This window comes from Lactuca serriola, chromosome 2 (genome assembly GCF_051521515.1).
Source record: "Lactuca serriola cultivar US96UC23 chromosome 2, Lser_US96UC23_V15, whole genome shotgun sequence".
Classification (NCBI taxonomy): domain Eukaryota; kingdom Viridiplantae; phylum Streptophyta; class Magnoliopsida; order Asterales; family Asteraceae; genus Lactuca; species Lactuca serriola.
In genome coordinates this window covers 195,318,063-195,462,241 of record NC_136409.1, presented here as the reverse complement: position 1 = coordinate 195,462,241, position 144,179 = coordinate 195,318,063, and the positions used below count along the sequence as shown (strand labels likewise).

The following is a 144,179-nucleotide window of genomic DNA, read 5'->3' as shown; positions in this document are numbered from 1 at the left end:
TTTTCCCTATTAAACCATTGTACTTCTAAAATACAAATAAGAAAAGAAAAGAAAAAAAAATTAGAATTAGAAATAAAAGTTAGATGTTATAATAAGTAAAAAAATGAAGTATATTTCTATTCTTGCATTTACATCAATCAGAAGGTAAATGCAAGATATAGCAACGTACTTCCATTTGTTTGTCTCATATAACATCATACCTTAATTTCAAATTGTTAACTTTAAAAAAAATCCCATGTAACAAATAGACTATTGTCTACTGAAGCTACAAAGATAGAAAACGAAAAAAAAAATCACCAAAAATCATGGAAAAAGGCCACCTACATTGTTTCTTTATCTTGGCCATGACCACCATTCCAATATGAAGAAGCTGAGCCTGTTTTATCAGAATTTTCCTTGGATGATGTAAACTGCCATTTTTTACGCTGCATTCTGGGAGTATAAATGTGAATCAGATATATCCAACTCAGCTTTAACAATAATTTGTGTATTCAAATGCTAAAATCACAATTACACCCTTTCAGTTTTGACTATTCTTTACTATTTGGCACAACCATAAGTTTTAATTTCCAAGGAAACTTCATAATATTTTGTGTGCTCAAGTGTTAAATTTTTTAGGAATGATATTAAACAAATAATGAAAAGAAAAAACAAAAAACCATCATACTACAATGTTAATAATGGTGTTTAAAAAGGATATTACATTCGTCTATACAAATCAGGGAAGATTGGGTGTAACGTTCCAAAAATACTGATTAAAATTTTCATTTTAATTAAGTCAAAACCATTCATACATTATCCCAGAAGACGATCAAAGTAAAAGTATTCTCAAATTATCATAGTAAAATCATAAACAATCATTACAAAATAAATCTTCAGGGGATGCAGTGCGATCAAGCAAGACTCTTCTTTTTAAAACTGGAAGTACCTGAAAATGTTTAAACCACAAAACCGTAAGCATAAAATTTAGTGAGTTCTCCCTAAAATACCACATACAACATATATATTGCACTACGTAGCTGTGTCGGGTCCGTATCAACCCCGAGTTCATAATGACTCTATATAACATCATGTAGTTGTGTTGGGTCCGTAAGAACCCCCATTTCCAAATCAACCCTGAGTTTATAATGACTCCATATAACACCATGTAGCTGTCTCGGGTCTGTAAGAACCCCCATTTCCAAATCAACCCCGAGTCTATAATGACTCTCTACATCACCAACCACTTTGTCAGAAGGATCCTCGTCGATGGAGGATCCTTGGTCAACATCATACTCCTAGACACATTGAAAAGAATGAACATCCTAGAGCCTGAGATAGCTGCAAGACCCTCAGTGTTGATCGGATTCAGCGGTGAAACCAAGCACACCATCGGCGAAATGAAGCTACCAATCTATATAGAGGGGGTAAATTTTGTACAACGTTTTTGTGTCATTGATACATTATCCTCTTATAATGTCATTCTAAGTAGACCATGGATCCACAAAATGAAGGTCGTTCCATCGACATATCATTAATACGTAAAGATGCCCACCCCATGGGGGACAGTGAAGATTATAAGAGACCAATAAGAATCTAAGGAATGCTACAAGAATTCGATGAAATCCTCAAAAATACCATGACAAACATAGCAACTAAGGCAGGGGGCACGATACATGCTAGAAGCAAGAAAGCATGATATAAAAGAAGTGCCCCTGAACCTTGTGGATCGTGAAGCCAAAGTCCTCATAGGATCCTCAATGCCTGACAAGTTGAACATGATCTCATAAAGTTCCTCAAGGCTAGAAGCAAGACGTTTACATGGAAGCATGAGAACATGCCAGGTATTGACATAAGCATAATAACCCATAAACTTAACATTGACCCATCTTTCAGGCCGATTCACCAAAAGAGAAGGAAATTTGCACCAGAAAGAAACCAAGTTATACAAGAGGAAGTAGAAAAACTTCTCAAAATGGCATGATCAAGGAGGTGAAATTCCTAAGATGGCTAGCTAATGTGGTAGTGGTAAAAAAGAAGAACGGTAAATGGAGAGTATGTGTTGATTACACGGATCTTAAAAAGGCTTGTCCCAAGGATCCTTTCCCTCTACCACACATCGACTCCATCATAGATGAAACGACAAGTCATGAATTACAAACATTCATGGACACATCAACAACATTCTAACAGATCCAGATGGAACCGTCTGACCAAGAAGACACAACATTTACAACTCTAACAGGTATCTATTGTTACACTGCCATGCCATTTGGTCTTAAAAATGCAGGTGCGACGTACCAAAGACTGATCAACAAGATGTTCAAAGAGAAATGGGGGGGGGGACAAGATGGAAGTCTACATCGATGACATGGTGGTCAACTCCAAAAAAGTTGAGGATCACCTCAAGGATCTCGAAGAAGCCTTCGACATCCTGGACCAATATAACATGAAGTTGAATCCCTCCAAGTGCCACTTTGGGATGAGATCGGGTAAGTTCATGGGATACATGGTGACCAAAAGAGGAATCGAGGCAAGCCCAGAGAAAATCAAGGTCATCCTTGATCTAAGATCACCATCTGTGATAAAAGATATTCAGAGACTAATAAGAAGAGTGGCATCCCTGAACAGGTTTATCTCAAGATCCTTAGAAAGATGCAAGCCTTTCTACGGCATATTGAAGAAAAACAAAAGATTCGAGTCGACCTAGGAACACGAGGATGCTTTCTAAAAGCTTAAAAGATAACTACTCCTTCTTTACCTCTCGGTATCCTCAAATGCGGTAAGCACATTATTAGCTAAGGATCTCAATGGGGACCAAGATCCCATATATTATGTAAGTAAAAGTCTCATGGATCCTGAGACCAGGTATTCCCACCTTGAAAAACTTATACTTGCATTAGTAACAACTTCTACTAAATTAAGACATTATTTCGAAACACACCCTATAACTATGAGAACTAACTACCCAATTAAGAATGTTATGAGAAAAATGTCAGGAAGAATGGAAAAGTGGTCTGTGAAGTTAAGCACACACTACATAAATTACGAACCAAGATCCGCCATAAAGTCCCAAGTATTCGCAGATTTTGTAGCTGACTTTAGTGATGACCTAAATGTCGAAGTCGAAGTAGAAGCCAAAAAACTTCTAGAATAAGAGAACATGGGAAGATGGACGTTTTTCACAGATGGAGCATCAAACTAAAGAGGAACTGGCTTGGGGATCATACTAGAATCGCCACAAGGGGGCATCCTACCCCAAGCAATCAACTGTGAGTTCAATGCAACCAACAACAAAGCAGAATACAAGGCACTAATCATGGGGCTACAACTAGCGAAAGATCTTCAAATCAAGGATCTTTAGGTATTTATCGATTCTTTATTATTAACTAACCATTTTAATGGATCGTATGCAGTAAAAGGATAGAAGCTAGTGTTATATATCCAGATCCTCAATAACTTGGCCTCGGAATTCGAAACATTTAGCCTAAACTAGGTTCCTATAGAAGACAATGCTGAAGCAGACGCTTTGGCCAATCTAGGATTTTACCTAAGGATCCCGCCAGAAACCAGGATCTCTATAACCCACATATTGATCCTGGAAATTGAGGATCCTGCTAAGAAACTGAAGGATCCCGACAATCACATGGAAACTACTAACATCGCCACAATCAAAGATCCCGATTCGACAATTTAGCATCAGGATCCCAACATCAAGGATCCCTCTCTAGCTTCAGGATCCTGGATCCAACCCATTATGGAATACCTCCATAATGGCACGATCCTTAAGGAAGAGAAAAACAAAAGGGCATTCAGAACAAGGATTTCAAGGTTTGTTATAATCCAAGGTAAGTTATACAAAAAATCTTTAGCAGGTCCATACCTTAGGTTCCTAGAAGATCATGAAGCTGCAGAGGTCCTAAAGGATATACACGAAGGAGACTGCGGTAACCACACTGGGGGCATATCCTTATGCGCCAAAGTGTTGAGGACGGGATACTACTGGCCAACCATGAAGAAAGATTCCTTCCTTCATGCCTAGAAATGTGATGCTTGTCAAAGACATATCAACATCCTACATCAACCAGCAGAACCTCTACATCCCATCATCTCCCCTTGGCCATTTATGAAATGGGGGATGGATATAGTGGGTAAACTGCTAGTAGCCCCTAGAGGAAAGGTCTTCATGCTAGTGATGACTAACTACTTCTCAAAATGGATAGAAGTTGAAGCCTACGTCCAAGTAAGAGACAAAGAGGTAGTTTCCTTCATCAAACGTAACATATTGACCAGGTTCGGGATCCCTACAGAAATTATATGCGACAATGGATCCCAATTCATAAGCAAAAGGACAAGGGACTTTTACATAAGTTGGGGAATCAAGATGGTGATGTCTACTCCTGCCCACCCTCAAGCCAACGGCCAAGCATAATCCAACAATAAAATTATAGTCAACAACTTGAAGAAAAAGGTTGGATGAGAAAAAAAGAAGATGGGCAGAAGAACTTCCTTTTGTACTATGGGTAGACAGGACCACTTCCAGGTAGCTATAGGCCAAAACCCGTACTCATTAGTGTTTCGAACGAAAGCAATGATTCCCACTGAAGTGGTGATCCCAATAGAAAGATACCTACTTCAAAACCAAGAGGACAACAATAGGATCTTGGCCCAGGATCTTGACACTATAGATGAACTTAGGGATTTTGCCAAAATTCATATTGCTGCTCATCAACAGAGGATCACCAAGGCGTACAATAAAAATATAAAAGTCAGAAGATTACAGATATGAGACTTGGTACTAAGAAAAACATTCCAAAATACCAAGGATCCTAGTGTAGGTAAACTGGCACCTAAATGGGAAGGGCAGCAGGAAAGGGGCATATTGGTTGGCCACCCTAGATGGAAATAGTCTGCCAAAATCCTAGAATGTTATACATCTTAACGCCTAATTCATGTAAGTAATATTATTTGTTTCGCAACACACTCAAGGTACACATGTTATTTACCTTTTATCCTTCATTTTTCATTATTTATTCCCTTCAAATATCATTACTAACTTAAGCATCGAAGGGGCATTAGCTAGGCTAACATCCAACCCTAGCTAACATTTGTTGCACACATGGACTGAAGGATCTTGACACTTTGGGATCCTCACCTCTAAGGATCCTGACGCTTACGGATCCTGACGCTTAAGGATCCTGAACTCTAAGGATCCTAACACTTAAGGGTCCAAACACTTAAGGATCCCGATACTTAAGGATCCTAACACTTAAGGATCCTAACCTCTAAGGATCTTAGCATATGAATGTTTAAGGATCATGATATTCAAAGGACCACTATCACATAACAGTCCCATGACTGCAAACATCCTCCAATTCACAATATGAATCTCCCAAGAATAGAGACTTATCATCTCTCCTACGAATAAGCGTACTTAATCCCCTATAAGTTTTAAAGAGTTAATTACCTATTTCACACGAGTTAAGGTTTATACACCTCGCTTGGACGCACGTTATCTGACTATGGGATGTGAATAAGGGGATCATTTTACGCTTTAGTGACCTGGAAACCCTCTAATTTTTGAACATAAGTTAATATCCTAAATTTTAAATCTAAGGTTAATAACATTTACATGTTATCTTAAGTTGGGATCTTCCCTAGAAAACTCCTAATGTTTATAACATTAACATGTTATCGCATGTTAGGATCTTCCCCCCACCCCCCACCCAAAAAAAAAAACGTAAGGCTTATAACATTTTTATGTTATCATACAGTTTGGGATTTTCCCCAGTAATTCATTAAGGTTTGTAACATTAATGTGTTACTTTGAATTGGGATTTTCCCCAGAAACTTGCTATAAATTCATAACATTAGCATGTTACCCGAAGATGGGACACTCCCCACAAAGTAAACTAGATTTATAGCATCATCATACAAATACTTTCCTTAAGTTGAAGATAGTTTTAATAAGGGATCTTTCCTGAAGTTTGCTAAGATGAAGTCAAATAAGGATCCTTCCCAACCGACTTCTAAAGCAAAGATCCTTTCGCATGATAGCATCAGTATGATACGAAGTTAGGGAAGTCATAACTTCAAATTTTTCCTAAGATCACCAGGTTTCATTTATCCTTATTTTTGAAAAACTTTAAAACTTTTTCTAACTAAAGTCTGAGGATCCCAAACTTTTCAAGATCCTAGATGAATATTATTCGATTATCAAACCACCAATCTTTAAGTTGACTTTAAAAGGTTACTTATTGAAGATGGTTTGTTACTTACAGAAAGACTTTTACCTTGAGACTTTTTACAGGAACCAAGTTTTTCAAGATCTTATTTATTTAAGGATCCTAGTACCATAACAGTCATGCAAGATAACCAAGAAAAAAATATGAAAAAGAAATACAACCATTGCATTAAAAAGGGTTGCACACCAACCCAACAAAAAGTTAATTGTTTTACATTGCAGGAGAAACAAAAAACTACTTACACTAATTTCTTGCATGCCTAGACCTTAACATGGTCATCATTGGCCGCATCCTTCTCCTTCTCCTCCTCTACAAGATTCGACCCAGGATCCTTAGTAGCGGTGACAGGCTTGCCAGTTATTTTGGCTAGTACCTCGCGCCATCCAACTACATTCCAAGATCCTGAGTTCTCAAGATCCTCCGCCAGCTTAATCTTGGCCTCCCAAATAGCCACCACAACACTTGAGTTTACATCAACGATAACCCCATCGATCTCTAGGATGTGCTCCTCCTCCTTCTCAACTTTTTGTTTGCTTAACAACTCCACCCTCCGAAGAAGATTCTTGTTGGTTGTCTTCCAAAACTTCTCTTGCTCCTTTAGAGCATGTTCAGCTCTTTCAGCACGGATCCTAAGACCAGTGGCGAACTGAGAAACATGAGCGAAGACCTAAAAGAAGCACAACATCAGTGAAGGTAAAGGAAAGAACAAGTAAAAAGCTAAGTATATAAGTAAATTAACTTATAGACTGAGAAAAGGAAGTCAATTTCCCAAGAGAATCTTCAATGTTGAGGTTCTCAAGGCACATATCTGTAGCCTCAGAGGTCTTTATCGTTCGAGTTCCCAAAGTCTTCACAGTCAGATTAAGTGGAGTCTTTTTTGAAGGAAGGAAAGTAGAAGCCTTTTCCTGCTTGGCCGTAATTAAGTCGATGGTCATTTCATCTTCAATGTCCCCCAAAGCGAAACGAGCACCGGATCGAGTGGTCTTGGAACCTATATAAATGTGAAGATCCCTCTAAGATCGAAGATCATAAAACCAACTGGAAGAAGAGATGAGGAATTATAGTTGGATTAGGTGTCTAAGCCCATAATTATAATTGGTATGTACTTAACCCGAGAGTAGCATGGTCCATTTGGGTTTCCTTCACAGAGTAATTTGATAGGATGGACTTTTGAGAAGAGGTTATTTATGATTTATTAATATACTACAAGTATAATATATTAATATGAAATCATATTATTTAATTAGTATTGATCAAGAATTAATTTGGAATTAATTTAGTGATCAAAAAAGATTAATTAAATTAATGGGGACTAAATGTGTAAATTAGTTATATATATGGTTTGGGCTTATGGACTAAGTTTATGTAAGGATCCATAAAGAGTTATTCCACATGGATCATGGATCATGGATAATAAGCCCAAGTGTATGGATTAGGGTTTACACCCTTGGATTCCTACACTATATATATCACACCCCTTTGACATAAAATTAGTGGAACATGTATACTTGGAGAAGCATAGCCGAATTTTAGTGCTCCATATTCTCTCTCAAAAGTACTTCATTTGTTCATGGTGTTTGTGAAGCATTTGAAGCATCACATTTGAGGTGCTAAGTTCTTAAAGGCCAAAACTACAAGCTACAACAAAGAGGTAATTCTATAACCCACTTTTATGTTGTTTATGTCAATTGTATGCTAGTTGTAGGCTTTATGCTTTGGAAACAATATTGCATGTATAATTAGAGAAAACATAGATCCAAATCATTTAGGGTTGTATGTGCACCATAGGATGTTGTAGTATACAAAACCCATCAGTTGTATCAGAGTCTAGATTTGTTTTCTGTTATATTTGATGCATGACTTATTTTTTCAAAGTTGAAAAACTGTTCTGACAGCACCTACTCGACAAGTAGATGTTTGGACTCGACGAGTAGGCTGTTTTTTGTCTTGAACTCGACGAGTCCATTGTTAGGCTTGACGAGTTGGATGATCAGACAACAGTTTTTAGGGATTTTTGGCCTTTTTTGGATTAAGATCATTACCACAAAATATTTTAGGTTATAAAATTTGATTTTGTTGGTATGGTAATGATTATCCTCGTCCAATTAAAAGATAATTGTCAACATTTCAAGATTTGTATTAGTTTAAATGATAGGCTAATTTCTTGTAAATTGTTGATATGAATTGTCTTGACTTATGAGTTTAACTAGATCATACATAAATTATATGATAATTTTTTATTTGTTAAAATATTGATATAAATGTTCTTTAAAGTCCTCCATAACTTGTCCACAAGTTATGGAACATGAAAAGTTTTTCCATAAAAACCACATTAAACTCATAAGTTATGGAAATCAAAGGTTTTTCAAGAGTTACAAAACTTGACCTCAAGTTTTGGTATTTGAAAAGTCTCAAATTAAGAAACTCTTGTAATTAAAAAGATGTAACTCTTGGGTTCATAAATTAAAAAATTAATTAAATAGGTTTTAATTTTGAATTTTTATATTTAGAACCTTGAAGTATTTGAGTAGTTCAAATTGTACCTTATGGACTTTATTAAATTAATTAAAGCATTTAATTAAAGAGAATTAATAATTCCATAATAACATGGTTTAAATTTAATTAAATTAAGAGTATAATTTATTAATAGATTAAACCATCTAGTATTTTTAAAGTTTAAAATACACCCTTATATTATATAAAATTAAAAGTTTAATAATTATATATGTATAAGTTAAAGAGTCAGTCTTACCGTGAGTAGACCTCATTCACGAAGCCGGTCTATAAGGGGGTATAAGGTTACTGTCTATAAAATGGCGGTTTAATGGATGTCCACTCTCACCCACCGCTTCCTTGACTGGTGGAGAGTCGTTAGCCGAACGGGTAGGATAGGACATTAATTTTCATTAAAAGTATAATGAAAATACCAAGTAACTAAACACTTATAAATTCTCAATCTTAGTTACTTAGGAAAAATGTGAATTTGGTGCTAACCCATGAAATTGCTCTTTGCACATTGTTAAGTCGTTAGTGGAGCGTCTGTGGTTAACCGGCACACTAATCTGGGACTGACAGTGTGTGGCAAAGGGTAGCTTGATGTTAATCATAGATCAATGGAGCGTGTGTGGTTAACCGGCACATTGATTAGGTGATCTGTAACATTAAGAGTACCAAGCACATTTGCATGGTTATTCACACCTTGTTTGTGATCCTCGGCATCCCAGTCACAAACTTGAAGGACACGATCGAGATTTAAACATGTCATTGAAAAGTTCAATGAATCTCAAAGAATCTAGGAATTTCAATTCATTTAAAACTTAATAATCAATTTCGTTTTTCATGGTGGAAATTGGTAATTCGTCATTTACCTACCTTCAAATATTTTGCAATTGGATTACGACATCCATCTTCCGAATTGTAATATATTGTGTTGGGTCCTAGCCTTAATATTTCATTTTGGGTGTTATATTAAGGACTTAAATCAACTAAACTTGAATTTCTCCCTTATAGATGTCTAGTTCTGACAACTATGGTCTACCTTATCCTTTTGGAAAAAGTTTTCCTCATAAAGATGATATTCCACAAGATGATCAAGGTGAAAGATTAATCCTTTCTTCGTGCTGTAGTGGAATTTCACTACCTCCACCTCCTCCAATAGTTCTCCCTAACCCACAAGTTCAAAGACTTGAAAAGTTTAAGGTCACTCAAGCCTTATTGGAAAGCCAACATCAAGATGGAAGGTATGTGTGTGCACATGTCTTGGAGGTGAAGTCACTCATTGACAGGCTGAGAATGTTAGGAGTCATTGTGTCAAGGAAGTTGGATGTTGACTTGGTTCTTCATGCACTTCCCGAGTCGTATAGTCAGTTTGTTAAAGATTACTATATGACAGACCGCGAGATGTCCTTTATCGATCTTACCTATTTGCTATTGAATCAGAAATGATTTGGCGCACTGGTAAAGCAAATTTGATTGGAAGGTCTACTTCCCAAACTTCCATGGACAATGACAATGGAAACATTGGAAGTCCATAAAAGATTTCTCCTTCCATGGGAAAGGGAAAGGCTAAGTCTGAGATTGTCTAGTGTACCATTCCCAAATAGTCCTTATGTTTCTATTGCCAAGAGAAGGGGCACTGGTTGTGAAGCTGCCATATTTATCTGAAAGATCACAAGGATGGTAGAGTCAAAAAGTTTGACTTCGCTTCAGGTAAGTCCATTATCTAACTGTATTAAGTTCCTATTTGGATATTATTAATACATGATGTAATGTAATTAAATTTTGATGTTTTGTAGTATCAAAGAAATGAAAGGAAACTTAAAGGAAGAGTAAGCTGATTTCGATCATGAAGAATGGATTTCGATCGCATGGTTCGATGATCAGAATTTTGAGCTGCAGCTTAAGAGTTATGATAGATTACTTAGGAATAGATAACAACATAGTTTTCATATGTATTTGCATTGTAAGGATAAGTTCTCCATAATTTTTATAAATAAAGAAATTTTTTGAAATTTATCTTATTTTAAGTTTCCTTACAATGGCATTTGTGAAAATTGTTGCTTATATGTTTCAATTGATAACAATATTGGAAAATGGATTTGATTCTTTCGTTTGTGGTAGTGTCATAATTTACCAAATAAGGAAAGATTCTCATCACCCAAGTTTCAGTTGGATAGAAACTTGGAATCATGAAACTTGTATTGTGTGATGAATGAGAACTTCATCTTTAGGAAATTAAGACTAATTCCTTGTTCACATGTAAATGTGAGTCAAGTAAAGGACTAGGAGATCGGGTGTACTCCGTAGTGCGCTGATCAAGTCTACCACAAAGAATGATAAGAAAATTCGTTATGATTTACTAAAGTTTAGTAAATATGGTTATACTTACAAGATTAAGTGTAATTCTAAACCATTGGGAAAGTTTCAATGTATAGTAGAACGAATAAAAAGAATCAAATTAGGCAGAAAGATAAAAGTTTCTCCAAATTTGGAAAGAAGGGAGAGTACTTGAGTATCGTGTTTTATGATTATCTTAGTGATTATGAAACCATATTACAATTGATCCTCTAAGGACATCTTAGTGCATTTGTATGGCTAAGAAGAGGAATCGTGAATTGTTAAAATGGTTAAGTCAAAAGGTGAATTGTACTTCCAAAATCAAATCTTAGAGTCACACTCCAAGATTGAGCCTTGAGTGACATAATCTTAAGAAATGTTTATAACACTTATCAAATGTAGAGTAAAATATTTTCTACTCTTGTACATTTGAAATTCATAAGTTGAGGTGTTTCGGACAAAACGAAGACCAACTAAGGCCAATTGTATGAAGGGTTTGTCTTGATAAGAAACCACATTAACTCTTGAATATTTGTTTGTCAAGTAAGGTTTCTTGACAAAGAGAATCCTATATGTCAAGAGGTCAGTGGAAGTCTTAAAGATCTTGAAAAGTTTCAAGAACTAATCAAGAGTAAACCTATTGTTAACCACTAGCGCACAACTTGAGGTTTGTAACCTATCATGTTGACATGTTCTTGTTTCCATGCCCATTCTAGTTGAAGTTGACAATGCATGTGAGTTAAATGAGTGCTCAATTGTTTGCATAACAACTTGGAAGTAATGGTAGGCCCTTGTGCTGCCAGGTGGCAAGAAATTAAGATTGAACAAGTTCAGTCCATATGAGTTTGGATTTGTCACTAACCTTGTCTTGTGATTATGGTTATGACAAATTCACATGGATAAGAACACATACACTATAAAAATCCAAGTGTCATAAGGTTTTTCTCCAATTCATGAAAATGATTGTGAGGAAACGCTTTCACTAAGTAGATTTTAAGGAGATAGCAATTGTGATATTTGCATTCTCAAATTCGATTATGATTACGACATCCTTCTTCATAGTTCGAATTGTGAGAAATGGCAAAGGTCTAAACATTTGAAACTTATTGTTGTAAGTTCTAAAATTGTTTTGACACACATGTGAGCTATCTAAGGAAAGGTGTATGAGTTTGAGAATCCTAGATAAAGTCTTATCGAAGCATCTTATATCATAAATCTGAACTTTGGTAAGGAAGTCAACAAGTATTGATTTATAGAAATCCAGCTGATTTCTAGGTACATGTCAAAGATAGTGGGAGCATAAGTGTTATGCCAATAAGGTAATAATTATTATGCTAGTGGGAGTATAATTATTATGGTAAGTGTTGTGAGTTATCAATGTTAATTATAGAAAACAAAAGTTTCAAAAAGTTGCAGGATTTGAAAAAGTTGTTTTGCTATAATTAAGGGAGAGGAATTCATACTTCATTTCAAATCTAAAAGTTTAGATTGAGTTTTTAATCAAATTTAGTCAAGAACATATATGAATGTTATGTTGAAATGATTCAACATAAGGATATTCTATATGTAGAAATATTATAGCAAGAGACTAGTAAAGTATCATGTTTTGATGTGAAACATTATGTATCATATCCCATATGCTTTGGGTATAGGATTGATTACATATGCTATAATATTAATTTGTTCTAATTTTCCTAATGCCTGGAGCATTAAGAGGGAAAAGGGACTAGAACAAGATATGACTAAAATGGTTAAGCAATTGTCGAGGACAATCTGAGGTTTACCAAAGATTGGTTGCTCATGGACAGTTGGAAGTATAGTGTAAATTTTGGAAGGACCATGTTGTCATTTGTTTAGAAGTGATAGTCAAAATGGAAATATGGAAATTTTTCCATAGGTGGAAGTTACTCTTTAAATCTGTGTAAGATTAGAAAACTTAATGCAAGAAGGATGTTCAAAGGAATGTACTTTGAATGTGAGCCTTCGTTTCCATGGAATTGCTCTCCATTGGAATACTTTGTAATGTCTATTGCCAAGTCACTATGACTTTTATGCATAGTCATTACAAGAGGATCATTGCATATAAGTTTAGAATCTAACAGATTACACTAAATTGCGAGAATTTGGTATTCTTACATTTATGGCAAGGATTTGGAATTGTGAAATGAGTTTCATTAAAGATGTGTTCAATTGATCTATTTCACAAAGAAAGGACCATAGGCAAACATAGTGTGCATGCTTGGAGAATGGGATAACTATTGTTTTAATTCAAGTATTAAGTTGATTAATTGAAACATTATACAACGAATAATGTGTAATCAATATGGTGATTAAATAACAAGTGTTTTATTTATATTCAAAATTTTGAGACCATATTCGATTCAATTATTCTTGTGTTTCACTTTGCATATTTTGACTTCCCAAATAACTAGGTTATTCAAAACCATCCACAGTCGATCATACTATGGAAGTAGGTATTGAGGCAAGTCTGTCATGAATCTGACTGTAGATTGTCTAGGTGTTTTAGACATAGCACAAGTTTGCTGCAATGTTCATGAGTACTCCTGGAATAAGATTCGATTATTGGATTAAACCCACGCTCATCCGAATCACTTCATGGATTTTATCACGAGTGATTATGAGACGATAATATCTTATATTCTTAAAACAGAGACATGTGAGTTGTAGTTTACAAGTCGGTTGCACATTGACATATATAAACACACCACTAACTTGGTGTTATAAAACATATTGTTGTGTGTGATTTGATGAGTAAGTACAAGCAAACATTTGAGTCAAATTTTATCCATTCCTTTTTCCCTTAGAGGGATAAAAGCGATATATGTGGGCGCTTCGATGATTTAGTGATGACACCCTAAGCACTTGGCCAAGCATGGACTGATTTGATTTGTTCAATTAGTCGTTCATCATAAATCGGAAATCGGGAAACAACAGATGGACATAGAGAATGATTATAATCCATGTCTTAGTTCATACAATATCTAGAATGGAGGAATATATGATCCCTTATCTAATGGACGCGTCATTGACTAAGTCAGAGTTCAACAACGGCTTTTAATGTCACACCCCAAACCAGAACGGCGGAAACGTTCGGGGGCAGATGACTTCTTGGGCAGTATCATAACAATGAATATAATAGCGAAGGAAGCAAACACAACCATCATAAATATAATTTAAAAGGTTACATCATTGTACGAGTTACATGTTTCCAAATAAGTTACATCATGATGACAAAATGAGTTTTAAACTTAACGCCTTAGCATCCTGTCCTCAAAAGCAGTTGATTACCTGTTCATCGATTTCCTGAGAATACAAGTGGTTTTGAAAAGTGTCAACAATTAAGTTGGTGAGTTCATAAGAGTTTTATTTGAGAAAGAAGTCGTTTCCTTATAAAAGCGATATAGTATGGTCCCAAAAAATCCAATATTTTCTTTAAAAAAAAGTGATATGAAAGCTCCTGTGAAATAATGTACCCTAGAAAGACCTATAGTTTCCTTCTATAATCTCCAAGTGTATATAAGTTATATAAAATTAAAGTTAAATACACCGTCGAATGTAATGGGTTTGCCCTCGGCCCACAACCAAACAAGGAACAGGAAATCAGGCGGGCCCACCAATTCTAAGTTGATCACGACTAAATTTTATATAACTCTAGCATATACACTTAGTAATTATAGTTGAAAACTAACAATTCTAGATGGAATGTAGTCTTAAAACCAAAGACCAAAAATGTACTAGTGTTTTCCATACTAATAATAATATAAGTAAGTTTAAATAAATGAAATCCCCGTAAATCCTATGTTTTGTTAATACTCCATGTGAGTTTTTATAACCATGCTATAACCTAGATGGCCTGCGCCGACATTCCTCAGGCGTCGGAAATGTTATGACATTTGTCACCCGTAGACCTCGAGGTCCTGCTGCAGCTAACAGCAAGGTGTGGGGTGTCAATCCCAATATAGATCTATACACAACTATCACGCTCTCCCTACAAGAGACTCTGGTTACAATACAAGACTTAAATGCATTACCTGAAAAGTACCGTGAAGTGATGTCTCACAAATTAGTCATTAACGGATTTACGTGTAGTGAAATGAAAACCCTTTCTTGTATTGAACTGAAACATAAACTATACCTATTATAGTTTATCAAAATGTTTGTTGTGATGAAAACCCTTTTTGTGTAAATCAAACCTTTAGTACTGAGTTTGTAGCATAAAAGAATCATAAACTATACCTATTATAGTTTATCAAATAGTGGTAGTGGTAGTTGAACATAAACTATACCTATTATAGTTTATCAAAACGTTTAAATGCAATGGATATAACTTTGTTTATTATAGTTAACTACTATATTTGTAAAGGTAAAAACCCTTTTTGTTTTCTGATATATATACCTTTTACTAAGGTGAAATAATATGTAATATAACAACATATATTTACATAAAAGTACACACCTTGCTCAACAAGTTAAAAGGTGTAAAGGAAGTTGTTAACTATTTTTCAAGTTTTAGCTTTTATGTTCCTATTCTTAGAAAAATTATAGAAAAATAATGGAAAGTCAAAATTAGAATCCGCAAATTCTAAGAGTTTAGAAAATGTGTCTAGTTTGTTCATAAATTTTATTATGATTTTTAGTGACCACCAACTTGTGTGAAAACGTCCATATTCACAAACTGGTCCGGATTTGTTTATGAAATGATAGGCTATTTTGTAAAAATCACCATAAATTGTTGAAAAATCGTATGGAGATGTGAAAGTAGTCATTTTAAAGGTATGAACCTGAACTATTTGAACCTAAAATATTTTTGAAAACTAAAATGTTTAAGTTGCCCAAAACAGTATGTGAATGGAGTTAAACGTTTCTAATCAAAGTTGATGGATGAGTTTAGTTGTGTTCTTGGTGTTTTAACTTGTATTCCCCCCCCCCCCCCTAAAACTTAAGAAAAACATGAAATTATAGGGTTATGAACTCACATTGATTGATTTCAGTAGATGGATGATGAAGAAAAGAAGTTTTCAACTCAAGAACACTTGGGAGATGCTTCAAGATTCGAAGATCTAACAACAAATATGACGATATTTGTGTAAGGAACCCTTGATTTGAGTAAAGAAGTGTAAGTAAAACAATTGAGGGATGAAATATTTTACCAAAGGTGGATGAGAAGCCTTAGAACTCCTGGAGAATTTGAGATTGGAGAGAAGAGTAAGAGAGAAAAGTGTATTTTGCTAAAAGTTGAAGTTGTTGGTGATTTTTAGAAAGGTATAAGAGTGGTTGACTCTTGGTGTGTGTGTGTGTGCGTTAAGGAATCTTGTGGGGAAAGGTAAAAGGTACAAAGAGTGGGTAATGGCTGATGTGAATAGTGACACAAAGCATAAAGCATGAATAGTGAATAGCATGTGTCATAGCTTTTGGGAAAAGTCAATGGACTCAACTTTTGTACTTTGCCTTAACTCTTAAGAAAAGGGGTGGGTTTTAATACTAAAATCCTTAGGATAAGTTTATTTTATGATCTTAGAGTGTTAAAAATAATAAAATATGGCTTCATACAAAAATCCCATGCGAAAACCATCGAAAACGGGCCTAAAACGGAGTCGTGGTCGAAAACTGGGTGAAATGGGCAAAACTGCGAAGCTTCTCGGATTGGGCCGAAGGTTGCGAGGGTTCGGTCCTAAGGAGGTTGAGAACCGAATGTGGGTTCGGTTGCTTGATGAGAACCGAAAGACGGCTCGATCCGAATTGGCTTGACCCGAAGGCGAAATGGAGCGAAAGGGAGGCTTCAGTTTCGGTCCCTGCAGTTTCGGTCCTATAGCTTCAGTTCTTAGCAGAGTTTGGTTCCTTAAGGGACCTTCGGGTTCGGTCCATGGAGCTTCGGATCTAAGAGGGTTCGGCTCTAATAGAGAGGTTTCGGTCCTTTAAGGCTGTTTTTCATAAAACTTCCCGTTTTGAGCGGTTTTTCACCAAGTTAAGTGTCGGGATGCCCCAAATGATTATAAAAAGTTAGAAGAGATTTTGAGAGAGATTTGGGAGATATTTAAGAGAGATTAAGATTGATAAAGAGAGATTGAAAGAGACTTTGTTTGTGACCTTTTTGAGTGTTTAGCTTCACGACACAAGGTTCGTATACCTCGTTAAGCCACGATTAAGAGTCTTACACGCCCCCAAAGGGTATGCAATATTGTTTTATCGTTTTGCTATGTCACTTAACCTGATTAGGGTTTTGAATTCCTGAATATATGACACTTCTAAGTGATACTTTGTATTAATGTAGCGAGTTGTACAACGTTTGAACATAATGTAAACCCTAATATACGAGGGTTAGTTAGGTTGACCGGTTTGACTTGTTGACTTTATTTGACTTTAACTTGACCGGAAATTGACGGATGTCACATTTAAGAGCTACAATTGTGATGGGTTTTGAGCACTACATCAATCCTATGGTGTACATGCAAACCCTAAAGCTTTGGATCTAGTTTGTCTAATATACATGCACTAATCATCCAAATCTCATAAACCCTAATTCTAGCATACAATAATCGAAATTGACAAAAGAATAGAGTTTAGATCTTGCCTTGATTATTATGTTGCAATAACAATCCGAATCCTTCTTGTAATTGACTTCTGAAAGCCTAGTGCCTCAAATGTTGCACCTCTAATGGAGTCACAAACACCATATGCAACAAGATGAACAAGGAGAGAAGGAGGAGGCATTCAAAACGTCCTAGGGTTTCTCTTAGAAGGTTTGGGACATTTTTGGCTTGCCAAGGGTTCCTTTTATACTTAGGCTATTAGGGTTTTCAACCAGGAAACCCTAATCTGACTGCTTAGGCCTTAAGCAACCCATAGAGTTTCCCTAAAAAGCCCTTGGAAGAAATCCATATGGGCTTCCTATAGATTTCGTCCAGTCCCCTTTCCATTAGGAATCCATAGCCCAATTTGCAACTATCATATAATTGCAATATCGGTCCCCTTTATTTAATTAATCTCTTTTAGCCACAAAATTAATTCTTATTAATTCTTGACTAATATTAATTAAACAATATGATTTCTCTTTTTAATATATTATTCATATAATATATTAATAAATCATAATTAATCCTTTTTCTCTTTAATTCATCTTATCAGTTACTATGGTGAAGGCAACCCAAAAGGACCATGCTTACAATTGGGTCAAGTACATACCAAAGTAGTTATGGGCTTAGACACCTAATCCAACAGTCTCCCACTTGGATAAGTCTAATAACTGTGGATGGTTTGAATAATCTTATTATTCAGGAAGTCAAAAAATGCAAAGTGAAACACAATAATAATCGAATCTAATATGGTCCCAAACTTTTGAGTATAAATAAAACTCCTTTTATTTAGTCACCATATTGATTACACATTATTCATCGTATAATGTTTCGGATAATCAACTTATTACTTGAATCATAACAGCAGTTGTCCACGCACCTAGCATGTACACTCTGTTTACCTATGGTCCATACTTTGTGACATATATCAATTGAAAACATTTCCAATGATGCTCATTTCACAATCCCTAACCCTTACCGTTAGTGTAAGAACACAAAATTCTCGCCACTACTAGAATATGGTAGATTCTAACATTTTATGCAATTATCCTTTTGTAATCTTATTGCACAAAATTCACCAAGACTTTTCCAATGAAATTACAAAGTGCTCTATTGGGGATTGTTAAAAGACAATTCCATAGATGTGAAGTCTCACATTCAAAGTACATTCCTTCGAACATCCTTCTTGCATAAAATTTTCTAATCTAGACATAAATTCTTAACGTCCAACTCTCAATATGGAAACATTTCCATATTTTCCATACGACAACTTATTGTGAATAAAGTCTTATCTATTGATAATAATGTCGATATGGTCCGTTCATTACTATACTTCCAACTGCCCATAAGTGACCAATCTTTGGCAAACCTTAGGGATGTCAAAAAGTACTGTGGGGGCCCCATCCCGTTTGGGGGAAATCTTTTTTAAAAATACGGGGGCGGGGACGGTGGCGGGGCAATGTTAACCCCCGTTTTAATTTCGGGGGAGGGGCGGGGGGTAGGCCATCCACCAAAACCCCCATGGGGACCCCGTTAATAAATTACACAAATATTTACATATATTAGTTATATAAATATAATAAAGAATAACATGGTTTTGAACTTCCAATATTCATCAAAAACATGTTTTTAAGTTGTTAGTATAATGTTTTTAAGATGCCATAACTTTTTATTTTTAACATTTAAAATTCCGCTATAAATAATTATTTGTTACCTAAAAATAGATTCTTTTAGCGTAAATAACAACTTCTTTTAGCAAAAAAAAAACCCAAAATCAGTTGGGGCGGGAGCGGGGATAATAAAGGGGATTCGAGGGCGGGGGCGGGGGATGCACTCCCCGTCCCGTTTGCCCTTATTGACATCCCTAGCAAACCTTAGATTGTACTTGACAGTTGTTTAATTATTTTAGTCAAATCAGGTTCTAGTCCCTTTTCCGTCTTAATGCCCTAGGCATTTTGAAAATTTTAAAACGGTCGAATATTACAGCATATGTAATTTATCCTATCCATGAAGCATATGGGACATGATTCACAGCAAAAAAAATATGATACTTTACCAATTTCTTACTATAATACTGCCATATATAGAATGCCCATAGGTTAAACCTTTTCGAAACAAAGTATAATATTCTCTCCCTTAATTATAGCAAAACAACTATTCAACCTTTGCAAATTGAAACTTAGTTTTCTATAATTAATATTGCTAACTTCCAATACTTAAAATAATAATCATGATCCCACTAACATGATAATTATCTCCATACCAGCATCACATTTATGCTCCCACTCGCTTTGACACGTATTCATAAAACATTTTGACTTCTAGAAAGCAATACTTAGGTGCTGTTTGTTTTTTGGAAAAAACCTCTTCAAACCTATTACTGCTGCACGGCGCAGCACACGCGCATCACTTTTCATCTCGCAGTAGTTTGTTTTTTAGAAGTCTCCTGAGTCAAAAACATATACGCGTGCTCTGTTTGGCGCAGCACTTGTACTGCCTCTTCCAACCTCTTCTTCTTTTTTTATTGCTGAAATTTTGATTATATGTTATTAAAATTTTATTTCACATTTTTTTTTCGTTTTTTTTCATTTATTCTTATTGAATTTATTTTTCATTTTTTTGTATTCAATAATGATAATTTCTTGATGAAATATCATTATTTTTTACTAAAATATCTTTATTTTTTTGTTGAAATATCATTCTTTTTTACTGGAATATCATTAATTTTTACCGAAATGTTATATATTATTAAATTTTACGTATTAAAAAGCTATTTTCGATTTATAAAATTGTTTTATTTTAATTTTTTAATACCTGCAGCTGTATGCAGATGTTAAAAAAACAAACATGCTTCTTATTATAGTCTGCAGCCGTTTGGTCCACCTCTTCTACTGTAGAGGGTTGCAGAGGTGGTCCGCAGACTTCATGAATTTTTGCTTCAGAAAATCAAATAGCACCTTATTGACTTCCAAAGTTCATATTTCTAATACGATATGCTTCGATAAGCCTTTATCTAAGCTTCTCAACCTCATACACCTTTCTTTAGATTGCTTATATGTGTGTCTAAACAATTTCAACACTTATAACAATAAGTCTTAAATGTTTAAACTAATTGCCAAATCTCACAATTCGAACTATGAAGAGGGATGTCCTAATCATAATCAAATTTGAGAATGCAAATATCACAATTGCTATCTCATTAAAATCTCTCTTAGTGAAAGCGTTTCCTCACAATCATTTTCATTAAGGAGAGAAACCTGATGACACTTAGATTTTATGGTGTATATGCTCTTATCCATTTGAATTTTTAATAACCATAATCATAAGATAATGTTTGTGTCAAATCCAAACTCTTATGGACAGAACTTTTTCATTCTTAATTTCTTGCCATCAAGAGTCCCACCATTGCTTCCAAGTTATTTAGCAGTTCACCTATACTAGTCAACATACTTTCATTGAACAAGGTGCTTGCTCTTATGCAGTCAATTGAGAACTCGTAGAGCTCATATGCATAAGTAACTTTACTAGAATGGAATAGAAATAAAAAATTTTCAACACGTAAGGTTCCAAACCTCAATTCGTGTGCTAGTGTCTAATACGTTTACTCTTGATTAGTTCTTGAACCCTTTTTCAAGATCATTTAGACTCCCACTGACCACCTGACATATAAGATTCTCTTGTCAATAAACATTTCTTGACAAAAAAGTATTCAATAGTTAGTGCGGATTCTTATCAAGACAAACCACTACACACAATTGGTCTTAGTTGGTCTTTGTCTTATCCAAGACAACATAACTTACCACTTTCAAACATGAAAGAGTAAGAAAAACAATTTTATGCTTCAAATTTGATGAGTATGTTAGAACTTCTTAAGATGTGTCACTCAAGTCACAATCTTGGAGTATGACTCTAAGACTTCATTTTTGAACGAAGTATGATTCACCTATTGATTTAACCATTTCAACAATTTCCGATTCCTCTTCTTAGCCATACCAGTGCACTAAGGTTTACCTAGAGGATCAATTGTGATATAGTTTCACAATTAATAAGACGATCATAAAACATGATACTAAAGTACTCTCCCATCTTTTCAGATTAGAGAAACGTTTATCTTCCAGCCTAATTGATTCTTCTTATTCGTTCTGCTATTATTGAAACTTTTCAATAATTCAGAATTATTCTTAATCTTGTAAGCATAACCATATTTACTAGACTTTTAGTAAATCATGACAAATAATCTTATTGTTATTTTTGGTGGACTTGACTAGTGCACACCATTGTGTTCTAGTCCTTTAGCCCTTCACTTGACTCACATACTTGTGTGATCAAGGAATTAGTCTTAATTTCCTAAGTACCAAGATTTCCAAACATCACATGATTCAAATCATATGATTCCAAGATTTTGTCCAATTGAGACTTAGGGGTCGTTTGATATAGGTTCTAACCGGGTCCAAAAAGGGATTGGGTCCAACAAAATCCAATTGGCATGTTTGATAAAGGTTTGAAAGTAAAAGACTCGGTCCAAAATGTGGACTCGGTCCAAGATTTTCATCAAATTCGGTCCCTCATTTTCTATCGATGGACCGGGGACAATCCACAGTCATGCTTCTTGTTCCTTGCATGAGCGTTCCTTCAATCGAGCACAACACTGATGACACCTCATCAACCTCCATAGGCAGCAACCTCCACAGCAGTGCAACAGGTAAGATGATTTCTCCTCCTAGCACTACACACAATTTCTTCCCTCTCCTTGGCGCCAGATACGATTTCTTCCAGATACCCCTCGCACATCCGAACCAAGCTTTCGCCTCCTTTCTTCCAGACAAACACAATTTTTTCTTGCTCTGTTGTTTGTGGGCAGTGAAGAACGAATTCAACATAAATTCTTGCTATTTAACGATTTGACAACAAGGAATTACATTTTTTTCCTTCACAACTTTTTATGTGCGAAGGGGGTGAAGGGAGATCCGAGGAACAATAACCAATTTGGGTTGTTTAGCCAACCTATATTATCCATCGTCCCTGTAAGTGTGTTTGTTTTTGTGGATTCCATGATTTTAGATGTTGATTGGTTTTTGGGTATTTGTTGATCACCAGGTGTTTGTTAATTTGCTCCAGTGATAGCCTCTATTTCAATCCTTTTTTTCCACCAATTATAATCTTGATCAAGTATGTATCTTGAGTGATTGTGTTTAGAATTATAATGTAGGCATCTTGATTTGATTGTAGAAGCTTTTGTGATTGAAATTAACTCAACAGAAATGGCTTTCAACTTGTATGATTGGTTTTTGTCATTAATGTTTTATCAGACCCTTTTTGGGTTTTCCTAATCTAATGTGTTTGGTTCTTAAACTTGGGGTTGTGGATTATGTTGAAAAATATTTTGGATATAGTTTAATGTTAAATCTTTTTTTCAAGATTCTGTATCATTTACAGGTGAATGGACCAAACCTTAAACATTGAATTGAATAAATGCAAGTCATTTTTTTGTATGCTTATATGCATATTTTTTAAAGAATGGTTGTAAATTACATCGATTTGATTATTTTGAATGTTTTTATAAAAAAAATGTAATGTCATAAAGGAATAATTATAAAAAATTTTATTTGAGGGTAATATAGTCAGATACAACATCAAACAGTAAGTTTCAGTCAGAAGTTAACCCAGTCAGAAATTCTAACCCAGTCAGTTTCTAACCCAGTCAGCTCTAACCCAGTTAACAACTATCAAACGACCCCTTAGGCGATAAGAATCTTTCCTTAGAAAAATTATGACACTACGATAAATAAGATAACTAAGAATCACATCCACTTAATATTGCTTACAATAGAGACACACAAGCATCAATTTTCATAAATAACATTGCAAGGATATATAAATAAGACAAAACTCAAAATTTATTTTATTTATAAAAAGGTGCGGAAAAACTTGTCCTTATAATGCAAATTCAAATGAAAACTACGCTATTTCATATTCCTAAACAATCTATCATAACTCTAAAGTAGCCGCTCCAAAAATCCGATCATCAAATCATGCGATCAAAATCCATTTCTTCATGATCAGACTCAACTCATTTCTTCCTTTAAGCTTCCTCTCTTTTCTTCGATTCTACAAAAATATCAAAATGTAATCTTATCACATCATGTATTAAGAATCTACAAATAGGAACTTAATATAGTTAGATAGTGGATTTTACCTAAAGCAGAGTCATACATCTTGACTCTCCTATCTCTTAGATCTCTCAGGTAGTTAGGGCAGCTTCATAACCAATGCCCCTTCTTTTGGCAGTAGAAACTAATGGATTCTTCTGGAATGTTACACGAGACTATATCAGACTCAGCCTTGCTCTTGCGTAGAGAAAACTTTTCTAGACTTCTAGTGTTGCCATTTTCCATAGAAGGTTGGGATACTGATTTACCAGACAAATTTGCTCGACCAACGCACCAAATCATTGTTGATTCAGCAGCAATAAGCAAATAAGTCAAATCAATAAGGGTCATGTCGTGGTCCATCATATATTACTCTCTAATGAACTCACTATATGATTCAGGATGTGACTGAAAAACAAAGTCAACAACCTATTTCCTTGAGACATCGACACCCAACATTCCCCATTTATCGATACGCAACTTCATATCCAAGACATGAGCACATACAAATTTTCCATCTTTGTGTCTTTTTGCCAATAGGGCTTGAGTGACCTTGAACTTTTCAAGTCTTCAAACACGTGGGTCAGGGAGACTTGTTGGAGTAGGTGGAGGAAGTGAAGCATGATTTCCATTTCCACAATCTAATCATGGAACATCATCTTCATGTGGAAAACTTTTTCCAACGGATTTAGGAAGACCATAGGTGTTAGACTTTGACATCTACAAAAACGAGACAAAATTCAAGTTAGTTGATTGGAATCCTTGATATAACACCCAAATGAGATATCATGTCTATGATCCAACACAATATCTGACAATATGGAAGAGGGATGCAATAATCCAAATTGTAGAACATTTGAAGGTAGGTAAATGACGATTTACCAATTTCCACCATGAAAAATGAAAATTGAAAATTGAGTTTTAAATGAAATGAAACTCCTAGATCTTTAGAGATTCATTCAACTTTTCAATGACATGTTTAAATCTCGAGTGTGCCCTTCGTTTCTGACTGGGATGCCGAGGATCACAAACAAGTTGTGGATAACCATGCAAATATACTTGGTGCCCCCAATGTTACAGACACCTAATCGACATGCCGGTTAATCACACACACTCCATCAATCTATGACAAACATCGAGTCACTCTTTGCCACCTTTACTTAGAGCCCAATTAGTGTGCCGGTTAACCACACACGCTCCACTAATGTCTTAGCAGGGGTACAAAGTGTAATTTCATGGAATAACACCAACTCCACATTTTTCCTAAAGTAACTAAGATTTGGGAATTTATAAAGTGTTTAGTTACTTCGTATTCAGTATACTTATAATGGAAGGTTGTGTGCTATCCTACCCGTTTGGCTAACGACCCTCCAATAGTCAAGAGTGTGGTGGGTAAGAGTGGATACCCAATGACGGTCATTTTACAAGCCGCTTCCTTAAACACCCTTCATAGACCAGCTTCGTGAATGATGCCTACTAACGGTACGACCGACATTTTACTTATACATATATAATTTTAGACTTTTAATTTTATATATAGTATAAGGGTGTATTTTACGCTTTAAAAATACTAGGTGGTTTAATTTAATTAAATACAAACCATATCATTATGGATTTATTAACTCCCTTTTAATTATAAACTTAATTAATTTAATAAAACCATGAAGGTGTAATTTGATCTTTTTAAAAACTAGGGTTTTAGAATTTAACATTTAGAAATTAGAACTTTTAATCAAAAAATTTAAATTCCAAAACATGAGGGAAAATTTTGAAACTTTTCAAAACCATATAGATCAAATTACAAATACTTTTAATCAAATAATTAGTGATTATCTAAATTTGACATAATTCTATTTCAAGGCAAGATAATGCACATCAAATAATACAAATAATTTAAGTTTATCATATAAGGCAATAACTATCTTATTAAATGAAAATTATCTTCTATTTGGGTTAGGATAATCATACCAAAATAATAAAAATCAGATTTTATCAATAAAAAACGTTTATGGTAATTATCCCACAAACAAATCAGTAAAAATCCCAAAATTTCCTCTATTTGACCCCTGGACTTGCTGAGTCAGGGACCGAACTCGTCGAGTTCATCCACTGACTCGTCGAGTCAGTCAGGCAGAGGACAAAAAATTCGACTTTCAGGCCAAGAATGATCATATAAGCATCAAATACATCAAACAAACAGCCTAGGCTCTGATACCACTGATGGGTTTTGAGCACTACATCAATTGTATGGTGTACATGCAAACCCTAAAGCTTTAGATCTAGTTTGTCTAATATACATGCAATAATCATCCAAAGCTCATAAACCCTAATTCTAGCATAAAATAATCGAAATTGACAAAAGAATAGATTTTAGATCTTACCTTGATTGTTATGTTGCAATAACAATCCGAATCCTTATTGTAATTGACTTCTGAATGCCTGGTCCCAAAAATGTTGTACCTCTAATGGAGTCACAAACACCATATGCAACAAGATGAACAAGGAGAGAAGGAGGAGGCACCAAAAACGTCCTAGGGTTTCTCTTAGAAGGTTTGGGACGTTTTTTGGCTTGCCAAGGGTTCCTTTTATACTTAGGCTATTAGGGTTTTCAACCAGGAAACCATAATCTGACTGCTTAGGCCTTAAGCAACCCATGGAGTTCCCCTAGAAAGCCCTTGGACGAAATCTATATGGGCTTCCCATAGATTTCGTCCAATCCCCTTTCCATTAGGAATCCATAGCCCGATTTGCAACTATCATATAATTGCAATATCAGTCCCCTTTATTTAATTAATCTCTTTTAGCCACAAAATTAGTTCTTATTAAATCTTGACTAATATTAATTAAACAATATGATTTCTCTTTTTAATATATTATTCATATAATATATTAATAAATCATAATTAATCATTTTTCTCCTTAATTCATCCTATCAGTTGCTATGGTGAAGGCAACTCAAAAGGACCATGCTCACAATTGGGTCAAGTACATACCAAAGTAGTTATAGGCTTAGACACCAATCCAACAGATTGCTAGTCGGTGTCTAAGTCGTACTTGAAATATTAGTAATTAGACTTATCCAAGTGGGAGACTGTTGGATTAGGTGTCTAAGCCCATAACTATAATTGGTATGTACTTGACCCGAGAGTAGCATTGTCCATTTGGGGTGCCTTCACCAGTGCAATTTGATAGGATGGACTTTTGAGAAGAGGTTATTTGTGATTTATTAATATATTACAATTATAATATATTAATATGAAATCATGTTATTTAATTAGTATTGATCAAGAATTAATTTGGAATTAACTTGGTAATCAAAAGAGACTAATTAAATTAATGGGGACTAAATGTGTAAATTATATATATATATATATATATATATATATATATATATATATATATATATATATATATATATGGTTTGGGCTTATGGACTAAGTTTATGTAAGGATCCATAAAGAGTTAGTCCACATGGATCATGGATCATGGATAATAAGCCCAAGTGTATGGATTAGGGTTTACACCCTTGGATTCCTGCACTATATATACCACATCCCTTTATCCTATAATTGGTGGAACATGTATTTTTGGAGAAGAATAGCCGAATTTTCGTGCTCCATAGTTTCTCTCAAAAGTACTTTATTTGTTCATGGTGTTTGTGAACCATTTGAGGCATCACATTTGAGGTACTAAGATCTTAAAGGCCAAAACTACAAGCTACAACAAAGAGGTAATTCTGTAACCCACTTTTATGTTGTTTATGTCAATTGTATGCTAGTTGTCGGCTTTATGTTTTGGAAACAATATTGCATGTATAATTAGAGAAAACATAGATCCAAATCATTTAGGGTTGTATGTGCACCATAGGATGTTGTAGTATACAAAACCCATCAGTTATGGAAGTGGTGTTAGAGGAACCCTCTTGGAGATTGGATTGGTTGAGATTAAAGGATCTATCCGCCTCAGTGAGTGCGAGAAAGTTAACGATCTTCTCCTCTATATCCTCAGCAGCATAAAAAACTTCTCCAAGCTTGAAACCTGTAACAAAACAAACAAAATAATAAAGTAAATTTTAGGATCTTTTAAGATAATCTTTAAATCCTATCCTTCTTAATCCATTATTTGGGTAGAAGATCTCTGCCATAAATGGAATCATGCTTGACAAAGAAGTATCTCTCATTCTAAGTCCCATCGTTGTGTTTTGTTTTCAGCACAATAGGAGATTTCTTTTTAACTTTGAACAGGAAACGAGAATTACTGAAAGTCGAAAGATCATATACATGGGACAATTCAGCTAAACCCATGTCAAGATCATGAGTTTGATTCTGATGCTCAAACCAATACAGGATCCTCCAAATGATAGGCATCACTTGGATTTAAGGGAGCTTTGTAACCTCAAAAAATTCAGAAATCGCACTAGGGAAAATGAATTTTAGGCCTAAAGAAAAAGGGTACTCAGGAAATCACACCCATGAGGGGGAAATGAAATTTGGTTGGATCAAAGGGTTGTATGGCCTAAACACAATGTCAGGGGGGAAGCTCCACCATCTTTTAGAGACTGAATGTCTCCATTTTTGAAAGAGCATGTCTCGTCGTAAGACAATAGATTTTGATCAGTGAAGTCATCCTTAGGAAGACCAAGAATGTTTTTGCGGGAAACGGTCATCTTTTTGCCCATCATTAAGAAGTTTATAAAAAGAAAGAAAGGGGGAAATTTACCTCCAAAGTTAGCTGGTAATGATCAAAAGGGACTAAGAAAGAGTGGAGGAAAACTTACCATTCACTCTTATTTATAATACCAATTGAAGAGAGAGGCATATGATTTGACTGCCTCGTAAATATCTCTTAAACGGGTAGAAATATAGCCGTTGGGGATTTTGAATTCAAAAATTTTATTTTCTTACCCTTACATCTATTTTTACTCATTTACTTTAATTTATCCCTTCAATATATCCAAAACTAATTCGCTTATTTTCAGGGATAAATTGGGGGAAATTGTTAGGGGTAGTATCTTAGAACTACAATAAGATCCTCAAGCCTCAGGATCCTCAAACCTCAGGATCCCAAACGTACTTCAAGATCCTGACTATTATTTTTCTAATATTTATAACAGTTATATGCTCTATTATCTTTCTCACATGTGCAGAAATGACCAATCAAAGCATCATTCCCAAAAAACAGTCGTCGCAACTATGCAAAAGACCTAGAGGACCAAGTCAAGCAATGTCTATAAGTTGATCTTAGAGGATCCTAAATTTTTTGGAGTTCATGTTATTAGCTTTAGACTATATAAATCACTTGTATTCATCACACTGCACACGATACTTGGCAGAACAATAGCACTTGTACTCATACTCTTTACATTTTCTTTGTAATCAATCATTTCAATCAATAAAATCATCAAGGGAGGCGATCATTATCACATCCCAAGGTTTTATGCCGGAGATCCTAGAAAGGATCAAGGGAGTTCCTTGTAAACAACTGTGTCACTTTGATTTACATTTCATTCTTGCATTATTCTAAACATCATAGCCTCTCATACATTTTGGTCGATCTTAGTTTATTCATTTTTTGATGAAAACAGAGGGGCTTCAAAGTTTAAATCCTCGTTACTAGAAAATATGGCTTTAGTGACACACAAATAATGAAAGCGTTGATTTTATGATACGCAAAACCGTATATTATAAAATAAATGTCATTTATTATGAAAATTGAAGGATTTACGATATGTATTTTTCCATGTCATGTATGAGTTTCGTAATAGAAAAAAACATGGAATACACCATCAAAATATGCATGTCATCTTCAAACGTCACTTTATATTTTATGTATTCTCTCCATTTACCATCCATTTTTATGGAATTTAAATCAGGGAATTAAAGACTACCCTTTAAATCTCCCCTTTTTCTCTCACTCAAATACCCTAAAAAACTAATATCACCGTTACTCCTTTTTTTCTCCCACAACATCGCATCACTACATAATCTACGATTTTTCCCACCAACGAGTGTCTCCAATCGATGTTGTCACCCACTCTTTTCTCTCGTACTCTTCTTTGAGTCAAATACCCAAAAAAAACATCAATCGGAGAACCGCGACCACTCCTCCTTTCTCCCACGCCTCTATCACACCACCACTCAACCTTCGGTCTAACACCACTAATTGTACCTTACCATCGTCTCCACCAATTCGTAGCCGTCATACCACTGCAGCAACGAAATAGCCATCACGATATTGTCTGTCGGAAATCCCTAACTCAACCTTCAACCCCACCACCACGATCCATCTGTATTCCTTCCGGTTATTTCCCCAAAACATAGTTTCTACAGATACTAAAGACACCAAACATGGATTTAATTTCATAAAATTTGGTCTATGAAATCCTACCAATGTTAACGTATTCCAAGTGCTCAACGAAATTCCTATGAGGTTTAAAGTGGAAGACTTTTTTTTGTTCTTTAAAGGAGGTATGTTGCTCTTAGATTTTGATATTACTACATATAACTGTCGATTGCCTTCTTTTTATTTTGAGTAATTTACTTTTATGTCTATATTGCTTAGAACTTTTTACCCAAAATTAGTTAAATTCATTGCATCTATTATATAACATCCTGTTTTGGGGGATAGAAGTTTTGGGCTTTTTGGTAAAACTAAATTTTTTCTTAAATTAAAATAAAATAAATTTACGTGAAATAAATGAATAGTTGAAATGAATCTTTTAGAACAATAACAATAATAACTTTTTCATTAATTTAAGTAAATATATTATAGAAAATTTGGCGTTAAATAAGACTTCTGTAAAAAGGGGACCAATAGTGTCAACTTAGAGAAACTTGTATTTGACCCGAGAATTTGACAAAATAAGCACCCTGATCTAGCTTTGATTAAATTATGGTGGAGATGGGCCAATTGTAGAGTAAATATAACTTTTATTAAGATTTTAGCCAATTTAGAGACCAATTATGAGAGAATTTAGAGAGAGGGGCCAAAATTGTCAACTTTGCCAAACTTATGGGACGCATCGTGCTTTTGTCACTAACTTACTTATTTTTAACGAAATTTGATGCCTTTTTCTCACTCATTTGAAAGACCCACACTTTCATACTTGAACAATTGTTACTCCAAAACATGCTACATGCATATTCATAAAAAAAATATTTTACAATGATAAAGTGATTACCAACGATTGGATACAAACCGACTATTACAAAGGGTTATATATTACACAACTACCCAGGATACTATACTTTTATACATACATGATCCCTAATTACAAAAGTAATATTATAACTATTCTAAACCTTCCAATAGTATACGACTATACTGGTTACTTATCTCCTACAATTTGTTAAACATTGAGAGGGGTAAGTGGTAACGCTTAGTGAGTTCAATAATAGATACAATATAACGTTATGCCATATATATACTTCAATATGGTAGAAGCAAAGAGGAACAAGGAACAACAAAGGCATATGTGAATCATGTGACAAGCTTTCCATATCAATCAATGATTTGATTCAAAGATATATACAATCAATGAGACATAACAATTTCAGTACTTGATATACATCAATAAAGCTTCGGCCCAAATCGCACAGAAGACATACACTTTCTGATTAAACATTTTGGTAGATTTCAGGCTTTCAGCCCTGTCTAACCTTCTGCCAATGCCATAGAGGTAGAAATCATTCTCTTGCAAGACATGCTCTACACGGCCAGAGGCTACATACCAATACCACTGTGAATCTAAGTTCTTTCACTGATCACATGGCCAAAGGTACAACTTTGCTATCATAAATAGCAGAAATAATAACAGAACAGCACATAGCACATATAACACATAACATACAAATGTTCCTATATATTGAACTCACCGTGAATTAATCGGGGGTTAAAATAGTAATTTGTGCAACACTTCGTTATAATAAATAGATTTCTTCGTTGAAAACTGGGAGCTTACTTGAAAACCGGGCCTTGCGAGGATTGGGCTTCAAAACCGAAAAGATAAATTTTTTGGGGTCTTCGGGCACTTCAAAATGTTTTTCAGGTGTTTGGTTTGATCCTAAGGCTTCGGGGGATTAAAAGTGGCTTAAAATATGACTTAAGGTGTAAAAGTATGCAAAATTCCAACAAAAACCAGGAGGGTTCGCACCCTCCTATTTATAGTATGCAAAGCTCGGATCTGAGGGGAAAAGGGAACACGCATCGGACTCGCGAGGGCTACATACGTCGGATACGAGGGCGAGGCACGTGGCTCGCTTCGGACCTGCCACCGGTGTGAGGCGTGTCAACTTCTTACTGGGCCGCATCTTCGGTCAAATCAGCAGCGAGCACGTGGCGGACACGAGGTGGCCTCGCATGCGAGGCGACGTGGCCGAACCCCAGCCATGCGATTTTTCTCGGTTTTAGCTTTTTTCTCGAATTTTGTGTCCCAAACTTCGAAAATCCATAACTTTCGCATACTGACTTTGTTTTTGACATTCTTTATATGCACGCGTAGGCGGGAATATACTCTACAACTTTCATTTAGACTCTGTCGGCTAATTTTAAATTTATTTTTAATATTATTATTCTTAACATACCGGGACAGGAAAATCTGTTAAAAATTCATAACTTCTTCATCCGATGTCCGTTTTTGCCAGTCTTTTTACTGGTGTACTACTATCGACAAGACCTTCAATTCTTGTTTAGATTGTGTTGGCTAAAAATCACTTGATCTTTATTTCGAGTTTTTAGTTGTCTACTACTATTCTGAAACTTAGAAAAATCATAAATTCCTCATATGAAGTCATATTTGGAAGTTCTTTTTATGAAAATTCTCGGTTTAACGAGTACTATGACTTTCGTTTAGATCACTAAGGCTGAAAAGTAGTTTATTGAAAACTCATTTTTTACGTCATTTGGTGTCGTGTCGGTTTTGTCGCGGATCTTCGATTGGTCATAACTTCTTCGTTATAACTCGGATTTCGATGAGGTTTTCGCCTAAATGTTTCTAACGAGATTCTTTACAATTTCCAATAATAAAATTTTACTTATTTAAAATTTTATATTTTAATTAAATTTCAATATTTGACTATTAATTGGAATCTCATTAGACTTCCAATATTTTCCGAGCGATTCTAAACATAGTTTTACTTCATTTCTAGTAAAAGCTATTTGTTAGAACTCAATACTCATTATCACATACTATTTCATAATATTATTTAATTTTAACATTTACAAAACACGATTTCAAAACGTGTATGTTACAAATACCTCCTCCTTTTGAGGATTTCATCCCCGAAATTATAGCGATTAAAACAAATGGGGATATTTTGCTCTTATCTCATTCTTATTTTCCCAAGTATAATTTAGGCCTCGATGGTGTTTCCATTTGACAAGCACTAACTCTACTTATTTATTACATAGCTCGGTAGTTTTTTCATTTACGATCTCTTCAGGCTCTTCTACATAAGTTAACTTATTATCCAGTTTCACCTCGAATAACGAAACTGCTTCATCATATATGCTTAAACATTTATACAGATAGCTCACATGAAACACATCATGAATACCTGCCAAATCTTCCGGCAATTCCAAACGGTATGCTCGTTTACCAATTCTCTGGATGATTTTGAAAGGACCAACAAATCTAGGGCTTAGTTTTCCTTTCTTCGCAAATCGCATAATGCCTTTCCATGGGGATACCTTCAGCATTACGAAATCACCCACCTGGAATTCTATGGGTCTTCTCCTTTTTTCTACATAGGACTTTTGTCGATCCTGGGCCGCTTTCATTCTTTCTCGTACAATTTGAATCTTGTCGGTGGTGTCTTGAATCATTTCAAGGCCTCCAAGGATCTTCTGTCCTACATCACACCAACACAATGGTGTACAACATTTGCGACCATATAATGCTTCATATGGTGGCATTTTGATTGAAGCGTGGTAACTGTTATTATACGAAAATTCGGCAAGAGTTAAGTATTTATCCTAGTTACCACCGAACTCCAAGACACATGCACGAAGCATATCTTCGACTGTTTGGATTGTTCTCTCCTCCTGACCATCTGTTTGGGGATGATAAGCTGTACTGAGAGCAACTCGAGATCCCAATTCACGTTGCATACTCGCCAAAAAGTGAGAAGTGAAGCGAGTATCACGATCGGAAATGATTTTTAGTGGCATGCCATGTCTCGCAACAATTTCATCCAAGTATACTTCTGCGTATTTCTCCATTGGAGCCATTTCACGCATGGCGAGAAAATGTGCACTCTTAGTCAGGTGGTTGACAATTAACCAAATGTTATCATGTTGTCTAGCAGTCTTTGGCAATTTGGTAATAAAATCCATGGACAACTCCCATTTCCATATAGGAACACTAAGACTTTCTGGGGTTCCTTAAGGCTTGTGGTGTTCTGCTTTGACTTGTAAGCATACTAAGCATTCCTGTACATATCTTCCAATGTCCCTCTTTAATCCAGGCCACCAATAGTCAACCCGTACATCATAGTACATTTTACTTGTACCAGGACGTATTGACAGTTTAGACTTATGGGCTTCATCTAAAATCTTCTGTCTTAATCCACCAATCTTTGGAATCCATATCCGATTCTTAAATACCTTCAATCCTCATGGATCATCAAGTAAAACATCAGCATAATGTGCCATCCCTTCTTTCTTCACATTTTCTGGCTTTAGGACCTCTACTTTCCATTTCTCTAATTCATCAAGAATAGTGAACGTTACTATAGTATGAGTAATAGTATAACACATACTATTACGATAAACCTTTCTGCTAAGTACATCGACAACTACATCGGCTTTTCCAGGATGGTACAAGATTTCACAGTCATAATCTTTGATCAGCTCCATGGCTCGTTGTTGTCTCATATTTAAATTGTTGGCTGAATATGTACTTGAGACTTTTGTGGTCGGTAAACAATTAGCATTTCGTACAAAAAAGATAATGTCTCCAAAGTTTTAGGGCAAACACCACTACAGCGAGTTCGAGATCATGGGTGGGATAATTCTTTTCATACTCTTTCAATTGTCTTGAGGCATAGGCTATCACTTTACCACGCTGCATCAACACGCAACCTAGTCCTAACCTTGAAGCATCGCTATATACAAAAAAATCATTATCACCTTCTGGAAGTGATAAGATCGGAGCATGAGTCAAAAGATCCTTTAGAGTTGACAAAGCTTTTTCTTGGGCTTCACCCCATTCATACTTTACTTCCTTTTGTGTAAGACTCGTGAGAGGTACGGCAATACGCGAAAAATCTTTGATGAATCTCTGGTAATATCCCGCGAGACCCAAGAAACTGCGAATTTCAGAAGCATTAAAGGGAGCTTCCCAATTTTGAATGGCTTCAATTTTGGTAGGATCTACGGATATACTGTCACCAGAAATCACATGGCTGAGAAATTGAATTTGGCGAAGCCAAAATTCACATTTCGAGAATTTAGCATATAGTTTCTCCTTTCGAAGAAGTTCTAATATTTCACGAATATGAATGGCGTGACCAGATTCAGATTGGAATAGATTAGAATATCATCAATGAATATGATGACAGATTTATCAAGCATTGGACGGCATACCTGATTCATCATATCCATGAATACGGCAGGGGCATTTTGTAACGCCCGTAGATCCGGGCTAGTCAATTTAGAGACGATAAGCGTCAAAAATGACTTTTTGGTAGAAGATTATTTAGGGTGGATAATCTTAACTAAGTTGTAGTGGTTGTGACAAGGATTCCAAAGATATAAAGAACGCCGAAATCCGAGTTATAACGAAGAAGTTATGACCCATTGAAGTTTCGCGACAGAACCGGCACGACGCTAAATGACGTAAAAAGTGAATTTATGTTAGGGTGATATTAATCCTTAGTGATCTAAACCAAAGTATTAGAATACGTTAAACCGAAAGCGTGCATAAAAAGAACGCCCAAATCTGACTTCGTATGAGGAAGTTATGATTTTTCCAAAGTTTCGACTTAGCAGTATGCAGCCCGCATCCTCGATTTGAGATCGAGTGATTTTTAGTCGAAAAAATCTAAATGAGAATCGAAGATCTCATCGATATTTTTGAAACGATAAAAAGACAGGCAGAAACGGACGTTAGGTGAAGAAGTTATGAATTTATAACGGAGTTTTCCTGTCCCGGCCTACTAAAATTAATATATAAGTAATATATTTATAATATATTAAAAATAAGTTCAAAATTAGTCAAGGGAGTCTAAATGAGAGTTATAGAGCATAATATCACCTACGCGTCGATATAAAGAGCGTCGAAAACGGAGTTCGCATGCAAAAGTTATGAATTTCTGAAGTTCGGGGCGCAAAACCCCAAAACTGTCAGATACCACGACGTAGCAAGAAGTGCCATGATGTGGCAAGTCTTCTGAAGCCTCCTGGAGTCCCCCAGACGCAACTTGCGATGATGCATGCAGTGACGACCAAGCCCACGACATCGAAAAAGGTGCAACGACGTGGCAAGGGCAAATATTGCCCTATAAATAGATTTGAAGCTGCCAGCTGATTCTTGTTGCTCCATCCCTTCTTTCCTACTTCCGATACACCCTCTAAGCCCTATTTTAACCCCTAGAAGCCCCGATATCATCCTGAGACCCGAAGCAAGTCCCGAACTCCGAAGATCCCGAGAAGAAAAGAGTTTCCGAGCCGAAGTTCTGCCCGCGAGAAACCCGGTGTGAAGTGATCTCGGTTTCACCGAAGAATACTACCATTGCAAGCCGTAGTGCTGTCCGATCATTTTCTAATCAAGTGAGTGTGTGGTCACTTTCTTATAACACATAAATATTAAGTATTTGCTATGAAATACGTGCTATGTGTTTATACATTGTTGTTTATTTGAGATGTTGGTGGAATGCTTGAACTATATAGGTTTTAATGAGTTAAACTGTATATGTATTTTGAAACTACAAATATGTTGGGTAGGAAATGGGTAGATGAGATCCGTGAGTATGGATCAGATCAAGAGATTGGTTTAGATCCGTGAGTAGGGATCAGATCAAGAGGTTAGTTTTAGATCCGTGAGTATGGATTAGACCAAGAGGTTAGTTTTAGATCTGGGAGTATGGATCAGGTAAAGAGATAAAACTTGTTATTAGTATGGGAGTATGGATTAAGACTAAGTTAATTGTCCCTAGTCCGGGAGTATGGATTGGGTGCAGTTATTGATCCGGGAGTATGGATCAGATCAGGATTAAGGTATAGTTAATCGTCCCTATTTCGAAAGTATGGATTGGGTATAATTATTGATCCGGGCGTATGGATGAGATCAGGAGGTTAGTTTTAGATCCGTGAGTATGGATCAGGTAGTTTTAGATCTGTGAGTAAGGATCAAGTGAAAAGGTTAGTTTTAGATCCGTGAGTAGGGTTCAGGTAAAGAGGAAAATTTTAGATACGAGAGTTTAGATCATGTTGTTGTGAGGATCGATGGGGTGGGATAAGAGTTGCTTGTATATAGTGAAATTATATATATATATATATATATATATATATATATATATATATGATATAACATTCTGGGTTGAAAACCCTATATGCTCACCAGGCTCCCAAGCCTGACCCACTCAGTTTTCTTTGTATCACAGGTATCGATACGAAGACATATTTCACAGAGAGATTTAAAGGAGATATAAATCATTAGTGTAATTGAATGTAAGTTCTGTTTATGCTTATATGTCTGTATCGGAACATGACATCCCGAGGTTTTATTATTAAATGAAAATACATGCTCTTTGAGAAATGTTTTGATAATTTATTATCATATCTTGTTTTGGGAACAAATTCCGCAACCATTTTCTTTAAAAGATTACTCTGATTTTATAAAACAAAGCATAAACAAATCGGTCTTTTCTGGCCGTGAAAATGGGGATGTCACACATTTGTCAAACCGAGTGGCATAACAAGGAATTCAAAATGTCCATATCGAGTATGAAAAGCATTCTTCGGTACATCCTGCTCGTGCACTTTCAACTAATGATAGCCAGATCTCAAATCAATCTTTGAGAAATAGCTAACGCCCTGAAGTTGATCAAATAAATCGTCAATGCGAAGTAGTGGGTACTTGTTCTTGATAGTTACTTTATTTAGCTCACGGTAATCAATACACATTCGCATCGAACCGTCTTTCTTCTTGAAAAATAACAGTGGAGCACCCCAAGGAGAGGTACTCGGTCTAATAAAACCTTTGTTAAGCAATTCCTGTGGTTGAATCATCATTTCTTTCATTTCAGTTGGCGCAATACGATAAGGAGTCTTTGCAATCAGAGCAGCACCAGGCACAAGGTCAATTCGGAATTCTACTTGCCTGTCTGGAGGAAGTCCAGACAAATCATTGGGGAAAATATCAAGATATTCGTTAACAACGGGAACATCATTTACTGTTTTCTTATCCTCTCTTGAGATATCAACTGTGTAGGCCTGATAGATAGAACATCCCTTCGACATGAATTTACGAGCTTTGAGGAAAGAGATTATTTTTAAGATTCTTTATTCACCATAGACATAGATAGGATTCTCCCCTTCAATAGGAATGTGTACTATCTTTCCATAGCACAAAATTTCTGCGTGGTTCTTTGATAACCAATCCATACCGAGAATAATATCAAAGTTAGGCAAGGAGATAGGGATCAGGTTAGCAAGAAAATTATAGCCTTCAATTTCTATAACACAGTCCCTATAGACTTTATCAGCAAGTAATTATATACTTCCCGCAGTATCTACGTGAAATGGTTGCGCGAGTACATATCAAGCAATTTTAAAGGAATGCGCAAATTCATAAGACACAAAAGAATCTGGGGTACCAGAATCAAATAAGATGTGAGCAAGTCTAGAGTTGACAAGAAATGTACCCGTCACAACATTCGGTTCCTCACGTGCCTCCTCTGTGGTAATCTAGAATGCACGACCCTTAGCTTTTGGCACCTCCTCCTTTTTAGTTGGAATACCCTTTGATTGTTGAACAGAAGCTTGACTTATCTCCGGTAATTGAACAGAAGCTTGACTTCCCGTCATCTAACTAGTAAGAGTAGGGCAAAAACGCTTCCTGTGGCAAGCAACATCACAAGCAAAGCATGTAACATTGTTCATCGGACAAACAGAATTCATGTGGCCTAATTCTACACATCCATAACAGATCACTGATCCTTTTTCTAATCTACATTCACCCATATGATTCTTTCCACAATTTCGACACGATGGAGATTGAAGAGAAAAAGATTTTGACATACCGCGGACACGAGGGGCATTTTGAGTTTGCACTTGTTTACCAGGTACAGTTTGAACAGATTGAGTTAATGGAATAAAGGAAAAAAGTGTAGTTCGATCAATACGTGGATGCTTTGAAACAGAAAAATTGGCACCACGTATTTCTAAGTCATGCTCTCGCTTTCGAGCATACTCAACGACTTTCTCAAATTATAGAACATCTCGATTAGCCACGAAATCGCGGATTTCATACCGTAGTCCATCCAGGAATAACTGAATTTTATCGTCTTCAGTTGGAATATACTTTGTAGCAAACTGTGCTTTTTGATTGAATTGAGTTTCATAATCAATAACAATCATTCCTCCATGTTTAAGCTCGAGGAATTCTTTCTCCAATCTTCTCCTCATGTCAAAAGGACAATACTTTCCTAACAGGCGAGTTCTAAACATTTCCCAAGATAAGTTCTCTTGGTCATACTCATTGAGGGCTTCATATGTTGCTTCCCACCAGACTAAGGCTTCTCCGATGAGCATTGCAGAAGCATAATTAGCCTTGTCTTCATTAACCACATGAGAGATATGGAATACTTTTGTGTGGTCTAGATCCAAGTAAGAACAACTATGGGATTAAGGACACCTGAAAACTCCGTAACACCATTACTCTTGAAATCTTTGAACGAGGGACGCTTCACCTCCCCTTTTAAAGATTCTCCAGTGGCTTTCTCTTTGCCTTTATCATTATTCTTCTTGTGTTCTTCGAGAGTCTGCCAAATAACACCAATAAGTTTACCCAAGATTCGCTCCTCATGAGGGGATACTGGAGTATTTACTTCACCAGGTTTAGGATCTCCACCCATTTCTGGTGTATGGCTACCTTCCTGTTCAACCATTCTTCTGAAAATTTGGAGCAACATAGTATTTTAGAATATTAGGATTTATTATTACCTAATACTTTTACTTAAATATTTCCTATGGTTTGTATCCATATACTTACAATGATTTAGTTCATATATTGAACTTCCGATGGTTTCAGTCTAAATACCAATCTGTGGTATTTAGTTCACTTAAACTACCGCTCTGATACCATGATTGAAAGTCCCACACTTTCATACTTGAACAATTGTTACTCCAAAACATGCTACATGCATATTCATAAAAAAAGTATTTTACATTGATAAAGTGATTACAAATGATTGGATACAAACTGACTATTACAAAGCGTTATATATTACACAACTACCCAGGATACTATACTTTTATACATACATGATCCCTAATTACAAAAGTAATATTATAACTATTCTAAACCTTCCAACAGTATACGACTATACTGGTTACTTATCTCCTGCAAGTTGTTAAACATTGAGAGGTGTAAGTGGTAACGCTTAGTGAGTTCAATAATAGATACAATATAGCATTATGCCATATATATACATCAATATGGTAAAAGCAAAGAGGAACAAGGAACAACAAAGGCATATGTAAATCATGTGACAAGCTTTCCATATTAATCAATGATTTGATTCAAAGATATACAATCAATGAGACATAACAATTTCATTACTTGACATACATCAATAAAGCTTCGGCCTAAATGGCACAGAAGACATACACTTTCTGATTAAACATTTTGGTAGATTTCAGGCTTTCAGCCCTGTCTAACCTTCTGCCAATGCCATAGAGGTAGAAGTCATTCTCTTGCGATTATTGCTCTACACGGCCAGAGGCTACATACCAATACCACTGTGAATCTAAGTTCTTTCACTGATCACATGATCAAAGTTACAACTTTGCTATCATAAATAGCATAAATAATAACAACAGAAAAGCACATAGCACATATAACACATAACATACAATTGTTCCTATATATTGAACTCACTGTGAATTAATCGGGGGTTAAAGTAGTAATTTATGCAGCACTTCGTTATAATAAGTAGCTTTCTTCGTTGAAAACCGGGAGCTTTTTTTGAAAACCACGCCTTGCGAGGATTGACTTCAAAACCGAAAAGATAAATTTTTCGAGGTCTTCGGGCACTTCGAAATGTTTTTTGGGTGTTTGGTATGATCCCGAGGCTTTGGGGGATTAAAAGTGGCTTAAGGTGTAAAAGTATGCAAAATTCCAACAAAAACCACCCTCCTATTTAGAGTGTGCGAAGCTCGGATCCGAGGGGAGAAAGGAACATGCGTCGGATGCGAGGGCGAGGCACGTGGCTCGCTTCGGACCTGCCACCGGTGCGCGGCGTGTCGACTTCTTACTGGGCCGCATCTTTGGTCGAATCAGCAGCAAGCACGTGGCAGACACGAGGTGGCCTCGCATGCGAGGCGATGTGGCCAAACCCCAGCCATGTGATTTTTCTCGGTTTTAGCATTTTTCTCGAATTTTGTGTCCCAAACTTCGAAAATCCATAACTTTCGCATACTGAATCCGTTTTTGACGTTCTTTATATACACGTGTAGGTGGGAATATACTCTACAACTTTCGTTTAGACTTCGTCGGCTAATTTTAAATTTATTTTTAATATTATTATTTTTAACATACCGGGACAGGAAAATCTGTTAAAAATTCATAACTTCTTCATCCGATGTCCGTTTTTGCCAGTCTTTTTACTGGTGTACAACTATCGACAAGACCTTCAGTTCTTGTTTAGGTTGTGTTGGCTAACCATCACTTGATCTTTATTTCGAGTTTTTAGTTGTCTACTGTTATTATGAAACTTAGAAAAATCATAACCTCCTCATATGAAGTCAGATTTAGAAGTTCTTTTTATGAAAATTCTCGGTTTAACGAGTACTACCACTTTCATTTAGATCACTAAGGCTGAAAAGTAGTTTATTGAAAACTCACTTTTTACGTCATTTGGTGTCGTGTCGGTTTTGTCGCGGATCTTCGATTGGTCATAACTTCTTCGTTATAACTCGGATTTCGATGAGGTTTTCGCCTAAATGTTTCTAACAAGATTCTTTACAACTTCCAATAATAAAATTTTACTTATTTCAAATTTTATATTTTCATTAAATTTCAATATTTGACTATTAATTGGAATCTCATAAGACTTCCAATATTTTCCGAGTGATTCTAAACATAGTTTTACTTCATTTCTAGTAAAAACTATCTGTTAGAACCCAATACTCAATATCACATACTATTTCATAATATTATTTACTTTTGACATTTACAAAACATGATTTCAATACGTGTATGTTACATCATTCCTCCCCCCCCCCCCCTAATTTCTTCTCAACTTGATTCCAGCTTCCCTTTACCTCCATAATCGATTTTTACTCACTAAATCCATGGGTTTTTAACGCTTTGAAGATGTTGCATGATGACTTGGTTAAATCCTTCCAAGATCTTGCATCTAAAGGTATATTTCTTCCCTATTTTCTCCAAATTCATTCTAGGGTTTTGTTAAACCTCAAATCAAAAATTTGTACTCCGTTGGTGTTACTCTTATGAAATTATTAATGTGCTTTCTTTCCTTAATCCATCTCCAAGCTCCAACCAACAAATGGTTGTGAGATTTGTGAGATTTGAGTTGTGTTGATGGGATTCCTTAACCACCAATGGTAAAATCCAAATTTGATATTCATTGTTTTGTTATGAACTTGATTAAGCTTAGTGATTGTATTTAATTCAACTATGATCTATTTGTCAATTTATGACTTATGGTGAGATTACTTTGTATTTGGTTCAAATCTAGCTTCTATGGTGATGATTTGAGCATTTTCAACCTAGATTTCATAGATTCAAATTTATGGTTCCAAGCAATGATATGAGCTTGAGCTTGTGATTATATTTCTTATGTTCTTTCAAATCCATGAACAATTTGTTAATTCATGACTAATGTTGAGATTTAAAGGGTTTGATTCAAGTTTAGCTTCCATATTATGATTTGGGTATTTTCAAACCGTAAGTGTTTTAGATCAAGTTCTACAGTTTCAAACACTGATATGAGTTTGATGTTATGCATAGGTTATGTGTTCCATTCTAGTCTATGATCCATGTGAGGATCCTTACCCCATGGTGATGTTTTATGTATTTTGGTGCAACCTTGGATCAATGGTGATTTGAGAACATCTTTATCATGAATGATCTCTAATCTTTGTCTCTAGTGTAAGTACATTGCTACAATTTGAGCTTCATATCTGGTGTTAGTATATAATCACCCCTTGAGGAATTACGAAGTAAATTGTTCATCTAGTGTCATAAGTTGTGTTTTAATTGTTTTAAAAGTTTATAAGAGTATTAAAATTTGGTATTGAGCATGTTTCAAGTTTAAAGTGTTTATAATGCCTTTCCTTCATAAAATGGCTTTGATATGAGTATTAGTATGTGTAGAGTTATATCAATTGGTACTTTGAAGCAATTATGTAACATCCCATTTTCACAAGAAAACAAATTTCATTTTTTATTGAGGTAAAAACTTCATATTATACAATCCAAATTAAGAAAACCCACTTGTTCCAAATACTGTTGTTTATAAATTAGAGTAAGATACATAATGTTGAATCTCCATTGCTTCTGATGTGTGTGTATAGTTACGCCTTCGCCTTCCCACGATCACCAATGGTACCTGAAAATCATTTGATCTACAACTATAAGCCGAAGCTTAGTGAGTTCCCCCAAAAAACCACACACCACAGTACATATACAATGCATAGACACCGCACCCACAACCATAAAGACTAGATTTCCCTTGGGCCCACAGCCATAAAGACTAGATTTCCCCTAAGTATGTTGGCCTACCACCTCAACCAAACTGATCACCTGAGCCTCCAACCCACAATTGGTTCCTCTCCCGTGCCTACGACTTACAGCCAGTCCGCACCTGGTATCTTATCCTATAGCACGAAACAGGACCGCCTCAACCTAACTCACCATAATATGTTGACATATATAATCAAACAAGAAATCAAGTAACACATAAGCACATGAAACTATCTATAGGAATGTACCCATCTAACATCTCACTACCGTATACTAGAAATCTCGTATCACACTATGCCACTACCGACAAATCCACTGGAAACACTCGGGCTTACCCCCGACCTACCAACCACTAACATCTCTCGGGCCTACCTATGATTGGCTAACTACTAACAGCTCTCTGGATTACCCCCAATCTGCTAACCACTAACAACTCTCAGGCTTACCCCCGATCCGCTAACCACTAACTGCTCTTCCAACTTAACATAGACACACATCGAACCTGCAAGACTTAACTAACCCTATCCGATATTTAGGCCGTGACTTGGACTTCTAGGTCCCAATCAAAGAAGAACATACAAGGAAGTCCTCCTCATAACCCTTAACCTGAGCTCCTAACATCCTAGGACCCTAAAGCACAAATACACTGTAACACATGGTTTCTGGTACGCACTTATTTATAAAATTATTCACTTATATAGAGCTACTCGACGAGTTGGAAGCCCCAGACTTGTGGAGTAAAATCGAGTCTTGGACACGGGTTTTCAGCCATCTACTCGACGAGTCGAGAGCCCTCGACTCGGTGAGTAGGTCTGCAAGAGTGAAAACCTAATTTCGGGGTTTTGCACCCTATTTAAGCATCTTAATCTTCACCTTTTGGCCTCATTTCCAACCTCCAAGTCCTAAACCCTAATCCACGAAACCCTAGAGCATTTTGTGAGTGCGTGAGCCATTCTTGAGTGATTTTATGTGTTCTTGAAGCTAGAAGAAGAAGAGGGAGCTAAAATGTTCATGGAGAAGATTGTAGATCCATGGATTTCCTTCCATCCTCATCACTTTCTGGTAATCAAGTCTCTAACTTGACCATTCATTCATTAGATCAATTTACTTCCACTTTTAAGAGGGTTTTGGTTCAAGAACTTTGGCCTTTGGGATTTGGACGTCCCAAGTAACTTACATTTCAGATCTGGGATCTAGAAGGGGTTCCATGGCATAAAGGTGCAAACTTTATGACCAGGGATGCCCCATGCAAGCTTAAAAACGTTAGTATGGCCTTTTTAGCCATAAAAGGCCATGCATTGAAGGAAAGCTAGAAACTTTACGTGTCCAACTGATGTCCAAGGCCTAGATCTATTATAGTGTGCTTTGGTTTAGAGTACTATGGCTTGTGGACCAAGATCTATGTTCTAGAAAGTTAGCGTTTGAGCTAAACCCATTAAGAAGGGCTAACAACGGGTAAAGTTGGAAACTTTACCCTTAAAAGTGTATTCCCAGTGTGTATATGAGGTATGGAGTTTGGATATGAAGGGTGAGAGCTTAATCCATTGAGATGGCTCAATTAGACAGAGGAACTCGACGAGTCCATAGAGGGACTCGACGAGTTGAGTTGGTTTATCCCATTTTAGCTTAAGTTAGAACTCAACGAGTTGGTTAAAGGACTCAGTGAGTTGATTCGGTAGATTGTGACTACGAGTAGCATGGGAACTCGACGAGTCAGGGGTGACTCGATGAGTTAGATCGTGATTTCAGGTTTTAGAACTCGACGAGTTGATGGAGCAACTCGACGAGTTGGGTCAACCAGAAGGTTGAATTTGACCAAAGCATTGACTTTGACTGGGGGTAAAATGGTCATTTTACCCTAAGGAGAATTATCAGGTTTTGACTAGGTGTTATTATGGTGATAATAGCCAGGAAGTCATGGGAGCAGCCGTCGGAGATTCTTCACTCGAGATTTCAGCAGTCAGCTTTGCGAGGTGAGTCCACTTCCAGTAGGAACGGGTCTAAAGCACCAAGGTCAGCTTGTTTTTGTGTGATAGCTTATGTCGGGGTTAGCTCGATGCAGATTATATGTTTCCAGACTCTGGTTCGATGTCGGGGCAAGCCCGAGGAATGTTTGTATGCTTGATGTCTTCGTGATTCTTGCATGTGTTTGCTTATGTGTTCCGGACTTCGGTCTGATGTTGGGGCAAGCCCGAGGAAGGTCTAGCTTATATGTTATGTGTTATGTGTTCTGGACTTCGGTCCGATGTCGGGGCAAGCCCGATGAATGTTTATATGTTTACGTGTTATATGCATGTTGCTATGTTATATGTATACCGGACTTCGGTCTGATGTCGGGTGGGGCCCGTTGCCGGACTTTGGTTCGATGTCGGGCGAGGACCGATGCCGGCGGGGCCGATGTCGGACTTCAGTCTGATGTTGGGCGGGGCCCGATGTAGAGGGCAAGGCCCAATGTATGTTATTATGTGATTATGTGTATGGTATGTGGTAGTTTGTGGGGACTCACTAAGCTTCGTGCTTACGGTTTTCAGTTTTGGTTTTAGGTACTTCAGCTAGCAAAGGGAAGAGCTCCGGATGACTGCATGACACATACTACAGTTTTAGCCTGGGATGAGTCACTCTGATATTTGATATGATTTTGATACATTGACGGATATTATGTTATTTTGAGTTACACGACTTATGGTTTTTATACGATGATTGGTATTTATGTTTCCTTTATTAATGAATTTAAAACAAAATTTTTGGACCGTATTTTTGGGATGTTTCAAGTTGGTATCAGAGCCTTGGTTTGAGGGATTTCGTCACACTTCCCGGGTGTGTCTGAACTCAAACTAAGGAATTGGTATAGGAATTTTCAAAAGGAAAACCTTTTTATAAAATGACTTTGAGAAAAGGAAAAAGAAATTTTAGAAAAAGAAAAAAATTGAAAAAAAGAAAAGGGTGTGGTTCCTGCAATCAGCCAAGCTCAAGTAAGTACTCCTAAATTACCCATACAAGTTTATGTTATGATATGTGTATCAGCTTTATGAGAACTGCATGCTAGATTAGGACTAAGGCTCTAGGAAGGATGCCTTATGTGCCTGTTATATGTGTATTAGCTTTTTGAACTGCATGCTAGTACGGATTAGTCAGGGATAGCCTGAATAAGATATGTTTGATTATGTTTACTCAATGCTCGAATGCTGCTTGCGTTGTGCTTTTAGGAGTTCTAGTTGTATTTTACTAACTAGTAAACGAATATGTTAAGTTACATATTGCAAGCACTAAATAATTTCAGAATTTTAGGTTTAGCTTTATTTCGCTGCTCTTGTCTGAGTCCAACCGTTGTAAGTTAGGATCTCTCATTCGAAGAATTATCTAGTCTTAGTGATATATAATGGTATTCATGAGCTAGTTAGGGGGAGAAAGAAGGAACTTCTTATGCAACTGATGGTAGAGAGTGGATTGGTGATTTCCCTATGGAAAGCCTAGGATGAGAGTAGCAGAGAGCAGTAGCAGTAGAAGGGACTTGGTGGAGTCAAGGCAGTTCTTAAGGAAAGTACAGATATATATGGAAGGTAGTATGGGCCCATACTACTGAAAGCAGAGGATTCGTACTCGAATCAAGGAAAGCTGAGGTGAACCCAGAAAACTTGTAGTATATATGATCCCTCGAGATATGATTATTATTCTGATGTTGTTATGATGTTTTTTTTTTCAGAATGGTGACACTAAGTACTAGACCAATCGGCAGTTCAGGTGTCGGTGAGGGATCTGGCTTAAGGTAAGGATCCGGGCAGCTAGACGACCAGACTAGCGAGTTCATCTCCTCTAAGATTATGCACAGTATCCTGGATTAGAATCCTGTGATCTTTGGCACGATCAAGGAGGGTATATGAGAGATTAAGTGCTTTCCGCACCGAGGTGGCGGCCATGATGGGGTCGCGCACACTGACCTTCAGGGAGTTCAAGACTTGTGGAACTCCTGACTATCATAGGGCTCAGGAGCCCATTGCTAGTACCAGATGGTTGGCGGACATCGCCAACGCATTCCGCACCAGCATATGTCCTGAGGGGGACAAGTTTCAACTTGCGTCCTGTCTTCTGAAGGAGAGGGCACGTGGCTGGTGAGAGCAGGTCGGACGAGCCATTGGAGATGATGCATTTCTGGATGCAATGAATTGGAGTAATTTTTCGTCCAGGTTCAAGGCCGAGTTTGCACCTGTTATTGAGGTACAGCAGCTTGCCAGGGAGTTCCAGGATCTCTCCAGCAGACGACTGATACGATGACTGAGATCACTGCGATGTTCAGGGAGAGGGCCCTTCTTGTTCCGCAAGACGTGGCAGACGAGGAGATGAAAAAGGCCCGATATCATGAGATGTTGCAAAGTGATATCCGCCAGTTTGTGAGTCGCTCCAGCTGCAAGACGTTGGAGGACATGATTGCTAGGGATCGAGATAGCGATTTGGATTTAGAGATGGAAAAGAAGAGGAAACTCGAGGGGTTCAGACAGAGAGTTCGGGCAAGAATCCCAAGGTATCAGACCACAGACCTAGGAGCCAGCAGGGCCGCAGTCGTTGTGGCAAATGCGGCAAGATTCACGATGGGACGTGCAAGGCAAGGAGTTCAGGCTGCTTCAAGTGCGGCCCAACTAGACATGTGAGCAGAGATTGTACAGCTACTACCACCACCACGACAGTATCAGATCTGATTCTCTTTCAGTGCAATCAGAGGGGACACAAGCGGTCCAAGTGCCCGAGTCTAGCAGCAGGGTAGGTGGCAGTACCCGCCCCTGCTAAATTGAGGATTACAGACAGCCGTCGGGTCCAGGGTGAGGCGCCTGTGGCGAAGAGCAGGGCCTTTTAGTTGACAGCAGAGGAGGTACGAGCAACTCCTGAAGTGGTGACGAGTATGTATTTTTTTTCCTTATCTCTTATTTGATACTAATTATTGCTTATGTTTATGTTTTTTGTTATAGGATCGTTCTTAGTGAACGATATATCAGCTTTAGTACTATTTGATTTGGGTGCTAGAAACTTTACGTGTCCAACTGATGTCCAAGTCCTAGATCTATTATAGTATGCTTTGGTTTAGAGTATTATGGCTTGTGGACCAAGATCTATGTTCTAGAAAGTTAGGGTTTGAGATAAACCCATTAGGAAGGGCTAAAAGCGGGTAAAGTTGGAAAATTTACCCTTAAAGGTGTATTCCCAGTGTGTGTATATGAAGTATTGAGTTTGGATCTGAAGTGTAAGAGCTTAATCCATTGAGATGGCTCAATCAGACAGAGGAACTCAGCGAGTCCATAGAGAGACTCGACGATTTGATTTGGTTTGTCCCATTTTAGCTTAAGTTAGAATTCGAGGAGTCAATTAAGGGACTCGACGAGTTGATTCAGTAGATCGCGATTACGAGTAGCAAGGGAACTCGATGAGTCGGGGATGACTCGACGAGTTAGATCGTAATTTCAGGTTCTAGAACTCGAAGAGTTGGGTCAACCATAAGGTTAACTTTGACCAAAGCATTGACTTTGATCAGGGGTAAAATGGTCATTTTACCCTAAGGAAAATTATCAAGTTTTGACTAAGTGTTATTGTGGTAATAATAGTCGGGGAGTCGTGGGAGCAGCCGTCGGAGATTCCTCATTCAAGATTTCAGCAGCCAACTTTGCGAGGTGAGTCCTCTTCCAGTAGGAACGGGTCTAGGGCACCAAGGCCGGCCCGTTTATGTGTGATAGCTTATGTCAGGGTTAGCCCGATGTAGATTATATGTTTCCGAACTCCGGTCCAATGCCGGGGCAAGCCAGAGGAATGTTTATATACTTGATGTTTTCGTGATTCTTGCATGTGTTTGCTTATGTGTTCTGGACTTCGGTCTGATGTCGGGGTGATCCCGTGGAAGGTCTAGCTTATATGTTATGTGTTATGTGTTCCGAACTCCAGTCCGATGTCGGGGCAAGCCCGATGAATGTTTATATGTTTACGTGTTATATTCCTGTTGCTATGCTATATGTATACCGGACTTCGGTCCGATGTCAGGCGGGGCCCGATGTAGCGGGAAAGGCCCAATGTATGTTATTATGTGATTGTATGTATGGTATGTGGTAGTTTCGGGGAACTTACTAAGCTTCGTGCTTACGTTTTCAGTTTTGGTTTCAAGTACTTCCACTAGCAAAGGGAAGAGCTCTGGATGACTGCATGACACACACCACAGTTTTAGCCTGGGATGAGTCACACTGCTATTTGATATGATTTTGATACATTGACAGATATTATGTTATTTTGAGTTACACGCCTTATGGTTTTTATACGATGATTGGTATTCATGTTTCCTTTATTAATGAATTTAAAACGAAATTTTTGGACCGTATTTTTGGGATGTTTCATACACCTTTCAGATTAGTAACACAATCACAACTAAGACATCTTCAAAGAAATTGAATAACTGGAGATCACCCCGATGTGGAAATCAAAGGATTAAGCAATTATGCGTAAGTCTTGAACTTGAATAATCTGGCTGAATACTACATTCTAGAACGAAGTCCTTCTGATACGAAATCTCCACACTCCCATACTTGGAATATACTAATCATTTGAATTCAGCTTAAACAAGACTAAATCTTCCTCTCGAACCAACTAAAGCACTACTTATTCATTCCCTAAGGAAATAACTGAAATGGAGAAGACATCCCTAAGTCTAACACACCCCAACAATTCAATCCACAAAGGACCTCGAAATACTACCAACACAAAAGCATACATAGGACAACCTCTACCCAAAAGGAAACTTCCAAAAGCAAAACCCAACTCATAAATGCAATACATGAGTAAAATAAATGGAAAACATACCCGCATTCGACATGGTCGTCGCAACTGGATCCTCTGCGACAAACTGATAGGCTCTTTCTTTAGCCCTAGGCACCTCAGCCCTCCCTAGCGTCCATCTGGCATCTGCTATGCAAAAGTTATGGGATCCTACACTTCATCGAAAATGAGAATGGGTCAATGAGCTCTGATGTGGAATTCCTGGTCACAATGGGAACATATCCACATACTTTGCTTTCAATCCTGACCGAAATGTCCATCCTTGCCACACCTATAACATGCAAACGATCGACACCTCCCATCACAAGACCTTCTGCACCTAACACACCCGAGACTCCCCTGCTCTACTGGTCCCGAACTCAAGTTGGGGAACTTAAACCGCTTGGCCTTCGGTTGCAACTACACTGAAGAGGTCCTCTTTTCCTTCCTCTGGATCTCCAACTCAATCTCCCTCCTCCTGGCCCTTGATTTCAACTCGGTCAAGGTTCGATACCGCTGAATCTTTACAACCTCTCGAATATCTATCTCGAGTATACTGAAGTAGCACGACACCTGCACCTGCTCTGAAGTTTCGTACTCTAGGAAAAAATGGCTCTCTCTGTAAACATCGTGGTGATATATGTCAACGACTCAGCCGTCTGCATGAGCGATAGGTATTCATGTGCTAATTTCTCTCTCTACACAAGTGGAACATACTCTTCATGGAACATCTCTAGAAACTTATCCCAAGTCACTGTGGCTCTCTCTTCATGCAAAAAGCTCTAGGTCACAAACTCCTACCAATCCTATGCACCCCAGCGAAAAAAATTCAACACAAATCTCACTTTCTGGTTCTCGGGACACAAACACATGTAGAAACATCCCTCCACGTTATATATCCATCTCAAAGAAACAATCCGGTCCTTATCACCTCTGAACTCCATAGGCTTCGTACTAATGAACTCCTGGTACTATATCTCCCACCTCTATAAAGTCCTGCAGCAATGATGGTTGTGGTAGCAGCCTGCGTGATGGCGGCATAGTGCCTGTCAAACTCCTCAATTAGTGTGGTCTTAACCGACAAAAACAACTCCATAATCATCTCCTTAATTGTCGCGACTACCTCGGCAACAATGATCTTTCGGATCTCCTGATCACTCAGACCCGACCTTTCGATGTAGCCAACACCTGATCTTGAACCCCTAATATCCTCCATATTGAAACATGCAACGGAAAGGTCAAACATCAAGACATAGTGCTCAACCCACGATGCCTTCACCTATTAGTTCCTTAGTATCCTCGAGATTCCTACTGATTCTCATATGGATCATGTGCTTTCAGTAGTACGGGCCCATACTACCTTCCACACCTATATGTAGTCGAACTAGAATTTATCTCAAGGTTCTGAGTCACTAGACTAGAGCACCCCTAGATGTACTGACATCCACATGCTCTTAAGAGCCACAACTAAGTTCCTAAGAGCTCTTCTTAGGATTCTCCTCAATCATGCACCCACGCCACTAGTTGCCTAATGTATGCTAGTTGTATACAATACAATATCAGATAGATAGACGAATAAATGACTCTACCCTAAGCACACAACCAGATAAGGAACAGGAAATAAGGTGAAGTCAATCATTCTAATACTATGTAATCCTAGCTATATACAATTTCACAACATATACTTAGAAATTCACATAACCAAATAGCATATATCAAGCAATTCCCTATGCCATAAGGCATCACAAAAATTAGGCAATACTAACATACAATCCCTGAAAGAATCCTTAGCTTATGCAGTAATATGTATTTCTAAGAATTCACATATCAGCAAGTTCGAATTCAACAGATATAACAAATATGCTAACATTCTCTCCCTAATTATTTTCAACTTTTCAGCAGTTTGATGGACTATCTCCGGTCCCATAAACTGCTTTTCCCCAGCCTCAAGCCAACAAGACGGTGTACGACATTTTTGTCCGTACATAGCTTGATAAGGTGCCATCTTTATGCTCGAGTGGAAACTATTATTGTAGGAAAATTCTACCAAAGGTAAATGTTCATCCTACTTACCATGGAATTCCAGGGTACATGCTCTCAACATATCTTCAAGTGTTTGTATCGTTCGTTCGCTCTGACCATTAGTCTGTGGATGGTAAGTTGTACTCAAACACAACTTGGTACCCAATTCCTCTTGTAGACTTTTCCAAAATCGTGAGGTGAAACGGCTATCACGATCTGACACAATCGTTAACGGAACATCGTGAAGCCTCATAATTTCCTTCACATAAGAATTCGCAAGCTTATCCATAGACCATTTCTCATTGGCTGCTATGAAATGCGCACTCTTAGTGAAGTGATCAATGACCACCCAAATCATGTCGTGACCATTCTTTGTTCTGGGCAGTTTAGTGACAAAATCCATAGCAATGTCTTCCCATTTACCCATAGGTAAAGGTAACAGTTCTAAACTCTCGTATGGTTTCTGATGGTGTGTCTTTACCCTTGCACAAGTCACACACTCGGCCACATACTTCGCAATGTCGAGCTTCATCTTCGGCCACCAGTAATAGGGTTTTAGGTCCGTATACATTTTAGTGCTACTGGGATGAATCGAGCACATGGTTTTGTGAGCTTCTTCCATCAGAATATCTCCTGACTTAGGTACCCAAATACGATCTTGGAATACCTTCAGTCTGTGACTATTTATACCTAACACTAACGTTTTGCCCAAACGTTCTCCCTTTCGGTCATTCTTCTCAGAAGCTTCTTCTTGAGCTTTCTTTATACTCTCCACAATTGTCGAGAAAACTTCTATTCTCAACGCTCTCGACCTTTTTCTTTCAAGATTGACTTTCCGACCGAGAGTATCAGCAACAACATTCGCTTTACCAGTGTGGTAAAGTATCTCACAGTCGTAGTCCTTAAGTAACTCTAGCCAGTGTCGTTGCCTCATATTCAATTCTTTCTGACTAAAGAGATATTGGACACTCTTATGATCAGTGAAGAGTTTGCACTTCGTGCCATAGAGGTAATGCCTCTATATTTTCAGAGCGAAAACTACCGCTGCCAACTCCAAATCATGAGTGGGGTAGTTCTTTTCATGCTCCTTTAGCTGTCGAGATGCATACGCAATCACCTTATCTCTTTGGGTCAAAACACAACCCAATCCAACCCCAGATGCATCGCTATAGACAACGAAGTCTTCAACTCCATTGGGTAGAGAAAGAATCGGTGCCTCACATAGCTTCTTCTTTAACAACTTGAATGCTTCTCTATTCTTATCACTCCAAGCATAAGCAGCTCCTTTGTGAGTCAAAGTTGTTAATGGAGTAGAAATCAAAGAAAAGCTTTGGATAAACCTTCGGTAATATCCGGCTAATCCAAAAAAGCTTCGGATCTCCGTGGGACTTTTTCAGTTGTTCCCACTTCATTATAACTTCAATCTTTATTGGATCAACCATTATCCCTTCTTGGTTGACCACGTGATCCAAGAATTGGACTTCTCGAATCAAAAAATCACATTTGGAGAACTTTGCATAGAATTTCTCCTTCTTCAAGACTTCTAACACTTCTCACAAGTGTCTGCCATGCTCCTCTTGGCTTTTTGAGTAAATCAGAATGTCATTTATGAACACTATCACAGATTTATCAAGGAACGGATTACAAACTTTGTTCCTTAAATCCATGAAGGCTGCTGGAGCATTGGTTAGTCCAAACGACATAACCAAAAACTCGTAGTGTCCATATCGTGTTCTGAATGCAGTCTTCTCTATATCCTGCTCTCTTACTTTCAGCTGATGATATCCTGACCTCAGGTCGATCTTTGAAAAATAACTTGAACCTTGTAGTTGATCGAACATGTCATCAATCCTTGGCAATAGATATCTATTCTTTATTGTTGCCCTGTTCAGCTCTCTGTAATCGATGCAGATTCTCATACTTCCATCTTTCTTCTTCACGAATAACACCAGAGCTCCCTAGGGTGATGAACTAGGACTTATAAAACCTTTGTCTAATAACTCCTGAAGTTGCATCATCAGCTCCTTCATCTCCGTCGGTGCTAATCGGTAAGGTTCCTTTGCTATTGGTGTCGTCCCTGGTAACAAGTCTATTCTAAACTCCACTTGTCTATCAGGCGGTAATCCGGGAAGATCTTCGGGAAGTACTTCCGGATAATCACACATGACAGGAATGCTCTGCATCTCCTTTTTCTCCTTCTTTGCATCTATCACAAATGCCAAATATGATGTACATCCTTTGGCCAAACACTTTCTGGCTTTCATTAGAGAAATGATTCCAGAATTTACTATGCGTTTGTCCCCATACACCATAAATGACTCTTTCCCAGGCGTGTTTACTTTTACAATCTTCTTCTTGCATAATATCCCGGCGTCATTGGCGCTAAGCCAATCCATTCCCAGCACGATGTTGAGACCGTTTAGTTCGATAGGCAATAATTCCTCGTGGAACTTATTCCCATTCAAGTTAATTAAGATGTTTTTATTACGATGGCTAACAGGTACAAACTTGCCACTAGCAACTTCGACTAATAAAGCATTATCTAGTCTATCGACAGGCAAGGCTAGTTTTCTACCAAATTCATGCGAAATAAAGGAGTAGTTGGCTACAGAATCAAATAAAATTTGGGCAGGCAATTCGTTTATGAGAAAGGTATATGAAGCGACATCAGCCTCATCTTTAGCAGCTTCCAGTGTCATCTGGAAGGCTCTCGCCTTTGGCTTTGGCGAAATGTTGGGTATTGCTGCCTCCTTCTTCTTCAGACATTCCCTCGACATGTAACCCTCCTCACCGCAACCATAGCAAACTTTCTTGGTGAGGGTGCATTCGTTGGCATAATGCCCTAACATTCCACATTTAAAACATATGGCCACTACGTCACATTTTCCGTGATGCTTCTTCTTACATTTGTCGCACCATTTCACTTCGCCTCCTCCTACTCTCGAACTAGACTTCAAGAACTTGTTTTTCTTGTTGGACCCCGAAGGTCCATCGAAATTCCTCTTTTCACCAACCTCTATCCTTTCCAGACCCTTTTCCTTCTGCTAGGCTTCCACATTCTTAGCTGCACGAACAGCTGTTTTTAGAGTGGTTGCCATCTTGACTATCGGGCCAAAGTCGGCAGGCAGTCCATTAGCGAACCTCTCGATCTTGGAGAGTTCTGTTGGCACTAGGTACGGAAATAACTTCATTTTCTCAGTGAATGCAGTAGCATAGTCATCTACGCTCATTCTCCCCTTTTCAAGTTTTGAATCTCATTGTTCAGATCAATCAGATCTATCTCCGAACAGTACTACACCCTTAGTTGTTCCAAGAACTCCTCTCATGACCTTTTCAGGCCTTCTCCTCGTAGTATAGTATTTGCCAATAACTTCCACCAGCTCAAGACTCCGGTCTTCAGTTGTCTAACTGCAAAGATAGTCTTCTGTTTGTTGCTACAGTCGCAACTTTCAAATACCATCTCCATTTCGGAGATCCAATCCATAATGTAAATAGGCTTTGGGCTTCCAGAAAGACTTGGCGGCTTGGCGCCCAAGAAATTCTTATACATTCGCCCATCCTTGTTGTTTCCCCTTTCCGGGTCATTCCTTCATTCTCCTTGAGTCCCAACTTAACTCACAATGCGACTATTGTTCCCTTCCTCCGATTGCTCGGGAATCAGCTCGGGTTGCTCAATGGGCATGATAGGTTCGTCCCTATTTTCATGCAACATCTGTCGCATTTCTTCCCTTTGTTCGGCTAACATAGCCCGAATTATGGCTCGCACCCCAGCCATTGTCATTGGCTCTGGTGATGCTGCTACAACAGATACTCGCTTAATCACAGGTGGTTGATTCCTGTTTTCATATGCATTTCCAATGCCACTTCTGGTTCTTACCATTTTGATCTATACACCGAATAAGGTGAAATTAGATCCTCAATCATTATAGATAATTAAATCATCCTTATCACCCCAAAACGTTTACATGCTAGTTCTAATACCGTAATCCTACGCTTAGAATCTTAAACACATAAGGTTTCTAGATCCGGTTGGCAACAAACCATAGATCTGAACAAATAATATCATATATGGCAACATATAACATTTAGCACATAAAAGCATTTTAGGCAACTTTCCTAAAATAAACTAGTGCTCGTGTCTAAAATACGGAAGACACTCATCTCACAATCTTCACTTAGCATTCTAAGTTTAAGTCTAGAAATCCTATAAATTCCTAGTTCGCTTAAACTAATGCTCTGATACCAACTGTGACATCCCCAAAATCACGGCCAGAAAAGACCGGTTTCATTTATGCTTTTAATATAATTTCAAAGTAAATACATTGATTTAAAAGAGTTACGGAATTTGTTCCCAAAAACAAAATATGATAAAGTAATATTTACCAAAGCATTTCATAAAGGAATGCATTTTCATTAGATATCAAAACTCGGGATGTCATGTTTCGATACAGACCAAAGAGCATAAACGACATATTACAAGCCATACAACAGTTATATACAACTACAGGTTTATAAACAAAATAACTTGATCATTCATCCATCTTATACCCTCACACCACTTCCTGTAATACAAATAAAACTGAGTGGGTCAGGCTTGGGAGCCTGGTGAGCATATAGGGTTTTCAACCCACAATAATAATTATATTTAATTTCACTAACCAACAATAACCCAATTACTCATTCCCGTTATCCTCACTTTACATCCCTAAAACAACATCTATTACCAGGGACCTAATCTAGGATTTTCATCGGGACAAATATTAATGCAAGGGGTTCAACAATAGATGTCCTAAAGGCAACCATGAGGGGGATAGAGTACACCGGTGAACACATCATTCACAACACCTACAGGTTATGAACCTGCTAGCGTTCCACTGGAATGTCTAGAAAGAGTCTGTGGTCGTCATCCATACTCTGCTAGATGGCTAGATCAACAACAACAACATCAAGGCCTCTCATCAGTTTATCACACATCAACTATCTACCCAAGTTCTACCCAACATTTTTGTAGAGAACAACATACATATGCATTCATATGCAACTTAAAAACTGATAAGATACTCATTCCAAATAAACAGATAACATATAAACACACCGCACATATTTTATAGAGAATACTTCGTATTTATGTGTTAGAAGAAAGTAACTACACACTCACTTGATCAGAAGATGATCGGACAGCACTACGGCTCTAAGAGTAGTATTCTTCGGTGAAATCTGGAAGATCTTCACACACCGGGCTTCTCGCAGGCAGAGCTTCAGCTCGGAAACTCTTTTCTTCTTGGGATCTTCAGGCTTCGGGACTCACTTCGGGTCTCGGGAATGACATCGGGGCTTCAGGGTATTAGTTGCACGCAAAACGAGGTAATACGGAGGGGGAGAGTAAGTGAGGAGCAACCAAAATTGGTTGACCCTTGATTTTTATTTATAAGGTGAGATTTCTGCACTCACGTCGTGAGTTTCTAATGCTTACGTCCTGACCCCTGTAGATCACTGCATGCGTCACACTTCCACTTGCTCTGGAAGGCGTCAGGTCTATGCTCACGTCGTGACCACTGTGCTCACGTCGTGAGTTCTGACACAACCTCGATTTTTATGTTTCGAACTTCAGAAATTCATATCTATCGCATACGAGCTCCGTTTTCGATTTTCTTTATATCCATGCCTAGGTGAGATTATGCTCTACAACTCTCGTTTCGACTCCGTCGGCTAATTCTGACTTTAACTTTTATTATATTATTTTAGTAGGTCGTGACAGGAAAACTCCGTTAGAAAATCATATCTTCTTCATCTGACGTCTGTTTTCGTCTGTCTTTTTACCGTTGGACTACTATCGACGAGATCTTCGATTATCGTTTAGATTGTTTCGTCCAAATATCACTTGATCTCAATTTCGAGATTTGGGCTGTATACTGCTAAGTCGAAACTTATAAAAATCATAACTTCCTCATACGAAGTTAGATTTAGACGTTCTCTTTATACACACTCTCTGTTTAACGTATTCTACAACTTTCGTTTAGATCACTAAGACTAAATATCGCTCTGTCTTAAATTCGTATTTTACGTCATTCAGTGTCATGTCGGTTCTGTTGCGAAACTTCGACATGTCATAACTTCTTCGTTATAACTCGGATTTCGGCATTCTTTATATATTCGGAAACCTCGTCACGACCACTACGTCCTCATGTATCGATATTGGGTTTATCTAAAATTTCATTTTCACGTTTATTTTTATTCTTAAGTCATTTAAGCCACACAATTAAACAATTAAGCATAAAACACATAATACTTAAATAATACATTCTTATTATTTCAAAATAGGTTACAAAGGTTAACCTAGACTATTACATCATCATTAATGCATGGCCCAGAAACACGGGCGTTACAAAATTATGGTTACATACCTTTTGATTATTATTGTAAATAATCAAAGTATAATCCTTCTTCTAGATCTTGGAAAGCTAGCACCAAAGGAATGGATGCATCTAATGCCCTAGTAGCAAGAAGACTTGAGGAGATAGGAGGCTTGAGCAAAATTTTGTCTCTATGAAATCAAGTATATGTGTGTCGAAAATAGGCACCCATGGTTTCCTAGTCATACTTGCTTAAGGAAACTCCCATGGAAACCAAAGAGTCCTTTGAATGATTAATTCTAATTAATCCTAGAATTAAATCCAAATTAATTATAATTAATCAATTAATCATTACTATTTCCAATTAATATATCAATAAATCATATATTTCAATTTCCAGTTAGTTTATTATTCATATCATAAATTAACAAATCATCTTCCATCTCCAATTGTAATTCTAATCAATTACTAGTTTTGAGGGCAACCCAAAAAGGACTTTGCTTCTAATTCAAGAATATATCAATATTGGCTCAAACACATTAATCCAACAGTCTCCCATTTGGGTAAGTATGTAACTATAATTGCAAGTATAGACCTTGAAATAAACAGCAAAGACGGCTTTCCAAAGCCACTACCGAACTCTGATTCAAATCAGCTATTGGCCCTAAGATAAGTGATCAGTTATTCCTTCGTTCTTCAAGATATCGTATAGACACAAGACATGGATCAGAATCAATATCATTATCCAAAATTATGTTTCCCGATTTGTAAAGACTTAATTGGACTTCAAATTGAACAAATCAATTAGTCTTGGTTGGGCCCAACACTATATAGTCAACATCAAATCATTGTGGGGCCAAATGATATTGTTTTTCCTGTTAGGGCAAAAGGAATGAATTACATTAACTATGTAGTCATACAATTTACACATCAAATCACGCATGGAATAACCATTTATAATACTTAGTTATGAGATGTGTTTTAGTCAACCAATGCATAATTGATCTATAAACTATGAACTACATATCTTTGCTTTAAGAATAGTAGATATTATCACATTAGAATTACTTGTGACAAGATCCATGAAGTAATATGTAAGAGTGGGTTTGTCAAATACTTAAAATCCTTATTTTCGAAGTACTCATGAATATTGTAGCAATTCCAATTGCAATGTCGTAACCTCAATTGACAATCAACAATGAATTCATGACATTCTTAATTCACTACTTACTTCCAAAAGTATGAACGGCCGTGGAATTTTGAATAATATCAAAATTACTCAAGGAAGTAAAACATGAAAAGTGAAACAAAATAATAAATTAAGTAACTATGGCATCATACCCATTGATCATAAATAAATCGATATTATTTAATCACCATAAAATTATGAATTTCTCCATTATATAATGTTTCAATAAATCAACTACCCACTTGAATTTGATAACATCAGTCAAGTCATGTCGTGAACAAGCATACTATGCATCTCGATGGTCCTTCCTTTATGAATAGATCGATTGGACATTACAAATTCTTATCACCATATAAGATGTAAGGAATTTCATCTTTATATGCATTATCTTTCTGTGATGTCAAGGTTCTAAGTCACAAAGACCGAGCCTTTGACATTACAGAATGATCCACCGGAACTTGCTACCCAAAAAAATTTCATGGTTATGAAGTCTCAAATTCAAGGTACACTCCTTGAACACTACTTTGCATTAAAGTTTCCAACTTACATGTAGATTTTGAAAACATCTCCATATTCCCATATGACCATCAATTTTGACCAAGAATCATCTCAATCCGAAACGTGTCCTTATGGTCCTTTCCAAACATCATCATACTTCCAATTGTCCACAAGTAACATTCCTTGACGAGCTAAAACAAATATTCAAAATTTCGTGTGGATTTCTGAAAAGAAAACACTTCATAGAATAGGTCTCAGCTTATCTTTTGTTTCTTGATCAACGAAAACATCACAACTCCAATTCCAAATGTGCTAGAGTAAGAAACTGTAACAAGCAGAATCAGGAAGACCAGGAAATGAAAGAAAAGCCCTAAGTCAAAGGAGTCAACTCGTCGAGTCCAAGGAGGAACTCGACGAGTCGGAGCGTGACCTGTGTCGCGAATTAAGTGACCGACTCGGCGAGTCGGGAAGACTGACTCAGCGAGTTTGGTCTGGATTGGGAAACCCTAATTTCGGGACTTGGCACCCTATTTAAGAATCTCATTCTCATTTTTAGGGTTTCATTTGCAGCCTTCATTGTCCAGAGACGAAATCCTAGCCACCCAACTTCATTCTTGAGCTTATGTGAGAAGATTAAGGTCCCTTTTAAGTGCATCTTGAAGGTTGAAGGAGAAAGAAGCAAGGAAAGGAGTATAGATCCAGAGTTTGGGTGTCATCTCAGATCATTAGAAGGTATGAAGCTCATACCTTGGCTATTAATCATCTAGATCCCCTTCTTTGCTAGTATCTTGTCACTTTTGGGACCATTTCCAAGGCCAACCTAAGTATTGACCCTTTGAGGACGAATAGACATTAGATCTGAGCATTTCTAAGCTCTAGAAGCTCTGAGTGAGAAGCTTTACTCATCTATGGCTTCCTTTCATGACTTAGACCTCCATTGTAGTTTAGAATAGGGTGTTCTAGCCTTATAACACCTTGCATGCACGTAAAGTTAGCAACTTTACGTGCAATGCTAGCATAAGGAGTCCATATCTATGAGTTGGAAGTGTTGGAATAGACTGAAATCGATAGAATAGAGTTGTCACAAGGAGGACTCGGCGAGTCTGGTCGCAAAACCCAAACCCTTCTGTTTATGAGTCGGATCAGTGGGTGGGGTTAGAGAAGGACTCAGCCAGTCTGTGCTTGTGAGGGACATGAAGATCATGGTACTCGACGAGTTCAAGGAGGAACTCGGCAAGTCCAAGGCAATCTCCTTAGCCGATGAAGATGGACTCGGCGAGTTGTAGAACAACTCGGCGAGTCGATTGATGATAGTACTGAAGTGTTAGATGAAGGAGAACTCGTCGAGTTCTCGCTAGACTCGACGAGTGGAGTCAGGGTTGTTTAGGATTTGAGGAGCATGGACTCGGCGAGTCGAGTCAACTGGAAGGTTGACTTTGACCAGGACCTTGACCAGAATTAACTTAGTTGACCACTGGAGGACAGTTTAGGCTAAATTCTATTATTTGGTGTTGGTAGCTCGGTGAGCTAGGAGAGCAACGCTTCAGAGAATAGTCAATTAGCAGTCAGAGGATTATCAGCAGAGTTCAGCAGTTCAGGTGAGTTTTCCTTCCAATAGGAACGGGTCTACGACCACAATGCCGGTCCGTTTAGATAGCAGTAGTTCCGGACTTTGGTCCGATGCAGTAGTTCAGTATGCTTGATGTCTTTGTGATTCAGGCATGTTTATGTGTTAGTTAGTCCGGACCTCGGTCCGATGCATTATGCAGTATATATGCTTATGTTATATGTTATGATCATGTTATGCTATGTTCAGTTAGTCCGGACTTCGGTCCGATGCAGGGGGCAAGCCCCCAGTTAGTCCGGATTTCGGTCTGATGCAGGGGGCAAGGCCCCAGTTAGTCCGGATTTCGGTCCGATGCAGGGGGCAAGGCCCCATTTAGTCCGGACTTCGGTCTGATGCTGTGGGTAAGGCCCAATATGTGCTTTATATGTTATTATATGGTATGTGGTAGTTTGGGGGAGCTCACTAAGCTTCATGCTTACAGTTTTCAGTTTTGGTTTCGGGTACTTCCGGTAGTGGAGGAAAGAGCTCGGTTTGATCGCATGGCACACACCATAGTTAGTCAGCCCGGGATGTTTTACTCTGATGATAAGAATAGGTTTTGAATTAACACTCTGATTTTATGCTAAAATTTATGCTATGGATTGACAATCGTGGTTTAAGTAATGTTTTTGAAACGAAATTTTTAGTCTTGATTTTTGGGTCGTTACAAAAACATTATTACTCCACATATTACGAGGTGTTGTTATCATTCTTAGTTTTCAAAATGAGTTTCAAGATACGATTCATAGTTACTACATCATAGCTCTAAAATTTGATTGGGAACAAAGTATAACTCATCTTATGATTGAACTATTTATAACAATGTTTGATTCCTCTTCTTAGTCATACAATTACAATAAGATGTTCTTGGAGGATTTATTGTGATACAATTCTACAATTACTAAGACGATCATAAAACATGATACTAAAGCATTCTCCTTTCTTTTCAGGTTGCAGAATCTTTTATCTTACCACCTGACAGATTCTTCTATTCGTTCTGCTACTCTTTAAACTTTTCAAAAATATTAGAATTCTACTTAATCTTATAAACAAAATCATATTTACTGAAGCATCAGTAAATCATGACGAATAGAGTGATCATCCCTTGTGGTGGATCTGGAGAGTCCACATCAACATATATTAGGTCTATTAGTCCTTCACTTGCATCACATAAACATGTAAACAACGAATTAGTCATAATTTTTCAATGAACTTGATTCTTATGCATCATGCAATTTGAATTGCATGAGTCCAAGTTTCTGTCCAATTAAAACTTGGTGATGAAATTCATTTTCACTTGGTCAAAAATGACAATGCCACAAGCACGTTATAGAAGAATCAATATCCACTATTAACATTACTATTATTAGAAACATAACCAAAACTTTCATTAATGTCATTGCAAGAAAATAAGGCAACTTCATAAACCAAAACTTCATTTTATTGCTAAAAGGAAAATTTGAATAACTTCCACAATACGAGATCCTTCAACAAAACGAGAATCAATATCCACTATTAACATTACGTTTGATTGGGACGGTCCTTTTTGAGTATGTCATAGCCCTTCATTTTTTTTTTGAACGGCTAGCTCTTTATATTTTTTATTTGTATGGTTGTTTAGATTTCTATTTGGACGGTTGTTTGATTATTTTTTGGGTAAAAATTTGGACATATAACTAAGCTTTTGACTTTAACCGTTATTATTAAGTGAAATATATACGGCTGTTTTCTATTTTCTATATTTATGTGTGACAAAAAAAATCTAGGGCAAAAAAGTATATTTTTTTAGTGTTAGGAGGTAAAACGGAAAGTTTGGTAAAATAGATAGAATTGAAATTTGGAAATTTTGCAAAAAAAATGTTATATATATATATATATATATATATATATATATATATATATATATATATATATATATATATATATATATATATATATATATATATATATATATATATATATCAGTGTTGTAGAAATCGACCGATTAATCGCTAATCGGACCTCCACCGATAAGATTTATTACTAATCGGTCACTATAATCGGGTTTGATCAACGCAGGTCAAAGTCAGACCTAATCGGACCAAATCGCCGATTAATCGTTTATTTTGTAGGATTAAAGTTAGATTTATAATTTTTTGAATAATTTTCTTAATAATTAATGGTCCCCGATTAATCTCTCAATTAATTTCCGCCTAGCCGATTAATCCTTAATTGCTAGTCCACCGATTAACGGCCAATTAGTGATTTCTGCAACCATGATATATATATATATATATATATATATATATATATATATATATATATATATATATATATATATATATTCAAGAGGGTAAAGTGTAAAGTATTGTAAAATAAAGGAAAAAGTAAACTTGTCTATTCATAAAAATTATTGTGTACTACAAAAATCTATTATCTTACAAAAAAATATTTCAAGGTTTGTGTTTTCATGAGTGTGTGCAACAACTCCTAGTTGAATAAAAATTATTGTGTACGATAAAAATCTATTATCTAACAAAAAATATTTCAAGGTTTGTGTTTTCATGAGTGTGTGCAACAACTCCTAGTCCTATATATCTCCGGTAAATAAAACTTTAAACAAGATAAAATTTGGTCTGGTTTTTTCATTTCAATAGTTGACCATATCAGAAGCAAAAACCTCTTCATCTTCAACAACTGCCGTTGGCATTATCACCCGCAATATCTTTGGCAAAAAAGATCCCGGCGATCGAATCCTGGCGGTGATTACTAAAATAAAACATTTTTAAACAGACTTGCTGGCAACACCAACTCCTCTTTGACTTACATCATAATTCATTCGGACATCTTTGACTTTCATCATAGTTTGGACATCTTTGACTTTGTAGTTTATTGAAGGCGAAGTGAAACAACACCGAGTGGGAACCCATCAATTTCCATTTTGCAAAAAAAAAAAAAAAAACTGATTCCATGATATAATTAATAATAAGTGGATTTGGGTTTCTAGATATACATTCTTTTTGGACGATACAGAATGTGATGAAATTCATTTTTGTATAAATTAATTACGTTTTAATTAAGTATATATAATAGGGTAATATATAACGATAATTTATAATAAAGTCCGAAACTTTGACATTATTGATGAAAAACTATTATTTTTTTTTAGTAGAAAAAACAAAATAACAAAGAAGCTTTATAAATTCGAGATTTTAGCCGGTAAAATACTTTCATACGATTCTAAAGGTTTTTAAAAAATAAAATGGTTTTTAGTGACATTTTAGGAAATTAAAGATTTCGAATGTTAGTATTTAGGGAATCGAATAATAATATGTAAACTTGGGTAATTCTATGATCATGTTTTCAAACACTTCTGGAAATCTGTAATTCAATCATATTGCCTTTGGTACACAAATTTAGAAGGGGGTAATCTAAAAACAAAATCAGTTCAAATTATAGGTCTAATTCAAATTGTGAAACACATAATACATTTGTTTGATGTGTTGTTTTGAGAGACAAATAGATCAAAAGGATCTATTTTTGAGTATATATGTTCCAACCGAAATTTGGAACTTTAATCATCCTTATATAGATGATAGAAAATCAGTTGAAAGTTGGTTAATAGGTGGTTAACGAAAGTTGCATGCATTTGGCGTCAAAATGAGTTGGTTATTAAGACATAATCAATTTATGACATCATCATAATATCACTATTAAATTTGGCGAGAATTTGCATGGTTGGACCCTTTCCTGATATAGAAATTCATTTAGGTTTCGGGACGCTGTTCCCGGGCCCCTGTATCCCCGAGTTCACATTTAACATTCCAAATGTGCACCCCGATATGAACGGAACTCGACTTGTCTCGATAATAATAACAATTACATTAAAATATATTGATAACATCAAAATTACCAACATTGTTGTTGATCCAAAGTATTTGGTTCAAACAGATAAAATATAATAACAATGTTTTGCTCCGATAGAATAAATACAATAATACCATAGTAACTAATATTTTCTCTCTGAAGAAAATTATCTAGATCTGCTAGAGAAAATGTGATCATATTACAATAATATTGCACTAAAAATCCATAGAGACAATACATTATGTATGGTCACGGTTATATAGATTAGATAGAGAAAATACATAAGTCTAACGTTTAAAAAAACTAAGATATGATCCAAATTATTTGGATCTTATGAAGAAAATACAATAAAATTACTATAATGTTATTGTAAGGTTGCGATAAGATAATATAATAAGATATTATAGTAAAAATTAAAATAACATCAAAAATATAATAAAATTACATCAAAATAACAGAAAAATCAAAATAACGGAATAAGATTAAAAATTTTGTTTGTAAAAAAAATCGATATAACCTGTTGACATGTGATTATGTGAATATGTGATATTGTAGGTCAAAATCCAATTTTTATAAAATTGCCAATAGGTGGTATCTTTTTTCAGTTAAAAATGATAAAAACATGGCTTTTTCGTAATAATGCTATAGTTACAGAATTTTATCACATATATCCCAATGGATATACTTATCTCTATGGTGTACCTACACTTGTAATCAAAAATATATTTATCAGTATTGTTATAATCAATGTTTTTATCTAACAACCGTCTACTTATGTGATAAAGAAATATAAAAGAGTTGTTTAGAAAGGATCTAACACACAAAATAAATAAAATGAATCTAATATGTGAGAAACTTAGTGGGGCTTCCTATTAATCTTTTTAGAAAAGAATAATTTGATAATAGCATGACAACCCGTTTTATGTATTAGAGAAAAGGACGTGCGATGGCTATAAAAGAGGTTCAAATCAAAACACTTTAGCCAAACAAAACGAGTCTTGATCCATAGAGGAAGAGATTTTTTAATATGGGAAGCCGTGAAGTGTTGAGGCAATGGCCTCAACTAGTTTATGTTTTTGCTTTTTTCTTATTAGCCACCGTTAAGGTCGGTGCTAACGATAAGCCTTATGTATATAATTCGCCATCACCCGTGAGTTGGAAACTACCGCCACCGGTGAGGGACCCATGGCAAAAATCACCATACATTTACAAGTCTCCTCCACGACCACCATCATCATCATATGTGTATAATTCTCCCCCTCCACCTCAATATGTATACAAGTCTCCCCCTCCACCATCATCTTCACCACCACCACCATATGTTTACAAATCTCCACCTCCACTGCCTTATGTTTACAAGTCTCCACCGCCGCCATCACCATCCCCACCTCCTTCTTATGTCTACAAGTCTCCCCTTCCACCGTCACCTTCTCCACCCCCTCCATATGTGTATATGTCTCCCCCTCCACCTTCACCTTCTCCGCCACCTCCATATGTTTACAAATCTCCGCCACCACCTTCATCATCACCACCACCTCCTTATGTCTACAAGTCTCCACCACCACCATTACCATCCCGAGCTCCTCCTTATATCTACAAGTCTTCACCCCCACCATCACCTTCCCCACCACCTCCATATGTGTACAAGTCTCCCCCTCCACCGTCACCTTCACCACCACCTCCATATGTTTACAAATCTCCACCGCCACCTTCACCATCACCACCACCTCCTTATGTCTACAAATCTCCACCGCCACCATCACCATCACCACCTCCTCTTTATATCTATAAGTCTCCCCCTCCACCGTCACCTTCCCCACCACCTCCATACTTGTATAAGTCTCCCCCTCCACCGTCACCTTCACCACCACCTCCATATATTTACAAATCTCCACCACCACCTTCATCATCACCACCACCTCCTTATGTATACAAGTCTCCGCCACCACCATCACAATCCCCACCTCCTCCTTATATCTACAAGTCTCCCCCTCCACCATCACCTTCCCCACCACCTCCTTACGTGTATAAGTCTCCCCCTCCACCTTCATCTTCCCCACCGCCTCCGTATGTTTACAAATCTCCACCACCACCTTCACCATCACCACCATCTCCTTATATCTATAAGTCTCCACCACCGTCATCACCATCCCCACCTCCTCCTTATATCTACAAGTCTCCACCCCCACCATCACCTTCCCTACCACCTCCATATGTGCACAAGTCGCCCCCTCCACCGTCACCTTCACCACCACCTCCGTATGTTTACAAATCTCCACCACCACCTTCACCATCACCACCACCTCCTTATGTCTACAAGTCTCCACCGCCACCATCACCTTCCCCACCTCCTCCATATGTATACAAGTCTCCCCCTCCACCGTCACCTTCACCACCACCTCCATATATTTACAAATCTCCACCACCACCTTCACCGTCACCACCACCTCCTTATGTATACAAGTCTCCACCGCCACCATCACCATCCCCACCTCCTCCTTATACATATAAGTCTCCCACTCCACCGTCACCTTCCCCACCACCTCCATACGTGTATAAGTCTCCCCCTCCCCCTACACCTGCCCCACCGCTTCCATATGTTTACAAATCTCCACCACCACTATCACCATCACCACCACCTCCTTATGTCTACAAGTCTCCACCGCCACGATCACCATCCCCACCTCCTCCTTATATCTACAAGTCTCCCCCTCCACCGTTACCTTCCCCACCGCCTCCATATGCTTACAAATCTCCACCACCACCTTCACCATCACCACCACATCCATATTACATTAAATCACCACCCCCACCGTCAAAGTCTCCCGGAACACCAAAGCACTACTGAAGCACAAACTTCTTCGACAAAGAATAATGAGACTTGTGGCATCATAGTAAATCTTACGTTGTCTTCCGATACAACTTATTTGTTTTTGTCATTCTTAATCAAGTGTATTTTTGGATTAATATGCTCTCAACAAGCAGTGACATTTGCTTATTTGTTTTGTACAAGTCATTTCTGTTCATTCTTTGTATCATTAAAATCAAAAGTTTTATAGTTTTGTTCTTTTCTTCGAATAATGTCATCACTCCTTTTTTCTTGAAGCAACAATTTTTTTTATTAAATTACCTCCGCTAGCCAGCACCTTGTAAACACCCAAAAAAACATAGTACGGAGGCTTCAACGCCAAGATAGGGTTAACAAACCAAACAAACCAGCCTACTCTTTTTCTTACTCCTGTAACGCATCCAATTGAAAGAGTATATTTGGTTGCCAAATAAAGATGAGCAGGTATACTGGAATTGATTTTTATCAAAAGAATGTTTTGATAAACATATATGATCAAAGCCATATGGATTAAAAATATGCAAGCAACTAGCTAATTAGCCTGAAAGCTTTAAAACATGATGCTATAAACCTATAACTAATTGATTCTTATTTTGAGTACTACATTCTCCTTTTGTAATTAACTGCAACGATTTAATCGAATATGTGGTTTCGTAAATAATTTAAATCAAGTCTTATTTTTATGTTTTTGTTCTTTTTGTATGACATGCATTCATTGTTTTTCTTTTATAACAAGTTAGTTAAATATGTACCCTAATAAATTGCTGATGTTTATGCATTCATTGTTTTTCTTTTATAATCTTACATCATAACAGTAAAACCCTAATCATTGCTGATGTTTTTCCATAGTAGTAGATTAATTTAGGGAGTTGATCCGTACACAACAATTCTTTTCCATACACAATAATTGATGCTTTAAAATGTTGTATTACAACTATATAATGCATGAATTATTGTGTATGACAAAAAACTGTTGTGTACGAATCACTTCCCATTAATTTAACGTGCATGTACCCTAATAAATTACTATTATAAATGTCCATTTGCAGTTAGAAAACGTTGCATTGTCCATTTGTCCTTTTCCTGTCTTTGCATAGAAACGAAACACTTTAATATACCAAAGCCCTTCTGGTAGTCGCAAACTCTTGTCGGGTTTCCATTTGACATTTTTGAAGGGGAATCTTTGACTTTTTCCACCATCGCCATGAAGACAGTTGACTTGAACATCTAAAGAATTGATGATATCTAAGTTATCTTTGTAACTTGTAATTACAAGTTATATCAAATTGTAATAGTATTTTCCTTAATAGTTTTCGTACAATTCAAAAGTGTCATAATAATTAATATATGATTACATAAAATATTTTATAAAAACTATTAAAATCCTGAACTTTTATCAAAAAAATATGTTGTGATGTCAAAGATAGAGATATGTTGTCGTACTAAAGATAAAGATTTCTTTATATAAACATACAGAAGAACTATATCTTCACATTACATTTCTTTCACCAAGTTCATAAAAGCTAATAATCAGAATAGCTTTCTTTATATAAATATACAAATTAATGTACAAACAGTAGTACTATGCACGAAAAACAAGCATCCACCTCATGTGTTATGTGTTAACTTGATGGAATGCTTACTAAACACTAAGTTTGGGTCGAAAATCAGATTTGGCAAATGGAGCTGTGAAGTCATCAGCACAAGCCATCCGGATTCTCTCAGGAGTTGCAGGATTGTCAAGAGGAAACCAGCCATGAAACCCTGATTCAGCTCTTGCAGCTATAATCGCATCTTTAATGGCAAAGAACACAGACGAAGCAAGAAAGAATGGAGGTTCACCAACAGCTTTTGATGAATGTATCGCCTTGTCATTTGGAGCATCCTGTATTACAAATGTTCATTAATAATTTGACATTCATTTTTTTATGGATTTTTACAAGTATAAATAATTAATAAGTTGTACCTTTAATAACGAAACCTTGAATTTGAAAGGAACATCATTAACAGATGGAATCTTGTAATTTCCAGGACCAGATGTAAACAAGAAACCAGGTTGAATCCATTTATGAGCTTCATCTCCCCATTTCAACTCCTCAAGAGCCACCCATCCCATACCTTGCACAAATGCTCCTTCAATCTGCATACGCAAATCAAAAACACAAATATCATTATAGAGTTTGAAGATCAGGGTCATGAATGTAAATTAACATGTACCTGTCCAACATCAATGGCTGGATTGATGGAGAATCCAAGGTCCAAGATGACATCAGCAGCCCTCGTGTGGAAATCTCCAGTCAATGTGTCGATTTCAACCTCAGAAAATGCAGCCCCGTATGTGAAGTACCTGAATGGCTGACCTTTTCCGGTTGTCCAATCGAACCCAATGTCAGGGACAATGTGAAACCCATGTGCAGAAAGATCTATACGCTCACAATAGCATACATTTACCAACTGAAAACAAATCAAAAAGTCAAAAAATGAGAATAATCATGAATTGTTCTGTTGTAAAGTGTTGTTGATGATTGATATATACCTCCTTGAAAGAAGTGTGTTGTTTTTTGGATGCAATCGGCTCCATTCTTGATTTTATTTGGTTACACGCGTCCAAAACTGCTGCACCATACATATCCGAGCTGGCAGAAGCTGCTGTTGGAGACGCATTAGGGACCTAACAAATGTAAAGAAATAGAAACAGAATTAAAGGTTTTTGTTTGGTATACCCAAGTAATTCAAAAAAAGAATTCACACTGCCACATTATATTATACTAGTTGTGAGACCCGTATATTATACGGGTTGATTAAAACAAAATGTCAAGTACGAACAATTAAATAGAAATTTTATTTGAATTTGAAATTGAAATAAGTTAAAATTATGAGAAAAAAACATGCAAAAAATAAAGAAAATAAAAATTATGTATTTATTGTGTAGTACACGGGTTAATTATAACAAAATGTTAAACATAAAGGTTTAAACCGTAAATTTATTTGAAATTTAAAATTTAAAATTTGAAATTAATGGTAGGTTTAATTTATGGAAATCAAATTAATGATATATTGAAAATGAAAATTAAAGTAATGACAAGTGGAAAATAAATATATCTCAAATTATGACAAAATGACATGTGGCTAATTTTATAAGAGAATGGTAGACTATATATCAAAAGGCAACCTCGGTGGATGTTCTCACCGACAGTCGCCACCCCCTATTTTGTAGAATGGTATTTTCCACCCCCTTTACTTTGTGAAATGCCACTTTCACCCCCTCAACTTTGAACACCAATATTATCCACCCATCTACTTTGTAAAACGCCACTTTCCACCACTATACTTTGTAAAATGTCACTTTTACTCCCTCAAGTTAGAACTTCCTAAAATGTTACTTTCATCCCCTCTATTTCCTAATCTTTCGTGTTTACCCCCATAGTATTTATAATATTTATATACTAATAAATGCCACGGTGTGTAACTTTTATCAATACAATCACCAAAATTCAATTTACAAAAAAGATTGGCCCACCACAACACGTGGTGGGCAAAATAGTAGTTTAAAAGTAATTCTTATAATTTTCAGGTAATATAATACATTATTTATTACCTTGTCAGTACTTGTTTCTGAAATAAATACAGAACTAAGTGGAATTTCAAAGGCAGAAGCAGCAATTTGAGCCACTTTTGTATGTAAACCCTGGCCCATCTCAACACCACCATGTGTCACCAACACAGTTCCATCTGTATACACTTGAACAAGCGCACCCGCCTGCAGCCAATAAGAACAAAAAAAAATGTTTGCACTAAACATAACCACTAAAATCTTAAACAAAAAAACAATAGTTAATCATTTCAATAACAGAATTACCTGGTTCATGAACTTTGTAGTAAATGAAATACCAAATTTAGTTGGAACCATAGCAATTCCACGTTTCTTCCATCGATTATGAAGATTAAATTCATCAACTTCACTTCGAATTTTCAAGAAGTTGCAAGATTTCTTGAGTTCATCCCATAGCCGATGCAAAGTACAGTCTTGAATTTGTTGACCATAGTGTAATATCGACCCGTTATCGACAAAATTTATTTCCTAAAATGGAAATAATCAATACTTTTATTAGTAATATAATAATGTTTATGACACACATACGAATAATGATTCGGTTTATAAACGTACTCTGATTTCTTCGGGACTTTTCTTAACTTCCATGGCAATTCTTTGGATCCAATTTTCAGTAACCAACATACCTTGGGGTCCACCAAACCCTCTAAAAGCAGTGTTACTAGGATAATTAGTGAAACAAACACTTCCGGAAACCCTAACATTTGGAATCTCGTAAACATTATCCGAATGATACATTGCACGTTCAAGTATCGCTTGAGACAAATCAAGTGAATTCCCTCCATTGTTATAGATTTCAAGATCTAAAGCAACCACCTTTCCTTCATTTGTGAACCCAACCTAATTACCAAAATACCCCCATGTTAGTAAACATAACACAACCAAAATGTCGATTGATTCAAATCATGAAAAACCGTTACCTTGTACTTTCCAAGAAAACTATGTCGCTGACCGGATATCATCATGTCTACATCCCTATCCAATGTAAGTTTCACGGGTCGGTTCAAAATGTATGCGGGGACCGCCGCCACCGCAGCAAAAAAAGCCGATCTCGTCTCCTTCCCGCCAAATCCACCGCCAATTCGCTTCACTTTGCAAACCACTTTTGACATCGGTAGACCGAGCACATGAGAAACGTATTTTTGATGCTTTTGTGGCGCCTAAAAACACGCAAAATCTGTTCAATTTTCCCTAATTTTGGTTTTAAATTATTCTGTTTTAATTGTAAAATCACGTCACGCGATTTCCTTAAATCACGCTATTAGTTGGTTATTTGATTTCGATATGGCGATATCTGCCAAATTTAGATCCACCCTACATTAAGGGTTTTAGTGTATGCTTTTAAATTAATCTTGAAAATTAATTAAATTATTGTTTGTGAAACTTTAAAAGGTGTGATCTTACTTGAGTCGATGAGATCATGTGAACCTCATTGCCACCATCCATGGTCCAAACGAATGAACTTTGTGGCTCCAAATAGAAGTGTTCTTGACCACCAACATGAACCTCACCCTCGATGATTTTATCACATTGGTTTGACCCGAAACAGAGGTCAACATCCCCTTTACTTAATATCCTATCTGAATTTGGAAAAAAACTTTTGGAGTTTACAGCATCTTTTATGGATAAGATCGGTGGTAAAACTTCATATTCAATGACCACTTTTCTTGCTGCAAGTTTCGCATTTTCATGAGTATCAGCAACAACCACTCCTATAACCTGAAAACATTTGGCAAGAATTTCTAAATCAAGATACGATTAATACAAATCAACCCGATTTCTTTAGTAAGTATTAGTTAGAGAGTACCTGGCCAACACAAGTGACAATATCAGAAGCAAAGACTTCTTCATCTTCAACAACAGGGCCAGTGGCATTATCTCCCGGAATGTCTTTGGCAAAAAAGATTCCGGCAAATCCAGGTGATGATCTGGCACCGGAATCATCAATTGAAAGCAAACGAGCATGAGGCTTCTTGCTTAATATCATCGCAGCATGTAAACCGCCAGGTGGCATAGGGGTGTCATCTGTGTACTCAGCCTCTCCTGTTACCTGAAGTCTAGCTGACATATGAACTTCAGGGGACCCCACAGAAGTTCCCTGTTTTGTGATTTCATAATCTTGACTACCCATTACAGATGGACGATGAAACGGCTCAATAGCTGATAAATGGGAAATGGGTATGGGTTCTTCAAAGAAATCTTGACCTTTCATTTGGTGAGATACCCACAAAAAGAATTTGAAAAAGAAACTTAAAGTTAAAGATTTACGAAACTCCACCATGCCACCTGGCGCATCTTCTGAAATCACAACATCCTGTTTCAAGATTTCCATGGCATTTTCCACCATTTCCTTATTCCATGGCTTCCCGATTAGGTAAGCTTTTGTTTTTACAGCTGATAGAGAAACAGGAGCAACACCACCATAAACAACACACGCATCAGAAACAATCCATTTCTGATCTTTTTCTTCAAGAAAAACACGTATTCCAGCATTTACAAGGGCAATATCATCTTCTCTTCTGTGAGCTTGTTTAAATTCTTTGACATACTCAAACCTTCGAGTCCATGGAAGTAAAACCGAATAAAGAATCTCGTTTTTCCCCAAATCCACTTTTCGATACCCCAAAAAGAAATTTTCAGCTAAAGTGGTTCTAATGTTTCCATTACAATCAACAATTTTGAACTTTGCTTTTGAAGCCATCCAAAGAGGATTCAAATCTGAAATCGGACTTGCAGTACATATATTCCCACCAACAGATGCAACATTTCTTATCTGAGTTCCAGCAAACCATTTTATCTGTTCAATGATCGCCTTACAAGATGATGTTTCATGAGAAGAACGCTCATTGACAACTTTTTTTAACAACTTTTGAAGCTCTGAAAGCCTAACAGCAGCTCCTATCTCCATTCCATCATCGTTAATGGTCAAAATATTAAGTTCGGGTACATGGGTCACAGATACAAAAACCGGGTAATGAAGTTTTTTTAACCTAGTTTCTATTCCAACTTCGGTGTTTCCCACAACTAATTTTGCATCAGGGAATCTTGATTTTAACTCTAAAACATGTTTTAGCTCCAATGGCCTATGCCATTTGATCCCATTAAAACCATTCAAGCTTAGACAACTTGGTTTCCTCATTAAAAGCTGAGGTGGGAATATGATTTCTTTGTTTGTGTATGAACTTCCATCAATTTCGTTATAAGAAACAGGTCTATAATCATGGCAAATATCGCCTTTCTTGACAGTTTTTGATCCACAAGAACACGGTTTACCAGTTGAAGGACAAACAAACTCAGCATCTGTTTGTGATGAAACAGAATTGGTCGTGTATAATAAGTCATTAGTCTTGGAAAAGACACGAAATGCATCAAGAATAGGTCGATAACCAGTGCATCGACATAAATTTCCTCCAAGGCTTTCTTCAATTTGCTCTTCAGTAGGTGGGGTTTTGCTAGACCTTAATAACGCATACATGGACATGATGAATCCAGGTGTGCAAAATCCACATTGTGACCCGTGATTACGTGCTAACAATTCCTGTATAAATTTTATAATTAATTAAGTTGGAAACAACCATTATAAATAAAGACATGAGGAACTAAAAGAGGGTTACCTGAACTGGATGCAGACCAAACTTGTGATTCCCTAGACCTTCCACTGTGATTACATGCATTCCTTCAACAGAATACAATGGAGCTAAGCAAGCATTAATTGCCTGGTGCCTGAAGAACAAAAAAACAGAATTGGATATGACTTGAATCTTTGATCATATTTGTATTTGAAAGAAAATAGGAAAAAAAAAAAAAAAAAAGTGGGAGTGAAAGAGAGAAACTCACACGCATTTTTTTGAATTTTGATCCACGTAAGAAACCATGACAGTGCATGCCCCACAACCTCCTTCACCACAGCCTAGCTTCGTTCCTGTTAAACCTACATCTATATGTGGACAACAGGGGACAAGAAGAGTGAGATGATTTAGTACGAAAAGTTGGGGGGAAGAAAGAAAGAAAGCAGATATTAGCAATAAAGTTGAAAGTATGAAGAAGAAGAAGAAGAAGAAGAAGAAGAAGAAGAAGAAGAAGAAGAAACAAGCGCACTAATAATGTATGAAAGAAGCAACAGATAACATAGAAATTAGGCTCTAAAAGCACGAATGCCATAAAAGAAACATGGAACTAGACATTCACAGAAGGACCTAGACAGATATCAGAAACAAGCATATATGCAAGCAAGAAAGTAAACAGAAGTAAAGAGTAAAGTTTTTCAAAAGCTCCACAACTGATACAAACACAACACTAAAACGAAGTTGGGGACTTTAACATCTAGAGTCAACTTGCAACATCAGATAGAAATTGCAAAATCTTGTTTCTATCAGAACATCAGTGATAGAAAAAGGTAAAATAGGTTAATCAGATTCGAAAAGAAAGAAAAAAGATTCAGTTTATGTGTTTTCGTTTACCTCTAAGATACTCGAGCAGAGTTAAGTGGGCTAAACCATCAGGGAGCACTTTACGGACTCCGTTAACATACAGAATAGCATCATTTGAGACTTCTCCGATCACTAGTAGCTCCTCCTCGGTCTTCAAAGATCCCATGGGAACCCAATATCAGTGTTTCTGTGAGTTTGCGTAAATTTTATGATACAAATCGCGTTTGATCGAAAACTCGATGGATGAGTACAAAAGTAGAAAACCCACCAAAAAATGTGGGAACTGTTTGTGATTGCGAGATTGATTTTTGAGGTTGTTTGTTTGGTTGAGACTCTTGTTGGACTTTTCTTTTTCTTTTTCCTGATTTGGATCGAAAGTCGGAAATCGTGGATTCGTGGGTCTCTTATATCTTTGGGATATTCATCTGAGAGACGGTTCTTGGATGTCCAATGATTTCGAATCTTTACTTCTTTGGAAGTGTTTCGATTTTCATTGATTGACTCAATGACCGATGAGTACGTGATGATATCATTTTTTATTCAGCGGCTTGATGAGTTGCTAAACTTGAACTGCTCCACCTCACATAGAAAGAGTTGATTTACTATTTTTCGCCGGATCTCGGGATGGAAATCTCATAAAGTAGTTTTATAATGTATTTCTAGAGTGTATTTGTTTTATGGATTTAAAAAAAAAAAATATACCCTTTATCTTTAATATATATATATATATATATATATATATATATATATATATATATATATATATATATATAGGTAGGTTCAATTGAAAAAATAAAAAAGGTTGAGAATGGGGGAATCATTCTCAGCCACTCATTTAGGCCTCGTTTGATAGTTGCTGATTGAGAAAGTGCTGACTGAGAAAGGTCTATCTGGGTAAGAAATCCTGATTGGGTAAGAAATTCTGTTGTTTGATTGTACATCTGACTGAATGTGTTGAGTGATAAAAAATGACCATTTTACCCTGCTGTTATATATATTGATGGATTAAATTGTTGAATAATTATAAAAACATACATATTGTCATACAAAATCTAAATTACACACAAATAAAAAATGTTATACAAAATGTAAATTAAACATAAATAATTTAATATCCAAATAAAAACATAATGAAATTTAAAATAACATAATTTAATGTAAAGTAGGTGAAAGTAGTCGATTTGCAATCTGATCACGCAAAACACGCATATATTCAACGGCTTCTGGACCTCATTCTATGTCTTATATGTTTTCTCTATCAATTCCCCCACCTTGGACGTCAGGAGTAACCGTAGTGTCCTCCTCAAAATTTCTAAACAAGTCATCTTCTATATTGTATTTCCTTATAAAATTATGGACCGCGACACAAGCAATGACTATGTCTTTTTGCACTGTAAAAGGATAAGAAGTCATTTGTTTTAAGATTGGGAATCTCGCCTTCAATACACCATAAGCACGCTCAATAACATTTCTAAGTTGTGCATGAGCATGATTGAACCTTTCTTCTCTAGTTAAAGGTCTGCCTCTTCGAAAATCGGCTAACCAATACCTAGTATTGCGGTATGGAGCCATAAACCCACGAGTGTTTGTATATGCGGCATCACAAAGGTAATATTTATCTGCAAAAGAATGTGACACATTATATAATGACACGTATTATATAAAGAAGATAGATAATAAAAATTATATAAAGATTACAAACCTGGTGGAGGAAATGGAAATCCAGAAGTCGAATTGAATGCAACTTCTTTCAAAACTCTTGAATCATGTGCTATACCCTCCCATCTAGACCTGACAATGGGGCGGGTTTGGAGCGAATCGACCTTGATCCAAACCCTTTTAACAAATTTCAAAATCCGATCCAAACCCGCTCCGTAACCCGCAGGGTTTTAAATAATCAAACCCATACCCTTATCCACCGAATCAGCAGATATCCAAACCCGCCCTGTAACCCGTAAGTTTTTTGAATAATCAAACACATTTTACTTAAATCATAAAATCACATTTATTAAATAAAACAAAGATTTGATTTAGAAAACACATTATGTACTCGAGGACTTTCTATTGGAATTAAAATCATTATTTTAGTTACTTCCAATTGGTTTTTGATCGTCGATTGCATTGATAGAGAATAGCAATTACAAACTTTATTCCGGTTCATAAATGACCTTATTGATTTATAAATGAAATTAGTGATTACATGATGAAATATAACTGAAATGAAATCATGACTCTTGGGAGAGTACTGGAAGTCTAGAAGTTGAGTCCTCGAGTTCTATGTAAAAACAATTTAGTCTTGGCCTTTTCTCTTTTGGACTTCTGATTGGAATTTAATGTAACTTTAGGCAATATAAAATATAAATTTATATTTCCAAAATTTATATGGGGCGGGTTTTAAACGGAGCGGATCGGTGATGATCCATACCCGACCCTTTTAATAAAAGGGTTAGCGGGTACGGGTCGTTAACGGGTAAACGGATCAAAAACTATGCTCCAAACCCATATAATTATTAAGGGTTTGGATCGGATCAGGGTCAAAACCCGCTCCATTGCCAAGCCTACTCCCATCCAGCCCAAACAAAGGTGAATATCATATCAAAATCACAAATTCCTATTACATTTTGAAAACATTCTCCTTTTCCTCTTCCTCTATAACAAGTTTGTTGATCAACAGGTACAACCGCATGTACAAGAGTTCCATCTAATGCACCAATTGCTCCGGAAAAAATATTTTTTAACCGTCTATGTCGTTCCGAGTTATGTCTTGTTGGGTTAGGAGTTGTTGGTACTATAATTTCTTTTGCAAAACACATCATTGTTGTTAGGACCTCGTGAAAACATTGATGAATCGTTTGTGTGGAGTGATGAAATCTTCCCTTAACCGCGCGAAAACGTTCATTATGTCCTATAACATGTAAGAAGATAGACATCTTCTCTTCAATGCTTATTGTCCTACTAGATTGCAACCAATTTTTTTGGGTAAAATGATTGCATAATAATGCAAATGCCTCTTGTGTAAGACGCATCATATCGAAACATTGTGTAGGGTTTCCGTACATCAAATCTTGTGTATATGCATACCCGTTTGAATCGTTATCTCTAATTCTATGAATTCTGATTAGTCTGCGCCGGTTTGACCTCAACCAATAAAACACAAGTAAAAGAAAAGCTACAACTTCACCATCAGAAACCATACTTGATCTGTTACAAACAATTAGGTAACATGTTAAAGTAAAAAAAAATAATAATAATGCACCAAAAAAATGAGTAAACAACATCAAAAGTAACAAAAGTCATATAACAAACGTTATATAACAAAATACTAGTAAACCAAAAAGTCATCAAACATAGGATCCAAAAAACTAGTAAACATCATCCAAAAAAGTCATCAAACATAGGATCCAGAAAACTAGTAAACATCATAAAAAAAAAACTAGTATCCAAACTTTTCTACCCGCACCTATCAAAGGTAACCATACTTCCTACCCGCACCCATCACCCACGACTCACAACTACTATGCGAAAGTCGTAACCAAACTTTTCGAACATCAGCACTTTCACTAAATAGCAAAAGAGCGGTCTTGTGTCTTTCATCTTCTTCTCCCCATTCCATTTTGTTCAATTTCTCCATACACGCATCAACATCCTTATCCATTTCACTTTTTTCAATTCTTTCATTTTTTTCCACTAACGACCTTGCAAGCTTGACAATCTCCTCTTCAACTTCTAATGCCCTTGCATCTCTTTTTTTTTTCCACCAACTCTTTTGTTTCCACCAACTTCCTTATTTTTTGAACGCCCCGAAGATTCTTCACTTGCACCTACATGTTGTGTTGAGGTTTCCATTGGAACATCATCATCAAAATCATGGGGACTAAACTCTTCTACAGGACGAGGGAGTGTAGAAGATGGCCCCCAACTTTGAAATCCGGTTGATGTCGACCCTTCAAATAGTTGGGTGCAAAGATCAGGGAACAATAGGGGTTTAGTTTTCAATGACAACACGAACTTGTTCAACTGTTTACAATTTTTATAAATATTAGTATATGTTATAAAAATAATCATAATAGTATTGATTAAAAAAATAAATTTAATCAAATAGTATATGTTATAAAAATAATCATAATAGTATTGATTAAAAAAATATTACCTTCCCCTCTTCTTTCCATTGTTCATCGGTCAAATTAAATTTATTTTTTATAGGATCATATATATTGCCAGTTTTGTTTTTGAGTTTCACCCAAGCAACATACTTTGATTTGTAGTAGTCAAAGTGGTTTCTCATTTGCTTCTGATCAACCTCTTTACCGTGTTCGTTTATCAATTTTTCGCGTATTGTCTTCCATGAACTTGCCTTAAGCCCAGAACCCTCACGACCATTAGTGGTTAGTTCATGGATACATGCATCAAGAAAAGTTTTGTCCTCACTCTCGTTCCAAACCAACATCCTAAAACATTAATATTTAAAGTAATTTATCATAGTTTTTATCAAGTTAAAGAACAATTTTAAACATAAAACAATTTTCAACCAAGGAAGTTAACATCATCCTAAATTATGATTTGATAACTTATACACAAAACATCAATATTCAAGCTAACAATTTCACAAAAAATAACAACCTAACAATTAAGGTCAACAATATCAAAGCTATAAAATTAGAAAAAAAAAACAGCCCAATTTTTTATTTATAAACCTACTTGTATTTTCCAATTCACATTCAATTTCAATTCACAAGCTATAAAATCAAAATTCAGAAAAAAAAAACCTTCCAATTCACTTTCAATTTCAATTCATAAGCTATAAAATATGAACTGGATAAACAAACTTCTAATGTGAATTAGAGAAAAAAACTTCAAATTCAGAAAGAAAAAAAAAAAAAGCAAAAAACAACTAACAATTCACATTCAATTTTAGAATTCATAACATTAGAAAAAAAAAAAAAACTTCAATTTTCAGTTCTTATACACAAAGAACTACAAAACAAAACATAAACAAACTTCCAATTCACATATAATTTCGAAATTCATTATATTAGAACAAACAATTTCAGATTTCTAACAAACAATTTCAGATTTCAGTTCTTGTACACAAAGAACTACAAAAAAGAACAAAAAAAGCTTATCATATGAACATACAGCTTAAGAATTTATAATATTCTAACAAATACTAATTTGATTTCATAAAGAACTACAAATTTCATACCATCAAAGCATAAATGATATCTAATTTTGAAAATTATTAACAGAAAAATCATGTAACCTGTGTGATGGATCGAGAAGGCGTCACTGATGGCGGTGGCGGAGGTCCGGCGATCCAGCGACGGAGGTCCGGCGAGATGTCACAGGTCCGATCCGACTGTTTGGCGTTCAATGTTGTGGAGTTCTTCCTGGCGGCTGCTGTGCTTTTAGGTCACTGGAAGGGAAGCGAATGGGGAAAGAAATAATAACGACGCAGGGCAAGATAAGGGCAATATTGTCTAATTTCCAGTCAGCAACTATTTGAGGCCTGAGCCAGAAAGCGATTTGGGTCAGCAATCTTACCGAGAAAGCTCAAATCAAACACCAAAAGGTCTGACCGAGTCAGCCCATTTTGCTGACTCGACCCAGTCAAACATTTATCAAACACTCCTTTAATCTAAGCATAAAAGACATGGTGGCAAACTTGTAAATATCGTAATAACCTTCAATCTCAAATACGTAACTATAGAGAATTCGATAATTGTGCGTTCATCATCAAAATTTTTCCTCCAACCTTCAATAATCATCCAGATTTCTTCAACTAAACCGGAATTTCTTCGTTGTTCATGAAATTGGAATCGGAGTTCTTGACTCACAGTCACAATCGACATTGAGGGACTTAGAATCGGTAATCACAGGTTCCCAATCGGATTTTCGGAAATCAAAATCAAATTGAGAAATCGATCAGAGATAGGATGTCGCATCTGAAGTCGAAATCGGAAGTATACGATGATTTGGAATTGATAACTTAATGTTTTTAACATTTTTAAAATAGTTAACTTGTTTGCACTCCAACTGTTTGATGAAATGCATAAACTAAATTATCACGTTATATTCACATATGAATATGTTTTCTCACATAAATCAGTATATGATTATTAAAAACACAAAACAAATATGCAAGTCTGTATGTTATTCATATGTGAATAACATATAAAAATTATATATATTTGTCAAAATACCTTCAATATTCATAAGTGAATATACCTTGTAATATTCATATGTGAATATAATGTGTAATATTCATAAGTGAATATATCATCTAATATTCACAAGTGAATATACTCTGTAATATTCACATGTGATATACCATGTAATACTATGTAATATTCACATATAAAATATTATTTAATACTCATAAGTGAATATATCATCTAATATTCACAAGTGAATATATTATGTTAATATTCACAAGTGAATCCATCGTCCAATATTAAAATATGAATATACTATGTTTATTATATGCTATATTCATATATGAATGATACTTAATGTGACAAACCGATATTTCAACTCTTTGTAATGACCTAAAAAGTCAAGTATTGTAACCACTTTTGAGTTAATAAAATTAACTTTGATAATAAAATGTCCAAAAAGTTTCTATTTAAATTCCTACTATGTTTACTGTCATTAAACTGTGATCGTACGTAAAAAGAACGCCCAAATCCGACTTCGTATATTGAAGTTATAATTTTTCTAAGTTTGGCTTAACAACAGATAGTTAAAAACTCGAATCGGAGATTGAACGACTTTTGGCCGGGATGACCTAAACGAGAATCGAAGGTCTCGACAATGGTAATTCAGCGGTAAAAAGTCTGGCAAAAACCGACGTCAGATAAAGAAGTTATGAATTTTTAGAGAAATTCCTTAAACACGACACTTTAAAAATAAATAATAAAAATAATTTCGGAATTTGCCGACGGAATCTAAACGAAAGTTGTAGAGTATGGTCTCACCTTCGCGGGGATATAAAGAGCGTCGAAAACGGAGTTCGTATGAAGAAGATATGAATTTTTGAAGTTTATTAAACAAATTATATATAAATTTAAATCAAAAATCGTGTATTATCCGAAGGGGGAGTCAGCGTGCTCATCCGAGTTACGCGTCGCGTAACCCCATACGCCCCACGTACGCGAAGGCCTTGGCCTCGGTCCGTCCACGTCGCCCCTATGCGAGCTATCCGATCCGTCCCATCCGAAGCGAGGCAGTCGAGGACTCGGTCACGAGTGATGCACGAGTACGCCCCGCATACGAGCGTACGCACCGCGTACCGAGGCTTCTCAGACCCCTATAAATAGAGATGCGAGGGTTCCGAAAAAATCACCCCATCTCTCTCATTTCTCTCACGATATTGCCTCGATTTCCGTGCCCGTTCTAACCCGAAGCCCTTGTCATTTTGCTCAAGTCCCGAAAGTTGATTTTACTCCCGAGATTCCCGAGAATCCCGAGAAAAATCCGTTTCCCGAGACGAAACTCTGCCCGGTTTTCATCTCGCTTTCTTCAAACTTTCAAGTGATTTCATACCCCTTAATTAACCTTTTAAATGTTCTATAAATGCTTTTATATGCTTTCAAGGGGGGAATACAAGTAAAACACACGAGTATCATCGTGTGTTACATAAAGAATTATTTTATATGCTTTTATATATCCAAATCACATGTGATATATAAACTTTATAGGGAACTTTCATATATAAAATATGTTACAATAGCATTCTATCTTTTGAAATATAAATTGTTGTAATGCATGTATAAATGTAATGCATGTATAAACTAAACATTTTCTTAGATTATATGTATACTTGTCTATCTTAGGCTCTACAAAAATCTATACATTCATAACAAGTGATTCCTATTCTAGGCATTTCTAAACAAAAAAGTCACACTTTTAGAAAACTATAATAGGTATAGTTTTATGAGGATATTGCTAACTTTTACATACTAGAAACACGATTTTCAAGAAGTCACTTTCATATACAAGAACAAACGAACACTTTAACACGTAAATCTGTTTTTATACCACGGTTTTGTGAGACACTAACTCCACGTACGTTCGAGTACACATTTCAAGTCTTGTATTATATACCAGAATCCCTTTGGAGAGGGAGCATGGTGTTTGTGTATAGATCTATACGGGCTTGACAACCCGCGCCTTGACTATTAGCTACAGTCCACCATTTGGGGTGACAAATGTCATAACATTCCAACGCCTGAAGAACGTTGTGTATAGGCATTCTGAGTCAATAGTACGGTTATAAAACTCACATGGGGTATTAAAAATGCATTGATTTACAAGGTTTTCAAACACATTGGTTATTTTACACTTACATACATTTTTAGAAACAAACATTGGTCTTGAGAGAAGGCTACTTTTATACTAGTAGAAAATATAGGATTTTCTGGAAACAAACAAACAAGGACAAAACATTTCATTTCATACAAACATTGTCATTTAATACTTATGAAACTCACCAGCTTAAATGCTGGTCTACTCTTTCAAAACTACTTGTATGTCCCAGGGATTCAGTAATTTCAGGTACTAATAAGCTTTTGAAGAAGAGATGCTGCGGCGCCAGTTAAATCTCATATTTTGACATCATATTGTAATTGGTTTTGAACATGTAACTTTTGACAAATGTAAACTTTCAATTATATATATGATGGTTGTATTGCTTTCTTTACTATGTATTCATTTGTTACGTTACCACATGAAGTCATCCTCCCCCGAACGTTTCCACCGTTCAGGTTTGGGGGTGTGACACTTAAATTGTAAAAAAAAATGATACTTTTTATTCATAAGTAAATAACGAATATACTGTAATAAAACCTGATGCATTGTTATTCATTTATGAATAACGATAGCTGAATATATAAAAAAAAAAAAAAAAAAAAAAAAAAAAAAAAATTATTTTATCTTAAAACTATATCAATATGGATGTCTATTTGTAGAGAATAAAAAATTATGAATTTTGGTATATTTAAAATCATTTTTTGATAAAAATAGCTTATAAATAAAAAAAAACGAAAAAAAAACTATGTTTTTGTATATATTAAGGTAATGATTAGCATAGTTTAAGGAAATATGTTATGTTGGAAAACACATGTGCATTTGTTTCCCATTTCCGCCGGTACGTTGGAGGTTTTTGCGGCAAAAATAAATGATTGGCTAAGAATGATTCCCCCATTCTTAACCTTTTTTTCTCAATTGAACCTTCCCCTATATATATTATATATATATATATATATATATATATATATATATATATATATATATATATATATATAGAGAGAGAGAGAGAGAGAGAGGTAGGTACAAATGTTTCTCACATCTATTGTGTGCTAGAATGCACCAATAAGATTTAGTATTAATTATATGTATATTAAATGTTATCCATATTTATAACTCATTTATATAGAAACTAATTAAATTCGTCATTAATGTCAACAATAATATTTTTTCAGAATTAATTCATATCTAGAAGAATGAGAATGTATTCCAGCAGAATGAGAGTGTATTCTAGTAGAAAACACTCTCGTTTTTCATATTCAATGCAACTTTATTGTATTTTAAGTGAGTGAGTCCTGAAACAAAATACGAACTCATATATAAAAACCTAGATGCGAATTCATTCTGAAAGAATGTTATTGCTGACATTAATAACGGATTTAATTAGTTTACATAAAAAGAGAATTATAATTATGGATATCATTTAATATAAATATAATTAGGGAAGTCATTTAATATCTATATTTATTTAATTAAATGATTATTTAATTTACTAAATTTCTATTGGTGCATTCTAGCACACAATAAATGTAAGAATCAAAATAACATAGCCCTATATATATATATATATATATATATATATATATATATATATATATATAGGGTTAGGTTATTTTGTTTTTAATAACTACTGTGTGCCAGAATGCACAGATCTGGACCATCGGATGGAATATAATCAAGGGTCATGATCTGAGGGTCTATGATAGTAGAATATGATAACATGTACCATATAATTACACAAATTTCAACATAAGGGCATTTTAGTCAATTAACCTATATTAAAAAAGGAAATTTTCGGATTTTTAGGGATGATTAATTTCTTTATTTTTTAAAAATCTGAATATTTTAAATTAATTCAAATTTAAAAATCCGATTTTATTCTGTCAGAATGATAGAATGCTAACCATAAACTAGTAAATATATTTTTCGATTTTATTCTGTCAGAATGACAGAATGCCAACCATAAACTAGTAAATACATTCTGAAAGAATACACAAGTCAATTCTTGAACTAATAATATAACAAATAATTACATTGTATGATTGTGATTCATTGAATAATAACAACATTCTGAAAGAAAAAAACATCAAAATCTAAGAAAAACACTAATCTATTCTGAAAAAAATATTATTTTTAAGCAACACTTTATACATTGTAGCATAACACATTCTGGTATAATACACTCTCGTTCTATATGTTTTCTTCCTTCTCCACATCAATATTAGCCTTTTCAAAACCTAAATCCACAAAGAAAAGATAATCAGTTCTCAAAAATTAAACAATTCAATGCATTATAATAGAATACAACAATAAATATTCTTACATAATAAACTATTCTTGCAGAATGATTTTGAATATTCTTAAAGAATTTGTAACATATTCTATCGGAAATGATATGATAGAAAATGATAACATATTCTACCAGAATGTTTTTTTAATTTTCCTATCTAATAATGGTTTTTTACTTTCCCTATCTTGACAAATAAGAAGATTGAAATCAAATTGTCATAGAATAATAAACATTCTTAGAGTTTTGACAGAATACATACTACATGACCAGATTCTCTTTCAGACATTTCCACAAACACCTTTTGTGCACACATATATAAATAATAGAGAATCAAAAGCTTAAAGTATAAAAAAACAAATATCCTCATTGTTCTTCTGATGTGAATTTAAGGGAGTGTACAACTCAGCAAAACTTAGCATCCATTAAAATAGGTTGCTTCATCAATTAGGGTTTAAGAAAAAAGGGTTAAAGTATAATCGTTGGTACCTGTATCGGATATCTCACTTGAGTAGATCTAAATGAAAATAGCTCATGCATGGGATGTATGCTTCCGTCTCGGAGCACCGTCTCTACAGCTGATTCACAGACGTCCGGTTTCCTGTCCACAACAATCCGATTGCTCTGTTCACTGGATTCACCGTCCGGCCAAAGGCTTCGAACAGTAAAGACTGAAATAAACCTGTACGTACATAATTAAACAGATAAACAATCAAGTCGTATTATATATCAAAATATTAATCAACCAAAACCTCAAACAGTATGACTTGTAAGAAGGTATGAGATAAATAGACAGATTGAAGATGTTGTGATGATATTTACCAGGTCGTTGGTGCTCAGGGACGGAGGAACGCGAAGAATTCTGCAGCCATTGCAACAACACCTTGAGTCTGTTTGTGTGCTAATTGTTGGAAGCGATGCTGAATAGGAATGGGGTTTGGAGTTGTGTTTATATATGTCGAACTAAGGAGAGGATAAGGGTTTATGGGTCTGTGAAGAGAGAACGGTGATTTTTAGAAAATTAGGAGGAATCGTTGGTGGTGTTATATGAAACTGATAACCTAAATTAGTGGGATATTGATTGATTTTGTTTTCTTTTACCATAAATAATTATAGTGTATATTACTCTTATACCTTTTGTTATTTATTAATGATTTAATTATTTCTTGAATTCTCATTGGTGCATTTAGGCACACAATACTTGTTAAAAACATTTGAACCTAGCTCTCTCTCTCTCTCTCTCTATATATATATATATATATATATATATATATATATATATATATATATATATATATAGGCTTAGGTTATTTTGTTTTTACTAACTATTGTGTGCCAGAATGCATAAATCTGGACCAATAGATGGAATTAATCAATGGACATGTTTTGAGGGTGTATGATATTACAATGGGATAACATGTACTATATAATCACACAAATTTTAGCAAAAGGGTATTTTGGACAATTAACTACATTTATAAAAGGAAATTTTCGGATTTTTAGGGATGATTAAATCTCCTAATTTTAAAAATCTGATTTTTTTTAAATTAATTCAATTTTAATTCTAACGTGATTTGTATACATAACCGATTTTATTCTGTTAGAATATTTTTTTGTTAGAATGATGTTATTTCATAGTTTTATTCTATTAGAATATTATTGAAGAATAACAACATTCTTGAATCTGAGGTTGAAAAATAACAACATTCTAATATATATATTCTTATACATCTGAAGTTAAATACAAATTCATACATATTCCTACATATTAAAAGCCTTATACATTTTAATATAATTATACATATTCTAAAAGAATATCAACAAAAATGAATAAAAATCTTAAAAATTATCAACATTCTAAAATTGTGAATATGATCAAACATTATTCATTCTTCAAGTTATTCCTATTAGGTCTTCAACGCAATGATAGCAACTAATGCAGCCCCATTCATCTTGTCAAACGGTTATTGAACAAATGCACTTAATCTTCTTCAATGGTCCAAAGAATCAACTTGATTCCAACTATTCTTACGAAAATGTGATGTATTATCGTAAGAATGTAATTCTTCAACCAATTCTTCCAACCATTCCTATCACAAATAAAACAAAAACTAAGAATGGTTAAAAGCATGTTACTTGCAATCTCCATCACTTAATATATTCTGGAAGAATACATAAAATATGATAGAATACATTCTGGCAGAATACATAGAATAAATTCTGACAGAATACATAGAGTACATACAACTATTTTCTTATTCCGGTAACATACTAAGCAACACACATATTCAAAATCCACTGAAATTTGAAATCAAAATCCACTTTGCCAAAACTCAATCAAATAATATTGAATCGTGCAGGAACAACAAATGCAAAATCTATCTAATCTAATTTAATACCAACAATAAAAGAGCAGTGAAACGGGATTGAAGAATAGAATGTAATTCCAAACTTAATCCAAATCAACTAGCATCAACCTATTATTACGAAAAAGGCATTCAATCGAATCTAAATTAAGTTATATATTTCTGAAAAGAATAAGGAACAAAACGAAGTTAAAAATTTAAAGATTATTAACTATTATTTCATTGAGGCATTTTATCGAACACATGGAGGCCATAGCAGAATCATATTAAGCAAATCAGACTAGTACTGGATATGGACTATCTAATCAATACAACTACTCTGTAACAGAAAAAAGAAGACAAAAAGAATTTCAAATCGTACAAGATTATGTATATAACCCAATGAAAATCATGGTAACAGTTTCATGTTTCTGTCATGTCATTGTCACAGCCATGGACACAAATCAAAGTTGATGAAAACTATCTAATTAAATTGTTGTTTCTTTTGTTCGTCATTGATTCATTACAATCAGATTTGTTCTGAGATTCAAGCTGTAATTTGTGAAGGAAGAAACAGATGTTTTGACGTTCTTTTTGGAGTAAAAAAACCCTAACATTAAAATAATTTGGAGATTACTAGATTAGTGACAAACCTCATTGTTAGACTCGTCCTTGACTCGTTCAGCAGTTGATTCACTACAGCGAGATTCGGAAATTGTAGCATGAAAAAGACCTAATCCAACCAAAGCTTCCGCCGCCTCCAAATATAAAGGAATATGGTTTTGAGAAGGGATATGTGATTGCAATTTTTGTAGTGTTTATTCCCTTATTTTAGGATATATTAATTGAATTATTCATTTACCATAATTAAATATACTAAGATTACCATTATACCCTTTTATTATTTATTAGTGATTTAATTATTTCCTGAATTCTCATTGGTGCATTTAGGCAGACAATATTTGCTAAAAACATTTGAACCTAGCTCTCTCTCTCTCTCTCTATATATATATATATATACATATATATATATATATATATATATATATATATATATATATATATATATATATATATATATATACACGGGTAACGAATAATTTGTTTCAACAATTATTTCAATTTGAAAATATGTTATATTTCAAGGAACATAAATTACTTTTCAACGAATCATTTCCTTTTGGTGTTTATTTGTGATTCAGATGTCACTTTTTAGTTAATAAAAATAGAAGTATGGAAATGTTTTTTTTTTGTTAAAAAAAAGTGTTGTTCCGAATTAAAAATAATGTTTTTTTGTGGATTTTATATAAATATACAATATTGATAAAAACGCAGTTAAATCTTCATTTTTTCAATATAATTATGATTTATGTTATGTTGCTTTTTTTTTGTCGCAATAGAGGTCAAACGACCAATCGATATCTAGGGAGAGATCTTTAATTGTATTAGAATTTTTTTAAACAAATTAAATATTGCTTATCTTCAAACAAAATTAATAAATGACGATTTTTTATTGTTACATACTTATTTTGGATATAAGTAATTTATTAAAATTTGTTCGAATATTTATATATCCTAAAAAAGTTGATATTTGAAGTTTTAAAATTTTAATGTAATATTTGAAATTTAGAAAATTTAAAACTTTTGATGTAATATTTGAAATTTTTTATAAAAAATAAATTCAAAATCTACACTTAAAGTAATTGAATTGACTAATAACATTGAAAAAATTAATGTAAAGTTCACTGAGATTTTCTTAACACTCCAACATAAATGTCATAATATGTTGATAAACTTAAACTAATATGTTAAATTTAAAAGAAAAAAAAAAGAAAAAAAAGTTAACATCAACATAATCAAATTAGACAAAATCTCTAAAATTGATACTTTCTTAACACTCACATGGACTTCAAAAAAGTCACCAAACTAATTAAAAAAATTACAATCAAAGACTATAACATGTAACAAACAAAAATGATTTTCATGTTCGAGTAATAAACCATAAATGCAACAATTGTTTATCCCTTCATAAATTTTACAAACGCACATGAGATTCAATTTTCAGATACATATATGCCTTCTAGACTAAGCCAACTAAGAAATACTTAAAATCACATTAAATAATATCATTTATTGAAGAGTTTTTCCCTAAATAACATGGGCTCTAGTGATTGGCGTCTTATCCCAATTAGAGAAAGAGTGCAGGGGGAGCAGATAATACTTGGAGACCTGCATAAGATTATACACATACACATAAACCAGCATCAGATTATATGCATACACACATTCGAGTTGAATATCATGAATTTGTAACTTAAAAATGAAACATGTATGAATCTCGACCCCATTAATGTGACATTTTCTTGTTCGTTCTACTAATAATGTTGGTTGTAAACACATATGGAAAAAAATGAAGAGAATGAGTATTTGATCATCACATAACCTTAATATTTGATCATTTTAAAACAAAACTTAAAATACCATAACGAAAGGAGTCGTGAAACAAAAGAGCTCCTTGTACTCTTGGTTGTAAAATAAACTGTCAACATAATAGTCAAATACAAAAAAATGGCATCTAATGAAAGATGAAAATGCAAAAATTGAAAGAAACACAACAAATTGAGCATAGTTTTATAGCAGGGACATTTGTTATCATCCGTTTCTCTGTTTAGAAAGATGAAGAGAATGAGTATTTGATAAGAAATATGGAAAATATAATATGAAGTACAAAGTCATGACTTTTTAGCCAGCTTCGATCTCGAGTTTTTTAAGTTGTGTAGTTTAGATCATTCATGCAAATAAAACATGAAAATCATAAAACTGATGTAGAGATAGTCAACATGACACACGAATTCCATATCATCCTGAGTTCATCCATCAATTCTGCGATCACATTAGACTGTTAAAACTTACAAATTTAAGACATACAAGCACCAAACATTATCCAAGATCTTTATGAAAAAACTCATGATCTTTTTAAATAATAAGAAGAGTCCCATAGTCAAAAGATAAGGCTCATAGTAAAAGATAATAAGAGATAAAATCTTGTATCATTTTTAGAAGCTAAAAAAAAAACTTTTATGAAAATTAAATAAATATAAAATCAAAGAGCTTACCGGTTCAAAAAAATCAAAGAGCTTACAAAATGCTTTAAAACTGGGTGATTATCCTGAAAGGACTTTGATTGTCTCGGTTTGGAGCACCATCTGCGATCATCCACGGTATCCATAGCATAGGTTTTCAATTGTGTGTTGGCAAGAAAAATAATCAATGTGTTACTTTGCACTGATTGATTTTAGTTGTAAACACAACAAAAAAGACCAAGAAATAACAGAGAATTGATAAAAAAAAAAATATAAAATATTACAAGTATGGTTTGGAGATGAAAATGAGAGATCACTATTGATAACCGATAGAGAGTGATGGTTGGTGGTGGATTAAACAAACACACTTGATGTTTTGTTGTTTAAGTCTTGCATATCCTACTCACAATTTCATAAACATACCTGAAATTAAAAGAGAGTGGTCTAGTCGTTGGTGGTAGATAAAACAAACACACTTCATAAACTACCTTCACCTTATACCACATGCCATCATTGCTACCATCATACACACCACCGACACAGCCGACCTTAATCTTCTCTACCACTGAAATCCACATCCCATTATAGCCTCCTTAAACCACCGAGACAACCACCGTGAACCTCCCTTTGGCAGCCGATGAACACCTCAACACCATCGAGAACCAAAATCAAAGCCTTCATTGGACCAAGAAAGAAGAAAAAAAGGAGGCGTCTATTTTTTCCTTTGTGTTTGGTTGCAAAAGAAAACACACTAAAGTCCTATTGGTTCAAATCTGGTGGTGATGTAAAAGTCCTAGTGGGTTTAGATCGATTTTTACCTGCATTTTCTTAGAGAGATAGAGAGAGAGAGTGTGTGTGTGTGTGTGTGTGTGTATGCATGTGTGTGTGAAGGAGAAGCAAGTATTGTAGTTGTTAGTAGTTCAAATCAGGAGCGGCGACAGGATCGAAAACAGAAAACACATCTCCATCTGTTGCAATCGATCAACCAATTGAAACCCATCCAAGATTTAGGGAAAGAAACAGGATATTTATCCAGTTTGGAATAATAATATTTTAAAAGAAGAGAAATCAGATAACAAAAGAGAAAGATTGTACCTTGTTGAGTAGATTGAAGGAATAAGAAATCTAAGAAAAAGATAAATTTGGAAATAGAAAGCATCTGTAGAAAAAGGTTTTTCAGTTGGACGTAAGATAACCAGAGTGGCAGGGGGAGATGTACCAGAGATATACATGAATTCGGTGGTTGAAGGTGGCATAGATGCTCACAAGATTGTTGGTTGTGTTCTGCTATGATGGTCGTAGCGGTGGTGGCTAGGGTTTTTTAAAGAAATCTTAGAGATTAGGAATTTGAGTTGCAGTGGAAATTAATGTGCTTTTTTACTGCCAAATTAAATGGGATTCAATATTTCAAGACCAGGTCATAAGCAAAGATAAGAAGGAAAAGTGAGGCGGGGTATCATCTTTGCATTGAGTATTTGTATTTATTGTATTATTTTTTGTACAATTTAATTTAAATAGGGTTAAATTTAAAATTTAATATTATTTTATTGGTGATTACTTGTACTGTTAGCTTAATGGTTTAGACGTTTTAAAAAAATATTATTATGATATTCAATCTATTTATAGAAATAGTGAGATTTCTTTTATAAGATAGTATATATATATATATATATTATATATATATATATATATATATATATATATATATATATATTATAAATCATATTCAACATTTCTTGAATGTTAAGAGGTACAAAATCCAATACATCATGTACAATTACGTTATGCTTATTGTTTACTACACATATAAGGTATCAATTAAATTAAAAACGTAACGTAGCATTAAGGAGCACCTACATAAAAAAACCCTATTCGGATGCTTCTTTTATTCTCCCACACCACCATCGACCCAACAGTGAAGCAGCATCCACTCTCCAACCTCGTAACACCCGTCGTTTCCACTGTCTCTATGCCCTCGCTCCATTTTTTTGGTGATAAACTCCTACCACCACGATCCATCTATCCCTCTCGTTACCCTAAATTACTATCCATCCCCGCCACCACTCATCGTTACGGACAACGCAATCGTCACTGCACCCACCTTCGCCACCATTCGGTGGTTAAGTGTCGGCAGCCCACCTCCATTACCAACGTTTCGTTTTCTGTATGTATTTGGTGATCCGAACCTCATCAACACTCGAATCTCTCTGCAACCTTTTCTTCCCTCTCATCACCGTCGTTATCAAGAAGCTTAAACTATCGTTGTTTCCAAGAAGATTGAGTCATTGTTGCTGCTAAGAACCTTGAGTCATCAACCTTCTTGCTATTTTAACCATTTTTTCAATTGAGAAGCTTGAAGCACATCAAACGCCTCTTCCTACGACCATAGAATACTGCCAAGCTTAAGGATACAAAAGGATTTTACGATCTTCAAACCATCTCTCTTTCTCTCTATGAGCAAATACCTAATTTTGGAACAAGGTAAATCTTTGTTTTTTTTCTTTTTATCTATAAGAAAACCCATAATATGTTATGTCTAAATTTATGTATTTACAAGCTTGCTTAAAGATTTTTGTGTACATTCCTCTTTCTCTTTACCTCTCAAGAAATATGTATAATTTGTTATGCATATATCTATTATGTCTAACATTGACATATTCTTGTGTAGATATGACATTTTGATATGATATTAGTTATTTGCAGGTATACCTTTTGTCCAACACGAAAAATCCCATGAAAAAGATACGAACTTCCTATTAAGAATTCAGGTATATGCTACTATTCGTTCTTAATTTTCTAAGTATGTATTCACAATTATGAACTTCAGTTATAATTTGGGTGAATGATTTTTTTGGATGTTGCTTTGGTATCGATTCACTTTTATCTAGGTTATATTTGTATATTAAGTAGTTTGTTCATCTATTCCAGATTCTTATTGTTGTTTTCGAGAGACTAGAATTGGATCTTTAGACTAAAAGTATGTAGGTTTGGCTAGTTTGTTTGTCAATTGTGTGTGTATAAAGTGATTGGTTGTTGATTTTGAATATCACCAAAATCAAAATCATTCAATATTCCTAGAAAACGTGCACCTTGTGAAAGTTCATGATTCACAAGTTGGTATTCGGTAAGTTGACTCTCCACCTGCAGTAATTAAATGATAACATGCCTTACAATTACATCATACATCATACATACTTATAAAGCTATCATTTTTTCTTGAATCTCATTCATTTGAACCCCCACCCCCCCCCCCTTTTTTTAACTTCCTCAAACCATATTCATTCGAAACCCCCTTTTTTTAACTAATGCAACTCATAAGTTTTATTAATTATAATTTAAAGCTCAAAAGTTTTATAAATTATATTATGTTTAAGTAGCATTTAGTGAATAGTTAATATAAAATGGTCAATCTTTTGGGAAGACATGCATAAAAATCATATACAAATTTCAGAAAGAAAACAAGCTTGAAGGTTTTTGTGTTGGGTTGAGGTCTTATGACCACTTTTGGAGATATGATATTATATTAGAGCTAGGGGTGTTTGCGGTGCGGTTTGGTGCAGTTTATACTCAAAACTGCAAACCGCACCGCATATGTTGTTTGTTATTTTTAGGAACCTCGGACCGCACCACAAAGGTTATAAACCGCGTTATGCGGTGCGGTTTTGTGCGGACGGTTTTGCGGTTTTTGTGCAGTTTATGCGGTTTCATAAAACATAAATATTAAATTTAGTTTTAAACATAATAAGTGTGTGGTGCTTTATATTCTATGAGGCAAAAAATTAATTGCCTGTATAAGCATCTTCTTGATGCATCACATCAAAATATTTTACTGTGTTTTAAAATTATAATATGAACTTACGGTACTGTAAACACATATTTTTGATATAGTTGGTTTCACATTTTGCCTCATGTTTATCAATCGCAATCTCATAAACATTATTAAGGGTATTAATAGTGGTAAAAATCTAGTTTATATAAAAAAGAAGACGAGTCAAAGATCCTGCTTCTACAAGATTTGATTTTTTGTAGTAAAAATTTTTACAATAATCAATATTTTTTTCATAAATTGAAGTTATTATGTGACATCCCCATTTTCACGGCCAGAAAAGACCAATTTGTTTATGTTTTGTTTTATAAAATCAGAGTAATCTTTTAAAGAAAATGGTTACGGAATTTGTTCCCAAAACAAGATATGATAATAACTTATCAAAACATTTCTCAAAGAGCATGTATTTTCATTTAATAATAAAACCTCGGTGAAATATGTCTTCGTATCGATACCTGTGATACAAAGAAAACTGAGTGAGTCAGGCTTGAGAGGCTGGTGAGCATATAGGGTTTTCATCCCACAATGTTATATCATATATTTATAAATATAGAACATTCAAACTTGTACAATTTCACCATATAAAGGCAACTCTTATCCCACCCCATCGATCCTCACAATGACACGATCTAAACTCTCGTATCTAAAATTTTCCTCTTTACCTGATCCCTACTCACGGATCTAAAACTATCCTCTTCACCCGATCCATACTCACGGATCTAAAACTAACCTTTCCACCTGATCCATACTCACGGATCTAAAACTAACCTTTTTCCCTTATCCATACTCACGGATCTAAAACTTCCTCATGGTCTGATCCATACTCCCGGATCAATAATTGTACCCAATCCATACTCTCGAAATACGGACAATTAACTATACCTTAATCTTGATCTGATCCATACTCCCGGATCAATAACTGTGCCCAATCCATACTCTCGGACTAGGGACAATTAACTTAGTCTTAATTCATACTCTCGGAATAATAATAAGTTTTATCTCACCTGATCCATACTCCTGGATCTAAAACTAACCTCTTGGTCTAATCCATACTCACGGATCTCATCTACCCATGTCCTACCCAACATATTTGTAGATATAAAATACATATACAGTTTAACTCATTTAAAAACTATATAAAACATCCATTCCACACTCATCTCAAATAAACAACAATATATAAACACATAGCACGTATTTCATAACAAATACTTCATATTTATGTGTTAGAAGAAAGTAACAACACACTCACTTGATTAGAAGATGATCGGACAGCACTACGACTTGTAGAAGTAGTATTCTTCGGTAGATCTGGAAGATCTTCACAAAAATTGGCTTCTCGCGGGCAGAGCTTCGGCTCGGGAATCTCACTTCTCGGGATCTTCGGGGCTTCGAGACTTGCTTCGGGGCTCGGGAATGATACCGGGGCTTCGGGATATTTCTTGCACAAAAAACGATGCAAAAATGCCAGAGAAAGGGAAGAAATGAGCAAAGAACTCGGCTGCCGTCGACTTCCTTTTATAGGGGGCTGGAACTTAGATTTACGTTGAGCGTAAATGAAATTACGTTGGGCGTAATGAGGATAGGGTCGCTGACTCCCCCCTTTGGATAATATCGAAAATTTATAATTAAATTAAATATCGAAATTATTTAATAAACTTCAAAAATTCATATCTTCCTCATACGAACTTCGTTTTCGACGTTATTTATATCCCCACATAGGTGAGACTACGCTCTAAAACTTTTGTTTAGATCTTTAAGGCTAAATATCGCTCTAACGTAAATTCACTATTTACGTCACGCTGTGTCGTGCCGGTTCTGTCGCGAAACTTCGACAGGTCATAACTTCTTCGTTATAACTCGGATTTTGGTGTTCTTTATATGTACGGAATCCTTGTAACATATACTACAACTTAGTTAAGAGTATTCCTTCAAAACAATCTTCCATCAAAAAGTCATTTTTGACGCTTAATGTCTCTAAGTTGACTAGCCCTGATCTACGGGTGTTACATATTACCTATTTGTGATTTTGAGTTTTCACATGTTTTTACAATTTAGTTGATAAGTTAAAAGTTGCATCTGTATTTTATCTTCTGGATCAAAGAAGATAAAGTTTTTATTGTATCATTTGTTTGTACATCTTGGCATCCTACTTTCATTTTTCTGTTTATTTGTATATCGTCACTTCCTACTTTTCCAGTTATTTACTAATAATGGTTCAAATGATGGTGCTTTGCACCTTTGCAAAAAGCATTAGTAGGAGGGGGTAAGATAAATGATGATATATGGAATTTTACATTTGTGTATTTCTCTGTTAAGCTTTGTGTGCATCCTTGTGTAATTGATTTGTTAGAATTTTTTAACCAAATGTTTATAATATCATAATATGAAAGAGAATTTTAAGAAATAGCATTATACTTTGTATGTTGCAAGTGTATTATTATCTTCTCTCATATGGAATTTTACATTTGTGCATTTCTCTGTTAAGCTTTGTGTGTATCCTTGTGTAATTGATTTGTTAGAATTTTTTAACAAAATGTTTCTAATATCATAATATGTAACATAATTTTAAGAAATAGCATTATACTTTGTATGTTGCAAGTGTATTATTATCTTCTCTCATCAACTTAATATTCTAAAAAATGTGAACTAAATCTTTTGTAAGGGTATATATACTTAGGTACCCTAACCCACCATAATACGTCGTTTTGTTTAATATATTCATTATAATGTTCTTAAACTTCAACCCCTAACTTGATTTACCTTTAAAATTTCACTATTATCTTCCTCTTACATCAGATCTTTATGCCAAACACCTACTAGGCTATATATATATATATATATATATATATATATATATATATATATATATATATATTATAGTTGAAAATGAAAATTATGTAAGAGGACGATAAATATAAAATTTATAAAAATATTGGAATAAAATCAAGTTAGAAATTGAATTAGAAGAAGATTGGACAATTATAATGTGCATATATGATACAAAACGGCGTAATATGGTGAGTTTAAGTACCTAAACTTATATACTCTTAAGGGTATATTAATTTTTCCATATATATATATATATATATATATATATATATATATATATATATATATATAGAGAGAGAGAGAGAGAGAGAGAGAGAGAAAGAGAGAGAGAGAGAGAGAGGTTCATTTGAGACCCTGTTAATTTTGTGAGACATGGGGACACGATCCTAGTCGCTCATCTTGAAGGTCAAAAAAATTGTAAAATGAGAAATAAAAAGAAAAATCCAAAAACTCTTTTTATAAATATTATTTTCGTTATTTAATTTATCCAAAAAAATAAAAAATAAAATAAAATAATTACCGTTTATTTCGAAATATACGTGAAATATTCTAATAGAATATTACGTTGTAAATAATCAAATCAAATTTTAAAATTTATAATATTCTAATATTCTAATAAAGTTAGTAGATATGTTAAAATATTCTAACATTCTTTTATAATCATTAGATTTGTTAGAATATTCTAATATTTTATTAGAATTTTTTGAATATTTATAGTTTAATATTCTACTAGAATACATTCTAAAAATTCGATTTGAATATTTATAGTATAATATTTTATTAGAATATTTCATGTATATTTAAAAAAAAAGTAATTTTTTAAAATTTTTATTTTTATTGGATAATATAAATGATAAAAATAATATTTAAAAAAATTCAAAAATTTTCATTTATTTTGCATTTTAAAAATATTTTTTTATCTCCAAAATGAATGGCTAGGATTGCGTCATCATGTCTCACAAAATATGATGGTCTCATTGAACTTTATATATATATATATATATATATATATATATATATATATATATATATATATATATATATATATGTATAGAGTTAGGTTTAAATGTTTTTACTATCTATTGTGTGCCTGTATAATTGATTCTGGACCAATCATTTTAGTTATTTTAAGAAAGTAATTAATGCATATTAAATGCTGAAGATGTAATTAATATCTATTATATCTTCAACATGTAATATGCATTAATTACTTTCTTAAAATAACTAAAATGATTGGTCCAAAATCAGTCATACATGCACACAATAGATAGTGAAAACAAAATAACCTAACCCTATATATATAATATATATATATATATATATATATATATATATATATATATATATATATATATATAGGTAGAGGTTCATTTGAGACCACCTATATTTTGTAAGACATGGGGACCAAATCTGAGCCTTTGATTAAAACTGATCTTGTGGGTCATAAGAAAACGTGATTAACACTAATCAATCTAAAAGATTAGTTAATTAGGGGTAGATTAGTCACTAGGTTAAATTTTAGATCATCAGATATGTTATCTTCACGTCATCACAAAACCCAACTGCTTCGATCTTTCTACCAATTCACACTAATCGATCAACATTTCTTAATCTTCTATTCAGACTAACCAATCTTCTATTGTCTTCGATGTGAGTGATTGGGGTTTATGCTCACATCAAAAATTCATTACAAGATTGTTATTGATTTTAGCTCTGTGATCATCGATTTCATCCAAGGTAGAAGTTCAAGTGTTCAGTCGATTTCGGCTAATCTTCATCTTCAACAATTGCTAACGATCTTTCAAGCTGTGCTTTTTTACACTACATCATGATTTCATCAATTGATCAAGGTTTGAGTTTTCTTCCCTTAAGTTTTCATCGCTTTCATGGTTACTTGTACATTACATGTTCAATTATAAACCTACTAACATGAACAGATTGAATCATCAAGCTATTAGCGATTTCTTCAATTCATATATGTATGATTTGTGATTTCAGCAATAAAACATCATACTGTTTGATTGAAATCAATTATTGTTCTTGAGCAATTTCTCTTAAACTATGCATGCATCCTATCTATTTGATGAAAGTCCTAAATGAATAAAGATTCTGATGTATCACCCCTTCCTTCCCACAAATAAAGTCCTCTTTAAGAATAACTATACTTTTAAAATACGAGTTAGCATCTGAGTAAAATAATTTAATATTGACTAATCAGAATAGATTTCTTATATAAATATACAAACTAATGTACAGAAAGTCATGGGGCGTTGAGGAGGGGCAAAGTGGACAGCTGCACACAGCCTAATTTTTTCCATTATATATTTTTATTTAAAATAAAAAACTATAATAAAGATAAGGGCATTTAGTCTTGTTCGTCCCGAGCCTTTGATAATATTTTATTTCTCAAGCAATAAGTAGTAACTATGCACGAAAAACAAGCATCCACCTCATGTGTTATGTGTTAACTTGATGGAATGCTTACTAAACACTAAGTTTGGGTCGAAAATAAGATTTGGCAAATGGAGCTGTGAACTCATCAGCACAAGCCATCCGGATTCTCTCAGGAGTTGCAGGATTGTCAAGAGGAAACCAGCCATGAAACCCTGATTCAGCTCTTGCAGCTATAATCGCATCTTTAATAGCAAAGAACACAGACGAAGCAAGAAAGAATGGAGGTTCACCAACAGCTTTTGATGAATGTATCGCCTTGTTATTTGGAGCATCCTGTATTACAAATGTTCGTTGATAAATTGATATTCATTTTTTTTATGGATTTTCACAAGTATATATAATTAATAAGTTGTACCTTTAATAACGAAACCTTGAATTTGAAAGGAACATCATTAACAGATGGAATTTTGTAATTTCCAGGACCAGATGTAAACAAGAAACCAGGTTGAATCCATTTATGAGCTTCATCTCCCCATTTCAACTCCTCAAGAGCCACCCATCCCATACCTTGCACAAATGCTCCTTCAATCTGCGTACGCAAATCAAAAACACAAATATGATTATAGAGTTTGAAGATAAGGGTCATGAATGTAAATTAACATGTACCTGTCCAACATCAATGGCTGGATTGATGGAGAATCCAAGGTCCAAGATGACATCAGCAGCCCTTGTGTGGAAATCTCCGGTCAATGTGTCGATTTCAACCTCGGAAAATGCAGCCCCGTATGTGAAGTACCTGTATGGATGACCTTTTCCGGTTGCCCAATCGAAACCGATGTCAGGGATGATGTGAAACCCGTGTGCAGAAAGATCTATACGCTCACAATAACACGTGTTTACCAACTGAAAACAAATCAAAAAAATTAGAATAATCTCATGAGTTGTTCTTTTGTTATTTGTTAAAGTTAATGATTCAATGAAGTGTTGTTGTTGATGATTGATATATACCTCCTTGAAAGAAGTATGTTGTTTTTTGGACGCAATCGGCTCCATTCTTGATTTTATTTGGTTACACGCGTCCAAAACTGCTGCACCATACATATCCGAGCTGGCAGAAGCTGCTGTTGGAGACGCATTAGGGACCTAACAAATGTAAGGAAATAGAATCAGAATTAAAGTTTTTTGTGAGTATATTTGGTAAACATATTGGGTTACCTTGTCAGTACTTGTTTCTGAAATAAATACAGAACTAAGTGGAATTTCAAAGGCAGAAGCAGCAATTTGAGCCACTTTTGTATGTAAACCCTGACCCATCTCAACACCACCATGTGTCACCAACACAGTTCCATCTGTATACACTTGAACAAGCGCACCCGCCTGCAGCCAATAAGAACAAAAAAAAAATGTTTGCACTAAACATAACCACTAAAATCTTAAACAAAAAAACAATAGTTAAGCATTTCAATAACAGAATTACCTGGTTCATGAACTTTGTAGTAAATGAAATACCAAATTTAGTTGGAACCATAGCAATTCCACGTTTCTTCCATCGATTATGAAGATTAAATTCATCAACTTCACTTTGAATTTTCAAGAAGTTGCAAGATTTCTTGAGTTCATCCCATAGCCGATGCAAAGTACAGTCTTGAATTTGTTGACCATAGTGTAATATGGACCCATCACCAATAAAATTCATTTCCTAAAATAGAATTAATGGATACTTATATTAGTATCCATATATTACATTGGTTTATTGAAAAAAAAAACTAAATATAACATTCTAAACATTTAAGAAATTTGAATTTAAAAAAAAAAATGAGAAAAATATTAAATTATAAAAATTAAAGTGTTTTTTTTTCTGTAAATTTAAACAAATAATTTAAATAGATAAATAAATGAAATTAATGAAGTTTTAATTTAGTAATTTTGAAATGAAAAGGAAAGTTCATTAAGTAAATTAATATGCATTTATTATTGAATTTAAATACTATGTAGAATTAATAAAATAGAAAAAATCATAAAATAACATGTGGAATAAAAACTTTAATTCAAAATAATACAAAATGATATTTGACAAATTGAATGAAAGTATGACAAGTGGCAAAAAAACCTTCATTTATTAAAGGTGATAATTTAAAATGAATCGGTCTAACTTTTAAATATCATATTTATCCTTTATAAAATTTAAAATATCATATATATTGACTAACTCCTTATTTTTAATATATTTAAATATATTTTTAATCATTTTAAATCTTTATTTTTAAAAATAGACTATTATACCCTCTTATAAATAATTCATGTATTCCATATATTCTTGAGATTTGGAGTTTTTGAGACGTTGTTGTTTCTACTTTCTAGTCTATCTAAATAGATATACCGGTAGATGTTTTTAATTCAATTGGATTGCTTTTATTTTAGCTAGCAACATTATTATTATTATTATTATTATTATTATTATTATTATTATTTCAGTAAAATACTTTTCTTGCATAGGAATTGAAATTTAATTTGGTTTCTATCTCATCAATATTTCTCTTTATCTGTGCGCAACAAATTGTTTTCATTTGATCACCAAATTATGCCTCAAAATCCATACACCTAATCGTATTTTAATCAAACTATACCATTTAATCAACCACCCATTCTGATGTTAAAAATCTGGCATTGGATTTCTTGCATCCTCCGTCATAATCAACTCTCAGACCATCTCCAACTCATCTCCATTTTTTCCTCCATAAATGGAGTAATAATGGAGTAAATAGTGTTTCATCTCCAACCCTACTTCATTTTCTATCCTATTTTTTATCTTAAAAAGTATATTCTTAAAATATTCTATTTTTATAACTTATATATATTATCAAATACACCCCTCTACTAATTAAACTTTATATTTATGATTAATTAATATAAATTAGTATACAACATGATATTATAAATATTAAATATTGCATTTAAATTATAATTAGTAGATAAAATAAACTAGAAATGTATAAAATAAAAATAAGAAGGACTAAAATTGACAACCAAACTTCACCTCCATTTTTGGAGATATGAATAGTATTCCCCATATATGAGGGAATACTATTCATATCTCCAAAAATGGAGGTGAAAATGGGATAGGGTTGGAGAAGCATGGGGAAAGAAATGGGGGAAGAAATGGAGTATGGGGGTGGGTTGGAGATGCCCTCATCTCTATATTTTCTTAAATCTTCTTCAAAAATTGATACACCTTCATTGAAACAAAAGATTGTAACTACCATACAACATGGAGGCTATAATTCAATCCATACGGTTCGTAGTCCATAGATAGACTAGAAACTAGAAATAGCCACGTCTCCAAATGTCAAGAAGGTATGGAAGAGATAGGTTTATAGAATAGATGATAGATTTATAAGAGGGTATAATACACAATTGATAAAAATAAGAATTTAAAATTATTAAAAAAATATTTAAAAATGTTAAAAATAAATATTTTGGCAAATATGATATATTAAAATTTATAAATAATAAATATGATATTTAGAAAATTAGACCCGACAAATATAATATTCTGATGTTTGAAAATGGTATATACAAAATTCTTCCTAATTTTAGGACACGTACGAATATAGACTCAATTTTATAAACGTACTCTGATTTCTTCGGGATTTTTCTTAACTTCCATGGCAATTCTTTGGATCCAATTTTCAGTAACCAACATACCTTGGGGCCCTCCAAATCCTCTAAAAGCAGTATTACTAGGATAATTAGTGAAACAAACACTTCCGGAAACTCTAACATTTGGAATCTCATAAACATTATTTGAATGATACATTGCACGTTCAAGTATCGATTGAGACAAATCAAGTGAATTCCCTCCGTTGTTATAGATTTCAAGATCTAAAGCAACCACCACTCCTTCATTTGTGAACCCAACCTAATTACCAAAATATCCCCACGTTAGTAAACATAATCAACCAACATTTCGATTCATTCAAATCATGAAAAACGTTACCTTGTACTTTCCAAGAAAACTATGTCGTTGACCGGATATCATCATGTCTACATCCCTATCCAATGTAAGTTTCACGGGTCTGTTCAAAATGTATGCGGGGACTGCCGCAACCGCAGCAAAAAAAGCAGATCTCGTCTCCTTCCCACCAAATCCACCGCCAATTCGCTTCACCTTACAAACCACTTTTGACATGGGGAGACCGAGCACATGGGAAACATACTTTTGATGCTTTTGTGGGGCCTAAAAACACGCAAAATTGGTTCAATTTTCCCCAATATTTGTTTTAATTGTGATATCACGTGGTTTCTTTATATCACATTATTAGTTAGTTGTTTGATTTCAATATGGCAATATGTAAGCCTTTAAAATATAATATGCATCGGGTTTGGAGGTGGAACCATGTCTACCAGCGAAGTAGAAAGAAATCTCGAGGGGCGTTCAGGAATTTCTTATTAGTTATTTTATTTGATTATAGTAGTTATCTGATGTTTAGGGTTTTTATTTGAAAATTTTCTGTTATAATAGATAAGGGTAAATGAATAGGGGTAGGGGCAGAGGCAAGCAAGTTTTGATTTCAGTTTAGTTGGATATTTCCCGGGTCTCAAAGATAATTAACTTAAGATTGAGTTATTTTCTAATTGTTTCTTATCAAACTGGTATCAAAGTAATCGTTCCTGACTATAGCACCCAAAGTCGATTCGATCACTATTAACATGATGACCGATTTAGAGGCAGATCTGGAACAGCTTCGACATAGTCATCTAATCGGTTTGATCATATTGGATAGGAGTTGGCAAACAGATGAAAGAGGGGGAGAAGCGATAGTAAATTGTTGACCAGAGACACGCAAAGCTTCTGTCCCTCCTATTAAAGGTTATCACAACTGCCAGATTAAGTCCCACCTCCGCCACAGACACAACCGATCGCATCCAACAACAATGATAATACCATCTACAATACCTGCGAGAAGTGTCACCGATGATTAGTTCAATCCACCTATAGGTTTTCCCGTATCATTGTACACCCTTAATTCAGGCTCCAGTAATGGGAAACATCAACATTACACGAGCGGTGCAGCTGAACCAAGCACACCTTAGAAGAATGTTCGTGTTTAATAGTGGACAGGTGGTCGCTATGAACAACGGTCAAGAGGATGGGTCCTCAAGATGGATTATCTTTTGAGGAAATTAAAGATGTCATTGTTTGAAGGTGAAAACATTGTCAGATAGAAAGATTCTTTGAGATGCAAAGGCTCGTATCGTCACTAGAGAAGATGTTCGTAGCAATGTTGTGATTAGAAGGGTCAGTATTAGCGTGGTATCATTGGGTGAACGGCGAGCACCATTCCACAGTTAGGAAGAACTCAATTTGCAACTATTTGACCGATTCCAACCATCACAAGAAAGTAATCTCTACGAGCAATTTCTAGCATTAATCAAAACGGTTCCATCCGTGATTATGTGGGGGAGTTTGAATAGATTGTCGTCCAGGTCGCCCAAGTTCATGGTATCTCAGGTGCTATAAGGTACATTCATAAAAGGGCTCAAGTCAGAATTACGAATAACCATATGAACACCACAACCCACGGGCTAGGGCAAGCGGTTAAACTAACTTTGGTAGTCAACGAAAACCGCACGAGCCAATTGCGTGGGTTTGGGCAAGCAGTGTAAAAACTGTCAGGAAATCGTCCAACCATCAAGACCATCCGGATCCCAATCCAGAGTAAGATGACCGAATTTGTGACTGGTGGGACCCCTCGGCCTCACTGTGAAATGTATTCAGAGAAATTATGATGGGAAAGGGGAGATTTGAGAGAAGTATTAGTTGTCAGGGATGGGTGGTACTAGCGTTGTCAAGGTATAACAAGTAAACAATTTTTACCCTCTAGAGCTCGGTAGTACTAACGTAATATTAGGAATTAAATGGTTGAGAACTTTAGGTGAAACCTGAGTAAATTAGAAGGATTTAATGATGTCATTCATGGAGTCGTGAAGAAAGATAACACTTCGGGGCAAACCCGGATTGAATCAGTCTGAGACCTCTTTACAAGAACTTCTCAAGGACTTACCAAGTGTCAACAACGGGTTCCTAATCAATGTCAACAACATGGAGGTCACTAGGGATGAAAGTGGGTCCAAACCCGGACCGGATGGACCCGGACCCGGAAAACCCGGAACCGGTTAACGGGATTTTATAGAACCGGAAACCGGACCGGTATATAGGAACCGGTTCCGGTTCGGTTCCGGGTATGGTTCCGGGTAAAGTGGGTCTAGAACCAGAAAACCCGGAAACATCAAAGTGGGTAGGTTGGAACCGGATAAAGTGGGTTTAGACCCGGAAAACCCGAAAAAACCGGAATTTTTTGGTAATTACTTACTACTTAGTGGATTGAACTTTGAAAATTTTCATATTGATATCCCGACTTTAGGGGCTGGAACTTATTGAATACGAAACCACAATTAACAAAAGTAGAGTCTAAAATCATGTACAAACTCTAAAATACACTCTGGAAAAACCCGCATGTCAATCCGAATTTAAACGAATGAGATATACTTGTGTTAATATTTTCACATAATACAAAGTACAAAAACAAATAGTTGAAAAGTTGAAAATTTTCAGTTTTGATATCCCGACTTCGGAGGACTGTAAATCATTGAATGTTAAACCAAAAATGACAAAATTATAGTCTAAACTCATGTACAAACTGTAAACTAGAAGTTGGAAAAAACCACATGTCAATCCGACTTCAAACGAATTAGATATGCATTGTTTAAAACTTTCACCGAATACAAAAAAACTAAAAAACTAAAAACTTTCAGCTTTGGTATCTCAACTTTTGAGGACTGTAAGTCAATGAATATAAAACTAAAAATGACAAATTTATAGTCTAGAATCATGTACAAACTCTAAACTACATGTTGGAAAAAACCGTATGTCAATTGGAGTTGAAACGAATAAGATATGCATCTTGTAAACGTTTCACAAAAAGTGGTTCCGGCCCTAAAAGTGGTTCCGGTTCCAAAAACCGGTTCCGGATTTTAGACCCGGTTTACCCGGACCCAATGGACCCAAACCCGGATTACCCGGAACCCGGATAAAACCAATTTTTAAACCCGGAACCGGACCCGGTTCTATATATTCTGGTTCTAACGGGTCCGGTTCCGGTTCGGTTCCGGTTCCGGTCCGGTTTTTCGGTTCTAAATCTCATCCCTAGAGGTCACAGAACAATCATCCTCATAAGTCACCTGTCACTAGATGATATTATAGCTAATTTCATTGATGTCTTATCGCTACTGGTGGGACTGTCGCTACACCGAGACCATGAGCATGCCATTAGTGTGAAGGTGGGAACCAAACCTATCAACATAAGACCCTATCGATATCCACAATTACAAAAAGATGAGATTGAACAACTGGTGGACGAGATTATTACAGTTGGAGTCGTTCGGTCAAACTCCAACCCATTTTCTAGTCTCATACTCTTCTATAAGAATAAAGATGGCAGTTGAAGGTTTTGTGTCGACTATCGAGCCCTAAATAAATCCACAGTCTCCGATTCTAGTTAATTATTGATGAACTTCTAGATGAGTTGCATGGGGTTGTAGTATTTAGCAAACTCGACTTGAAGTCGGGATACCACCGGATTCGCATGAAATCAGAGGACGTTCCGAAAACAACATTCCACACCCTTGAAGGACATCCTTGGTTCCTTCTTGGTCTAATGTTTGGGTGTGTATGGCGGTACACTAAGAGCACATTTCACGTCGGCTAAAAAAGAAAGAAAAAAAGGCTTCCGTCATCTTTTTCCCGCTTTCACCTTTGATTGCAAAGGGCTTTTTTCCGGTTTTCAATTCCTCTTTGACAAGGTTTGAACTTTGCATGGTGGGAAGGCCTTCACGATTCGACTAATGCTTTAGTCATACTAGATGACAAGGCTTATCGAACTACCTTTTCGTAAGTCAAGGAGAGAAGGCATCTGAACCAGAATCCAAATACGACTTTCGCTAAACAAGAGCTTTTTGCTGTTAAGTTGATCACGCGGCAAATTCCCTGTCATGCCGTTTGGATTGACGAATGCACCATTAACTTTTTCAATCCCTCATGAACAAGGTTTTTCGCTCGTATCTCAAAAAAAAATTCTTGTTTTTTAAGATATTTTTGTTTACAACAAAATAATGAAAGAGTATCTTGAGCACCTTTGATCGTTTCCAACTTCTTGTGAGTCAAGAGCATGTTTTACAATCGAAAAAATGTGTATTTGGACATTATCGGGTGGATCATTTAGGGGCATATTGTGACACAAGATGGGGGTAATGGCTGATCTGAGCAAGTTCACGACCATGACTGAGTGGCCTATTCCAAAGACAGTTCGGGAATTATGTGGGTTCTTGGTTTAATGGCCTACCATCAAAATTTTGTGCAAGTTTATGGTCGGATTTCTCGAGCGTTGGCTGACCTTTAAAAAGATAAATTTTGTTGGAATGATGACGCCATGCATGCCTTTCAACAGCTGTAGAAAGCGATGACACAAATGTCAGTTTTGGCTTTACCAGATTTTTCCAAAAAGTTTACCATTGAAATGATGCATCAGGGCATAGAGTAAGAGCACAGAGCTGGAGCGATGTTGATGCAGGAAGGTTGTGTTGGTGTTAATCCAAACCGAGTCAATCACATGATTATCTTTAAGGGTAATTTAGTCCTTCTTATAGAGTTTGAATAAGTAAAGGCCATGTTGGCCACGTTTATTTTGCAGATTTTTAGAGAAGTTTAGATAGGGTTAGTTGGCTTCTCTTTTGTTGCATTGACTAGGTAGACTTGTTTTTAAAACCTCTATATATTTTACGCTATTGTATTGAACGAGAGGGCAAGAGTTTAGAAAGATGTAGCCCTACGTATGTTACTGCAGCAACTTGCCTCGCCCCATGTTCTTACTTTTACAGTGAATATTTCTTTGTGTTGATCCTATGTAGAACATTTATCTTGAGTTGTAATTCATCCTTCTGTAGTGGGTTTGTTCATAGGGGGCAGGGACGGACGCAGGAATACATAGTAGGTGTTGTCGGGATGACTAGGTGTTGCCGATACATGAAAAATAGTTAAAAAAAAATCGAAAAATCGAAATTTTTTACACTAAGGCCAGAAAATTTAGGGGTTGCCGGTGCCACACCAGGAACCCCTTAAAACCGTCCCTGATAGGGGGATGTTCCAACAATTGGTATTAGAGCAAACAGGTTCATACCTGGTTCCTAGCAAGAAGGAGAAGGCCGATTGCAACATCATGTTTGTTAATCAGAAGAAAGAAAACAAGAATAAAGGAGAAAGAAGATAGAAGATATAAGATAGAAGATAGAAGATAGAAAGAAAGAAAGATGAAAGAAAGCATAAAGAAAAATGAGGATCAAACCAGAGTGGTTCTTGGTTGTTATGTGTTCCAGTTCTGTTGTGGCATTAAAGGCTCATAGTGGTGTTAAAAGATGAAGGTCTGGCTATGGTGGTTGATCCCAGAGATGGAAGCAAACGACTGTTGAGGAAGAAAACAAGCAAGCATGTTGAGATGAAGAAGTCAAGCAGCAAGAATGAAAGCAAGCAGCAAGCCCGATCAATTTGATTTGGTGATCAAAAGAAAGAATGAAAGAGACTAAGCAAGTAGCAAGGTTGGTCACTTCTATTGATCAGAAGAAAGTAGCAGGAGCAGAAGGGTTGTTGCATGTTAGCAAGCAAGACCCATGCAAGCAAGGAAGAAAGCAGAAAACAGTAGCAGGAGACCGTGATTGCTAACAGCAAATAAGAAAAGACTGAAAGTAGAATCCCTCTTTTTTCTGATCTAGTCCCTCCACCACCGCGAACCCTAGTTAGATTCAGGCATACTACACTTTTTAGTGATTGGGAGAACCCAAGTACTCTCTTTCGGATTCAGGAAAGAACTCTCATAGATCTTTTTTCCTTTGGGAAGATACCGGAGCGAAACAATCAACCTATTGACATCGGAAGACCCAACGGATTCTTCTAATGTATCATATCTGGGTCCAATGGAATTCATAGGTATAGGAAGAAGCCCTATCAAATAGAGATCTTTTCTTTCGACCATATTTCAATTAGTAATACGACATAACCGATGACCGAAGGAGGTAAACGAGACTATTGGTTTGCCTGAGAAAGAGAGACCAAGAGAAAGAAAGAAGTTTGGCAAGAATAGTTTGGAGTAAGGGGGGAAAGTTGGTGTTAATCCAAACTGAGTCAATCACGTTATTATCTTTAAGGGTAGTTTAGTCCTTCTTGTATAGTTTGAATAAGTAAAGGCCATGTTGGCCACGTTTATTTTGCAGATTTTTAGAATAGTTTAGATAGGGTTGGTTAGTTTATGTTTTGTTGCTTTGACTGGGTAGACTTGTTTTTAAAACCTCTATATATATTGTATCCTATTGTATTGAATGAGAGGTCGAGAGTTTAGAAAGATGTAGCCCTATGTATGTTGCAGCAGCAACTTTCCCCACCCTATGCTCTTACTTTTACAGTGAATATTTCTTTGTGTTGATCATGTGTAGAGCATGTATCTTAAGTTGTAATTCATCCTTCTATAGTAGGTTTGTTCATAGGGGGATATTCCAACAAGCCGAACGATGGCTTGTTTTAGTCAGGCGCTAGGGAGTCGGGACCAACTTAAGTCGATATATGAGCGGGAACTTATGGCAATTGTTATGGCGGTTCAGAAGTAGCAACTATACTTGTTGGGTCGCAAATTTACTGTGATTACAAAACAAAAAAGTTTAAAACACTTGTTAGAACGACAAGTAGTGGTGGGAGAACATCAGCTATGGGTTTCCATGTTGTTCAGGTACGATTTTGAGATTCTTTATCGCCCGAAAAGAAAAATGGGGTAGTCGATGCATTATCTTGACGAGGGGAGGGGGTCACGCTGGCAGAACTCGCGATTTTTAGGTCCGACAACAACGCCTACTTGTTACAACATTTAAGCCGAGGCCCCTAAATATTTGCTATTCATTCGAAAATTGAAATTGTGGCATACAGAATGGAGGGGTACGAGTTGGTTCATGTTGGGCAACAGGGGATCATAAAGGAACCCAAAAGACGTACAACAGTTAGCACGTCAGTTCCGACATTGGGAGGGATGCGGTGAAATTGGTGGCGGAATGTAGGGTATGTCAACACAATAAATATTCAAACTTAGCGTCAACTAGATTGTTGCAGCCTTTAGAGTTGTCGGTTCATATTTGGGAAGATTTAACCATGGACTTTATCGAGGGTCTTTTGAAATCAACCGGATACAACGTCATCTTGGTGGTGGTTGACTGTCTCAGTAAGCCGACCATTTTTATTCTGCTTAAGCACCCATTCACATCAGCTTCGGTAGCGGTGGTCTTTATCGATGAGGTTGTATGGTTACACATGATTCCTTGATCAATTATTTTTTACCGAGATAAAGTGTTTCTTAGTCCCTTTTGGAAGGAATTATTTTGCACCAGGGTACCATGCTCAAGCGAAGCACTACTTACCACCAGCATACCGACGGGCAATGAGAAGTTGTCAATCGAAGTTTAGAGACGTACCTGCAATGTTTTTCTTCATCTCGACCGAAAGAATGGGTCAAGTGGCTTCTTTTGGAGGAGTATTAATATAATACTTCGCATCATTCGTTTATTCACATGACTCTCTTTAAGGTTTTGTATCGTCGAGAGCCTCCATGTTTGGTTAGTTATGATCGTGACTCGGCAGTCACATTTGAAGTGACTCGGTAGTAACATTTAAAGTAGATAACTGATAGAAACCTGTTAGAGTAGGTTAATCTCCCAAGAAATAAGAAGAAGACAAAGAATCGTTTGGAGCAATTTTCTTAATATTCATTCATAATCTCAAATGATCAGTAAAATGGGAATAAATATGCAAGACTACCACTACTCTAGAAAACAGGAAACATGCATGTAAACGTGGACTACTACTGAGAAGTACTAACTTCCATTATTGACCCATGAGGAAAAGACCAAGTATTCCTCCTAAAACTATGCAACCGTGAAAGACTACTTCTAATTGTGTCTAACTTCCCTTATTGGATCGTATCAATAACTATTTGTGGGAGTGGGATAGGGTGCTTGAGCAACTTAAAATGCACCTTGGCAAGGCTCAAGCTGATGGGAAACGTCGGGATATCGAGTTCAAAGTGGGAGATTTAGTTTATTTGAAATTGCGACCCTATCAACAAATCTCGGTTGCAAAGAAAAGAAATGAAAAGTTAGCACCAAGGTTTTATGGACCATTTAAAGTTGTGTATAAGTGAAAATTGTCAGATACCACCACCATAAAATTTCTTATTTCATATCTCGCAGCTTAAGAAGGTGGTAGGTAATCATGAGACAGTAAGTGCTCTTCCAAATGGTTTGACGGAGAACATGTTACTCCAGATAAGGTACCCAGTACACGAGAGAATGGTGGCGTCACAGAGATATTGGTCTAGTATACCAACCGGACAATTAGGCTACGTGGGAAGACAAGTCTTAGATTCAACAACAGTTTCCCGAATACCATCTTGAGGTAGATTTTCAGGGAGGGATATTGATATGAATCGGGTTAGGAGATCTGGAGATGGGACCGTGTCTACAGCAGGAAGAAATTTCGAGGGGGCGTTCACTAATTTCTTATTAGATATTTTATTTGATTATAACAGTTATATGATGTTTAGGTTTGTATAATTATTTGGATATTTCCTGTTTTAATAGATAGGGTTAAATTAATAGGGGTAGGGAGGCAGGGAAGTTTTGATTTCAGTTTTGTTGAAGATTTCCGGAGTGTCTCGAAGATCAGGGCCCTCATTGTATTCGTTTCAAGCGTTAAGTTAAGATTGACTTATTTCCTAATCGTTTCTTATCAAAATCATCTTGAAAATTAATAAAAATCTTGTTTGTGAAACTCTGAAGAGTGTGATCTTACTTGAGTGGATGAGATCATGTGAACCTCATTTCCACCATCCATGGTCCAAACCAATGAACTTTGTGGCTCCAAATAGAAGTGTTCTTGGCCACCAACATGAACCTCACCCTCGATGATTTTATCACATTGGTTTGATTCAAAAGAGAGGTCAACATTCCCTTTACATAATATCCTATGCGAATTTGGAAAAAAACTTTTGGAGTTTACAGCATCTTTTATGGATAAGATCGGTGGTAAAACTTCATATTCAATGACCACTTTTCTTGCTGCAAGTTTCGCATTTTCATGAGTATCAGCAACAACCACTCCTATAACCTGCAAAATTTTAGGAATAACTTGTAAATCAAGATACAATTCCGATTTTTTTTATTTTGATATATATACTTAGATTACCTGGCCAACACAAGTGACAATATCAGAAGCAAAGACTTCTTCATCTTCAACAATAGGCCCGGTGGCATTATCTCCCGGAATGTCTTTGGCAAAAAATATTCCGGCGAATCCAGGTGATGATCTGGCACCGGAATCATCAATTGAAAGCAAACGAGCATGAGGCTTCTTGCTTAATATCATAGCAGCATGTAAACCGCCAGGTGGCATAGGGGTGTCATCTGTGTACTCGGCCTCTCCTGTTACTTGAAGTCTAGCTGACATATGAACTTCAGGGGACCCCACAGAAGTTCCCTGTTTTGTAATTTCATAATCTTGACTACCCATTACGGATGGACGATGAAACGGCTCAATAGCTGATAAATTGGAAATGGGTATGGGTTCTTCAAAGAAATCTTGACCTTTCATTTGGTGAGATACCCACAAAAAGAATTTGAAAAAGAAACTTAAAGTTAAAGATTTACGAAACTCCACCATGCCACCTGGCGCATCTTCTGAAATCACAACATCCTGTTTCAAGATTTCCATGGCATTTTCCACCATTTCCTTATTCCATGGCTTCCCGATTAGGTAGGCTTTTGTTTTTACAGCTGATAAAGAAACAGGAGCAACACCGCCATAAACAACACACGCATCAGAAACAATCCATTTCTGATCTTTTTCTTCAAGAAAACCACGCATTCCAGCATTTACAAGGGCAATATCGTCTTCTCTTCTGTGAGCCTGTTTAAATTCTTTCACATACTCAAACCTTCGAGTCCATGGAAGTAAAACTGAATAAAGAATCTCGTTTTTCTCCAAATCCACTTTTCGATACCCCAAAAAGAAATTTTCAGCTAAAGTGGTTCTAATGTTTCCATTAATGTCAACAATTTTAAACTTTGCTTTTGAAGCCATCCAAAGAGGATTCAAATCTGAAATCGGACTTGCAGTACATATATTCCCACCAACAGATGCAACATTTCTTATCTGAGTTCCAGCAAACCATTTTATCTGTTCAATGATCGCCTTACAAGATGATGTTTCATGAGAAGAACGCTCATTGACAACTTTTTTTAACAACTTTTGAAGCTCTGAAAGCCTAACAGCAGCTCCTATCTCCATTCCATCATCGTTAATGGTCAAAATATTAAGTTCGGGTACATGGGTCACAGATACAAAAACCGGGTAATGAAGTTTTTTTAACCTAGTTTCTATTCCAACTTCGGTGTTTCCCACAACTAATTTTGCATCAGGGAATCTTGATTTTAACTCTAAAACATGTTTTAGCTCCAATGGCCTATGCCATTTGATCCCATTAAAACCATTCAAGCTTAGACAACTTGGTTTCCTCATTAAAAGCTGAGGTGGAAATATGATTTCTTTGTTTGTGTATGAACTTCCATCAATTTCGTTATAAGAAACAGGTTTATAATCGTGGCAAAAATCACCTTTTTTTATAGTTTTTGATCCACAAGAACACGGTTTACCAGTTGAAGGGCAAACAAACTCAGCATCTGTTTGTGATGAAACAGAATTGGTCGTGTATAATAAGTCATTAGTCTTGGAAAAGACACGAAATGCATCAAGAATAGGTCGATAACCAGTGCATCGACATAAATTTCCTCCAAGGCTTTCTTCAATTTGCTCTTCAGTAGGTGGGGTTTTGCTAGACCTTAATAACGCATACATGGACATGATGAATCCAGGTGTGCAAAATCCACATTGTGACCCGTGATTACGTGCTAACAATTCCTGTATATATTTTAAACCGCTTGTGAGACGTGTATAGTATCCGGGTTTTTCAAAAAAAAATTAAATATTAAACATTTAGTAGTTTGTATAAAGAAAATTAAAAAAAATATTGACTTACTGAAATTGAAGTATTTATTTTTTTTATTTTTTTTTAAATTTAAACGTAAAAGTAAACAAAGGAAATAATTCTACTTTAATTTTATAATTTTAAAAATTAAAAAGAAAGTTGCATTAATGAAATTTATATACATTTATTATTACAATTATTATATTTAAATACTATATAAAAATTTTAAAAATGAATAAAAACCATAAAATAACATGTAAAAAAATTAAAATAATCAAAAAAATAATATGTAACAAAATAAATGAGAGTGAAATGTGGCATAAAAAAATATTTTTATTTATTAGTATTGATTTAAGTTTTGAAAAAACATAAGACGGGTATGTATGGGCAACGCGGGTACGCGTTATTCCGACGTGGCAAGCTAAAAACGGCGTTATAACGCGCCAAACACCGCGCCGACCTTGCGTTATTAGCCGTTATGGTATAAGGCGTTACGATGGTAACGCCTGACAACGGGAGGATTCCTATGCAAATTAACTCCAACGGGTATATTTTTGATTTTTCAATCGTTGTAAAACGGTCAAAAAAGTAAACAAAAAAATTAATAGATTTTCAATCTTTTTACAACTATATATATACATATACATCAACCTTTATCTTTTTATACAAACCTTTTTACTTTCAAATCTTCAAAAAAAATCTATTTTCCCTACTATGGATCAAAACTTCAACACTCCTTCTTTAAACAGAAATACATTGGTTTTGCACAATACAAAATGTACGCGAACAGTCTCAACACACAAGTCAACTTTTTCATTCCCGCCTCACCACCAACATAATTCACTACAAACCTTCCACAAAACATTTTCAACCTATTTGCTACAATTCAAAAAAATACCACACAACCACAACCCACCCAACAAATTGTACCCAAGACACAAGCGGGGGGAGCGGAAAAAAAAAACGGCCCAAAAAGGGAGATCACGAAGGAAAGGGAAAGCGGTTACGGTGGAGCAATCGGAAGACAAACCTCCAACATGGTGGACCGCGGACGAGGAATATATATTGGCGGTGGCTTGGTGCGGGACATCAAAAAATCCAACGCAAGGAAACGACATGCAAAGAGTTGCCTTTTGGGAATCCGTGATCGGGAAATTTCATAACCTTTTGAATAAAGATGAAAATTACCGCAGTCATGACATGTTGAGTAGCAAATGGACTCAAATAAGAAAGAAGTGCACCAAGTTCAATTCCTACTACAACAAGCTTTCCTCGCACAAGCAAAATGGTGCGACCGATTTTGACGTGTATAGAGCGGAAGGGAGCGATATCATGTGGAGACCGGTCACGTTTTTTAGCACGAAAAAATTTGGGAGATTGTGAAGGAAAACCCAAAGTGGAATAAAACCGACACATTTACGGAACAACAATCGAAAAGGTCGCGCGGCTCGGTTCGGTCGATGTTTCGGACGCACGCACGAACATCGACCTTAATGCGGACATGGATGAGATATCGGACGACTTGAACGACATTGAAGAGATCTCCCCTACTCGACAACTAATAGGTCGCGACAAAGCGAGGCGTGCTCAACGGCACGCGGATGAAACCGAAAGTAGACGACGAGAACAAGCCGAAATGAAAAAAAAAAAATTGATGAACACAACGAAATCGCACGTAAAAGATATGATTTGCAACGGGAACATTTTGAGTTCTTGCGTCGTGAAGCCGAGGACGATCGTATTGCGAAAGATTTGGCAATTCTTCAAACTAGCGAGGATAATTTGCCACCGAGACGGTTGGAGACACTCCGAAAAACGAAAGCGAAGATTGAGCAGAAATATTTAGACGAAGATTAGTGTTTTTTTTTCGTTGTAATGTTTTTTTTTGTTATTTTTTTCAGTCTATTTTTTTTCGTTGGAATGTCATTTTATGTTTTTTCGTTGTAATGTAGTTTTTAATTAGTATTTAATTTAATTATGTGATATTTAATTTATATGTTTTTTAAAAATTATTATCACATAAATAAAAAAAAATAAAACAAAATAGAAAAATGGGAATTACAAACATCAAAAAAATTAAAAATAAAATACAAAATAAATGGTGTTATTACATGTTATTTGGTATTGTCTATTTCCACCTTTAGTGTTATGACACTCATTTATGACTAGGATGATGATGTGGTATCTTTTAGGTGTGATAACATGTAATAACATGTTGCCCAGACACAGCAGCCTAAGAAACCAAAGCAGGGTTACCTGAATTGGATGCAAACCAAATTTGTGATTGCCTAGACCTTCCACCGTGATTACGTGCATTCCTTCAACAGAATACAATGGAGCCAAGCAAGCATTGATTGCATGGTGCCTGAAGAACAAAAAATACATAATTAGATATGACTTGAATCTTTGATCATATTTGAACATGGTTGGTCTGTCTGTTGATTTTAGGGGCGCTATGCAAAGAATGAAATAGAGATGTAATTGAATTGAGCATTGTCAAGCTCGAAACTCGACTTGACTAAATAACTCGAGTTTGAAACTCGAATCAAACTCGACTCGAGCCTTAATTATTTCAAGCTTGCACTTGATCCCGATGAAGTAACTGACACTTTCGAGTTCGGCTTGATTAACTATGAAGAGAATAAAATTACATTAAATTACAATAGAAATAGGGGTAAGCTAATATAAATGTGGGATTCTTGACATCAGCTCTGGGCCGGGTCTGTATTTGAAAGAAAATAGGGAAAAAAAAAAAAAAAAAAGTGGAAGTGAAAGAGAGAAACGCACACGCATTTCTTTGAATTTTGATCCACGTAAGAAACCATGACAGTGCATGCACCACAGCCTCCTTCACCACAGCCTAGCTTCGTTCCTGTTAAACCTACATCTATATGTGGACAACAGGGGCAACAAAACAAAAGTAAAGAGTTCAGAAGTTTCACAGCTGATACAAACGTAACACCAAAACGAAGTTGGGAACTTTAACATCTAGAGTCAAATTGCAACATCAGATAGAAACTGCCAAATCCTTTTTCTATCAGAACATTCAGCATCATCTTAGAAAAGGTAAAATAGGTTAATCAGATTCGAAAAGAAAGAAAAAGATTCAGTTTATGTGTTTTCTCTTACCTCTAAGATACTCGAGCAGAGTTAAGTGGGCTAAACCATCAGGGAGCACTTTACGGACTCCATTAACATATAGAATAACATCTTTTGAGTCTTCTCCGGTCACTTCTAGCTCTTCCTCGCTCTTCAAAAATCCCATGGGAACCCCCAAGATCAGTGTTTCTGTGAGAGTGGGTAAATTTAATGATACAAATCGAGTTTGATTGAAAACTTGCACTAGTAGGAAACCCAAAAATGGCAAAAATGTGGTTGTTGGAATTTTCTTTTTTCTTTTCCTGATTTGGATCGAAAGTAGGCAATCGTGGATTCGTGGGTCTCGTATATCTTTGACATATTCATCTGAGAGGCGGTTCTGGGATGTAAAATTACACATATCCAATGATTCCAAATCTTTCTTTTTTTGAAGAATTTCAATTTTCATTGATTGATCGATAAACACGTGAATGACGTGATGATATCAGCTCCGATGTATTTCTTTTTATTCCTACCTGCTCAGTTGAGTTTATAAACTTCACTTACTGCTTTTTTATGGATCTAGTTTCCTTTAGATCAAAATTGTAAAAACGTGAATTTTACTGTAGTTTTAAAATAGAGTAAATTATAGAAATGGTCCTTGTGGTTTAGTTGAATTCATATTTTTGGTCAATTAATTTAAATTTTTATAAGTTACATCCTTATCCTTATGGTTTGTGAAAATTACATTGTAGGTCTTGGTCCATATAATAAAAGACCAAATTACCCTTTCTTTCCTTTTTCTTTTTCTTTTAACAATTTATTATTATTATTATTATTATTATTATTATTATTATTATTATTATTAATATATATATTAAAGATATGAAAGTTAGGAATAGTAAAGTTCCTAAGTATTTGGCAAGATTAGTCCTAAGGTTATGTATGTTTGCTCCTTTTTTTTTGTCACTTTTGGTCCTCTAACTTATAACTTATGTTGGTTTTAAAAAACTACTTACACCCTTCACTTTTATGCTTTTGTTCACAAATAACCATTTCACTTTCGTTTGAATTTTTCATAACTCTTGCCTTTTGTTACATATTATTAGTATTTAGTCTTTTGGCAGAAATGGTCCCTTATTATTATTATTATTATTATTATTATTATTATTATTATTATTATTATTAGACAAAATTACACGATTGGTCCCTGTGGTTTACCAGATTTAACACATTGAGGACAATGATGGAAACCGAAATCACTCTTTTACTCCTAATCCTTTTTTTTTATTAATTTATATTTCTCTTTTTGGTTTTTAAATTAATGTTTTATTTATTAGAAAATATTCATCAAATACCATAAAGCCACCCACCAGCTGTCATCACCACCGCCAAAATTACATAAATGGTCCATATGGTTTACCCGTCGTCACAAATTCAGTCCCTACTACCTTAAAAGACCAAATTACCCTCACATTAACGGATAAAAAAAAACGGTCTATATTTTGCGGATTGGTTTTCCGACCGCTACCATACATGGCAATAAAGTTCAATTTGTGAGACCATTTCTTTATTTTCCTCATTTATTGCAATGAATAATTATTTAGATTTCTTTACTTATGTAATTAGATGACATTGTTTATCTTCCTTTACTATATTATCTCAATGCAATTCAGCATGCTACTTTACTTTACAAAGCAATACCTTCCGACCCCGGCAAAGACGGAGAATCTTTTCTAGTTGTTATTATTATTATTATTATTATTATTATTATATTATTGTTTTTTATCTTTATTTTAATAGAACTAATATAAATTATTTATCAAATTGTTTTTATTTTTTAAATCAATTATCCAAATTATATAAAATCATAATATTATTATTATTATTATTATTATTATTATTATTATTATTATATATTTTTTGCTTTATATATTTATCTTTGTTTTTGTGGTATAAAAATCTTTTAATATTTTTGACGTTTTATTTAAATATTTTTTAATGTTGTTGTTTTGTTTTGTTTTTGTTTTTGTTTTTTTTGACGTTTTATCATTTAAATTATATAATGATTTTTTTACCTTTTTTTAATAAACAAATTAAAACAATAACCCGCACATGAAAAAAAAATATTGTTCATTTAGTTAAACGAACGAACATGAATAATGACCTCGTTCGTTCATTTACGTTCGTGAACGGTCGCTTACAATGTTCGTTTACGTTCATTTATGTTCGTTTGTTTAATTTATTTATATTTATTTATGTTCAAAAAAATCTATTATATTACCATATTATATGTCTGTTTATGTTCATATATGTTCAATTGTGTTTGTGTATCTTTGTTCGTTTATGTTCGTTTAGTAAATTCACGAACATAAATGAACGAATATGAACAAGATAATATGTTAAACGACAAACACAAAAAAAAATCTCGTTCGTTTATCCGTTCGTGTTCATTTGTTTGTTCAGCTAACTTAAACAAATGAACACGAAGATATACAAACACTGCTTGTTTGTTTATTTGTTCGTGTTCGTTTATTTATTAAACGAACATGAACAAAATCATTTGTTTATATGTCAGTACTTCTTCATTTATTGTCTATTTAATTACATTTTTTTCGCATAATTATTTCTGGAAAAAAAAAAAAAAAAAAAAAAAAAAAAAAAAAAAAAACCTATATATATATATATAAAGAAATAAATAAAGAAAATAAATAAATAAATAAATAATGATAATAATAATATGATTTTATATAATCTACATAACTGATTTAAGAAAAATAAAAATAATTTTATAAATAATCTATATTAGTTTTATTAAAATAAAGATAAAAAAAAGTTTATATATATATATATATATATATATATATATATATATATATATATATATATAATGTTAAAAGAAAAAGAAAAAAGAAAGAAAGGGTAATTTGGACATTTTATATGGACCAAGGACCTACTGTGTAATTTTCACAAACCACAGGGATGTAACCTTATTAAATTTTAAACTTAAAGACCAAAACTGAGAATTTGACCAAACCACAGGGACCATTTCTGTAATTTACTCTTTAAAATATGAAATTCGAGTAAACTTATTTTTAATGTTCTTTTATAAAATAAATACTTTTTTCGATCTAACAGTATAGTCTGAAACACAGTATTTTTTTGGACCGATGATTTTTGTTGAATGATTAACCCAAGACAATATACTAAATTTATAGTCCAAGACAATATACTAAATTTAATTTTTTTAAGCATTACAAGATATATGATGTGATTTTCACTACAATATGTAAACCCGAAATGGGTCAGAAAATAATGGCTATGTTGCGGCCTACCCCAGCATGAGAGCCACTTTACAAGGCGTCATGTTTTGATATGTTTTGATCGGTAAATCGATATGTTGATGTGTGTAAAATGTCATTCATTACTAAAGGTGATCATTTGGACTGAATTGGACCGGACCGACTTTTGGACCGGACCGGTTTCAGAAAATATTGTGGACCGTGGACCGGACCGAATGTGACTTACCGGGTTCAGGTTCAGGTCTGGTTTTTCTGGTTCTTGGAGACGGTTTGACCGGTACAACTTTGCATGCATACAATACAAGTCATTAAAACGTGTTTTTGGGTTCGATACAATTTGTTAACAAATATGTTGGTTAGTTTGATACATTACAACTCGTTAAAATGAATATATTTTTGGGTTCGATACGATACAACTCGTAAAAATGGATACGTTTCGTTTTCTTGTACTCATTAGACCAATCAAACTTTGATTGTTTATAGCATTTGTTTGAACTTTAAATCAAATAAGTTAAATAATTAATGACTTTATCAGATTTCATGAATAACTAATCTAACTCTATATAATATTATAACTTGCAAAACTAATTTTCCAAATAAAAGCACCTAACATATAAATCAAGTTCGCCAATAAAAGATAACAATCTTAACACAAACATACAAAAGTAATTATCGTAACACCAAAAATCATAGTTTAAACTTTAAAATCATTCCAACTAAGAAACATCATAATCTAATCTTTCATTCGCCTCTTCCCCATATGATTGTCATCTAAATCTAACATGTTTAAAGCTTGTGCAATCTCCACAAACAAAAAATGAAAATTTTGTTAGTATTTAATAAAAAGTAATAATTGTATAAAAAAAGAACAAGGATTGTAAATTTTTTACCCAGACTATATCATCATCGTTCAAGATGTCGTCAACATTGTTTATTATTGGGTTTGTAGACTTTCTCACTCAATCTGGGTGCATAACAAAACTTCAACTATCAATGTCGATAAACTAGTCCGATACTCATTTACAACTCTACCACATATGTTAAATGTGGACACGGATGCCACACTTGAGATTTGTATCGCCGATATGTCTAACAACAAAAGAATTAAATTGTAACGACATTAATATATAAAGAAAACATGAAAGTGTAACATCAATAAAAATCATTCTAATTTAAAACTTTTTCGAGCATTCGAAAACCGTTATTTATTACAAAATGTTTTCAAAATAGTTTCATATCAGAGTATCCCAAAAATCAAATCATAAAAATACGAGGAGGTGCACGATCACGCATTCGCCTTCTCGCGATCATCCGAAGTACCTGAAACAAAATCTAAAACTGTAAGTCTGAAGCTTTGTGAGTTCCCCCAAAATACCAACGCGATACAAATCGTAACTATATCATAATAAACAACATGCATATAGAGTCTACAATATGACTGGACCGCCCGCACCGGGCCTTCAGTCTGTCTAAGCCCACTCTCATAACCTTCAGCATGTCTGGTCCACCCTATTGGGCCTTCGCCCTGTCTGGACCGTCCTCCGGGCCTTCGGCCTGACTGGTACTCCCCATTGGGCCTGTAATCCATCTGGGCCGCCCTGGGTATGTTGGCCTACAGCACAAAGCAGGTACGCCTCAACCCACGCCCAAGCATACAATCAACACATAGATAACAATGTTGGTAGGTATAAACAATCAAACCGATCTAACAGATCACTAATCATAGCATCATTCTATATACCAGGATACCGACCTAATAGGTCACTAAGCATATCATCATGCGATAACCAGGATAACAATCCAAAAGAAGGGTCGGCATTGGTGCCTTTAACCCTATCGATATAGTGAGAAGAACTCACTTCACAATGTTGATCAGAAGTGAAATATCAAACTCCCAAAACATGAATCCAAACACCAACACTTACAACCACCATTGATCCACTTCCACAAATTCCCAAATTACCAAAATACCCTCAGAAGTCAAATTGGGTCAACCCTTGGTCAAAGTCAAAGTCAACGGTCAAGTGGCTAATGAGCTGTGTGTGGTATTTTGGGGAACTCACTAAGCTTCGTGCTTACCGTGTTATGTGTTATGTGTTTCAGGTTTTTCTCCGGATCGCGGGAAGGCACCGACTTGATTGTACACACCAGTGAAAAAGTTATGTTTTGAGGATCCTGGATTTTAATCAAACAATTATGGAGTTGTGATTTATGAATTTAATAAATGAGATTTTTGGTGAAATGCGTTATGAGAATTATGTGATTTTAAATGAAAATTTTGTTTGATTTTTTTTGCTTTTACAAGTTGGTATCAGAGCCTTGGTTTGATGGATTCGAATACACCTTCGGGTATATCTAGACTCAAACTGGGGATTTGAGAAAAAATTTCAAAAGAAATGATTTTTCTAAAACGAGCAAGAGTTTCTAAGAGAAAAAGAGAAGGAGCAGTGTGTACAATCAGCCAGAGCCCGAATGGTGATTTCCCAAAATACCCTTACTTATTTGTGTTATGAGTTATCATTGAGATATTAGTGATGCGTGCTAGGAGGTAGGCTAGATATTTCATATTTTAGGGTTAGAGTTGCCTGATTTGTGATGACTTAGCCTATGAATTTTGCTATCTGTGATGTGCTTTGAGTATGTGCGGAGTAAGAGTATCCAGCATGAATATTTTAGAGATAGAGCTTTGAGTAGATGAGTAATCTATGAAAGATACCTAGATGAGCATTGGAGGAGCTTACTGAGAGAGTAGTTATATACCCGCGTGGGGTAGAGTTGCTTGAATTCGGTGACACCTTTTGAGTGTGAGTAGAGCAAATAGAGTTGTAACCTAAAGTGGTTTTACGTGCTGGTGGAGATTATTTGATGCCTGAATGCTGCTTGCTTCGTGCTTTAAGGAACTCTCGATGATGGGAGTCAGCTACTAAGTGAATATGAGGATATTCAGGAGGTAGATGGTTGGCATCATAAGGATTTCTTCATCAGCTGATGGCAGAGAAGTGTGAGAACCTAGGGAGTAGCTTTAGTCAGATGAGTACGCTGATAGAGGAGAGTATTCGTTGGAGAGCGACCAGGTTTAACGGGATTGGTTATCGAGAAGGTTGATCAGCTACTTAGGAAATTTGGGACAATCTGTGTGGAAAGTATGGGTAGATGTGACAGGTAGTATGGCCCCCTACTACTGAAAACAAAGGACCTGTACTCAAAACATGGAGAATTCCAGAGGTTCTAAGTAGCATATTGAGAGGAGATAACATGGTTCGAGTACCATGATTCGTAGCAGATTGAGAGGAGATAACATGGTTCAAGTACCATGATTTGTAGCAGATCGAGAGGTGATCACATGGTTCGAGTACCATGATTCGTGGCAGTTAGTGCTTCTGGTTTTACCAGTTATCCCGTTGAGTTTGATTAGACTAATATCAGATGTGATAGAGTGTAGGGCCTGAGGGCCCTATCGAACGAGTTTCAATTGAGCATACCTTGAGAAGGAAATCAAGTTAGTTTCTGAGAGATTTTTGGTGAGATGCCAATTGGAGTCTGATATTGTCATATTTATACATATTTTAGGCAATATTTAAGTACATTTTTATATATTTTTTGGTCATTTGCATAGAGTAATGGTACTTATAATGTTAAATTATATTTTGCAGCCAAAAAGAATACATTTTGAAGAAAAGGGACTAAAAGCGTTAAAGAATGGAACTTTTGGGGGTTGAAGGCTTGAAAGACAAGAAAATCAGAAAAAGGCGCATTCATGAGGTGAAAATGATAAGATTCACAAGGTGAGTATGGCTTTTGGAAGATAAACATCGCGGATCAGGAATCCATGTTGAATACGGATACTTACGGATTCATGAGGTGATCTTTGAATATCCACGAGGTGAATCAGGGAAAAATTCAATAGTATATATATCCTTGATCCCTACGACTTTAAGGAGGTTGGCTGGCTTAGAAGGGTTCCTCGAGACGAAATTCAGAGGAAAAGAAGATTTGGAAGTTGGTTTTAATACCAAGGAAGAAGAAGTTCATAATTTGGTTTAAAAGATTGGTACACTTAAACATGTCTTTGATTATAGTTTTTGTTTGTTTAGCTGTTAGTATGTCCAGCTAAATCTAGCTGCTTCTGTTAGCTAGATGAAGCTGGAACTCATGGTTTTAATGCATTAGATTTAACTTTACTTGTTGGTGATATGCTTGTGTTGATTGATTTTACCTAGCATGCTTTAGTTAATGATTTGATTGCTTTAAATTATTGTTCTGTGTAGTTAGTGAACACAAATATGCATGAATCTGAATACCTAATAACATAGTGAACACTAGTTTATTAGAGCTAAGATCAAACCAATCTTATATAAGTAATTGAATCATTGAATTAAGCTATGTTAGAGAACTCATATTATGACTGTAATTGTGTTTTGATTAATCAATCTTTCATGGCTCCAATCTTATTTAATAACTGATTTTGTGTTAACTATTGTGTGACCATACATAGATTTACATGAATTGATTAATAATTAGTAGATTTAGAACTAAATTGCTAATACTTCTTTTATTGGTAACCAACAGTAATAGTCCTAACTAATGTATAACCATTGAGCGAAAGCGGATTCGAACTAACAGAAGTGTTTTGTTTGTTGATTAAGTTTTTGTTAAAGAATTAAGTTCATCTAAACTTGCAAAATTAGATAATAACCCTTTAGCTTGTTATAATTAGATTAAATTAGTGGTAAATAGATTAATTATAACACCGTTCCCTATGATCAACACCCGACTTACCTAAGCTATACTGTAATCTGACTAGGTACACTACCTACAAGTGCATAGTTAGTCTAAGTTTGTTAGGTTATAAATATTAAAATTAGTGGGTACTCCCGTGCACATCAAGTTTTTAGCGTCGTTGCCGGGGAACGGCTTAGTTTATTTTTTATTTATTTGTTTTAGGTTAATCGATCCTTTTTGTGGGATAAAACCTGCAAAAAGTTAATTTTCCAGCAAAGTTTTTATTATCATTAGTTTTTTTTCTGTTTGTTTAGTTTTCACGACGTGAGGGGCACCTCTCACGACGTGAATTTAGTAGTTATCAGTTTTTATTCATTTTGTTTTTATTTTCTAGGAAGGTTTGATTTTTTCTGATTACAGAACTCACAACGTGAGCATATAGCATCACGACGTGAGAACTGTGATTTTTAGTTTTCTTTAGTTTTTTAGTTTATTTTTCTATTTTAGTTCATTTTTACGTTGTTATTTTGTTTAGTTTGCAGGAGTTCATGACCAGAAGCTCTAACACACCTTTGGTGCCACCACTTGAAGATCCGGAGTCAGCCCTTCACAAAAATAAGAACAAGAACGCGAAGGAAGATCACACGCCAAAGAAGACGTCATTGCAAGAACTAAAATCAGCCTTTTCAAGGAAGTCGGGAAAGAAGACAGGAGAGTCAAGTTCAACCTCAAAGGATAAGGGTAAAGTTGAAGAACTTGGTCCAGTTTTTAATCCACACGAATCGGAATACGAGTCAGATCTAGAATTTGAAATATTTGCGAGTGAGCCCGAAGACAAGCAAGAGGACAAAATGGCAAACATTGAGGAGATGTCCATGGGAGCTTACAAGAAGCGGATCCGAGAGGATGTGGGTCCCAGTTTAGTCCAACCCGCAATACCTGCCACGGCCACATTCGAGCTGAAAGGGCACATCTTGACTGCACTGAAGGATATCCCATTTTATGGGAAGGATCATGAGGATGCTTTTAAGCATCTCGATGAAGTCAATGACATTGCGGATTACTTCAATGTCCCAAATGTCAATAGAAACACCGTCTTGCTCAGGATGCTTCCCATTACTTTTAAGGGAGCTGCTAAGGAGTGGTTAAAATCACTTCCACCTGGTACGATCACCACTTGGGCTCAAATACGTGAGCAGTTTCTTGACCAATTTTGCCCACCATCCAAGATAGTAAAACTCAAGAAGGCGATACCTAACTTTGAACAACAACTGGGGGAGTCATTATACAAAGCATGGGAGCGTTATAAAGGCTTGATCAGAAATTGCCCTCAACATGATCTTAATGTTCAACAAGAGATGTCAATCTTCTATGATGGGGTCAATGTTATGACAAGACAACTCCTTGATTCGTAAGGACCTTTGACAAAGAAAAATCCAAGAGAGGTCAAGGAGCTAATTGAAGAATTCGCGAAGCACTATCGTGAGTACCACAACCTTAGGCAAGATGGAATCAAAGGAAGTGGAGGTGCACAAACTGAAGAAATAGCATCTAAGATGGCTATGCTGAATAATATGGACCGGAGGTTAACACAAATGGACCGATCAATTCATGCTATAAGAGTTGGTTGCGAACGGTGTAATGGTCCACACTTAACCAAGGACTGCAATTTGAATGAGTATGGGAATAAAAAGGCTCAAGTATGCTACTCGAGTGGGGACAAGTATGATGAAGACTGGAGGAAACCAAAGAAAGAGTGGCTGCCATATGAAGAATACAAGAAGCAAAAGGAAGAGAAGTATAGGCAAACAAGCCGAGGCTTCTACCAAAAGGAGCAGCCACCAACTGAGAAAAAACTCGATCTAGAGACCATGTTAGTTAAGTTTATGGAAGCTTCAGAAAAGAGACACGAGGCTACTAATTCTGCTATTGATGAACAAAGAACTTTGATGAAGAATCATCACGCAATGATGGTAGAACAGCAGGCTTTAATAAAAAATCAACAAGCCTCCATCAATAATCTTGAAGTGCAACTTGGTCAACTTACCACTTTGGTTCGTGAGAAGATGTCCCCGAAAAATCATGAAAAGAAGACCCAATCTCACGTAATGGCCATCGATATTGAAGACGAGGCAATTTTTGAGTTCCTGGAAGCCTTGGAAGAAGAGCCACAACAGCCCAATCCAAAGCCAAAGAAACCCAAGCTCGAAGATCATAATGCTGTTGAATTAACGAACTCACGACGTGAGCCAAATAAGCCCACGACGTGGGCCCGTCCTGAACAGAAAAATCCTGAATTTATTCCGACATTTCAACCACCTTTGCCGTTTCCTTCCCGAGCTGCCCTTAGTCCACTGGAAAGAGAGCATATAGAGTTTATTAAGCACGTGAAGGGTATCCTGATTAATACTCCCTTTATCGAGTCGTTATCCAAAATTCCCGAATATGAAAAAAATTTACAAGACTTGATAGACACTCGTCAGCAACTAAAGAAGAATTCTAAAGTTATTCTAAGTGAGCAAAGTTCAAGGGATGTATTGGGAGACATACCTAAGAAGATGGGAGATCCTGAACGCCTCACTCTTCCATGTGAGTTTGGGAACAATACGAAAGTCTATGCTTTAGCCGATTCTGGGGCTAGCATAAATTTGATGCCTTATTCGTTTTATCAGAAATTGAATATTCAAAAGTTAAAAGCTACAAAGATGACTATTCACATGGCGAACCGTTCGGTGACACAACCCAGGGGCATTGTGGAAGATATTCTAGTGAAAATTGGGAAATTTGTTTTTCTAATAGATTTTGTAGTGTTGGATATGAAAGAAGATCCCAATGTTCCAATTATCCTCGGTTGTCTGTTACTTAACACCGCTGGAGCTCTTGTTGATATACACGAATCCAAGCTCACCTTGAGAGTTGGAGATGAAAAGGAAATTTTTGGGATAGAAGATGGTTTCCAAGGGAGCGATGTTCAAGAAGAGGTTTTCAACATTGATGAAGAGAATGAATTTGATGAATTAGAGAAGCTAATGGAAGAAGAAATCAAAATGATTCAAAAAGTTAGAAGAACAAAACCAAGAGCACCAGTTCCGTTTTTAGTTGAAGTCATTGCCTACACGAGTCCAACTTCTTGGGTGAGCAAGGATGATGATGAGATGACAAGTGATGAAGAGGAGGTTACTTCAAAAGTAACAAGTCCAGTGGTGAAAGAAGAGAAGGATGCTATGGAGTGTAAGGAAGAGACTAAAGGGACCAAACGCAAGCTCAATGGAGACAAATTCAAGGCTAAAAAGGAGAATTCTAAAAAGGAGTATATTCGTCGAGTGCAAGCTTACAAGAGGCATTTCAAGGAACAACAGATCCAAGTGGTGGACTCTTCAGACGATTCAACGTAGGATGCACAGAGTCCAGCTCAAGACTCCTAAAAAAAGCACTTCTCGGGAAGCAACCCGAGTTTGGTTTGCGTTTTCTTTCTTTTTCTTTTTAGTTTTCGCAGTTTTAGTTTTAGAAACATCGATCATATCATCCAACTCACTTTATTTATAATTAAAATTAAGTGGTAACAACTTAAGTGTGGGGTTCCTAAATTAAGTGGTAAAATAAAAAGAATGATTAATTAGCCTTTTACTTTTTAATCAGACATAACTCACGAGGTGAGCGCGAAGAAATTCATCCCGTGAGTCCATAATGCATACGGGGAGGGGCATTTTGGCCCGATAATTCTATTAGCCCATTATTGATAAAGAAGATGGCCGGCCACGTTAGTCCACAAAAACTCACGAGGTGAGTCCTAATAAACTCACAACGTGAGTTTTGAAAAACACGGGACCACAGCTTAAACAATTCAGAATCCTTTGACCAAACCACTTTCCTACCCCACGAAGTGAAGACGGTCCCCTGGTCCCCCCCCCCCCCCCCCAATCCGATTTGGCCTTAATCAAACACAATCTACTTGTGTGCTTACGTAATCTCTCATTTAAGGTAAACATCTTGCATTTCTTTTGGTTGATTTTCACGAGTTTGTTGATTTAGGGGCTAGGGTTTTTCATACGTGTTAATGTCAAAATTTAGCACAAGTTGTGTTATTCATCCATCAATTGTTACTTGATTGTGATTAAAAATGGTTTATGAGTAAACCCTAACAACAAAATTAAGTCCTGACTTCTGATTTTTGAGACCATTTCTTGCTATGAATAACGAACTCACGAGGTGAGTCCGGAGCATCACCAAAAACTGTTTTGAGAATTAACTAATATATGGGATATTTGGTTTTGTTTTTGTTGCTTATTTATTTTTGCAGAAAAATGGCACCTAGACGTGAGGCTAGTGACATCCAAGGCGGGATTGCTAATTTGCACCCGTTTTACGTATTCCCGACAAATATATCTAGGGACATGCTCGCCCGATACAACACTAGATTGGGATGGTTACACAACAGGGATTTTGCTATTGCCCAACAGTTAATTGGCAAAGGCTTCGGGAGGTTGGACTCGTTGAAAGACTAAACCCGTTTCTTACCAAAACTTTTATGGGAAACGGGTATTCATTTACATGCAAGGGATGGAGTAACTTGTTCGCCAACCAGGAAAGGGTTTACTAGGAATTGTGTGTTGAATTCTTTTCTACTATGGTGTTCCATGAAAATGTGCAAGACCCTAACTACTCACAAGCATTGGTCTTTCGTTTGGGTGGGGAATATAGAGAGTGCAGTTTGATAGAATTCTCATGGAGGATGAGTTTATACGAGGCCCACGAGACCGTGACCCCCGACTTTTCTATGTTCTTAAGGGAGGCTACCGGTACTTATTCCGGGGGAATGACGAGATATGAGTTTTGGAGCAATATCGCTTTTGGTGTTTTCAACTCCGGTGTGTCACTAGAAAGCAGCATCAAATCACCCATTCACCATTTGCTGCACAGGCTGATCACATTCTCCATCCACCATAAAAAATTTGGAGATAAGGTCACCAAGATTAATTTATTTTTCTTGTGGTCTATTTTACAACCGGGGTTTTGTTGCAATCTTCCCTACTTTTTAGCTCGTTACTTGGCAGAATATGCAGTAAGTTCCCGACCCGGGAGCCCAATCTGTGGTGGCCACTTTGTTACCCGCTTAGCCAAGTCTTATGGCGTGCTAGTCCCCACGGTTACACAGACACTTACGTGTAAACAAGGGAATGAATTTTCTATGGGATGTCTTGAGACCATGCGAGTTGTGGTTAATTATGGGATACCGCACAACGATAGCGAGGGTGAGGACCAACCGACCGAAGAGCCCGAACAACAACCGAGGCCTCGAAGAAGGAATGTGAGAACCCGAGGGGAGATGGGACGATCCCAAACATATGAGGGTGGAATACCCATCGACCCGTTCCAAAGCCGGGTGGGTTCTTACTTGGATAATTTACGCGGTGGGATGACTTATAACACCTAAATGATTGAAGCCATGTTCTCTCATATGAATGTGATGAGAACACCCACCGTGCTGCCTCATTGCCCTTATATTCCTACGTGGGAATAGTTATGGATGCCAAGAGGAGAAGGAGCCGGGACTAGCGGAGCGAACGGGGATGATGAGGATGATTGATCGTTTATTTTAGTTTTATTTTGGTTATTTTAGTTTTGTTTGGTTTGGTTTTATTTTGTTTTTTTATTTGTTTGGATTGTAAGACTATAAGATATTATGTTACTTTTCTCTTCTTTGGTTGATTTTCAGATTTGTTAGGAATCGCGCGAAGGAGATGTCTAGATATGAGTGTGTACATGTTTAACCGCGAGTGTTTAAAGTCGAGAGTTGAGACCCACAATTTAAAATGAGTGTGGGGTGAGTCAAGCGAGAAGAAAGTCAGAGAGAAGAGTCCAAAATAATAGGGTTAGAAGAGTCTTAATCCATTAAGACATGGGGTTGAATATAAGAATTGGAAGAAATATATTTCTGGGATTCCAGTTTTCACATCGTGACTCTTTTGATATTCACCTCGTGAGTCAGTATATGATGACTTCTCAGAAACCGCTTCACACCAAATTCACCTCGTGAAGTTTAATAAGCTCACGGCGTGAATTTATATTGTTCACAAAAAGAAGTATTATTGTTCCATCTTCATTATGTGGTTCACCACCATTCTTTTTGGGGATATTATGAAGATAATTATGGCTCTTTTTCTTTACCATGCAATGTGGCGTATGCTTTCCCACATTGTTCTGTCCATTTTGAAAATCTTCTGCACCACATTTGTTGAAGATTGAAGACTCGATTCCATATTTTGTCGTACATTACTTATCTCATGTGTTCAAGATCCAAGTTTCTATTTCTCAAAGTCTGTATGCACATTCTATCCGCACTTTTGGAGATGCTCGTGCCACTATCCCATGGGAGTTTGTTCCTTTTTCTCCCTTCTCTTAATTTTTATATTATTTTAAGCATACAATGAGGGCATTGTATGAAATAAGTGTGGGGTAGGGGTAGGAAAAAAAATAAATTGCTAGATTATTTGGTAAATTTTGAAAATTTTAATAGTTAAATCTAACAATAATAATTTGAACTGTAGTTGCTAGTGTTATATGGGATGATCTGATAAGAGCTCAAATGTTTAGTTGAGCCAATACACGTTATAGTCTTAACCAATAAAGATTAAAGTTAAGCGCCCCTGCTTAAGCATGTAGGTTTTTGAGTGAAAAAAAAAGTGAGTTATACATGTAAATAGAGAGAGAGAGAGAGAGAGAGAGAGAGAGAGAGAGAAATTACAGAAAAAATTCTTGAAGAATTTTTGAGCTATCAAAGTATGAAGATCAAAGATCAAAGTTCTAAGGAATCAAAATTTGAAGATGCCAAAAATCATGAAAGAAGTGAATTCAATGAAGTTAAAGGTTAAACAGCAAAAAAAAAAAGAATTTAAGAGCTCCAAGTTGTGGTATCTTCTTAAAAAGTTGTAATTCTCTAGTTTATGTACGCTTGGGTAGCTTTACAAAAATATCTTGAGGTTAGAAAGCTTTCTGAGGATGGATTCGGAGGGTTGCATAAAATGAGCATTGTTCGAAAGAAGTGAGTATTTGTTTATGAAGACTGTGAGTATTTAAAGTAGGGGGGTCATTTAGAAAAAAATTTAGACACAAATGCATGCTAGCTTTGAGGTCTTGGCATAATGGCTGAGCTGGAATTGGATTGTTCTGTGTAATGCTAGTGATGAAAGTTTGAGTTTAAATAAGTAGATTTGCTTGAGGGCAAGCAAAGCACAAGTGTGGGGTATTTTGATATTGTCATATTTATACATATTTTTAGGCAATATTTAAGTACATATATATATATATATATATATATATATATATATATATATATATATATATTGGTCATTTGCATAGAATAATGGTACTTATAAGGTTAAATTATATTTTGCAGCCAAAAAGAATACATTTTGAAGAAAAGGGACTAAAAGCATTAAAGAATGGAACTTTGGGGGTTGAAGGCTTGAAAGACAAGAAAATTAGAAAAAGGTGCATTCATGAGGTGAAAATGATAAGATTCACGAGGTGAGTATGGCTTTTGGAAGATAAACATCGCGGATCAGGAATCCGTGTTGCATACGGATACTTACGGATTCACGAGGTGAACTTTGAATATTCACGAGGTGAATCAGGGAAAAATTCAATAGTATATATATCCTTGATCCCTACGACTTTAAGGAGGTTGGCTGGCTTAGAAGGGTTCCTGGAGACGAAATTCAGAGGAAAAGAAGATCTGGAAGTTGGTTTTAATACCAAGGAAGAAGAAGTTCATAATTTGGTTTAAAAGATTGGTACACTTAAACATGTATTTGATTATAGTTTTTGTTTGTTTAGCTGTTAGTATGTCCAGCTAAATCTAGCTGCTTCTGTTAGCTAGATGAAGCTGGAACTCATGGTTTTAATGCATTAGATTTAACTTTACTTGTTGGTGATATGCTTGTGTTGATTGATTTTACCTAGCATGCTTTAGTTAATGATTTGATTGCTTTAAATTATTGTTCTGTGTAGTTAGTGAACACACATATGCATGAATCTGAATACCTAATAACATAGTGAACACTAGTTTATTAGAGCTAAGATCAAACCAATCTTATATAAGTAATTGAATCATTGAATTAAGCTGTGTTAGAGAACTCATATTATGACTGTAATTGTGTTTTGATTAATCAATCTTTCATGGCTCCAATCTTATTTATTGTGTGACCATACATAGATTTACATGAATTGATTAATAATTAGTAGATTTAGAACTAAATTGCTAATATTTCTTTTATTGGTAACCAACAATAATAGTCCTAACTAATGTATAACCATTGAGCGAAAGCGGATTCGAACTAACAGAAGTGTTTTGTTTATTGATTAAGTTTTTGTTAAAGAATTAAGTTCATCTAAACTTGCAAAATTAGATAAAAACCCTTTAGCTTGTTAATAATTAGATTAAATTAGTGGTAAATAGATTAATTATAACATCGTTCCCTGTGATCAACACCCGACTTACCTAAGCTATACTGTAATCTGACTAGGTACACTACCTACAAGTGCATAGTTAGTCTAAGTTTGTTAGGTTATAAATATTAAAATTAGTGGGTACTTCCGTGCACATCAGAGTCACAAGACTTAGGGATGAGTAGGGATGATGCTTATTGGGGGATCGCAGTCTGAGTTGAGCAATCGAACGGTATATGAGATGTCACCTTCTGTGACTAGAGTTGCATTGTCCCCGTTTCTGGGAGAAGTGAAGGAGATAACGAGTTTCCGGTTTCAGAGTTTGGAGGTAAACCCTGTGGGGTAGCATAGGGTTACAACCTTTTCGCCAGAGTATTTAGGTATTATGTTTGTTGCGAGGTATTTTCATACCATGAGAGAGTCATTAGTAGGACTAAGATGGAAGAGAACAAGGAGGTGCCTTATTGAGGGAGGCATGCTTTTAGCAGCAGTTCCAGGTGATCAAGAGAAGTATATCGGAGCGGTGGCCCTCGTTGTCTACGTTGTGTATCGATTGTGAGAATGAGGTGTTTTGCTTTTATGATGATTCCCGCGGTGGGAGGCTGGTCGAGGAATCAGTGATGAGGTGCGTGATAGTGTATTATTTTGAGATTGAGAGTCAAATCTATTCAAGACAATTGGGGTATCTGGCGGTGTGTCGGTCTGAGGCTTTAAGATAACTAGATTCGGTCACGTGGTACGTTCCAAGAGTCAAGTGTGATGTACCTGGTAAAACAGTTTGGAGTAGATTGTTGGTATGCCAATTGGTGATGGTTCGAACCAGAGTGAGGGGGGGGGGGGGAACTGGGTATTCTATTGGGAGGACCAACGATTCGTTCAAGTGAGGGTAGAGCATGGTTTTGAAAATCAGACCGGACCGGCCGATTCAACCGGTTTAACCGGGAACCGGTGCGGATACCGGTTTTTTAAGGCCAAAAAACCGCCCTGTAATCGAACTGGAAAACCCGGCGGTTCAATCAAAACCGGACCAGAACCGGTCGGTCTGGTCTAATCGGACAAAAAACTGGCTTATTGAATGAACCGATTAAAAATTTTAAATTGCAAGAGGTGCCCATGCTTTAATGCGTGAGACGCACGTTTGCATTGACTAACTCTTGAGGTGCCTTGTCCTTTTATACAACTCTCAAACCCTCCCATTTTGTTTTTTTGGCGATGTGGGATGAAATCATAAAGAGTCGCTATTAAATTTGCATACTCCTCTTCCAACATTCAATACTAACTAATATTTGTATTATTTTTTTTCACTTTTTTGGTTACCTTTATAATAAAATTTTAGTCGCTATTGAATTTGCATACTCCTCTTCCAACATTCAATACTAACTGATATTTGTATTATTATTATTATTATTTTTGTACTTTTTTGGTTACCTTTATAATAAAATTTTAAGAGTAGATATAAATTAGTAGAGATAAGATATTGTTATTTCATTTTAATATATATATATATATATATATATATATATATATATATATATATATATATATATATATATATATATCCGGTTTATCCGGTTTTTTAGGCCGGACGAACCAGTAAGATGGCCGGTTCGATGTTCGGTTCGGTTTTCAAAACATTAGGGTAGAGAACTAGTTATGGAGATTTGCGGTGCGGACACATGAGACATAGGTTATGGGTGGATGAGGCGAGGTGCAAGGCGGGATGATGTATAAGTATGTGCTTAAGAAAGGATGAGTGAATCCACGACAGGTGGCCGTTGGTCAGAGAATTTGTTGGGGCTAGGGAATTTTTTGGGTTTGCAAATGTTGAGTTCGAGGTGGCTGGGTCATTGAGTTCAGGGTGTAATAACTGAGATTTGTGGGTATAGGTATAGATTGCGATCTATACTCCAAAAGGGGCAGCAATTGGTTTGTCAACCAATTTTAGAGTCAGTATGAGTAGTTTCCTATGGGTGGTGATCAGTAGAGGATGGAGCTTCGGATTTTCGTCAACGTGTATTCAGTCATTGACGATTCCTCCGTATTTCCATTTGGGAGATGGGAGTATTTCAAGGTTTCAAGTTGTGTAAGTGGAAGATCAGTGGTTGAGGCAAGACGGCGTGAGATGCTGTGATAGTGTACCGAGGTACCCGAGTATGATGTCCTAATTTTTGGTCATGTTGAGAATCGAGTGTGAGATGGCGAGTGGAGTACCGAGAGATTTTGTTCCAGTGGGAACCCATCAGTTAAGTGTCGCTATAGTGGAACTGTCTAAGGGTGGATCTGTGTTGAGAAAAGTGCCTTGCCTTCGAGAATTTACATCATGGAGTGATGGTGCATAAGCTGGGTGGGTGTAAGCACCTATCTAGGTTGAGTTGCGGAGCATGAGTTGGTGAAATCAGTGTAGTGATGTCTTGATGATGAGATTATGAGGTGATAAGAGAGCAAGTGTATCCGGGTGGGAGTAATCTCTTGGGATTATCAGGAGAAACCATGGAGTGAGCCCATGGTGAGTCAGTGAACGTGAGAGTGTTGTAAGACTACAGGGAGCCGTAGCATTCATGAGTCAGTGGGAAAGGGTATCATGGTACTATGGGGAGCCGTAGTATTTTTTAGTCATCGAGAGGGTGTCATGATACTGCGAGGAGCCATAGTACTCCCTAGTCAGCGAGAGAGTGTCATGATACTGCGGGGAGCCGTAGTATTCACTGGTTAGCAGGAGAGTGTTGGGATACCGTGGGGAGCCATAGTACTCACTGGTTAGTGAGGGGGTGTCGTAAGCCTACAGGGGGAATCGTAGCACTCAGTAGTCGATAAGATTGAATAATGTTCTACGGGAAGCTGTAGTATTCACTAGTCAAAGTATGACACAAAGGAGTTCTTAGGCTTGGGTAGCCTTACCACTCGAGTCTTCTAGAACCTGGTTGTCGGCCCAGGGGTGAGACTGGGGTCTCCATGTCAGACAAGGATTGTTGTATCCTGGATTGAGGAAGGATTATCGTAATCGGAAGGAATTGGAGAGATGGTGTGTGCATAAATTTGTGAATCATGGGTATGGGTTGAGTATCAAATTGGAAATGAGTGGTTCCAATTATGTTGTGAAATCAGACTCTCAAGTTAAATTTGGGACAATTCATGTATCGAGTAGGCGAGATGAGGTTCCAGATTCGCAAATGGGTTCCATTTTGAGGGGTATTGTGTGTCATCTGATGTCTTAGACCTGAGTGGGTCAGTTCGTCTATATGGGAAGGAACGCGAGACGTACGGAACTAAGGAGTAGTAGATGACAGAGGTCGAGGGTGAGATGATTTCAGTTGGGGTTGTAGTATTCTCTTGGGATAAAGCAAACTTCATGACTTGTGTGTCACATTGGGCCGAGATAGTTAGTGTAAGAAGGAAGTCCGTTAGACATTTTGGGGTATGCAACGGGTAACCTTTGGAGGTTCAACTGCTGGGTCGAGAGTCGACCTGGTGCTTAGTGTTGGAAGGGATATTTGAGATGGGAGCTGGGGATTATGATTGTTAGATGTCAGAGGATACTTCTGAGCAAGCATGATCATTTTCACGTGTTTGAGGACAAGGTGTTGAGAGTTCATTGTTCAGATGGGTTTTGATTGCAATACAGTGGATGGGTCCCTGGTGTGATGTGACCCTTTCGTTCCTTGGAGTATGATCTGGATCATTTAGTTTGTCTGGTATGAGTGATTGCTAGCCAATTTTTGGGCATTGACTTGTTTATATTAGACACAACAAGAGAATCAGAGGGGCCGTAAGTTATTGGGGTCTGTTATTCGAGGGCCAAATAACATGGTGATATCTTGAGAAGGAGGTCTGGCAGTGTGACATGCCACTAGAGTCTCCAGGTTCTGGGGAGTCAGACCGGGTATCGTAGTGACAGAAGGGGTTTGTCCTTTTTCGGGTTTGGGAGTTCCTATTTGGATTCAGGTGTCCATGGAGGAAGATAGTTGTATGGTATGAGATCCTTTCGGTGGGGCTTTTCGGGTTATTGGGTTCGATCTATGTGTTGTTGAGGAGCGATTTCGAGGGAGAAATCTAATTCAAGTGAGGGAGAATTATAACATCTGGACTTCCAGGTATATTATTGTGTGTTTAATTTTTGAGATTTATTGAGTGACTCGATGAGTTGTGAGTCCAACTCGTCAAGTAGAGTCGAGTTGACTGCGTGAGATTAATGAATGGACTCGACAATTCAGAGAGCCGACTTGCCGAGTTGATGTTGTGTTGTGAAACCCTAATTTCCCGGGGTTGGGGCCTATATAAGGGAACTTATGCCCCCATTTCTGCCTCACCAGTTGCCTAACCTTCCTATGTAAAATCCTAAACGTGTGTAGTAAGCTAAGAGAGTCTTAGAAGCTAAACTTGGAGTAAGCTAGTGCATCTTTTGATGAGAATAAGAGATTATCCAACAAGGAAGCAAGAGAATCGGTTGGATCTAGAGTATTTTTATGCTAGGGCTTTCGTGGGAGGTAAAAGCTTGCACATTTCTCATTTATTTAGATCTCATTATATTGGAAGATTAGGTTTTCTTCCACCTTTTGTTGGGACTTCGAGCATATAGAGTTATCATGGGGTTTAAACCTCATATATGGACCTTGTGAGGTCCCTAGAGTCGAAAGGTCCCAACTTTATTCATCCACATGAGGGTTATTGTGCTTAACACCTTGTGAGAGCATGTTTTGGTATATTGGAGCAAAAACTACCATACATGAACGTAAAGAGCGAAGCTTTACGTGACAACTGAGTCTTGAGATGCTAAATCTAGTGTTTGGAGTGGTAGATCTGCTTTGAATCATCTGAAAAAGGAATGATTTTGAATGGACTCGCCGAGTCGATGAGCCGACTCGATGATTCGGTGAGAGTTTGTCCCAATAAGCTTGATCATGCGATAATTCGACGAGTTGGGGGTCAACTCAACGAGCTGAGTTAGCCCTTCACGAGACTTCTGATGAAAACAAGTGGACTCAACGAGTCACATGGGTGCACTCGGCGAGTCGGGCCAAACATGGGTTGTTGACTCGAGTTTGACTTTTGTTGACTTTAAGGTTGGGTCAAACATGAGTAATGGAAATCATGGAGGGGTAAAATGGTATTTTATCCACTTTAGGAGTTAGAGAGGGAAAGAATAGCCTTCGGGTATTAGAGTTGTGAAAAAGAGTATTAATTAGAGATATTCATCCTTTGTGTTAGGCGGAGGTTAGTTCTACATTCGAGTACGAGGTTATTTGCTTGCTTGCTTGCGAGCTGAGTCTTCTCACTATACTTACCATGAGTGGTATCTTTGTGTGACTGAGATGTATTATGTGTTTATATTGAGTATTGAGATACCCTGCATTATGTCTATGTGATTTATGCTATGTATTATTTTGTGCTTACTGAGTTAAGACCGGAGGGTCCACCCGAGTTATGGGACCGGAGGGTCCCACTGAGACACATTGACCAGAGGGTCTTACTATGTTATAGCCTCGAGTGGCTAATGAGCTGTGTGTGGTATTTTGGGGAACTCACTAAGCTTCGTTCTTACCATGTTATGTGTTATGTGTTTCAGGTTTTTCTTAGGATCGCGGGAAGGCACCGACTTGATTGTACACACCAGTAAAAGAGTTATGTTTTGAGAATCCTGTATTTTAATCAAACAATTATGGAGTTATGAGTTGTAAATTTAATAAATGAGATTTTTGGTGAAATGCGTTACGAGAATTATGTGATTTTAAATGAAAATTTTGTTTGAAAATTTTCGGTGTTACAAGTTGGTATCAAAGCCTTGGTTTGAGGGATTCAGATACACCTTCGAGTATGTCTGGACTCAAAATGAGGATTTGAGAAAAAATTTCAAAAGAAATGATTTTTCTAAAACGAACAAGAGTTTCTAAGAGAAAACGAGAAGGAACAGTGTGTACAATCAGCCAGAGCCCGAACGGTGATTTCCCAAAATACCCTTACTTATTTGTGTTATGAGTTATTATTGAGACTTTTACTTTAGTTAAATTTAAACCATATTATTATGGATTTATTAGTTTTCTCTTTTAATTAGACGCTTAATTAATTTAATAAAATCTATAAGGGGTAAATTAAACTATTCAAAATAGCAAGGTTCTAAATTTAAGATTTCAAAATTAAAACTATTTAATCAAATTTTAAAGTATAAAACCACGAGGTGCACTATTGAAGCTTTTCAAAATACTTGAGTTTAACTATTTAAATTTCCAAAACTAAAACTTTTAATTTCAAATTTAAACTATAAAACCAAAAGGGTGTAATTTAAAACTTTTTCAAAATTACTAGGTCAAATATTTGAATCAAAATAATCTTATATTATCCATATTTAACCAAAACTTCAAATTTTGATAAGGATATCTCATACCAATAAAAAAATTGAATTTAGGTATTAAAAACGAGTTATGGTAATTATCCAAATCAAAATCCGATCAAAAATCGAAAAATCTGGGATCTGACAGGCCTACTCGTCAAGTTTTTGGTACTGCACTCGTCGAGTAGGGCCAACTCGTTGATAGGGATGTAATCGGGGCAAACGGGACAGGGAGTGCATCCCCCACCCCGCTCCCAAAATTTCCATGTTCCCCCGTCCCCGCCCCCACCCCCGAAATGCTTAGCCTTCCAACCCCTGCCCCCGTCCCCGAATCCCCTTTATTACCCCCGCCCCCGCCCCCGATTGATTTTGGGCTGACTTTTTTTGGGCTAAAAGAAGATATTTTTTAGGTAACAAATAATTATTTATAGCAGAATTTTACATGTTAAAAATAAAAAAGTTATGGAATCTTAAAAACATTATACTAAAACTTAAAAACATCTTTTTTGATGAGTTTTGGAAGCTCAAAATAATGTTATTTTTTTTATTATATTTATATAATTAATATATGTAAATATATGTTTAATTTATTAACGGGGTCCCCATGGGGGTTTCGGGATGAGATTGCCCACCCCTGCCCCCGCCCCCAAAATTAAAATGTGGGTTAACCTCGCCTCCGGCCCCGATTTTTTTAAAAAAATTCCCCCAAACGGGGCGGGGACCCCACGGGAACGGGGTCCCACGAGACTTTTTGACATCCCTACTCGTTGAGTTCTAGAACTGAACTCGTCGAGTCCGTAAGTCAGAAAGCAAAAAACATTTTTTTTCAGCTTTGAACAATTCACTCTTGCATCAATTCAATTGAAAAAACATCATAGGCTCTGATACCACTGATGAGTTTTGAGCACTACAACATTCCTATGGTGTACATGCAACCCTAATTGTTTTTATCTAAGTTTTTCTCTATTGAACGTGCAAATTGAATACCAAAGCAATGAACCCTAAAACTAGCATACACAATTCGAAAATCATATGAACATTAGGGTTTGATGATTACCTCACTTGTTATGTAGCAATAACAAGCACACCTTGAAGATCCTTGACCTTTGAAAGCTTTAGTTCCCCAAGTGTTGCACCTCTAATGGAGTCACAAACACTCAATGCAAAGGATGAGAGGAT

At 35.8% G+C, this 144,179-nt stretch overlaps 5 protein-coding genes and 1 non-coding gene across 8 annotated transcripts; 1 reads left to right on the top strand and 5 right to left on the bottom strand.

The window, feature by feature from the left end:
* The first annotated feature begins 67,028 nt into the window (after positions 1 to 67,028).
* Positions 67,029 to 69,113, top strand: LOC145087966 (uncharacterized). Its single transcript, XM_079026129.1, has one exon. The coding sequence runs from the start codon at positions 67,060 to 67,062 to the stop codon at positions 68,878 to 68,880; it is 1,821 nt and encodes a 606-aa protein (XP_078882255.1). The 5' UTR covers positions 67,029 to 67,059; the 3' UTR covers positions 68,881 to 69,113.
* A 1,207-nt stretch (positions 69,114 to 70,320) lies between these two features.
* Positions 70,321 to 77,514, bottom strand: LOC145087964 (xanthine dehydrogenase 1-like). 2 transcript variants are annotated; one of them, XM_079026128.1, is made up of 14 exons: positions 77,192 to 77,514; positions 76,954 to 77,110; positions 76,331 to 76,430; positions 76,108 to 76,216; positions 74,301 to 76,031; positions 73,898 to 74,212; positions 73,414 to 73,653; positions 73,049 to 73,333; positions 72,740 to 72,961; positions 72,479 to 72,640; positions 71,417 to 71,551; positions 71,098 to 71,334; positions 70,847 to 71,020; positions 70,321 to 70,765 (listed from the first exon to the last, which is right to left on the bottom strand). In XM_079026128.1, the coding sequence occupies exons 2-14, from the start codon at positions 77,087 to 77,089 to the stop codon at positions 70,523 to 70,525; spliced, it is 4,089 nt and encodes a 1,362-aa protein (XP_078882254.1). In that variant the 5' UTR covers positions 77,090 to 77,110; positions 77,192 to 77,514; the 3' UTR covers positions 70,321 to 70,522. The 2 variants fall into 2 exon arrangements, with proteins under 2 accessions (XP_078882254.1, XP_078882253.1); XM_079026127.1 differs by having other exon boundaries at positions 76,954 to 77,513.
* A 651-nt stretch (positions 77,515 to 78,165) lies between these two features.
* On the bottom strand, positions 78,166 to 80,578 carry LOC145089919 (uncharacterized). The gene is made up of 3 exons (XM_079028298.1): positions 80,403 to 80,578; positions 79,553 to 80,124; positions 78,166 to 78,542 (listed from the first exon to the last, which is right to left on the bottom strand). The coding sequence occupies exons 1-3, from the start codon at positions 80,576 to 80,578 to the stop codon at positions 78,166 to 78,168; spliced, it is 1,125 nt and encodes a 374-aa protein (XP_078884424.1).
* A 71-nt stretch (positions 80,579 to 80,649) lies between these two features.
* Positions 80,650 to 81,370, bottom strand: LOC145089918 (L10-interacting MYB domain-containing protein-like). The gene is made up of 2 exons (XM_079028297.1): positions 81,074 to 81,370; positions 80,650 to 80,940 (listed from the first exon to the last, which is right to left on the bottom strand). Exons 1-2 carry the CDS (start codon positions 81,368 to 81,370, stop codon positions 80,650 to 80,652), a joined length of 588 nt encoding a protein of 195 aa, XP_078884423.1.
* Positions 81,371 to 101,811: 20,441 nt separating this feature from the next.
* On the bottom strand, positions 101,812 to 120,691 carry LOC145087963 (xanthine dehydrogenase 1-like). Of its 2 annotated transcripts, XM_079026126.1 has the most exons (13): positions 120,255 to 120,691; positions 119,913 to 120,012; positions 119,382 to 119,490; positions 115,328 to 117,058; positions 114,935 to 115,249; positions 105,992 to 106,231; positions 105,629 to 105,913; positions 103,472 to 103,693; positions 103,210 to 103,371; positions 103,003 to 103,137; positions 102,661 to 102,897; positions 102,410 to 102,583; positions 101,812 to 102,327 (listed from the first exon to the last, which is right to left on the bottom strand). In XM_079026126.1, the coding sequence occupies exons 1-13, from the start codon at positions 120,670 to 120,672 to the stop codon at positions 102,085 to 102,087; spliced, it is 4,371 nt and encodes a 1,456-aa protein (XP_078882252.1). In that variant the 5' UTR covers positions 120,673 to 120,691; the 3' UTR covers positions 101,812 to 102,084. The 2 variants fall into 2 exon arrangements, with proteins under 2 accessions (XP_078882252.1, XP_078882251.1); XM_079026125.1 differs by having other exon boundaries at positions 102,661 to 103,137.
* An 8,771-nt stretch (positions 120,692 to 129,462) lies between these two features.
* On the bottom strand, positions 129,463 to 129,569 carry LOC145091086 (small nucleolar RNA R71). The gene has a single exon (XR_013701974.1). It is a non-coding gene; the product is annotated as a small nucleolar RNA R71 (small nucleolar RNA).
* Between the last annotated feature and the right edge of the window lie 14,610 nt (positions 129,570 to 144,179).

Coding starts and splice junctions, on each gene's coding strand:
- LOC145087966 (XM_079026129.1), top strand. CDS start 67,060: ATGGGAAGCCGTGAAGTGTTGAGGCAATGGCCTCAACTAGTTTATGTT.
- LOC145087964 (XM_079026128.1), bottom strand. CDS start 77,089: ATGGGATCTTTGAAGACCGAGGAGGAGCTACTAGTGATCGGAGAAGTC. Junction 73,654..73,897: donor ACATGATCTCATCGACTCAA/GTAAGATCACAC, acceptor GCGTGTTTTTAG/GCGCCACAAAAGCATCAAAA. Junction 72,962..73,048: donor AAAGTCCCGAAGAAATCAGA/GTACGTTTATAA, acceptor TTTCCATTTTAG/GAAATAAATTTTGTCGATAA.
- LOC145089919 (XM_079028298.1), bottom strand. CDS start 80,578: ATGGATAAGGATGTTGATGCGTGTATGGAGAAATTGAACAAAATGGAA. Junction 80,125..80,402: donor GTGATGGGTGCGGGTAGGAA/GTATGGTTACCT, acceptor TGTTTGTAACAG/ATCAAGTATGGTTTCTGATG. Junction 78,543..79,552: donor AGGAAGAGGAAAAGGAGAAT/GTTTTCAAAATG, acceptor ATTCTTTTGCAG/ATAAATATTACCTTTGTGAT.
- LOC145089918 (XM_079028297.1), bottom strand. CDS start 81,370: ATGTTGGTTTGGAACGAGAGTGAGGACAAAACTTTTCTTGATGCATGT. Junction 80,941..81,073: donor AATGGAAAGAAGAGGGGAAG/GTAATATTTTTT, acceptor AATTGTAAACAG/TTGAACAAGTTCGTGTTGTC.
- LOC145087963 (XM_079026125.1), bottom strand. CDS start 120,672: ATGAAAATTGAAATTCTTCAAAAAAAGAAAGATTTGGAATCATTGGAT. Junction 103,372..103,471: donor CTACAAAGTTCATGAACCAG/GTAATTCTGTTA, acceptor TATTGGCTGCAG/GCGGGTGCGCTTGTTCAAGT. Junction 102,584..102,660: donor CAGCCATTGATGTTGGACAG/GTACATGTTAAT, acceptor TTGCGTACGCAG/ATTGAAGGAGCATTTGTGCA.